This window comes from Heteronotia binoei, chromosome 5 (assembly GCF_032191835.1).
Source record: "Heteronotia binoei isolate CCM8104 ecotype False Entrance Well chromosome 5, APGP_CSIRO_Hbin_v1, whole genome shotgun sequence".
In the NCBI taxonomy this organism is placed as follows: domain Eukaryota; kingdom Metazoa; phylum Chordata; class Lepidosauria; order Squamata; family Gekkonidae; genus Heteronotia; species Heteronotia binoei.
In genome coordinates, this window is record NC_083227.1 from 64512329 (window position 1) to 64656507 (window position 144179).

The following is a 144179-nucleotide window of genomic DNA, read 5'->3' on the forward strand; positions in this document are numbered from 1 at the left end:
GCCAGAAAGCTTCTTTTTTCCATTGTTGGTGGGAATGTGAGAAAGTTGTAACCTTCTGGAAATGTATTATCCAAAAGGTGTCAGAAATTACGGGTGTTTGCATTCCATATACTCGAGATTTCATATTATTGTATAACTGGTTAGATTCAAAAATTCCATCTAGGCATTGCTCATTGTTGGAAACTCTACTGACAGCAGCGAAATCTGTCATAGCTACCACATGGAAAAGCCATAATTATTTAAGTGTTGATCAATGGTTTTCCAAAATTTGGGACCATATGGCCATGGAAAAAATTGCATCAGGTCTTAATTCTATAGATCCCTACATGGCCCATGAAAAGTTTATTGCAAAATGGTTTCCGATAATTGAAAAGTTAGACAACGATCCTTGCTATGTAAATTCACTCTTGAAATGTGAGAGTAATAAATTTCAGTTACTAATGTAATTATGGTTAATTTTGGGCAGGCCTTTTGGTTGTAATTCGAAATATTTGGTTACAATTTGTTTAGGGGTTTTTGAGAATATATGTACACATATTTTTAAGATGGATTCTTTTGACTATTTTGTATGTATACAATTTTATTTTATGTTCGTCTTCCTGTGGTGTTGAATATTTTTTTTTAAAGTATTGTGACATTATTTATAGGGCATATACCGATTTTGTGGGGGCGGCCTGGTTACAATACGATGAAACTTTCAGGATGAGAGCAGCAATTAATCCGATGTTGCCATGGGACCAAATCAATCAGCAGTTGTGGTTACAGCTGATGGCTCCGACGAAGCCCAATTTGGGTGATAGGGCCAATAGTGGGCATTTAGTGCATAGACAGTCAGGTACCTCAACGGCCCGCTCCATGGCGGGTCAGCCAGTTCAGCCCCAGCTGCTATGTTGGGAGTTCACGTCTCAAGGAGTGTGCTCATGGAAAGCATGTAAATTTAGGCATAAGTGCCCGTTATGCGGTGACCCCCATGCATTTTCGGTATGCAGTAAAGCCAAACAAAAAGGGGAGGGTCAAAGTGCCCTGGGGGAGGGGGTAATTCTCAGGCACCTGGTAAAGGGTCCCAGTCCCATTCGACTGAGAGTTCTTAGATGTTTCCTGGAAGGTTTTCCCAGGGTTGCTGACAGAGACTATTTGTAGGATGGGTTCAGTTTGGGGTTTAGGATCCCATTTCAGGGGCCTAGGGCGCCCTGTAGGGCATCTAACCTTCATTCCATTGTGGGGCTGGAACATGTTGTTAGAGTGAAGATAGCAAAGGAATGTGTGGAAGAGTGAGTTATTGGTCCTTTCGATGCCCCTCCAGTTCCATGTTTGAGGGTTTCCCCATTGGGAGTGGTTCCTAAGAAGGCAGCGGGTGAATATAGGTTGATTAATCACCTTTCATATCTCAGTGGGGGGGTTGGTGAATGATGGCATCCCTGACCATCTTTGTTCAGTAAGACACTTCTTTTAACCAGGCGGTCAAGGTTGTGAGAGGGTGCGAGCTGGGTGCAGAAATGGCCAAATGCGACATTAAGTCCACATTTCGTCTTTTATCAGTGCACCCTGATGACTTTGAGCTGTTGAGGTTTAAGTCTGAAGGACAGTATTATATGGATAGAGCATTACCAATGGGGTGCTCTGTATCCTGAACTGCCTTCAAGCGGTTTAGTTCCTTCTTGGAATAGCTGCTGAAGGATAGATCTGGGCGTGGGGAGACAGTTCATTATTTAGATGACTTTCTGTTTGTGGGCGCAGCAGGGACTGGGCGTTGTGCCAAGCTACTGGAGCTTTTCATGAAGCTGGTGGATGAGCTCGGTGTGCTGTTGGCACATGAGAAGATGGAGGGCCCTGCTACTCGGCTTACATTTTTGGGTATAGTGTTGGATACCTTCCAGCAAGCTTCTCGGCTGCCAGTTGAAAAGGTTCAGCAGCTTAGGGAAAGGCTGGCAGCATTGAGGCAAAAAAATAAGGCGTCACTTTTAGAGTTGCAGCAACTCGTAGGGCATTTCAATTTTGCCTGTAGAGTAGTACCGCCGGGCAGGGCATTCCTTCGGCACCTTTGTGATGCCATGGGGTCCCTGCATTTACCTCATCACAGAGTGCGCATAACGGCGAGCATGCATAGTGATTTGGAGGTCGGGGAGAGCTTCTTGGAGTCATTTAACGGGGTATCCTTTTGGCAGGAGGATATGAAGGTCGAGGCCGACCTCCAGATATCCTCGGACGCTGCAGGTTCTACCGGTTTTGGGGTTTTGGTTTAGGGGGCATTGGTGCACTGAACAGTGGCCTAAGGATTGGCAAGTCAGCGGCATCTGCAGGAACTTGACATTTTTGGAGTTTTTTTCCAATCTTGGTGGCAGTCTGTATATGAGAGGAACAGTTGGCCAACCAAGTTGTGCACTTTTGGTGTGACAACTTGGCGGTGGTGCATGTCATCAACTCCTTGTCCTTCAAGTCTAAACCAGTAATGAACCTGGTTAGGGTTTTCATGCTATGCTGCCTTCGTTTAAATATTTTGTTTTTAGCTAAGCACATGCCAGGGATCAATAATGGGGTGGCAGATGCTCTGTCTCACTGACAGATGGAGTGCTTTCATCAGTTGGCCCTGGAGGCCGATCCTCAGCTGGTTCGGATGCCTCTGGACCTGTGGCAGCTTGGCAGTCAGAAGCCGGTAGGGCAATTCTTTTAGCTTTGGCCCCGAGTACCCAGAAAGCTTATGAACGTGCGGCCTTATGTATTTAGGAATTCTGGGGGGCTGGGGGATAGTTGGCCCATTCTGGTCTCACACCTGATGCAGTGTTGTGTGCAACAAAAAAGCAGAGGACTAGCGGTTAAATCTATCCGGGATCAGTTGGCTGCTTTAGCTTTTATTAGTAAGGCGCAAGGGTACCCGGTGGCTATAGAAGATTTCAGGGTGAAGAAGATGCTTAAAGGCTGGTCTAGGGAACGTGGGGCGCGGGCAGATGCCCAGCAGCCCATTTCCCCTTCTATACTTAGAGGGTTGGGCGGTGTCTGGCCGGAGGTGTGCAATTCAGATTATGAAGTTGCATTGTTCCACGCAGTGGCACTTACAGCATTTTTTGGTGCTTTAAGGGTATGTGAACTAGTGAGGCTGTCACAGAGTGACCAGCGATGTAACATTCGAGGGCGGACACATGTTATTGCGAGTCCAGAGATCCAAAACGGAACAAAGGCAGAAGGGCACCAAAGTTAAGCTCAGTCCTTGTGAGGAGGCTGGTTTATGTCCAGTGCAAGCGTTACAGCAGTACGTGGCTGTACGAGGGAATGCCCACGGGCCGTTTTTCTGCCATACAGGGGGGCCCTGTATCAATTTTGGGTGGTGATGACATGGGCACTGGATAAGTTAGGATTGGGAAGATTTAAGTTTGGGACCCATTCCTTCCAAATTGGGGCTGCATCGACTGCAGCAGCAATGGGCTATCCCGGACCGGCCATTCAACGGGTGGGATGTTGGTGCTCGGCTGCTTACTGTGCCTATGTGCATCCATTGTTGTTTTCCTGAAGTTCCGTGAGTTAACGGTTATGTCATGTTAAGTTGATGTTCAGTTGTTAATTGTTGTTTCATTCCAGGTGCTGTGGCTCGTCAGGGGAGGATGCAGATCCTCATATGCGGGCACAGTATGATATTCTGGGCCGGCCACTTTGCGAGGAGATTGCCAGTCGGGTCACAGTTGGGGCTGAGTGAGTGGGCTATTGTTGAATGGCAGGGGTGACGGGGGCTAAGATGGCCAGGGCTCCTGCCTTTGCTGTTTTCGGGAAGGATCGGTTCCCCACCTCACATTCTCATCATTCACCTGGGGGGGGGGGTAATGATCTGGGTTTGATGAAGGGGAAGGCCCTGTCCTTGCAGGCGGTAGTGGATCTTCGGGCCATTGTGCGGAGGTGGCCTGGAGTTCGTCTGATTTGGTCTGCTATCCTGCCAAGGAGAGTCTGGCAGGCTGCTTGGGACCCGGTGGGGATTGAGTGGCCTGAAGGAAGGCAAATTAGGCCCTGAGGAAGGCCTTGGAAGGGGGTCTGGGTACCTTCTTTCCCCACCCTGGGATTAGGGTGGATATGGTTGAGTTGTACCGGTCAGATGGAGTCCATCTGTCAGACACAGGGAATCGGGCCTTTTTGAGTGACTTGCGGCAAGGTCTGCGGGCGGCTCTGGGTCACCCAGGGGGCACGAATGCCTAAGCAGAGGCTTGGCATTGGCGGTGGCAGAAGGAGCAAGGGGTTTATAACTTGCTGGTGAGCACCCAGGCCTCTTCACCTGTTTAGTGCAGTCGATCCACAGGAACAGCAGATAGGCTTTACGGCTCAGTGTGGTATAATGTGGATTGTATTCATGCCTCCCCTTATTTGCCTCCTTCTGGTGATTGGGGTTGAAGTGTAAGGAGAGGACAATTGGTGGCCTGCTGGCCCGGTGCTGGCCACATTTGTATGGCTCATGCTGGGGACAGGGTGGCTCGCCCATTGTTGGACTTGGTGGGGTCAGTGGAAGACCCAGGGCTTGTCCAATAACTGTTTTACTTTGCCATGTTAATTTTGAAGTTAATAAAGTGCCCCGTTTCCCAATAATTATGTGTCAGCCTCTTAATTCCGACTGGGGGTGCAAAGTGTTCCTATGTTAACAGACTATCCAAATCCTCCTTTGCAGAGCAGGCACAGGGATATGTGGTGATGATTTTTAACCATGTTCCTTTCCCACTACTGGAATCCTTAGTCAAGTATGAAAGTAGAACACTACCTTTAAAGACAAATGGTAAGGGATGCTAAACCCTACACACATATGAATGCAGGTACATACTGGCTCAAACATACACAATTATATTTTATTCATTTATTATTTATTTATTTTATTCCATTTATATCCCACACTCCCTGCCGAGGCGGGCTCAAGGCGGCTTACATAGACATGCATAAGCATGAGTAGACATAGTGGTGTAACATTAGAACTGTAAAACATAGAGTAATATAAAACATAAAATACATGTTTCTTCATCAGTGACGTCATGATGTCACTTCCCAGGATAACTGTGAAGTGACATCAGTACACTTTAAAAATAATTCTGATGGATCATTTTTTTTTTTGTATAGCTTTCTTCCCTCAAAACTGCTTTGAGCACTCCCTGCTCTGAGAGAAATGGAAGCTGGGGGCAAAGGATCCCCACTCACACTGGTCATTCATTGGTGAGGAGGATAATTTTAGCTTCTCACTACAGTCTCTGAAGCTCCTCACTACAATCTCTGGAGAGCCAGTTTGGTGTAGTTGTTAAGTATGTGGACTCTTATCTGGGAGAACTGGGTTTGATTCCCTACACCTCCAGTTACAGCTGCTGGAATGGCCTTGGGTTAGCCATAGCTATCACAGGAGTTGTCCTTGAAAGGACAGCTGCTGTGAAAGCCCTCTCAGCCCCACCCACATCACAGGGTGTCTGTTGTGGGGGGAGATTGTAAGCTGCTCTGAGTCTCTGATTCAGAGAGAAGGGTGGGGTTTAAATCTGCAGTCTTCTTCTTCTCTCAGAATTTCCTTCCCTTTGGATTGGGAGAAGGAGGTTAGGTCCGGAAATGGGCTCTGTGTTTCAATGCTTCTATAATAAAACATAAGAACAAAAGAAAAGCCATGTTGGATCAGGCTAATGGCCCAATGTTGGAACTCAGTTCTAAAATGGCTGACTGACTCCATCTTAGTAATAGTAATGTTGTTTCTGCAATGTCATGCTGAGTCATGCTGCATCATGGCCCAGCTGTTACATGTTACTGAGGTAAGGTGGAATAACCTCACCTGTAATTAGGCTTTGTGCTGACTCACAGAGCTGATGCAACCTCTGGTGAGCTTGCATGATTGGTACGTGTACTTAGGGAAGCTCAGTGAGCTTGCTCTGTCTGCCTGTAAGGATTGTGGGTACTGTGAGGCTCACTGTCTGGGTGGCAGCAAAACACTGCTGGTGTTGGATCCTATGCTACTGTGCTTGGATCGTGCTGTGTATACTTACTGGTGTATACTGTTATCTACTGAAGTGTGTACTGATTACTGTGTATGACCTTGGCCTGGCAACGACTCTGAATATTGGATACTATCCTGGTAATATATTCTACCATTGAATACAGTTATCTCTCTTGTCTATTAATTCCTGTGTTTGCCTGTCCCTCTCCTTCAGCTCTTCTGCTGCGTGCAAAATTCTCTAACACCCATCCAGTACAACACTCTCACACAGTGGCCAAAAAAACAAGGTGCCATCAGGAGGCCAACCAGTGGGGCCAATTCCCTAGAAGCCCTCCCACTCTTCCCAACCCCACAAGCACCAAGAATATAGAGCTTCACTTGCCCCAGACAGAGAGTTCATCTATACCTTGTGGCTAATAGCCACTGATGGACTTTTGCTCCATATGTTTATCCAATCCCCTCTTGAAGCTGTGGCAGTGAATTCCATGTGTTAATCACCCTTTGGGTGAATACATACTTCCTTTTATCTGTAAACTCATTGGACAATATCATACCATCTTCAACACTGTAAACATTAGGGATGGTGTTTAAGCTTCTATTTCCTTTACTCAGAACAGAAGGCTTATTTGAGGCTTATGTTTTTATGCTGAAATTGTGTTTGAGTTATCAGGTAGAAGATGACCTAGGGAAGAACTGTGAGGGCATTCCCTTCTGGCTGAAAACCAGCGCACCTGCCTGACTGCCTGTAGCCTTGGCAGCAACCAACCTATGCATGCAACTGAAGCTGGAATAGTGGTGGTTGTAGGTGGGACAGGTGATGGCCCGGCAAATTTAGATCTCAGGAATCAAGTTTAGATCAGGGGAGGGGGATAAGGGTCAAGAATGTTCAAAATTCTGATCATAATTTCCCAGACCTTTTTCAACTCAAGACTGGGGAAATGCTCTCAGCACAGGATTTTTAAAGTGTCCTGTCTCCATTTTTACAGTATTGGTACAGTATTTGACATAAATAGAGCTTACTCAGATGATACCATAAGTCTATGGGTTTTATAAGTACCATCCCATATAAATTTGCCTCCCTCATCCTGTGCCAACTTTGGAACCTGGAAGAATTGTTGTGCTACTTCACTTCTGTGACATTCAAGCTTCATATGTCTAATCAAACTGATGATAAAGAGTTTACTTCTCCTTGTGATGTATGAGAGACAAAATGAATTTCATGCACAATTAAAACCCCGCTGGTCTCTGATTTGTCATAATTTATAAGCCATTTCCAGAAGCTGTGTGGTAATTGGCCTACAGCACTATTGTGTAAAAAGCTCACAAGGGAAAACAAAAAGTTTAAGTAATGTCATATTGGACATATCAACTCTTGAGCACTTTTTTATTAGTAACATTTAAGAGCCTTTATACTTTTACGATGAATTAGACGCACCTAACACTGACACTTAACACATTAACAAGCCATAAATAATGTGTAACAGTCTATTAACCTAGTGAGAAGTGATTAGAAGTGCTTGCGATTGGGAAGAAGAAAGTAACTTAAGGGCCTGCCCTTTTGGGTGCTGAGTGAAGCAATCTCTCTCTCCCTCTCTCTCTGTGCAATAACTGTAGGAGCTGGTTACAACTTCACAGAATTTACTTCTAATTTGTATCCTATAAGTACAAGGATGAACTGACAGTCATTACACTTATATACTGACGTATTTTATGTGTCCAATCATAATAGAGATGAATTTTGCAGGATATCACAGTATATTTTAGTACCAGTAGGGGATCCCTTCCCATTCAATTTTGTTGTCATAATATAGGGCTTCGTTGTCTTCATTTATTCTATTCTTGTTGCTGTGGGAAAGGTATTAAAGAATGGGGGGGGGGGGGAGGGGAATGGCCATCTGGAATAAGATTACTGCGATACAATAAATTTTAAAGCCCTTGATTCCCTTTTTATGTTTTTTCCTTCAAGTAGGAAACCCAGAAGAAAGGCTTATGACAGAACCCCCATAAATATTTTATGTGCAACATTGTTTTCGAATCTTAATCTTACCTTCATGGGCACTAGTCAACAAGTACTGTTTTCAGAAGGGAAACAGCCGTAAAATGTCATAAATATTAGCTGTGCAGAATTACTAGACATGCAGTAACCATTGCTCTTTATAGAAACATGACTGCAGGCACTGGAATTTAGCTCATCTTTGAATTTCACCTTGAAGAAACAAGACGTTTGTACTTAGTTTGAATTGCTATACCATATCCACTGGAAAGAATCCATTCTAAATTATGTGAACAAGTACCCTCCTCTGCCATTGCCAAACAGATGGCCAACACTGTCACCTCTGACACAGATGATGACACTAACCAAATGTTCAGTGGTTCAATGTAATGAACAAGGTATGGCACCCTCTGAGCACTCAATGCTGGGTCTACAAATATGTCCACAACTGCTAGCAACAATTGCACTGTCAAGTTCCAAAGATGCCATTTAGGGATGTTGGGCTTCCTCCATATTTCCGACCATGTGAGATTAATCTTCAGGATTAATCTTTCTCTGCTAATTATGAGGTAGGGAAACCGTAAAGCTACGCTTACATTTTTATCCTTGAATATATAAAAGTGTGAGGTTTTGAAAGATGCTACAAATTTTCCTTCTACCTCCAGTCACCTGAGAACTGCAGAATTTTGGGATCTAAAATCAGATATTGGCTAAAAAATTAAAGGCTCAAAGGTGACAGTGATGGAGGGAAAGGAGGGTTACCAGTTGCCCCCCAAGTCGGAATAAAGAGATGGACACAATTAGATTGGTGAAACTATGGGCCACTTTTATTAAAATAACCAGCAACGGCAAGGGCAACCGAACTGCGGCCAGGTCAGGGCCAGGGGTCTCCTCAGACCACTCCCCTGCCTTTTTCAGCGGGCGAGAGACCCGGCCCCCCAGCCGGAGCTGTGAGCCACAGCTCCCGTTAGGCAGGCCCAGCAGGGAGGCTCGCACCGGAGGGCCCAAACACCAGACGCGAGTCTCAGCGAAAGGCACCCATCCAATCGAGTCTCCAGGACAGTCTGCATTCACATACCTTGGGCCACACCAAAGGTTGATCCTGCCAGACCCCTAACTTCCCAAAAGGGGTAGGCTAACCGGTCCTCCCCAGGCCGCATGGTGCCATAAACCCCGTAAAACCTGCCCTAAAAAGTGACCAAACTCTACCAAGGCACCAACCCTAAGCCAATTCCTCAATCCACTGACATGCTATGCAGGGTAGGCAAAAAACACCCCCCAGTCACGTGCCAAATAGCCAGGGACTAAAAAATTCCTACCCGGCCCCTCCAAACAGAAGCGACCAGCAATTGCCTGCATAACAAACAGGGCGGGTGGGTGGGCCGAAAACGCCGAGAGGACTGCACGGCGTCAGACGGGGCTTCAGCAATAGCGCTGAAGCCCCGCCCCCTAGAGACACGCTCAAAAGCGCGCCGAAAAAGTCCGCTCTCCCTCCAGGGGGGGCAAAATTCCCCCTTTAGCCACGCTGCGATGCAGCGGGCTCAAGGAGGCTCCATTGCCCCCCAAGTCGGAATAAAGAGTCGGACACAATTAGATTGGTGAAAATATGGGCCACTTTTATTAAAATTACCAGCAACGGCAAGGGCAACCGAACTGCGGCCAGGTCAGGGCCAGGGGTCTCCTCAGACCGCTCCCCTGCCTTTTTCAGCGGGCAAGAGACCCAGACCCCCAACCGGAGCTGTGAGCCACAGCTCCCGTTAGGCAGGCCCAGCAGGGAGGCTCGCACCGGAGGGCCCAAACACCAGACGCGAGTCTCAGCGAAAGGCACCCATCCAATCGAGTCTCCAGGACAGTCTGCATTCACATACCTCGAGCCACACCAAAGGTTGATCCTGCCAGACCCCTAACTCCCCAAAAGGGGGAGGCTAACCGGTCCTCCCCAGGCCGCATGGTGCCATAAACCCCGTAAAACCTGCCACAACTAAGGCCAAGTCTCTACTTAGGGCTTAGCACCCACAGAAAGGCCCAAAGCCAACACAAGCCCTTGCCGTAAATCCCTCAGGAAAAGCATATTAACCTTTTCCGAGAGATGCACACCATCCCCTCTGTAGAGGTCGGGACATTCCTTAGAAATATCCGGATGGGGCAAATAGTGGCCCAAACCACCCTCTGAAACTTTGCGAATCTCCTTATTCGCTCTATAACGAGCCCTTTCTAATCCAGCTGGATTCCAAGCACTGCACCACACCAAGCGCGGAATCATGGCCGACCAAACTATAATGGTACCAGGCCATCTGTTCCTTATGTACTTGAAATCGTCTCAGGCCTGCAAGATCAAAGCCTTGCCTTTAATCAGCCCGAGATCATTCCCTCCCAGGTGAACAATTAATACCTGCGGAGGAGGGCCCAAACCCCCATGAAATAAGAAAAGGGGGGGGGAGCAAGCCAGGCCACTGAAAACCCCTGTGCCCCCGCCATTCAACCATAACATATTTGCTGAGCCCCAGCTGAGAGCCAACAGCAGTTCTCCAAGCTTGACTGTGCCCGCAGATGAGAACTCTGCTCCTCCAGCCAGGAACAACAGCATCTAAAAGGAAAAACATACAAGTTATAAAACCCAAACTTAAACTACACCCCCCCCCCACTCCTAATAACAACTACCAGCGGAGCAAAGGGGCGAATAGCACTTTTGTAAGCCTGAGATCGCCAACGGCCAAGGCTGAATGGACGAAGTAGGATAACCCAGGGCAGCAGCCGTAGAGGCTGCGCCGATTCTAAGAAATTGATACAAAACCTCACTCCAAATAACCCCAAAATTGATGTCTTGCCAGAGGGCTACCCTCAAAATGGCAGAACAACAACCTTTCGCAACCTCAGAGCTACCTTACCCCCTGATAACTTAACATCCCTACCTGAAACTAAAACTTTTAACAAATATAACCTGTCCCCCTTATGTGGGTACCTGCGAAGCCATTCCTCAAGAGGACCCACCTTCATCGGGCTGAGGCCTTTCTCCAGATTGAGAAGCCCCCCCCCCTGATCCTTTCTGACCCTTGCACGGCCAGACTCTCGGGCAGTTGTTGAAAGAGTGTGGGCCGGCACACAGGGGGCATTCGTGCTTGAACTGGCAAGCTTTACGACTGCACGCCCCCTGGGCCCCAAACTCCCAGCAGAGCAAGCGGTGCTGAACTGCCTGCCCTGCAGTGCTGCGGGAGGATACTGAAGCACTGGAAGGAGAAAAGGAATCCTTGGTTACAAGGTGACCACTGTCGGATCAAACCTCCAAATTGGGCCAAGCAGGTGACATCACCTGCAGCCACAACTGCTGGTGAATCCGATCCCAAGGGAGTGAAGGGTACAAAGCGGCCCTCATCCTGAACTCCTGGTCATATTGGATCCAGGCCGGGCCGCTGAACATCGTATACCCCTTGTATATGATGTCCATATACTGAATCAACTCTGTGTCACACAGTGCCCAAAACACCCAAATGCCATCAAGGGGTCAAGCTCCTCCTTGTCCTTTTTTTCCAATTCCCTAAATAAAAGGGGGAATACGTCCACGTATTCCCCTTTTAAGATTTTCAGGCAGCAGGTGATCACCCAGCGGCAAAGCCACTTCCCCAAAAGCCATAGCACTAAAGGGGACCGCCCCGTATGGAGATGGGCAACCCCAGCCTCTAGGCCAAGCCGCTGCTGACCCCTGCTGCCCCACCCCGGGCCAATTACCAAACGGACTGAACTGACCCTGTGGCCACGTCCATTTGCTCAGCTGCTTTAAACCTAGAGCAGAAGGAGCCCCAGCACCACCTAACGGACCACCCGCCCCTCTAGGACCAGCAGACCCCCAAGCCCCCCAAGGCCATACAGGCCCAGAATGAGGCAAAGAGCCGTCCCCCAACTTACCAGGAGGTAAAGCAGGCACCAAAGCTGATCTGGTACCGCCCGCACCAGACAACAGGCCCGCTCCAACATCAGAGCCAGCGGGCCCCACAGCTTCTCCAGCAGCAACCGCAGCAGATCTGCCCTCCAAAAGAGATAAGCGGGTCAATATATCTGCCTGCAAAGCACGCTTAGACAACCGCCCCTTCTTGGGCAACTGAGAAGGTGGAAACCCCGATGCCTGCTCAAGTGCCCGCAGCCTCTGAAAAATGGCTGCATTAACTTCATCGTCCCCTTCCTCGTCTGACGAAGGGGGGGCGGAGGCTTAGATGGAGGCTTAGGAGCCTTAGGGGCAGGCTGTTTCCCTTTTGACTTTCCACTGCCTTTGCAACCCGACATGCTCACTGAAGAGCACAGCACAAAGCAGAATTTCTTTAATTAGCTTAACCAAGCCTGAGGCAAACAAAGGAATAAAGGTGGGAAAAAGCAGCCTTCAAAATGGCCACCACCCCAGTGAACTCTAAAATGGCCACCGCCTCAACACCTCGTAAAATGGTCGCCCCAAGAGTAGGGTTGCCAAGTCCAATTTAAGAAATATCTGGGGACTTTGGGGGTGGAGCCAGGAGACTTTGGGGGTGGAGCCAGGAGACATTGGGGTGGAGCCAAGATCAAGGCTGTGACAAGCATAATTGAACTCCAAACGGAGTTCTGGCCAACACATTTAAAGGGACGGCAGCCCTTTTGAATGCCTTCCTTCCATATGAAATAATGGATAGGGGCACCTTTTGGGGGCTCATAGAATTGGACCTGCTGGTCCAATCTTTTTGAAACTTGGGGGGTATTTTGGGGAGAGGCACTAGATGCTATACTGAAATTTGGTGCCTCTACCCCAAAAAACAGCCCCCCCAGAGCCCCAGATACCCAAGGATCAATTCTCCATGATTTTCTATGGGAATAAATCTCCCTAGGGAATAATAGAGTTCCCACCAGACATTTCCCTCCCCTCCCCCTGCTTTCTGACGACCCTGAAGCGCAGGGAGGGTCTCCAAACTGGGGGATCCCCTGCCCCCACCTGGGGATTAGCAACCCTATATTTTCCAACCCAGACTGGCAACTCTACCTCTGGGCTTGGCTTGCTGGAGTCAAACATTCTGCCCTTTCTGCTAGCAAGGCAATGGAGAGGCAATCACTACCCAATTATTTTTAGAGTGTTTTACACATGGCTGCAAATCATTGAGCAGGGAGTTAAACTGCAGCCACGATCCTTTCTCACCCCTCTCGTGGTGGCCGGCCAGTTCTCTTACCGTTTTGTAGATAATTCTCCCCAGGCCCTGTGAATTCATCTGCATGGTCACTCAGCAGAACTAACAGCAAATGAATTCCAATTTCCCCCCTGAAGAGAAGCTCTCGCCCTTAAAAATTATTGGATTTTGTAAAAGGCTTGTATCCAAACCAAGCCAAAACCCTCAGAAGGCTTAAAAACACAATAAGGAAGGGGTGCAAAAAACAACTGCCAGTCCTGGGAGAGAGGGACACAGCAGTCCACACCACACAGGGCTCTGCCAGAACATCAACGGTGCCCGACCCGCACAATTCCGTCGGCGGCGCTAGACAGACCGGCGCACCCCAAAGTCACGCAGCATGCCGGGGTCTGTCGTCCCCACTGGCGCCCGAACCGCAGAGTGACAGGGGCCTGGTGGGATGAGGGAGAGGAGACCCTCCGCCGCTCTCCCCAGGCAGCCCGCAGTGGCGGCGGCAGCAGCGGTGGCCTGTGCCGTGGCCGCTCTCCTCAGGCAGCCTGTAGCAGCGGCGGCGGCCGCTCTCCTCAGGCAACCTGTAGAGGCGGCGGCAGCAGCGGCCTGTGCCTGTGCCGCTCTCCTCAGGCAGCCTGTAGTGGCGGCAGCGGCAGTGGCTGCTCTCCTCAGGCAGCCTGCAGCGGCGGCGGCTGCTCTCCTTAGACAGCCTGTAGCGGCGGCAGCGGCCACTCTCCTCAGGCAGCCTGTAGTGGCGGTGGCGGCAGTGGCAGCAGCCGCTCTCCTCAGGCAGCCTGCAGCGGCGGCGGCAGCAGCCTGTGCCCGTGCCGGCGGTGCCAGCCGCTCTGGTGCCGCCGCGGTAGCGGTGGGCACCGTGAGGGGGAAGCACCGTCCCTCCCCCACTTCCAGATTTTTGGAGAGCAGGGGAGGAGGCTGCCAACCTGGGGGTCCCCCGCCAGGGCAGGAGGGTTGGGAAGCCTACCCAAGAGCAAGGGTGTGGGGAAGAAGAAGCAAGGCCAAAATGGCCGCCAAACACCAGGGAAAAGTACAGCACTCAAAAAATGGCCGCCCCAAGCACGGGATATGGGGAAGAAGAAGCAAAGCCAAAATGGCCGCCAAGCACCAGGGAAAAGTACAGCAACTCAACAATGGCCACCCAAAGCACCAGGAACGGGGAAGAAGCAGCAAGGCTAAAATGACCGCCAAGCCCCAGGGTAAAGTACAATTACAAGCACCCTCGAACCCATTGACCAATAGCCGCCTCTCAAAACGGCCACCGAGCCCGGCTGCTCACCACTGTCTTGGCCAAATGGCCACCTAATCCTCTGACAGAATGAAGGGGGAGGGGGTCCAAAACTGGACTGCTATTTATAGAAGGCGCTGCTACTAGGGCCCCTGCAAAGGAAGCCTCCCTCAGCCCAAAGGGCACCCTATAACCCCCCTGGGCACACAGTCAAACTTTAAAGAACAATGCTCCAGCGACGCACACCGCTCAGCTCCGCCGATCCATGCAACGATCCCCAGCCTCCCGGCCTACATAGCCCTCAAACACTAGGAGCATGCAAACACGCTCCCAGCCCTTCCGAAAACGCCGAGAGGACTGCACGGCGTCAGACGGGGCTTCAGCAATAGCGCTGAAGCCCCGCCCCCTAGAGACACGCTCAAAAGTGCGCCGAAAAAGTCCGCTCTCCCTCCAGGGGGGGGGCAAAATTCCCCCTCTAGCCATGCTGCGATGCAGCGGGCTCAAGGAGGCTCCGCTCTTTAAAAAGGGTCATTCCCTGAGAAAATTGGCCAACAGTTGCTTAAACTAGATAGTGCTAATTACTGGAAGACTGTGGAAAACTGGTCAGGCTTTAAACGTTTGTCCTTGGAGCTCCTTCTGTGTGAATGTGTGGAAAACTTGGAACAGTTTATGAAAAACTATACATTAAATGGAAATGCAAAGACAGTCAGGAGGAAAATGGAACAGGATTGGTGGGAACCTGCTAAGTACACTTGAATTTAAGCTTCTCTGTATAGATAAAAGACAGTGGCAGAAAGATGGTGTAACTGACATTTTGAACTGCTCATTGAAAGGAGTAATAACAAGCCCTATCAGGAAAGGCTGAGGCACTTGGGAATGTTCAATCTGGAGAAGAGGAGGGTGAGGGGGGACATGATTGCTCTCTTTACGTCTTTGAAGGGCTGTCACTTAGAAGAGGGCAGGGAGCTGTGCCTGCTGGCAGCAGAGGAGGGGACTCGCAATAATGGGTTTAAATTAAGGGTGGGAAGGAACCAGCTGAATATTAGGAAAAGCTTTTTTACAGTAAGTATTGTTCAACAGTGGAATCAGCTACCTAAGGAGGTGGTGAGCTTCCCCTCACTGGCAGTCTTTAAGCAGTGTCTGCACAAACACTTGTCAGGGATGCTGTAGGCTGATCCAGCATTGAGCAGGGGGTTGGACTAGATGGCCTGCATGGCCTCTTCCAACTCTGTGATTCTATTATGCTTAAAAGCACTCTCATGTGAGAGAAATGAATAGAGATAGGAATGAATGAGGAAAATGCTGTTCAGTTCGTGGTTTGTAACATGCCCAGTTCACAAACCATGAACCATCCTGAACTTCAGCTGCCAAATGAACTGGTTTGGTTCATGCAGTTTGTGACATAGTAGAACAGCTCCCTGGTATTCTAGAAACACCAGACCTACAGGAGCTCTCTGGATGACTCTCCTCTATGTGCCCTTTAAGTTTTGTGAGGGTTGGATTTATGGTGTCCAAGTTACAGCCCCCCAAAGAATGTGCCCCAGGAAAGGGGAAAAGGCAGGCACAGGTTCAGGAGTGTATAGAGCAGATCTTTGCAAACAAGAGGCATCGAAATTGCAGGGGGCATCCCCAGATGCTCCTCTACATACACCCCAAGTTTGGGGAGGAACTGTGGCTCAGTGGTAGAGCATCTGCTTGGGAAGCAGAAGGTCCCAGGTTCAATCCCTGGCATCTCCAAAAAAGGGTCCAGGCAAATAGGTGTGAAAATCCTCAGCTTGAGACCCTGGAGAGCCGCTGCCAGTCTGAGAAGACAATACTGACTTAGATGGACCAAGGGGTCTGATTCAGTATAAGGCAGCTTCATATGTATGTATATATGTATGTTGGTTTGAAGTCTGGTAAACATTTAGGTGGAATAGAGAAATGTATTGCTTCACAAACCTCCACGATCTGCCATAAACAACTTGAAGGTTCACAGAAAGTTCATGCCAGTTGAACTGCCATAAATTCCAGTTTGCAAACAATGAACCATCCAAAATTCATCACAAACTTTCATTCATGAGCCAGTTCATGTCCATCCCTAGAAATGAAGAATGAGACCGTACTAAGAAACCAAGATCTTTTCTTCAGTGCATTAGGGGGGGAAACTATGCATGGCCGTGGGTGTCTGCTTCCTCCTTGCCATCTTTGAGAAGACCAAATAGGCTCTCTACCTCAGAAATGAATTGCTGGCCATGTGATATCTTTCAGCCGGTGCTACTGATGTTTTTGGGTGAGATAATACAATGTAATTATTTTGCTTTTTTTTTTTTGCAAAATAGTATATTGTTGTCCCCTTACTTCAAAATGGAGACATGAATTATGTTTCCATAAAAATGCATGAATTAAACTTAGGTTCATGAATTACAATATGAACTGCACATTAAGCCCACACACCCCATTGTGCAGGCTCCTAAGAGGATGCCCATTGGTTTTGTCAGCATTAGGACAACCTACCCTGTCTCCAAGCTCAGCATGGCACAGTCCATGCCTGGCAATCTTCACCTGTACCAAACTTGTGCAGACAGATATTGCCCTTTAGGCTCATTCCCACCCCCCACCCCCCACTCCACACTGTGTAGGGTGAAATGTTCAAGCATAGGAGATTGACCCCCCCACACACACACACACACAAACACTAGAGCTCTGAGACTGCACAGCTATCAGTGGCTGGCTTGGGTGCCTCTCCCCATTCTTGGATACCTCAGGGTGCTTGCCTAATTAATTAGTCATCAATACTTTGAAAAGCTTGTCCACATAAGGTAAATATATTTAATATTTTCCTATTGTAAGAAATAGAGACATTTATAGATATGTCCTTTATATGCCCATCCTCTTCTTAAAAAAAGAAAAACTCCAACAGTTTCGGTGGACATGCTGGGAGACTGGGCTTCAATGGCCAACCAGGGCAGAGGTCCATGCAGCCTTTACAGATGTAGTTCTCGCCTTGAAACAGCACTTCCTATTTGAAACTATCCACCAATCCATCTCTATATTTGGCAAGGTAGGATTAGATGTTTGCTTCAGGGCTAAGCAAGAATTTTAAGAGATACCAGATTGGTCAGAAAGCTGCTTCCGTCTGTTTCACTTTGACACTTTTCAGGACAGGATTATTTACTTTCAAATAGGCTTTAGACTGGATAACTAACTGGGGTTGGCAGTACTATAGACTTTTGCTGAAGTTGTGCTCACAAACACCCTGGGACATTTTCTTGGTAGGAGGCGGCTAAGGATTCCAGTGGCCCCCTTTGGCAGACAACTTCTGATTGTTATCTCCATTCCCCCACCCATGCTCATGGGAGCCATAGGGGGAATGGGGGAGAAGACATTGTTTGTGAATGGCATTTACCATACAGATTGGCAAAGTTCATAACACAGTTACATCACTTCTGGGTCTTTGGCACCAGAAAGTGATGCTGCATTGAGTGACATACCTGCCCTTGTGCACCATTTCAGAAGGCTTCTGGGAGCTCCAGGCAATCCTACATGAGGTTAGACAAACCAGCCTCTCATGGATTACCAGTCAAGGGGGTAGAGAGGGATGTCTCTTGATGATACCAAAGCAAACCCATCCCAATCTCTAGGCCCCTAGGCAGGCCAATATGACAGTGAGTCTGGTTCACAGGCTTGGCAAACATTTGGCTGTGCTGAAAGGCTAGAGGCATCCATTTTCTGATCCTGGGGATGGAGAGACTCAGGCCCAGATAAGGAAATACAGTGGGCAAAGCTGTAAAAATTCCTTCACCCTTTTGGCAACCTCTTTCAAGTGCTGTTCTCAAAACAAAGAAACAACATGAGGGACACAAACACCCCCTTGCAACTCCTAAGCAAATGGTCTGTATGTATGGTCTGCTGGTCTGCTATCCCTCAGGAAAGACAGCAGAAATGCAAAGGTTAAAGGCTAAGTGCCATCTTCTTGTGTGAATGTGTGGTATATCTTTAATCTGGTCTCACGTTTCTGTCAGGGGAACTAGGTTCTATAGAATCTATATTTTTCTTTCATTACTGCTAAAGGTTATCAGAGTGAAGTCATCTCCTGAACACGTGATGGATGGATGTCCATCTTGACACATAGAGATTCATCACATCCCATAAAGCTTCAAGGAAACCAGCCTCTGTAATAAAAGACTCATAAAACCATTTGTCCAACGTAATTAAAATTCCTCTTTTGGGGTTTGCGTGTATATGACACCCTGCTTTCTCATTGGATATTTGGAATCTCTTGATGTGATGTAGCCTTCCATCCAGCCTTCCATCCATCCTTCCTTCCTTCTTCCTCCCCCTTTCTTCTTGAGAGGTTCCCTTCCAGAGGACTCTCTTCCTGCCTTCCCCCCCCCCCCCTTCTCAGGAGAAATCTCTCTCCAGAGGTCTCTTGCCTTCTCTGACTGAACCTACACTGCAAGAACTAGGTAACTGTATCACCCCCCCTTCCTATCTATCAGCTAACCTCTTCAATTCCTCTTGTATGCTTGAAAATTCTTTGGTTGGGATGTAACTATTTAGAATCATTTTTTAATAATAAAATCCATTAAGGATTCCAGTGATCTATCTTTGTAAACACCGACAGAGATCCTGTGTTACCTCACCTCTCGTAGCCTATCATTTTGAGCTAAGAAATATTAATATTCTCCAATAAAAAGCTGGTTGAGGTAACATTGAGGCTGGCACTTCACCACTTTGGTCCCTAGTATTTGGCAGTATGGGAACAGGAAGTTACAAATTCCATTGGCGAACTGCTGTATGCAGACTAGGATAAACTCAGGATGATTTTATGACTCCTTATGTTCAGAGGCAAGGTGGGATTGTCTTTATTTATTTATTTCTGTGGATTTGTATTCCACCCTTTCCCATAAGCATGCCTTGGCAGCCCGTTAGATAAGGTGCCCGCACTGAGGGGAGAGTTTAATGAGGCTCAGATCAGATTGTTAATGAACAGATGGGAAAACTTACCTTCCTGGATGCAATGCTTCTGCTGAGCACATATTGCTTCTCTTATTGCTGACCACTTATTAATGGGCTGGTATGTGCACAAAAAATGTGTTTTTGGTCTCAAGCCAGTGTCTGGAGAAAAATATCTGTGAAAAACACAGAAGTTTGTTATTCATCAGTTGGACAAACTTCACTCACTCAGTTCTTCACATTTTGTAGTTTCGCTGTATCAAGTGCTTCATATCCTTTTGATGATCCACTGTGAATTGTTAACTTTGAATGTATGCACATACAACACACAGTTAAATACAAACAAATTAGCCACCTGTTGCAGACAGACAGATAGTCAGATTGATGTGTCCTAGATGCAGTTGTAGAACCTGGTTAAGTAAGACTGGAAAAGCATATTCCAGAGAGAAATAAGAAAGCACTCTATTTCTGATGCTCAGTAACAATTGTAAGGTCACCTTGTGTTTATTTAACAGTATTGTTCTTTTAAATCATTCTGACAACCCAGTGGGAAACCAAAGAACCTGAACACCATGCTAGAACTCCCATCCTCCTATAACCGCCATGAGGTTCTATTTATGGACGGACTGGCAAGACTGTAATAAAATATACAAAATATGTGTCTCACCCCCATATCCCTTGTGTCACCAGCAGCCACTCGGAGACCAATATTTCTCATTTAACAGTTCTGATCCTTTCCAGCAAAGCCAATGGCTCACATACTCAGAAAACCCTTTATTATAATGCAAAATAGTTTTGAGCCCAGGTCTTATTCTCTCTAATCTTCTGATACGATGCAATCGTGATTTCAAAATGTCTCTTAAGCTTCTTGCTTCTCTTTACTGAATAGCTAATCTATTCTGAAATGATTTTATTTTTGATTTCCATCTCCATCTATATTTAGCAGAAGAAGGGGTGGGTGGGACATGCAGCACTCACTGATGAGCCTTATCCTTGCTATTAAACTTAGTATCTGCACAGTCTTGAATCACTATTTTTGCAATGTTCTTTATTTCAAGAAGTGAGCCTAGGAAATTGACTTCATCTAAAACACATGGAGCATTACAGTTTAATCTTATGAGCCAATGTGCCTGCAAATAAATGTTTAGGATGAGGTAAAGTAATTGCAGTACTGATACATCATAATGCCCTGTCACACAGCACTAGGCTCAAACCTGACTTAGGGCACCATGCATGTGCAGCACCCTGCACCAGCACTGCTACACCAGAAAAATCCTCATCTCTTTTGCAACAATACTGGTCTGGAAGGCAGTTTGTAGATGAACAAATGTGAAGCTGCCACAGAACCTAGAGACTGATGCCAACTTTTGAAACCTGGCTCAAAGTCCTTCTTTTCCTTTTGTGCTATTTATTTAACTAATTGGGTGTTGTGCAACTATCTGGAGAACATTCTCTATTTCCCAGATACAGTTTGTAAACTAGATTGATTCCAATATATATGTCCTCATATCTGTTGGGAGAAGGAATAGCAAATTCAAAATTGTTTTACATGTTCAGTTTAATGTATAAATTTGCTCATTTTCACATAGTAAAGTATTTGTGAAATTAGTTCCTTGTGTGGTTTAAAACACACACACACAACTATGATGGACATATCCAAAGATTCCTTCTTCTACCACAGGATATCTGCTGTGGAATAGAATACCTGGAAGAAACTCAATCTACATGAGTATTACACTGTATAACCTTTACCAATGGAGTTTCTAGTGACATCTAAAAGGATTGTTTCTGTCTTCTGCCTGCCTTTATAATGGTTTAGAGTTTCTGAACTGGAAAAAAAGAAAACATTGGAAAACCAGGAAATAACTGGAAATAGGTAGTAGCAGGGCTGGGAAATGCTACTTTCCCCATATAATTATACAACTACAGATTTAAGGCACAATTTTCTTTAGAAATAATACATGAAAGCATATATGGCCAACATGACTAATGACATGCTATTCTGTAAAACCACTGGCAGCAGAAAAATATTTAATTTGTGTATTTGCTAGCTGACAACCTTTCTTGGGCAGAATTTCTGGGCCACCCAAATCTGCAGGATGGACAGAGATCTGGTGGGTGAATCTTTACACTTTATGTTGAGAATGATTTAAAGGGACTCATTTCTCAATGACCTAGAGGAAACTTAACCATGGTTCACTTGTAAACATTTGATTATTCAGACAGAAACAGGAGGTATTTGTCGCTCTATTTTATGTATGCATTTACTCATCTTTCTTATCAAAACTCAAGGTGGATAGCAGAATTAGAAACAATGGATGACATGACAAAATTATAAAATAATGCAATTAGAACAATACAATAAATCAAATAAACATTGTTCCTCCTGCCATTGTCCTTCACTCAGCTATCACTATTTCCCCAACATTCACAGAATATTTCTATTGCTTCTGCCTGTGCCATCTGCCTCCTCCATCTTGGAGGGGGAGGGGTTTGTACTGTGTATATGTTTGTATGTTCATCTGTTAAAATGGCTCCCATACACAAACAAAGTTGGCAATGTATACTCTTTGTCAGGGTTTAAAAATTTCAGAATTATCAAAAGTATTGGAAGAAAGGGTTTTTTTGAGTACCATAAACATTCATGCCCAGCTCCATTACATATTAGTGTAAACCTGAATCAAACAGGGCCATGAGTTATATTTTTCCTGACATTTTAAGCATGGAAATATCCCCATAGTGTGTGATAAAAGATGATGCTTTAAAAAAATCTGTCAAGCTCTGTTAACTATTGTGTTAAATTTCTGTTGGAGAAGTTTTATGGTTAAATAAACAAATTGTGTTTTATTGCTGACAATTTATGCAGGATTTTATGTTCCTGTCAGGAACTCCGAGCCTTTCCATTGTGCTATGAAAGAAAAGAAAGTGACAGTGTAAAGAAGGACCAGCGGCGACAAACAGAATGCAGATTCTGAACCAGATATTGAAGTTAAACTGCAAAGCATTGCTTGGCAGGAATCATTTTCTCTCTCATGGAAGGAACATTTCTTTTTCTTTTGTAAACATAGCCAAGAGCCTCCTTATTGTGACAAAATGGAAATACCTAATATCTTTATAGTCTCCTTTGTCTCTCTTGAAAAGGGAGAGTCAGCAACAGCTTAAGGTATGTCTCTCAGCAGAAATAAGGTTGGACTTCAAACTGTGGGCTCATTGTCTGTCTTTTGTTATATCTAAATAAAATTTAAAATACACATTTTGACACCATAAGTACAGTCATGTGGGCACAAAAGAACCTTGTGTATGTGATCTAGTAAAACAGCTCCATCAAAATGAGCACAGTCCATAAGTTATGTATGGCAGCTTATCAGGGCCTTAATGCATTCCTCTCTGGAATTGCAAGAAATGGGTGAGAAAGTTTATCCAGAGTATCCAGCCACCAGAAATATATGATGGGGAGGTAAGGTTGCCAAACCCCTGGTGCAGGTGGGAGTCTCCTGCTGCCAGACTATGCCCCCAAAGTGACCAATAAGCTGACTGGCATGGGGACCTACCATTAGAAAAAAGGCATAGGCCACATTGCTAGAATTGCATAGGAAGTGACGTTGTCATACCAGTGACTTCCAAGTAATGCTTTTGTTTTAAAAAAATTTTACATAAAATTTTTGATTTTTCTTTATTTATATAAAATCCCGCCAGTTCTCCATATTCTTGTATTTTAGCTAACAGCAAAGGTGTTACTTGAGTGGGGTTTTCATTTATAAACATTATATCATCTGCAAATGCTCTATATTTATAAGTAAATCCTTTTATTTTTAATCCTTCTATTTCTTTGTCTTCTTGAATTTGCATCAGTAAGATTTCAAGTGTCATTATAAACAACAATTTATTTATTTATTTATTTTATGATTTATATCCCACCCTTCCCAACAAGTGGCTCAGGGCGGAGAGAGCAGCAATGGAGAGAGCGGACACCCTTGTCTTGTACCTTTACTAATTATCATATCTTCTGTAAGGTCTGCATTTATACATAGCTTTGTATGTTGTTCAGTATATAGTGCTTTTATCATCCTTATAAAGTCTTCTCCCAACTCCATTTTCTCCATAACAGCAACCATAAAGTCCCAATTTAGATTATCAAATGTTTTCTCTGCATCCGCAAAGAATAATGCTACTTCCTTTTCTGGATGTCTTTCATAATACTCTACCATATTTACAACAGTCCTAATATTGTCTCTTATCTGTCTTATCTGTCTTTTGGGAAGAAACCCTGCTTGATCTTCCTTTATAAAATTTATCAAATATTGCTTAAGTCGTTCTGCCAGTATTCTTGTGTATATTTTATAATCATTATTCAATAATGATTCATTATTCAATAGCCGCCCTGAGCCATTCGTGGGAAGGGCGGGATATAAATCTCGAATAAATAAATAAATAAATAAATAAAATAATGAAATCGGTCTATAATTTTTTACATTCGTGACATCTCTATCTTCTTTTGGAATTAACGAAATCACTGCTTCCTTCCATATATTTGGTATTTTACCTTTTAATCTTATCATGTTCATCAATTTTTTGGATTTTCGGTATTAATTCCTCTTTAAAGGTTTTAAAAAACTTAGCTGTATATCCATCTGGCCCAGGTGCCTTTCCAATTTTCATTGCATTGATTGCTGCTTCAATCTCTATTCTTTCAATTGGCGCATTCAAAACTTCTTTCATATTTTCTGTTAAGGTGCTATTTTAATATTTTGTAAATACAGTTCCATCTTTTCTTTCTTTATTTTAACACCCTTAAATAATTTAGCATAATATTTAAAAAATTCTCTTTTTATTCCTTCTTGATCTACCATTTCTCTTCCATCAGCCACAATCTTACTAATAATTTTACTTTCTCTCTTTTTTTTCAATTGCCAGGCCAGATATTTTCCAGTTTTATTTGCTCCCTCAAAAGACTTTTGCTGTAATTTTTTCAAATTCCATTCCAGTTCTTTAACAAATGTCTCATTTGTGTTTGCAATATTGTAATCTCCCTCATAATTCTCTTTTTCCCTGGCCTTTTCCTTAATTTGCTTTCTTTTTTCTTTATTTCATTTTGAATGTCCATCATCTGTTTATCTTTTGCCCTCTTATCTTTATTATTCAATGATATCAATATTCCTCTCATTACTGCCTTATTGGCATCCCACACCGTCTGGAATTCAATATCTTCTCTGTCATTTACTTGGAAGAAAGCTTTGGTCTCGTTTTCTAGAGATGTCACTATTTCTTTATTCTGTAATAAATCTTCGTTTAACCTCCATCTTCTTGATTTTTTCAACAAATGTGTAATCCACATTATTGGGTTATGATCAGCTCCTATTTTAGGCAAAATCTCAATTTTCTTTGTTATAAGGCTCAAAACTTTAGTCCCCCACAACATGTCAATCCTAGAGAAAGAATCATGTCTTGCTGAAAAAAAGGTATAGTCCCGTACTTCAGGATTAAATTTCCTCCATATATCTTTCAAATAAAAAAAATAAATCTTCCAAATTTTCTTGTTTAACCAATTCAAAAAAAGATTTTGGCAATTTTCCTTATTATTCCTTTTTTTGTTCAGATCTATCCAATACATTCTGAATTGTTCCATTAAAGTCCCCCATTATCAAAACTTGATTATATGTCAATTCATCGTGTAATAGCTTTAAAAAATACATCCTCTGCCCCATTTGGTGCATACAGTCCCAATAACGACGTTTTTTCCCCATTCAACGCTATTTCTACTGCTACAAATCTTCCATTTTATCTTTAAATACTAATTTCGGATCCAATTCTACTGCTACAAATCTTCCATTTTTATCTTTAAATACTAATTTCGGATGCAATTCCTGTTTAACATAAAAAAAAATCACTCCCCTTTTCTTCTGCTTAGCCAAGGAATGAAATTCTAATCCCAATTGTTTATTCCATAAAAAATTATAATCCTTTTGCTTGATATGTACTTCTTGTAGACAAACTATATTACAATTTTGCTTTTTAATCCAATGAAATGTTGCCCTTCTTTTTTTGCGGTTAATTTAGTCCATTTACATTCCAAGATAATAATTTGTAATCCATCATGGTGCAAATTCTTTATTTTCTTCATAAAATCTACGCAGTTCCTATTCATTTGTAATTGTAATTCTTTTTCCCTAAAGTTCAAAGCTCAAACCTTCAGGTATTATCCATCTATACCTCATTTCATTGTCCCGTATGTTCTTCTGTCATTTATCACTTGCCTTGGTAACTCCCTCATGATTCTTACTCTTCTGCCTGCCACTATCAATGTCTTTTCAAAATTTTTGTTCATGATCTTTTCCACCATTTCCTTTATCATATATCTTATGACCACATCTCTTGGTAGATTTTTTTTTTTGGCATAAAGTGAGTTCATACTATACATATAGTCATACATATTTCTAGACCCTTCAGGATCTTCCTCCAAAAATTCTGCAATTATCTTTATTATATATTCTTTCAAGTCACTTTCTTCCTTTTCAGGTACTCCTCTCAGATATATCTGAGTCTCCATCAATTTGCAGTCAGCTTGTAAGTGATGTGAAAGACATTTGGCCAAGACACTGGAGAGATGCTCCCAGTCAGAATAGACACTATAGGCTTTGACAGACCAATAACCTGTCTCAAAAAAAGGCAGCTTTGTGTGCTTATGTTGCCATTAGACACATATATATTAGACATAGGCCAATATGAATATGAGTATGGCTCACTTTCGAATTCATCACCAAATTCACATTAAAATAGCCTGAGGAAGAAAACCTTGCTTTCACTGTCTTTTATACTTATGAGTAACTGGCATGTTCTACACCTATCTTAAATAATGGCATCTAATCTGGGCAGTTACCAACAGAATGGCAGTAAGGAATATTTGAAAAAGTGGTGGGGAAACTCTACAAGATTAGATGTACCACTTAGATTCAAAGAGTGTGTAAACAGGGGCAAAAAAAAAGCAATGACTGAAGGGAAGCTCCTTAGGTTGGAATAACTTCCTCCAATTTACATGCCACTGTCTGTGGGTTGTGCTCCCTGGGGTCTGCCCACCTTCTGCCACCTTCTCATCATGGCCTCAGATGTGGGAAGAGAAGAGGTTAAGATACTCTTTCCCATCTCCTTCCTTCAGGTTGACTTTCTTGGCTCCTTCTCTCTCGACATCTCCAAGAGCCACACCTGTGGATTCTCTCTGGCCATTGAAGGGAACATCTTTTTAATATAGGCCTGCTGTCTGCCCAACCCCCTCCCAAAAGCATAGGGCTACCTGCCCATCCATCTGGCCTACTTCAGCCCCCATTTCATTCCAGTTGCCTTCTTTAACCTTCACGCTTGGCCAGTCTTCCTCCCTTCTCCCAAGCTCTCTATACCTCCCCTCAGCATCTCTATACCCATTGTCTCTTTCCTGACAGGTTCCAATGTGGGCACCTCATATCAGGCTTTCCTGTTTGCTGTGTCCATGTTACTTCTGGATGCTGTCAGGGGCACTGGCAGGCACTAGCCTGAGACTTGTTGAACAGCTACACCAGCCAGCAGGCTCTTCTCCAGCTGTCTTTGTCCTCCCCGCAATCCTTTTCTTGCTGCATGCTGCCCTGTCTGTGGGTGAGGCTTGGGTGGTGACATTTCTTATCCACCAGCTTAGGTGCCAGTCAGGACAAGGGAAATCCCATCCTCCAGCACACTGAGGGAAATCCCATCCTCCAGCACACTGAGAGACCATGTTCAACACTCTGATTATCAGTTATGGTTGAGGCAAGTTTTTTTTTTCCCTGAGACAATAATTCTTTATTATTTAATGTTATTGAGTTAGATGTGGTCTTACTTTGCTGACTCTCTTGTTTTTAGTTTATGTAATAGCCAGAAACTGGGACAAAGACAAAAAGCAGAGAAGTTTTCAGAGGCAAGTCTGACCCAAATGGGTCATGTTGGCAATAGCAATGACAATGAAAACTTGGGGATCTTTCTTATATTCCCATTCTGGTGAACATCATGGTAGGAATGTTTTAGTACCTCTGACTTTACACAAATAAATATTGCTTGTCTGAAGTAGGTATCGAACAATGGTAAAGCAGGAAACAAAAGTGTCCTGTATTGTCCTCTTCTCTGGGAAGAGTAAAGTGGCATGTGAGAATGTTGTGTCTATGCCACAGCACTGGTATCATCCAGGTATCATAGGATGAGAATGTGTACAATGCACAATGCAGAAACTGGATTTTCATCCTGGCCCTTGAAAATCACTCATGTGGGTGCACCATTTAGACATTTCTGTCTGCAATGTACAAAATAGGAAAGGTCCTAAAGGAAGGCAAATTATGTTGTTGTTGTGTGTTCCTGAAATAGCCCAAGCAATACAACTCCAAATGGTTGTCAGCTATAGTGGTTGACAGTGGAGGAATATGGATTCATGGAGCAGAACCCCTGAAATAACATACTTTTCCCAAATTAAAGAACATGGGAAAAGCAGTGATAGAATGTACTTCAGCTTGACTTGAAAATCTAATCTAATCAGAGAATAAAATGCATATTCAATTTGCATTCTTCCAGATATTATACAAAAGGAAGATGTGTGAGATGTAGCCACATGAGGGGTATACAATCCATACCCACGTTAAAAGCTTGGAAGGAAGATGTATAGTCTTTCATGCATCCTCTATTGTCATTTCTTTGCTCCGAACGACATCTGAGCATCGTCTTAGGAAGAAAGTTATAATCACATCTTTGGCAACTGTGAAGAATTTTCTAATCACAGTTACTGGATGTCACCAAGTGTCATACTAAGTGGATAAAAGCCAAACACTGCCTGCCAGGCTCATTCTTTTGCCATCCTCCTGTCTCAGTGTTCTGTCTGTCACTCACTTCACAATGCAGCAGGCGGCACACCAGAAACTCCACACATCCCATCTAGACTTTCTCAGCATCTGCCTCAACCTATCTGGAAAATGTCTCCTATTTATCATGCTCACTTCCAGGATCCTGCTGCTATTTTTGTGGATGTAATTCATGCTCAGCAATCTGGTTCCATTCTCAACTCACTGAGCTGGCAATCAATTCCCTGCTGTTATTTGGGTCGAAAGCTAAAATCTAAAAAATGGAACTATTAATATATTACAAGTAAGTACTAAATCTGTTAAGTGAGGGCTGACAGATCACGTTAAACCATGTGCCCTTAAGTACCCGGAAACACCGCAAGTGACTTGTGATACATGATGTCATTATTGACCTCTGAATTGTGCAATTTGTCAGAAAGAAAGAAAAAAAAATAGTTTTGTGTACATGGACCATCGGTGACCCTAACACTAACAAAAAAGTTTAATAAAACTAAAGATAAGTTCCTCTTACAATGGTTGAAAGAATATTCTAGCAAATATGGAAATTATGGACTTCATTATTTTCATGCAACAATAAACTCCAACAACCTTTCCCAGCTACTGATTTCCTCTGTATGCCATAATAAAACTCACTCATTTTTAAAATAGAAAACATCCTCAGAGATAAATGAGTGACTTTGAATTCAGCCATACTCAGTACATGTCCTGAGACCAAATGTATATGGAGTGAGCTTTATTGAGATGGGTGTCAGAGTATTCAATACCAGATCTTGCTGTCTACTGTTGCCAGCAGAGGCTCTTTCATTTTGTTTCCAAACCTGTAGTTTGTGCCTGTACCATTGCCAGCTCTCTGTTCTTCCATCCTTAATGGGCTGGAAGGAATACTGCTGAAATGTGGTGACTCTTCCATGTTGCAGTTAGAAAGTACAGTGCATCTAGCAACCATGTGTTGGAGTTGTGAGTTTTTACTTACAGAATGTGTGCATGATTTATGTCATCAGACGTACAAAGAGCAGCCTAAGATGGCAGATGTACCTTATTCCCTCGTCTGAAGAAGTGTGCTTTTCGCACATGAAAGCTTATGTTCTGAATAAAACTTTGTTGGTCTTAAAGGTGCAACTTGACTCCTGGTTTGTTCAACTGCTTCAAACCAACACGGCTGCCCACTTGGACAAATCATATATGCCTGACTACCTGCAATTGCCTAGGGCGCTGGCCTTCTGGGGGTGCCAAACTGGGTGCCATGTGACTCAGTGATGTTATCAGTGGAGGGGGAGCACTAGAAGTTAGCCTTGCCTAGAGTGCCAGACTGTGTACAAGTTTCCTTCTGTGGGTTTGCTGAAATGGACTGACATGACTATTCTCCCAGAAATGGTACATTTGTTATATTTATTATCTTTCAATTTATATTCTGTCCTCCCTGCAAGCAAGGTCAGGGCCGATCACAAAGTAGGTTTTTAAAACACATCAAATATTATTTATTTATTTCTATTTGTATCCCGCCCTCCCTGCGAACAGGCTCAGGGCAGCTAACAGCAATTTAACATTTTAAATACAATAATCTATTATAAAACAGTATTAGAATAAAACATTAAACAATTATTAAGAAGAAGATATTGGATTTATATCCCACCCTCCACTCTGAATCTCAGAGTTGCTCACAATCTCCCTTATCTTCCTTCCCCACAACAGACACTCTGTGAGGTGTGTGGAGCTGAGAGGACTCTCATAGCAGCTGTCCTTTCAAGGACAGCCTCTGCCAGAGCTATGGCTGACCCAAGGCCATTCCAGCAGGTGCAAGTGGAGGAGTGGGGAATCAAACCCGGTTCTTCCAGATAAGAGTCCACACACTTAACCACTACACCAAACCATAGTATATAAAATTAGCAACTTTGGTGCTATGTTTACTAACATATAATGTATAAGATGTATGTGGATGGTGTCCTGTAGTTCTTCATAGTTTCTCATAATTTCCAGATATGTTAATGGCTTAAGCTGATGTCTCACAAAAGTGCAATGATAGTAATACAAATAAATATAGCTGGCTTCTAGGCGGTTGGCAGCTCTCTCCCCGTAGTTCTCGAAAGCATGTTGAAATAATGCTGTTTTACAGACCTTACGAAACTGGAAGAGATCTCTGATGTCATTTGGGAGGGTATTCCATAACATTGGTGCTGCCACCGAAAAGGCCCTGGCCCTGGTCGAACTTAGTTTGGCCTCCCTTGGCCCAGGGATTGACAGAAGATTTAGGGCTCCAGAACACAGTACTCTCTGGGGTATGTGTGGGGAAAGGCGGTCCCACAAGTAGGCAGGTCCCAAGCCATAAAGGACTTTAAAGGTTAATACAGTATTACAGAGAGTTTAAAACAATTGGAAAAAAGCTCTCCAGCAGCCCTGGCCCCACTCAATGCACAGCAGCCAAGAAGGTCAGAGCGCCTGCTCCGGCTGCAACGCCACTGAGGATGTTCTCCGCAGCTGAGAACGAAACTTCTGCAAGGAAAACTTTCTCCAGTAGAACACGGCGCTTGAGCCTGAAAGATTCTACAAACCCTAATTGGAAAAAAGTTAAAACTGGTCACACTATTTTTCTATGTGCATAGTGTCCAAGCTGGTGCCACTGGGTCTCTGAGGACTTCTTAATCAGGGCAGTGTAGAGGTGGTGAGGCTAAGTTTTTACTGGATGCCCACCGCCTTAGCCAAAAACCTACTTAAAGACCTATATTTTGCTTTACTTATCAATGCTGTATATATTTTTTTCAAAATGGCTTACAACCTATTTAAAACAAAGAACCATCCCACATGGAAAGTAATTCCTCCCTCCTCTGGAAGGATAAAAGTTACGGCCTGGAAAGAGGGAAAAAATGGATAGATAAGGGACAGGTTCTAGTAGACCTTTGAATATCTGTAATGCCCTGTGAACATTGTTGACTCTTTGCTGGGGATTTGGGGGGAAATGGAAAACAGTTTCATGTTGAGCACAGTGGTATTCTCCCATCACTACTCATAGCCCCAAATCCATTCACCTTCCGATTATTTCTATCTCTTATTCACACAAAAGTCCAACTCCTACCTTTCTAAAATCAGTGATTGTGCCTTGCACAGGCATTCCATCCTCTCTGCAGGAGCTTTTAGTTCAGCCTTCCACTCTGCATTTCTAGATCACAAGCAGCTGGAGCAGCGTGGAGAGTGAGCTTGATTAGCAAATGACCAGATTTGGGATAAGTGTTCTGGCAGGCAGTAGGGCATTTCTGACAGCGTGAGCTGCTGCTACTTATTCCAGCATCCTATCAAAGCTGCCATCAGTTGTGCTTATTGGCCACCACCACCACTCGGAACAAGTTAATGTTCCACAAATAGCATTTGAATATCAAGATAATGCATTCAGAATCCCCATTTCCTCTCAGTACAAGTGTCTCCAATGACCACATCGCTGCAGTTTAACAACACTTTATATTCTTTGTGTCTGTGCAGTTGCCAAGTAGCCATTGCTCCTCGTTTACTGGCTTGCTGGGCACACACATTTTCCAGGGCTACCCAGCACAAGTTGCCAGTAATATTCCGAGTCCGGTACAAGGTGTTGGTCATTACTTTTAAAGCCCTATATGGCCTAGGACCTGTCTACCTTAGGGACCGTCTTTCCCCACACGTTCCCCAGAGAGTACTACGCTCGGGTTCTCAAAACCTTTTGGTAGTCCCCGGGCCAAAGGAGGCCCGTCTAAAATCCACCAGGGATCGGGCCTTCTCAATAACGGCACCTTATTGGTGGAACCAGCTGCCGGAGGAGGTGCGGGCCCTGCGGGACCTAGGGCAGTTCCGCAGGGCCTGTAAGACAGCCCTCTTCCGGCAGGCCTATAATAATGACTGACAAGGAAATCTTTTGGATGGAACGAAATGCATCTGTAGACCGCTGGTTTTATCTATCTTGTTTTTTATTAATTTATGGTTTTAACTTTACTTGTAAGTGTTTTAAATTGTAGTATTTGAATTATTATGTTGTAAGCCGCCCTGAGACACTTCGGTGTGAAGGGCGGGGTATAAATTCCAATATAAATAAATAAATAAATAAAGTACCTCATTTTAAAATCCTGTTTCAGATACAGAGATAAGCAGGCTGCTCTTGTGCTTGCACAGTATATAGCATTAATCAGTAGGTGGCATTCCTCATCTATGCACATGCACTGAAATCATATTGCGTTAAGAGACCAGTTACCAAGTGACAGCATGGAAATTTGATTAACACAAATATGGTTGATTTTGGAACTAAGGTATGTAAAACATGGTGAGGGGGTGTAACACAGTGGAAGAGGATCTAATTTGCATGCAGAAGATCCCAGGTTCAATCTTGGGTATTTCCAAGTTTAAAAAAAAAAGGAAAATAGTAAGTGATGTGAAAGATCTTGACCTGAGATCCTGGAGAGCTGCTGCCAGTCAGAATAGACAACACTGACCTTGAAAGATCAAAGATCTGACTCAGGATAAGGCAGTTTGGTGTGTTCAAATATTTATGAAGAATATATTGATTTACCTCTTCAGGTAACCTGCCTGGGGCAAATAGGCAATACTGGATTACCTGAGCAACAAACCAGTTTCAGGAAACTGAAAGGAAAGGTAAATACGGTCAAAACCCTTGGGGAAGCTTGGAGACTATTTAAAACTATAATCCTAGAAGCTCAGATAAAATACATACCACAAGTTAGGAAAGGCACAAACAGGCATAAGAAAAGGCCTGCATGGTTAACAAACAAAGTAATGGAAGCTGTAAAAGGTAAGAAGGAGTCCTTTAAGCGGTGGAAAACCAGTCCAAGTGAGATTAGTAAAAGGGAACACAGGCTGTGGCAAATCAAATGCAAGACTGTGATCAGGCAGGCAAAAAGGGACTATGAGGAGCATATTGCAAAAAAACATAAAGACCAACAATAAAAATTTCTTCAAATATATTAGAAGTAGGAAACCAGCCAGGGAGGCAGTGGGGCCCTTGGATGACCATGGGGTAAAAGGATTACTGAAGGAGGATAGGGAAATGGCTGAGAAGCTGAATGAATTTTTTGCCTCCGTCTTCACTGTGGAAGATGACAACTTTTTGCCTGCCCCAGAACCACTAATTTTGGAAGGGGTGTTGAAAGACCTGAGTCAGATTGAGGTGACAAAAGAGGAGGTCCTACAACTGATAGACAAATTAAAAACTAATAAGTCACCGGGTCCAGATGGCATACATCTGAGAGTTCTGAAAGAACTCAAAGTTGAACTTTTGGATCTTCTAACAAAAATCAGTAATCTTTCATTGAAATCTGCCTCCATTCCTGAGGACTGGAAGGTAGCAAATGTCACCCCCATCTTTAAAAAGGGTTCCAGAGGAGATCCGGGAAATTACAGGCCAGTCAGTGTGACTTCAATACCGGAAAAGTCGGTAGAAAGCATTATCAAGGACAGAATGAGTAGGCACATTGATGAACACGGGTTATTGAGGAAGACTCAGCATGGGTTCTGTAAGGGAAGATCTTGCCTCACTAACCTGTTAAATTTCTTTGAGGGGGTGAACAAAGATGTGGACAAAGGAGACCCTATAGATGTTGTTTACCTTGACTTCCAGAAAGCTTTTGATAAAGTTCCTCATCAAAAGCTCCTTAGAAAGCTTGAGAGTCATGGAGTAAAAGGACAGGTCCTCTTGTAGATCAAAAACTGGCTGAGTAATAGGAAGCAGAGAGTGAGTATAAATGGGCAGTCTTCGCAGTAGAGGACGGTAAGCAGTGGGGTGCCACAGGGCTCGGTTCTGGGTCCCATGCTGTTTAACTTGTTCATAAATGATTTAGAGTTGGGAGTGAGCAGTGAAGTGGTCAAGTTTGCGGATGACACTAAATTGTTCAGGGTGGTGAGAACCAGAGAGGATTGTGAGGAACTCCAAAGGGATCTGTTGAGGCTGGGTGAGTGGGTGTCAACGTGGCAGATGCGGTTCAATGTGGCCAAGTGCAAAGTAATGCACATTAGGGCCAAGAATCCCAGCTACAAATACAAGTTGATGGGGTGTGAACTGGCAGAGACTGACCAAGAGAGATATCTTGGGGTCGTGGTAGATAACTCACTGAAAATGTCAAGACAGTGTGCATTTGCAATAAAAAAGGCCAAGGCCATGCTGGGAATTAGTAGGAAGGGAATTGAAAACAAATCAGCCAGTATCATAATGCCCCTGTATAAATCGATGGTGTGGTCTCATTTGGAATACTGTGTGCAGTTCTGGTCGCCGCACCTCAAAAAGGATATTATAGCATTGGAGAAAGTCCACAAAAGGGCAACTAGAATGATTAAAGGGCTGGAACACTTTCCCTACGAAGAAAGGTTGAAACGCTTGGGACTCTTTAGCTTGGAGAAACGTCGACTGTGGGGTGACATGATACAGGTTTACAAGATAATTCATGGGATGGAGAAAGTAGAAAAAGAAGTACTTTTCTCCCTTTCTCACAATACAAGAACTCATGGGCATTCAATGAAATTGCTGAGCAGACAGGTTAAAATGGATAAAAGGAAGTACTTCTTCACTCAAAGGGTGATGAACATGTGGAATTCACTGCCACAGGAGGTGGTGGCAGCCACAAGCATAGCCACCTTCAAGAGGGGCTTAGATAAAAATATGGAGCAGAGGTCCATCAGTGGCTATTAGCCACAGTGTGTGTGTGTGTGTGTGTGTGTGTGTGTGTGTGTATATATATATATATATATATATATATATATATATATATATATATATATATATATATATATATATATATATATATATATAAATTTTGCCACTGTGTGACACAGAGTGTTGGACTGGATGGGCCATTGGCCTGATCTAACATGGCTTCTCTTATGTTCTTATGCTGCTTTCCTCACCACCACCACCTCAGCAGGTAGACTGAATGGACAGATGAGGTTATGGGACAGGGACAGCAAGAATTGCTAGTGCCAATGTGGAGTCTGGAGTTCTCCCTAGAATCACAACAAATCTCCAGACTGCAGAGGTCGGTTCCCCTGAAGAACATGGCAGCTTCAGAGAGGAGAATCTAAGGCATTACATCTCAGCTGAGATCTCTTCCCAACCCCAGTCCAAATCTCTAAGAATTTCCCAAGCCAGAGTTGGCAACTCATTCAAAAACAAAACAAACCATTTATTTCTGAGTGTTGCAAAGGTCTGCTTACAATCAACAGTCAAAATGCAACTTGAAAACAGGGATGTAAGAACATAAGAACATAAGAGAAGCCATGTCGGATCAGGCCAACGGCCCATCCAGTCCAACACTCTGTGTCACACAGTGGCAAAAAATTTTGTATATACACACACACTGTGGCTAATAGCCACTGATGGACCTGTGCTCCATATTTTTATCTAAACCCCTCTTGAAGGTGGCTCTTTTGTTACCTCAATTTGACTCAGGTCTTTCAGCACCCCTTCCAAAATTAGTGGTTCTGGGGCGGGCAAGAAGTTCTCATCTTCCACAGTGAAGACAGAGGCAAAAAATTCAGCTTCCATTACTTTGTTTGTTAACCATGCAGGCCTTTTCTTATGCCTGTTTGCGCCTTTCCTAACTTGTGGTATGTATTTTATCTGAGCTTCTAGGATTATAGTTTTAAATAGTCTCCAAGCTTCCCCAAGGGTTTTGACCGTATGTACCTTTCCTTTCCTCCTCACATGCCTCCTCATCTCAGTGTATTTACCCCTTTTAAAGTTAAACGTGGTTGTGGCGGTCTTTTTGGATAACTCCCTATTTATACAAACGGTGAAATCAATAACATTATGGTCACTGCTCCCAAGCGGCGCAATCACTTTTACATCTCTCACGAAGTCTTGGGCATTACTTAGGGCCAAATCCAGGATCGCCCCACCCCTGGTAGGTTATGAGACCATCTGCTCCATAGCACAGTCATTGAGAGCATCAAGAAACTCAATCTCTTTCTGTCGACCAGAAAACATATTGACCCAATCAATCTGCGGGTAGTTAAAATCACCTATTATGACACAGTTTTTACGTTTATCCGCTATTTTTAAGCCTTCCATCATATTATAATCATCCTCTCTCTTTTGATTTGGTGGGCGATAACAAACTCCCATAGTTAAATTTCCTTTTGGGCCCTCTATTTCAACCCAAAGCATTTCTAAAAGTGAATCTAATTCTCTGACCTCAGTCTTACTGGACTGTATATCCTCTCTGACATACAGAGCCACCCCACCTCCAACCCTTCCCTCCCTATCCTTCCGATATAGCTTATATCCAGGAATCACCGTGTCCCACTGATTCTCCTCATTCCACCAAGTTTCTGAAATTCCCACAATGTCTATATTTTCCCCAACACTAAACATTCCAATTCACCAATTTTACTTCGAACACTTCTAGCATTTGCATACAAACATTTATAATTTCCCAGGCAAGCTAGGCCCGCCACCTTCCTCCTGCTGCCTCGAGACTCTGGCAGACAGTCCATACTGTTTGTCACCTTCACAGTGGACAACTCTGGTCCGTTACCCGGTAGAAAAATAGCAGCTAACCCTTCATCTCTTTGAGACGAGTCCTCCCGAACCAGAGACATTTCATCTCCTGTCGGCTTTCCCCCAAGATTTAGTTTAAAAACTGCTCTACCATCTTTTTAATTTTAAGCATCAGCAGCTTGGTTCCGTTCGGGGTCAAGTGGAGACCGTCTCTTTTGTACAGCTCCCGCTTGTTCCAGAAAGCATCCCAGTGCCTAACAAACTTAAACCCTTCCTCCTTACACCATCATCTCATCCACACATTGAGACTTCTAATTTGTGCCTGTCTCTCCTGCCCTGCACGTGGAACAGGTAGCATTTCTGAGAAGGCTACCTTGGAGGTCCTGGCCTTAAGTCTCTTGCCTAGCAGCCTAAATTTTTCCTCCAGGACCTCATGACTGCATTTCCCCACATCCTTGGTGCCAACATGCACCACGAGCACAGGCTCCTCCCCAGCACTGTCTATCAGCCTATCTACTACACGCGTAATGTCCGCTACCTTTGCACCAGGCAGGCAAGTCACCATACGGTCAGTATGCGGTTTTGCTACCCAGCTGTCTACTTGCCTAAGGATCGAATCACCAACTACCAACCCCCCCCCCTCTCCCCCTGCTCAGGGATGGTTCCTTGGCACGAAAGGATTTCCGCTCACCAACTGAAGAAGAGGTCCCTTCTGAGGGTGCATTCCCCTTATCCTCAGCACAGTGCCCTGTTCCCTCTTGACCCTCACGCTCTCTGGCAGCAATGGGGCTGCCACGTTCAGAGCGGGGCTCATCGAATATGCCCCCGAGAGTCTTCCCCAAGTGCCTAACTGACCGTCTCTGCGTCTCCAGGGCAGTCACCTCGGCCTCAAGGGTACGAACTCGTTCCCTGAGGACCAGGAGCTCCTTGCATCGAGCACACACCCAAGACTTCTGTCCTTTGGGCAGATAGTCATACATGTGACACTCAGTGCAAAACACTGGAAAGCCCCCAACCCCCTGCTGGCATTCTATCTTCATTATATATATATATATATATATATATATATATATATATAATGAAGGGATCTGGGTTCCTGGTCCTTAGAGAGCCCCTAGCCGAAGAGCCACAGGCCAAGAGCCCTTTAGCTCACGCCCTTCGGCTTGCGCCTTTGGCAAGGCGCAGCTTAAAATGCAAAGAGGGTGGAGCAGAGGCCCTCCTCAGCAATCAGCAGCAATCACTCTCAATCTCTTTCACCCTTAGCCCAGTCAACCAAACAAAGAGCAGTCAAGCAAACAAAGAGCAGTTCCCCAGCTATCACAACTCAGAATTTTAGGCAGCCCCACAAACCTCAGAATGAAGTCCTTCAAAACTCAGAAATTCTCAGCAATTTCTCCAGCTGTCTCAGCTATCAGAGCTGCTCTGCTCCTCTCAGACCTCTGTTTGACTGCCACTATTATGCACTATCCAAGATAATAGGACTTGTACCTCTTTGTCATCTGTGCCTACTGGCTGCTTCTGGTCTGGATATATGTCCCAACATCTCTGGCAGGGAGGATTCACTAGGTGACTGTGGTCTAGTCACCTCTCTTACAGCAAACTGGGTTGCTGCAATGAGAAAACCATGGAGGGGGAAACCATGCACTTCAGCCTGAGCTCTTTGATGAAAGGGCAAAATAAGAATGTAATAGACTGACTGATGACTTCATTTTGCATGGATTCATAACTTTCTAAAACACAGCAATGCATATTCACTGGCAAATTTAGGCCCTATTTGAATTGTTTTTGTGAACCCTCTCAAAGATTCCAAGGGTGGGACAGGAAGAGCACCAGGGAATTGCTGCATGATATTCTGGACACTATGGGAAACACACGGAGCAGCAGGTGAGAAGATGGGAGATGATGGGGGCGGGGGGGTTGAATACGATTTTCTTTGGTCTCAGCAGTCCTAGATGCTTCAAGGGATACTACATTTCCCATGGTGCCCATTTCCCCTGAATGCTACCAACACGCTTGCCACAATAGCTATGCCCTCTGTTCCCCTTGCAACCCATGGCATCTATATTGTTTCACTGTAGCAAAAGTGCAGTGCCACTTACCACTAGTCAAACTCTGTTGGCTGCAGTACTTAAATGGAACATCCTGATCAGTTCTTTGTTTACCCAGAAATCCAATTATATTCAATCCAAACAACTATGCATAAGTTTATAGGAGTTTACCCAGAAGTAAACATGAATCAGATTGGTCTATAGATCAGTTTAAATCTGTGTGCTCACTACAAGAAGTTTCCTCACTATGTGAGAAATGTGGTTGATATTACTTCTCCATAGAGCCAGCAGATGGCAAATATATTAAATGTGAACCTTCTGGGGTTCTGTAGGATGGACTTGGTTTAGGGTTGCCAGGTCCCCCCAGCCACCAGTGGGGGGGGGGGGGGCGGTAGAAAGTAGGGTTGCCAGATCCAGGTTGGAAAACTTCTTGAGATTTGGGGATGGGTCCTGGAGAAGACAGGGACCTCAATTAGTACAATGCCATAGAGTCCACTCTGGCTGCCGTTTTCTCCAGATGAGCTGTTCTCTGTAGTCTGGAGATGAGCTGTAATTCTGAGGGATCCCTGGGTCCCACTTGGAGACTGGCATCCCTATCTGGGGTCTATGAATTTGAGAAGAACACCTGAAACAGTAGCTCATTTAATTTAAATGGAGCTGACCTGCCTAAGGCAAGAATCCTTCTTTGCAGAGGCTTTGTAATAGAGACAAGTTTGTTTGTTTTAAGGGGGGGGGGGGGACTCTGCAGGTTATTTTTGACCACAGTAAAAGGACTGGAACAAGAACAAGAATGCTTGAAGAATGCTTTCATATCAGTCTTGACTGCCTTAACTAGATTTAAAAGCTTTCATAAAATGTTTCAAGTAATTTGAGAAGATGGCAGTGTGCAGTTGTACCTCACCAGATGTAAGGGAACAAATGTATTTAATAACTGTATTTCTATAAAACAATTTGTGCACGTACCGTAAAAGGCACAAATGTAACAGGGGGCTGGAATCTTGCCAAACTGTAATGGCCATGTTGTTTGCTGCCCAGCAGAACAAGCATTTCAGTTACTGAGTTTCAAAATCATATTTCTATTCCTGTTTTTTCTTATGATTCTTTTAAAGTCCTGCATTTTTGTGGAGGTCAGAGGAAGCTTGTGAATATGGTTGGTCCATATTATAACAGGAATTGATCTTTAAAAACAACAACAATAAAGTATTGAGACCAAACAGGGCCACCATGAGTACAATTATAGTCACTTTTAGAATCACTACCACTACCTCCAATTTCAATTAACAATTTCTTTCTTGGACAGAGCATCCCATGGAAGAGATAGGAATGCTTCCCTGAGGATGGAGACTATATGGCAAATTCCTCAACCTCTTGCATTTCAGCCTCAGCATATCCCCTAACTTTAGCACTGAGCTGAAGGAAAGGAAAGGTCCCCTATGCAAGCACCAGTTGTTTCCGACTCTGGGGTGATGTTGCTTTCACAACGTTTTCACAGCAGATTTTTTATGGGTTTATGTGGTTTGCCATTGCCTTCCCCAGTCATCTACACTTTCCCCCCAGCAAGCTGAGTACTCATTGTCAAGAGTCACTCCATCTTGTTCCTCTTGTCATGTGTATTCAATTGTACAATGCTAGGCTGTGCTTCAATGCTATGCTGCACTTGCTATGCCTTTGATATAATTGTAACTTGTTGTTTATTGGGAGGGAGGATGGCGTGTCTGGAAATTGGCTTGTTGCTAGGTGACCAAGGGCAAGAGCTGGAGAAGATGCGAACCATGAACTGATAACGAGCACCTGCAATGATGAGAGCTTTGCAAAAACCCCGTGCAAAACCCTCGCTTTTGCTTGGCGCGCTTTGGATTGAATTATAACGGTCAGGGCAAAGATTTATAAGTTAGGGGAACTGACAGAGAGGTCAGTTCCAACAACGCGTGTGTATGCCCCTGAAGCTGGAATAAAGATCTTGAATTTCAACTGTCTTTTCCTTGACTCTGGGTCTGATATTTTGTCAGAACTGACTTTTCACCCTGGCCTAGCCTAACCCCACCCCAGACTCATGATGGCTGGTGAACAGGATCAGGCTACGGGGATTACTAAACCAACTTATGAGGAAGAAATCCATGGAGCCCCAGTCTTTCCTTCACACCATCACTGTGACCGGAGTGACCTGCGGCCCTTTGGGCTTGGGTTCTTCCTCAAGAAGATATAAATTACCTGCCTCCCAACTTCTTCTCAATTTGACCCAGAGAGAACTCCAGTTTTCTGGGTTACACCTCTGAGGATGCCAGTCACAGTTACTGGAAAAATGTCAGGTCTCACAAAGCCAAGACCATGGCTATACAACCTGAAAAATCTACAACAACCAATGGTTCCATTGAAGCTGATCACCAGTACCAGACACCATGATGGGACACTGATTAGGCTGCACCCCTCTCAGGATATTTTTAATTGTTCAAGTCAAGAGTAGACTGGGAAGTGAGAACAGCACTGTGGAAAGTCAAACTGAGTAGCCCCCAGGGCCACTTAGCACAGTAGGGCTGGCAATGAGCATTAGCCCATTAGCTCACCCACTGCAACACACCCCTCTCCCAAACTGGAAGCAAAGCAGGAGGAAATGGTGAGGTGACACAAAACTGTCATAGCTAATGAGGGGTATGGACCAAGTGGCACGTAAGGCTTTGATAGAGTTTCTGGGCCTTGGATCTGCTTGTTTCCAGGCAGCAGTAGCCCTCTAAGGCAGCGGCCCACCAGGAATTTCCCCTGTAAATTGAATGAGTAGTCCACCCTGGTTCAGGCAATGAAAGTAAGACACAGCTGCCCTGTGCTGATGAAGTTTGAGTTGGGTTTGCCTCAGTGCTGGCAGCATCTTATATTTAGGGAAGCATACTAAAAAAGTGGAGGGATGTTTCTACATTGTTGTTACACCTCAGCTGTTGATAGTCTTGGTTTAACTCACTGCTTGAATCTTTGTCTTCATTCTGGGGGTATGGGAGCAACATAGAATCATACCACTGTAAAGCTGGAACTGCTTTGCTCACCAAACCCTCAAATGAAACACCACACAAGTTATGAGTTAAGCTGGGAATTGTATTTACACATAAGCTGATTTGCACCATTTCATTACATTTTAAAGCATGGGTTGTATTGAGCTTGCAAAGCAAGCTTCCAAACAGGGCAAACCCACCTTGGCTCAAAGCCAGATCCAGGATGCTCCTGGACACCTACTTGTCATGGCCACATGCCAGTGAGAAGAGGGGATGGGGGCACATTCCCACCCATTACTGTGAAGTGTTAAGGCATGTCATATGCTCCCCCAACCGCAAAGAGACCCTCAACTGGGTCACCCAGACTGCCAGGCCTCTAGAGTTACCCCCATTTGAGGACCCCCTATCACTGATATCTCAGAGTGCTTGCCAGCTCAAACCCTCCCTCAACACATGCTTTTACTGCTTTCCCAGTAAGGGCCTAACCAGTTCTGCAGGCCTATTTATGCTTCACCCCATCAGACCATGTGAAGCAGGTGAAAAAAGGTCCCTTAGCCAATTTGAATGAGACCCCAAAAATTCCTGCTCTGCCCCACAACAGGTGACTAGCTAATCCTGCCTGGTTGTCAAAAAGAGGACAGGTGGGTGGGGAGCTCATGCTAAGCTGGAATGGTCAGGGGATGGTGGCCACCACCAGACCTGGCTGGCCTGCCAGCTCCTGATTGGTCAGCACTACTGTGCTGAACTCTAATAGGCTACCCATACCCTTGAGATTCCATCTGAGGAAAAAGGAGAGCAGGCAAACACTGGTGCCCCTTCCAGGGGCCCACACCAGTCTTCTAAACAGGAAATCCATGGCTAGAGAATCCTAGAAAAATTTCCTTGACAATCTCCATTAATAGAGAAAACCTCGCCCATTGTTGAAGGGCTTAGTGTGAGGAAGGTTTGTTTAGTGTTCAAGTGTTACTGAATGCGGAAGTTAAGACAATTTAACTTACAGCTTTTCATGATTATTCATGGATGAATTTGAAAGTGCTTACCTCCTTCCTTGAGTTTTAGGATTTTCATCCAAGAAAAAAAATTACTAGGGCATTTCAAAGTCTGACATTGTGAACTAACTATACAATTCTACAGACCTCTTTCTGAGTTCAGATGGTAATCATAAAAAGAGGGAGAAGAGCGAAAGTGAGTTTGTTGGTAAAAGCTTACCTGCATTTGTAAGAATGGTGATTCAGATTATTTCCTTGGTCTGATACCTTTAAAAATCAAAGCTTATAGAATGCTAACAAGTACCACAGCATGTTCTCATTTTTACTATTCATTTTGACAACATACCCTAGGGGAGAATAAGGTTGTACATTAAGCAGTTACAAAGAGCTGTAAATCTCCTTCGATTGGATAGCTACTTCTCACTGCCTTGCAGCAGCAGCATAACAAATGCAAATTGCTTTTGGACCTCATTCGGGAAAGAGAAAATGGGTTGACTTCCCTGTTGAATCAAGCTGGAGAGCAGATGTGGTTCCCCCAAAACAGCAAGATTAATGTTTCTGAGTCTGATGTGGACTTTGCTATTTGTATCAAGAGCCCTCTGCACTGCTGATCAGAAACCTAGGTCCAAACCATTAGTTCTCTTACGGAGACTTAAAGGTAGGTTCACACCACTAATGGCCTATAAAAGTTTTCCTGATCTGTGTCTCAACTGGGTCTTTTATTGTTTGATTAATAACATGGGGCAGACTAATTTTTCTTCCTGCTACTGAATAGAATAGTCCATTTTCTCAGATAAACTGTATTATGCTCTTGAACTTTCGGGCTTTCTCCAGTTTTTGCTTCTTTGTATATAATATATTACATTTCATCACACAGGAAAAGGTTGTTCTGCCATGAAGAATTTGGTCGTCAGATTTGCATCATTTGTAACTTATAAAAACTTGAATTAAATTCTTTAACACAGGAACAAGAGTTAGTTGTACTGGGAAGTCAATCTAAAAGTTGTTTTCGATTGAACCAACTGAAAACACATTTCTGGATTTAACATTCTCTCAACCCAATCTGGAGCAGAATCTAGTCAAAACTCTGGATGGCACTTTTCGTAGTATCCTTTGCATAAGGAATGTTCCCTTCCAGAATTCAGGCAGATAGGAGAAAGAATCCTCATTCTAGCAAAAATTTCTTTGTAATTCAGAATCACAAAGATCGGTTATATGAAACTACTATAGCTAACACCTAAGCATAATTCACTTGCAGAGTGGGCATAAACTGGTACTTGAATGAGCTTTTTTTAAGCAGAAAAAAAATCACAGAGGTGACAGAACCTAACTCCCTCATTTTATCTTGCTGTGTTCAATTTATGTAGTATTTTTATTGCAGCCCACTTGACATCCAGTATCAGGGCAAGGCTGGAAGAAATACGGCTCAAACAATTAAGTGCAGTGTGATAAGCATTAAAACTCTGGGGCTGTTCAATTCTACTCCAAATGCCAATGTTGGTGCTTGTGGTGGAAATCACATTGTTGAAGGATCCATTTCATTCTGACTATAAAAGGACCTAACCATTTTGAGCTGTATTTGGAACAAAGTGTTAACAAAAGCTTCATCTAGATTTAAAAACAGCATGGGATTTTTCTATACTTCCTCTCCCCCACTTTCTTAATAAAACTGTCAAAGCTCACGTATCACAAGTATGAATGTCCCTGCTAGATAATTAGCTGGCTATGTAGGTTCTGACTAATCTGTACATCACGCAGAGTAAATAGCTGCAGAGAAGACAGCTTGCATACAAATAACATCTGAGGGTGGATAGATAGATAAATAGATAGATTGATTTTGCAGCACATGCTATATCATTATTGTCTTTTCTTTTATTCTATTTTATTACCAGGGCAATTTGCATGAAAACAAGGTCTTCATTTCAGGGAATTCACCCGTTCCAGGTGCTTAGTCCCTGCATGGTCATAATCCCCTGTTTGTCATCACCATTGCCATCATCATCTTCACTGCAACCCACTGCAGTGTCACAGACAGAGGATTATGACTTCACATAGGGAATAAGCATCTGGAACCAATGAATCCCTAAGGAACAAAGATCCTATTTTCATGCAAATAGCTCAAGTAATAAAAGAGAAAGAACATTTAAAAAACCCCTTGAAAAAGCTGTGTGATATATTGCCAACACTTTTCTCAGAAGAAAATATTTTCAAACTTTCCCGTTTATATGAGTAAATGCAGCATGCAAGAGGTTTACTGTCTTGCAGGCCTGCTGGATAAAAGCCTACTTGGGATTCTTTACATAAGTTACGATAGACCAGGGGTGGTAAAATTGTGGCTCAGAAGCCACATATGGCTCTTTTACACATATTGTGTGGCTCTCAAAGCCCCTGCTGCTCTGTTGGCCAGCTTGGAGAAGGCATTTGTCTCTTTAAATCACTCCTCCAAGTCAAGCCAGCTGGCACCTTGGAGAATGTATTTAAAGTTAGTTGCTTTCTTTCCACCTCTCTCTCCTTCCTTCCTGTTTGATTGGTGTGGTGAATTTATGCAAGTCCTTCAGGTATGAAAATATGTCTGGAATACATTAAAGGTCCCGGTTTAGCCAGCCCCGGAGGCGGTGGGCCGCGGGCGCCGGCGGGGAAGGCGGCGAGTGAGGGAGGGAGCGTCCCTGCGCCTGCGCAGGGCCCCTGCGCACGCGCAGGGACGCTCCCTCCCTCACTTGCCGCCTTCCCCGCCCACGCGCGGGGCCGGCAGCGGTGGCGGAGGCCTCTCCGCGGCCTCCGCTGGTCGCTGGAAGCCCTCCAGAGTCTCTGGAGGGCCTCCAGGGACCAGCGGAGGCCGCGGCGAGGCCGCGGAGCAGCCGGCGCTGGTCCCGGAAGGCCTTCCAGAGCCTCTGGAAGGCCTTCCGGGACCAGCGCCGGCCAGCGAAGGCCTCCCCGCGGCCTCCGCTGGTCCCTGGAGGCCCTCCAGAGTCTCTGGAGGGCCTCCAGGGACCAGCGGAGGCCGCGGGGAAGCCGCGGAGCACCCGGCGCTGGTCCCGGAAGGCCTTCCAGAGCCTCTGGAAGGCCTTCCGGGACCAGCGCCGGCCAGCGAAGGCCTCCCCGCGGCCTCCGCTGGTCCCTAGAGGCCCTCCAGAGTCTCTGGAGGGCCTCCAGAGACCAGCGGAGGCCGCGGGGAAGCCGCGGAGCACCCGGCGCTGGTCCTGGAAGGCCTTCCAGAGCCTCTGGAAGGCCTTCCGGGACCAGCGCCGGCCAGCAAAGGCCTCCCCGCGGCCTCCGCTGGTCCCTGGAGGCCCTCCAGAGTCTCTGGAGGGCCTCCAGGGACCAGCGGAGGCCGCGGGGAAGCCGCAGAGCACCCGGCGCTGGTCCCTGAAGGCCTTCCAGAGCCTCTGGAAGGCCTTCCGGGACCAGCGCCGGCCAGCGAAGGCCTCCCCACGGCCTCCGCTGGTCCCTGGAGGCCCTCCAGAGTCTCTGGAGGGCCTCCAGGGACCAGCGGAGACCGCGGGGAAGCCGCGGAGCACCCGGCACTGGTCCCGGAAGGCCTTCCAGAGCCTCTGGAAGGCCTTCCGGGACCAGCGCCGGCCAGCGAAGGCCTCCCCGCGGCCTCCGCTGGTCCCTGGAGGCCCTCCAGGGACCAGCGGAGGCCGCGGGGAAGCCGCGGAGCACCCGGCGCTGGTCTCGGAAGGCCTTCCAGAGCCTCTGGAAGGCCTTCCGGGACCAGCGCCGGCCAGCGAAGGCCTCCCCGCGGCCTCCGCTTGTCCCTGGAGGCCCTCCAGAGTCTCTGGAGGGCCTCCAGGGACCAGCGGAGGCCGTGGGGAAGCCGCGGAGCAGCCGGCGCTGGTCCCTGGAGGCCTCCAGAGGCCAGCGCCGGCAGCTCCCTCCCTCCCTCGCTGCGAGGCCGCCGCCGCAGGCCCGCAGGACTCTCCACCGCCGCTGGACTCTCCGCCGCCCTGGAATCAGGTAAGGGGGCCGAAAGCGCGGGGGGGGCGGGGGGCGGCCTTCCTTTCTTCCCTCCCTCCTCCCTCCCTCCCTCCCTCCCTTCCTTCCTTCCTTCCTTCCTTCCTTCCTTCCTTCCTTCCTTCCTTCCTTCCTTCCTTCCTTCTTTCCTTCCTTCCTTCCTTCCCTTCCTTCCTTTCCTCCCTCCTCCCTTCCTTCCTTTCTTCCTTCCCTCCCTTCCTTCCCTCACTCCCTTCCCTTCCTTCCTTCCCTCCCTCCTCCCTTCCTTCCTTTCTTCCTTCCTTCCTTCCCTCCCTCCCCCCTTCCTTCCTTCCTTCCCTCCCTCCCTCCCTCCCCCTTCCTTCCTTCCTTCCTTCCTTCCTTCCTTCCTTCCTTCCTTCCTTCCTTCCTTCCTTCCTTCCTTCCTTCCTTCCTTCCTTCCTTCCTTCCTTCCTTCCTTCCTTCCCTTCCCTTCCCTTCCCTTCCCTTCCCTTCCCTTCCCTTCCCTTCCCTTCCCTCCCTCCTTATGTTCTTATGTGACACAGAGTGTTGGACTGGAGGGGCCACTGGCCTGATCCAACAGGGCTTCTCTTATGTTCTTATGTGACACAGAGTGTTGGACTGGAGGGGCCACTGGCCTGATGCAACAGGGCTTCTCTTATATTTTTATGTGACACAGAGTGTTGGACTGGAGGGGCCACTGGCCTGATCCAACAGGGCTTCTGTTATGTTCTTATGTGACGCAGAGTGTTGGACTGGATGGGCCACTGGCCTGATCCAACAGGGCTTCTCTTATGTTCTTATGTGACGCAGAGTGTTGGACTGGATGGGCCACTGGCCTGATCCAACAGGGCTTCTCTTATGTTCTTATGTGACGCAGAGTGTTGGACTGGATGGGCCACTGGCCTGATCCAACAGGGCTTCTCTTATGTTCTTATGTGACACAGAGTGTTGGACTGGAGGGGCCACTGGCCTGATGCAACAGGGCTTCTCTTATATTTTTATGTGACACAGAGTGTTGGACTGGAGGGGCCACTGGCCTGATCCAACAGGGCTTCTGTTATGTTCTTATGTGACGCAGAGTGTTGGACTGGATGGGCCACTGGCCTGATCCAACAGGGCTTCTCTTATGTTCTTATGTGACGCAGAGTGTTGGACTGGATGGGCCACTGGCCTGATCCAACAGGGCTTCTCTTATGTTCTTATGTGACGCAGAGTGTTGGACTGGATGGGCCACTGGCCTGATCCAACAGGGCTTCTCTTATGTTCTTATGTGACGCAGAGTGTTGGACTGGATGGGCCACTGGCCTGATCCAACAGGGCTTCTCTTATGTTCTTATGTGATGCAGAGTGTTGGACTGGATGGGCCACTGGCCTGATCCAACAGGGCTTCTGTTATGTTCTTATGTGACGCAGAGTGTTGGACTGGATGGGCCATTGGCCTGATCCAACATGGCTTCTCTTATGTTCTTATGTGACAATACTGACTTTGGTGGACCCAAGCACTGATTCAGTGTAAGGGAGCTTTGTGTTTGTGACTGGAGTGGACAATACTGACTTTGGTGGACCCAAGCACTGATTCAGTGTAAGGGAGCTTTGTGTTTGTGTCTTCTGGTGCAATTTTGTTCTCAGATCCTGTATTTACTTCATCAGTATATGGGATAAGGCACTTTCTCAACTGTGCTGCATAATGCAGCCTATTTATTTTGTCCTGTTTGCTCTGTTGGCTCTATCTGCGCCACCTTCATCACTTTCGGGGTGCGGATCCCCCAGTGGGGTGGTCTCCCGACTCCCTCCGCCGGCTGTTTCTGATAGCCCTGCGCCGCCTCTTTCATTTGATATGTGTCCCGTGCGGGTGCCACCCTCCCGCCGGGAGATGCCGCAAAATGAGCCCCCTTGAGGCTTATGGCAGCAGGGCTCGGGGGAAGCGAGCTAGACTGCTGTTCTTTTGAGGGGTTATAGGGATTTTTGGGGACGTCACAGGAAGTGCTGTGAAGTCACTTCCTGTTTCCGGCAGTGGCATTTGGGGAAAATGATGTCATTTGGGGGAAGTGATGTCAGAGGAAGTGATGTCACTTCCCGTTTCCGGCAGGTGACGCGGGGAAATGATGTCACAGGAAGTGGTGTCACTTCCTGCTTCAGGCGGTGGCATGACATCACCGGAAGTGACGTCACCGGAAGTGACGTCACTTCCTGTTTCTGGCGGCGCGCGCGCTCCACGCGCGCGCACCCCTACCTTCCCCCCCCCCCAGGTGTCCCTGGCTGGCCTTCAGACGTTATGGTCACCCTAGTCTGGAATAACCATTGAAACATCCAGCTGAGGAAGGCCATAGATGCAATTATTTTCTGGCACTGCAATTATTTTGCTGCTTAATTGATGTAAGCCTGGATGATCTGACACTGAAACTGTTTTGCTCACTTTTATTGATGTAACCTTGGGTTAAGAAGACTGGATTATTGCTGCTTGCTCTGGACTGATACACCCACTTTGACTGTGGTGGAATGGATTATAGATACACTGGGACCTTGTCACTGTAGAGGACCGTTTAAATTCAACGCTATGATAGGGTTATTTATATGCACAAGATAGTTTGTAATTCACAATATCAGACCTTAAATAAGAGGACTCTAAATAAGAGTTTATTGTAGGGAACACTTATAGCTTCTGTGGGCTTTTTGTGAGTGGTTGCGGCTTCTCTTGTGTTTTTGTTTTTGTCATTGTTTCTGGCCGAACCCACTCCCCCTCTTTTTTTTTTTTTGCTAGATTTTATTATTCTAGCCAGAAATTATATCTACCACGTGGGTGAGGGAGGGCAAGCACTCACATTATTATTCAAAACCTGTATCTCAATAAGTGAACTTTGAAATTTGCTGGATTTGGAAGAAATACAAAACTTAGTCAGCTTTAGTCCGAGGAATGCAATCTAGCCAAAATGAATCACTTTTAAAACCCATTGATTTTAAGAGGGCAATTAACCACATCTCTAACTGTCTTCAGTTGAAATTTATGGGATTTTAAACAATGTCAGTTGGGGCTGGATCTTGCTTGTATAAGCCAGAAAGCAAAGTATGAAGCACAATGTTGCTGTTTGTTTTAAATTGCATCTCTTTTGTTCCAGAACTTTTCCAAAATCCAATGCAGTTAGGCATGCTTAGATACACCAATTCATTGGACTTAACATACCTAGACTTTATTGTGGCTATAAAGTGACTGTGGAAGAATCCCTTGTAATTTACTAAAATTTGTTTCTGAAGCTCCGTGTTCTCAATAGGGCTTGGTTCCATGTAGATGTGCTTGGTTCCAAAATCATGATACTTACCTAAGAATGTAGTGAAGCTCATATTAAAGCTGGACTAGAACTACTGGTACTTATTTTAATGTTTTCATATGTGTTGAGAAACATCTTCCAATTGAGGCAGTTTCCTGTCTTTATAAATACATTTGTAGATATTTGATGCTATTCGTCTCAGAGCCATTTTGTTCACTTCCGGGTAGTTTGGGGCTGGCATTCTGCTTGGCATTCCCTGTGGGCTCATTTCAAGGCCAGGCAATGTGATAGATTTAATTTCTATCTGGAGTGATTTTATATGAAGGATGTATGGTCTTTCTCTCTGGGTGCTGACTATCTAAACTTAGGGAAGAGCTGACTGCTAATACCACATGACAGAAGGAGCACTTGTAGATTTAATAAACAAATGCTGTCAGTGGCAACAGCCCTGAATCCAGGGTTAGTCTTTCCACCAGAGCAGAGACACACCAACACCCTAAAAGACCTCCACAGCAGTGTCCCCAGAAAGCCAGGCTTGGCACTAAAGGTGGACCTGCTAAGAGTCATTGCTGGATCTGAAAGAGATACAGGTGTCAGAGACATGGTTATTTGCCACATTTCTCTGAGCAACCCCCCCCCCCCCCCAAGTCTCACCTTTTCCCCTGTGAAAAATGGATAAGCAATTGTTATATTCCCAAGGTCCCAAATTTCAGTGTGCTAAGAGGCTGGCTATTGTCTGACAGAAAGCATGGACAAGGGATCATGCCTCCAGCCCATCTCTGTTAGTATGCATATATTATGACTGATATACTATGTCTCCTATTGTCAACACTGTCACATTCCAGGTTCAGAAGAACCTCTCCCCAGGGCCGCCCTAGGGCGCATGGTGCCCCAGGTACATTCACTGCCTGCTGCTCTTTTCTGCGGCACCACCCCATGGTGCCACACCTCACTGCCCACACAGCGGACAAGTCCCCTGTGGCTTGAGGGCTGTGGGGATCCTTCCCCAGCTCCCCAGCCTCCTCTGTGCTTTCACCCCTCCCCCCTTCCTCCTGCTCTTGTTCACAGTGCCTTGCGGTGCCCCACCCTGCCAAGCAAGCACACACAGAGCATGCTCAGAAAAGCAACACTAGCAGGCTCCTTACTGGCTTCAAAAGGTCTCTGACTGTGGTGCTCTCTAAGAGTGTGCAGGCTGGGAGAACTTCTGGGACTGGAATGGAGGGGGAGCGAGGCTCTCCAGCCTGCATGGTCTTAGAGAGAGTGCCACAGTCAGAAGCCCACTATCAGAACCTGGTTTTGCTCTTCAGAGCATGCCCTTGGCTGCAGCGTGGGCTATGTGTGGAAGATGGCCTGCTGCCTTGCCAGGCTGGAAATGGCAGAGGTGGGTGGGAAAGGGCAGTTCATGCAATGGTGTCTTCCTTTCCCACAGCTGCTCCAGAAGGGAGTTGGCAGGGCACAAGACCAGTGCTCCTGGCAGGGGAGGGGGGTTCCTCTGCTTCAAAGAGCCCCAAGCTCTTGAGCTAAGGGCCCAGGTGACCAGATGGTTGGCAGCTGCATCGTTTATTTTATTTTATTTTATTTTATTTTTGTGGCCCATCACTTTTTCCAGCCTCCCTGGCTATGGCCCTGCTTCAGGAAGCAGTTCAGAGAAACAATACCACATTCTCCTTTGTTTAGCATTGGTAATGTTTCTACAAAACAAAAAAAAACAACAAAAAACAACAACCCTTTTCTATTTACCAGCATTAAGACTGCAGCTTCCACACTTCAAATAGCTTTGATCAAATTACGTAATAGCTTTCCAGATTTCATTTTTACATTGAATTTTTACTTTAGGACAGCGCTACTTCTGTCACAGTGTCCTCTCACTATGTTTGTCAGCACTTAAACGAAAGGAATTAACAATTTATCTGCTCTGAAATGGTTGACTGTGGAACAATCTGTGTAAGCAGTTTTACAAGCTTGTATTCCCTGTTTACCAGCCTGCAAATACATGTTCTCCTCCTTTATAATCACACTATTTGCCTCAGGAACTTGTTTACAACCCTGCTCTCTTTTCTCACTCTGGCATTTTCTCATTAACTGCCCACTTTCCCCCCACACAACATATTTATAGGTGGTTTTAACATCATCAACTTACTCTCATGAATGAAAATAGAATCATTTGATTCTGCAAAATTTAAATTAAATACTATTAGTGCCAAGGGAAAGGATAATTCAGAAAATGTATCAAGCCTTCTCTGGATTCTGTTCCAAATGAAATGAGATTATGAGTGTGATGTGTATTGGGGTATAAAAGTACAGATAATTAAATGGCAGGTGCAGACGCTAGTCTCACAGCCATAACAACTCTACTCTCTGGTTACTTGGCACCTAGAACTCTCTAGAATGGTTGTTGCATGGATTATGGAAGGACTGGCCTGATAGAAAAGGCACGACCTTTCTAAAGTTTGTAATTGCCCATAGTTGTTTGCTGTCATGACATCAGGCTTTCTCAAGACATGCAGCAGAATAAGAAGAAAATAAGACAGCGGAGTGCTGAGGTAATGGATCAGAACTTACTTCACACTGTAGGGGAGGGGTTATTTGTGTACAATTCCCCTATATTAGTTATTCTCTGTAAATGAAAAACTATTACAACATGCAAAGGACTATGCTAAAACTCCCCCTTCCCCCAGAAACAATACATTAAAATTTGCAATGTTTTATTTTATTTATGTTTTTAATACATTTTTATGCCACCTTTCTACCTGGTGAAAATCCAAAGTCAAAATTTTCAAGGATAAAAAACAAAACAAAGCAAGAAGCAAAATCAATGCTGGTCCATAGCAGAATCCAAACCAGAAGACACATACCCTTTGTAAAGTCTGACCTCAATAACACAAGACAATGTTAAAGCTTATGGTTTCCTGCAGACCTCTTAATCAGACTAGATGCTTAAAAGCAAGGACTTGGGCATCTTTAGATCATTGTCATGACCCCTCTCTTTCTGCATCTTACTCAGGGTTCGTTGCAGGGATGCAATTAGAGGAGGACTGAGGAGACAAAATTAGGGGGCCTGCCCAAATCAACTGGAGGGTCCTTGAAGCCAGTGTCTTTCCATTTAAAAAAAATACAGTTCTGGTTGCAGCCACTTTCAGCCTAAGCACTGTAAATGGCACTCTATTTAGAGAGCCGGTTTGGGTGGAGAGCCGGTTTGGTGTAGTGGTTAAGTGTGCGGACTCTTATCTGGGAGAACCGGGTTTGATTCCCCACTCCTCCACTTGCACCTGCTAGCATGGCCTTGGGTCAGCCATAGCTCTGGCAGAGGTTGTCTTTGAAAGGGCAGCTGCTGTGAGAGCCCTCTCCAGCCCCACCCACCTCACAGGGTGTCTGTTGTGGGGGAGGAAGGTAAAGGAGATTGTGAGCCGCTCTGGGACTCTTCGGAGTGGAGGGCGGGATATAAATCCAATATCTTCTTCTTCTTCTTCTTCTTCTTTTGGCTATTCTTACCTTTTCCCAGTGCTGAAGCAACTTACCTGACTAGGGTTACTAGTTGTCCTCTTTTCGTTTTCTTTATTTCTCTCTCTCTCTCTCTCGCTCACTTTTTTTTTTTTTGAGAACATGCCTTCTTTTTTATTATTTGTTCTCCTCAGGGGTCTTTTAATTAAAAACTGATGAAAATGTCATCTTTTTGAGTTAGAATGTTAGGAATATCCCTAGTTATTAGCTATTATCACAGCTTAAATGGGGAACACATTCCCACAGGAACACAGTTTCAGCTGACTTGGTGTCAGGGGGTGTGGCCTAATATGCAAATGAGTTCCTGCTGGGCTTTTTCTACCAAAAAAGCCCTGATGCTAACATGATTAATAACCAAATCAGCACTGGTACAATACGAGACATGATCAATAACCAAATCAGCACTGGTACAGTACAAGACAGCATACACTGATGGCTACTACAAGAACTGGCAGTCTGAAGCCTGCTAAAAAACTGATCTTTCTCTCTTCCTTTCCTTGCACCCAGCTCAGCTGGATCTTGCAAAGTGGCAGTTAGTGCTGTTAGTATGTTGAAGAAAGATTTTTTAAAAAAACAACTTTCCCTCTCTTTTCCTTAATTTCTCTCCCTGTTTTCCACACTTTCCTAATTCAGTTTCTTTCTCCCTCCACATATTTTTTCCCACATGTCTCCCACCTACATTTTATTTTTTGTTCTTGGTCTCAAGGCCTTCTCATCCCTATCCTGCTTGAAGTACTACAGTGGCAAACTTTTGGAAATATTATAAATGGAAGGTGGGGTGGAGTTAATATTTCCCCATGATCTAAGCAAGCAGTAAAAGGAAGCTTCCTCCCTCCTTCACCTTTTACATACATAGTAAACTTTAATCTGTTTTAGTGGTTATATATTTGGAACAGAAGCTAGAACTCTCAGGTCAAGCATTGGGTTAAGGATGGGCACAGACCCAAACACTGAACTAAAATCTGGCCAGACTTTACCTTGTTTGAGGCTAGGACAACTCGGTTCGAAAGTCACATGTTTGGACCAGGAAGTCTCTGAACTTTTTGCCCAGTTCAGAGCCTCTTGTGCACTCTCAGCAAAGAAACTCCACCCATGGAGTTTGGACTGAAAAGTGGGTATGGGTGGGATATTTCCAGCCATCAAGGGACCAATAGTGACAATCTGAAGCTGACAGGCAAGTATGCTTTCAAATGACAGGCATCGATCTGACTTCCTCCTCAGGATGGGGTGTGTGTATATAATCACTGCAGGCACATTCCTGGCCTCTGTTTGCATCTGGTTTTTGCAAGTCTTGTTCTCCTTCTGTGTGAAAGAATATCTTTTGGTGGACTGAGGGGGGGGGATTACTGGGGTGGGTGGAGAAACCTGTTGAATCTCCTGGCCTCTATACAAACTGACAGAGTAAAAGCATCACCTCTCTCTTTTTTCTCCTTTCCTTGCATTCAGAGCTCCATCCCCCCACCCCACACACACCATATTTTCCTTTGCTGTGAGGAGTGAGAAACATGGATAGATTTTTTTCTTTTAAAACATGTTTTTGATTTGATTTGGGGGTGGACTGTTCACTTTTGTGGGTTCTGAAAACTGCCCTTTTCTCTGCATGCTGGCTGTGGGGTCTCCTTTCTGCTCCTCCAAAAAGCACTCCATTTCTTCCTGTGTTGCTTGAGTCTCTGCCTGGGGGGTATCCTCTCTCCTCTCCCACTCAGGCACCCAAATTACTTACAGATTTCTGGGGGGCTTGGCTAACTGCCCTCTTCCCTAACTGTGGGGTCCCCTTTCCGCTTCTCCAAAAAACACCCTGTTTCTTCCTGCATTGCTTGAGTCTCTGTCTGGTGGAGTTTCCACTCTCCTCTCCCACACAGGCATCCAAACTACCTACAGATTTCTGAGGGGCTTGGCTAATTGCCCTCTTCCCTGACTGTGGGGTCCCCTTTCTGCTCCCCCCAAAAGCACCCAATTTCTTCCTACATTGCCTGAGTCTCTGCCTGGGGGTTTTTCCTTTCTCCTCTCCCACTCAGGCACCCAAACTACCTACAGATTTCTGGGAGGCTTGGCTAACTGTCCTCTTCCTTGGCTGTGGGGTACCCTTTCTGCTTCTCCAAGAAAAATCCTTTCTCCTTTGTCACATATTCCCACACATTTCCTTAGCTAGTCCACCGGTACCTCCTCTCAAAACTGTGCAGTGAGTCCTGGTTGCCAGGCTCGGTTGTTCCTGTCATCTTCCCAGGTAGGATGGAAGGCTTGGCCCCAGTCAGTCATCATGTCACCAGGGCTGGGTGGCTGGTCCCAGGAAGACAGCCATGTGGGTGGTCCCTGGGGAGGTACTCTGGGAGTCTGATGCCGGTAGCTTAACCTGGTCCACACTGTAGCGTCTCAAACTGGTGCTGGACAATTCCCCCAAAAAATGTTTCCTGGAGGCACCTTGCTTCATATGAACATATGAAGCTGCTTTATACTGAATCAGACCCTCGGTCCATCAATGTCAGTATTGTCTTCTCAGACTGGCAGCGGCTCTCCAGGGTCTCAAGCTGAGGCTTTTCACACCTATTTGCCTGGACCCTTTTCTGGAGATGCCAGGGATTGAACCTGGGACCTTTTGCTTCCCAAGCAGATGCTCTACCACTGAGCCACCGTCCCTCCCCAATAGTCTTGATAGTCTGCTACTTGGATCCACCCAAATCTGACATGCATGTAACATGTGGGCCATGTGGAGGGGTCATGCCAGGGAGGAACTGTGTGCATTGAAGGCCTCTAGCTCACCTAGGTCAGTTTTTGTCAATCCTGAACCAGCAGAGGTGACATCTCATTGAAAAGCATTGCACTGAATGACCCTTTTTAGGGGTCTGTAACTCAGCCCCCAGAAGTCCAATGTGAACCAGACTTGGTGGGTACATTGAGAAGAGTATTCTGAAGACAACCTGCCATTTTGGAGCATCAAAGCCCTGTGGGGTTTTTTTTAAAAAGCCAGACCAGTTTGCAAACTGGTTCACGAATTAGGCTATGGTTCAGTTTGCAAACTGGTCTGGGAACCAGTATTTTCTGGTCTGTACCCATCCCTACATTGGGTCTTTATCAATATTACTGTGTTGGTGAAAAATCTAATAGGGGGTGGAGCCAAGAGACATTGGAGTGGAGTCAAGAGCAAGGGCGTGACAAGCATAATTGAACTCCAAGGGAGTTCTGGCCATCACATTTAAAGGGACAGCACACCTTTTTAAATGCCTTTCTTCCATAGGAAATAATGAAGGATAGGGGCACCATCTTTTGGGGCTCATAGAATTGGACCCCCTGGTCCAATCGTTTTGAAACTGTGGGGCTATTTTGGGCAGAGGCATTGGATGATATACTAAAAATTTGGTACCTCTACCTCACACAATAGCTCCCCCAGGGCCCACAATACCCGTGGATCAATTCCCCATTATTCCCTATGGAAATCATTCTCCACAGGGAATAATAGAGTGCCCAGTAGACATTTCCCTCCCCCCCCACACACTTTCTAAAGCAGGGGGAGGGCCTCCAAACCAGGGAATCCCCTGCCCCCTCCCTCTCTCACACACACAAATACTTACTGGGTCTTGTTCCTGCAGAACTTTACTTGCTCTGAAAACTGAAAGCAAAAGAAAGGGAGGGGCTGTTCTCCTACGAAACTGTTACTGACCCTTTCCCATGAAGCCCTTCCTGTTTCCTGCTCAGCCTTAAAGGCATACAGACCTGTTTGCAGGTTTCTAAACCAGCAGGAGCTCTAAAACTTCATGGTGACTGTGGGGGTGGGGCTTCCCCCACCAACCAGCTGGCTGGGGGCGGGGGGAAGCCTGTAAAAACAGGGGATCCCCCGCTGGGATCTGGGGATTGGGAAGCCTAGGTAGGAAGGAGTCTGCAAAACCTGGGGATTCCCCACTGGAACCTGGGGATTACCAAGTCTACCTTTAGTTGAAGTTCCCTTTTCTTTATCAGCTAAATCCAGGTATTCCCAAAAAAGACAAACCAAATGGAAAGTCATGTTGGTCCCTAAGAAAATTTCCCTTTTGATACCGTAAAAGTTGGGGAGGGATTGTAGAAAATATTTATCTTTACCTGTCTCTTTGTTCATGCCAGAACTTGATCAGGCAAGTAACTGGTAGATAATACAATTTATGGTCTCAATCTGCATAATAAGCAAAATGTTCACAAGGTTTGGGGCACTCAGGCAATTCTTCCTGTGAGCCCCTATCAGTGGGACTAGTATGGACAAAAAAAACATGGAATGCAGGTGACTGCACTGAGCAGCAGGGAAGCAGCTGGAAGTGCCCCCATGGGAGAATGGGCAGAATATAAATAAACTAATAATAATATCTCTTCTTATAGGAGGAGGAGATTGGATTTATTCCCTGCCCTTCACTCAGAGTCTCAGAGCAGTTTACAATCTCCTTTTCCTTCCCCTCCCCACAATAGATACCCTATGAAGTTAGGTGGAGCTGGGAGAGCTCTGAGACAACTGCTCATGAAAGAACAGCTCTTTCAAGAACTGTGATTGACCCAAGGTCACTCAGCAAATGCATGTAGAGAAGTGTGGAATGAAAGGTTCTCCCAGATTAGAGTCCTTTCACTTTACCACTACACCAGACTCTTGTTCCAGAATGGAAGCACCACGTGCAGAACTGGCAAAAGAACTACTTTGACCTGGGACTGGAAAAAGGAAAAGTCAGGAAAGAGTCATTTCCAGCACACATGATGCCAGAGGTGCATTTCACCCTGAGTGTTTACTTAAACTCTTCATTGGGCATGGGAAATTAACCTTGCTAACAAGCCTTCATATCATTTTGTATCTGTGTATTGTTTGGTGTTAGTATATAAAATTATTGTACTAAAATTTAAAACTAATAAATCCTTTGGTTCACTTTTCCCCTCTGAATCTATATGCTGTCATGCTCCATTGTTGTTCTGTTCCTTCCTACATTGCTTCTTGTGAGTTAGATGGCACATAGTGAAAGGTCTTGACATAGTTATGGCTATAGTGATATCAACTTTTTTATTTTACATTTTTATGCGTGTGCATATGCACATCGGTGAGGCAGAGAAGGAAAAATGTCAATGAACTAAAAGTTTGGGAATTAATTTCAGAAATTCTCCTAAGTAAGTCAGAAGCTAGAAACATAGCCCTACACAGAGCAAAGCCATGATGCAATAAAACGGGTAGCCAACGGTAGCTCTCCAGATGTTTTTTGCCTACAACTCCCATCAGCCCCAGCCAGCATGGCCAATAGCTGGGGCTGATGGGAGTTGTAGGCAAAAACATCTGGAGTGCTACCGTTGACCACTCCTGCAATAAAAGAATGATACAAAGATATCTGCTCTTCTCTATCCATAGTGAAAATTATGGATTTTTATTCATTTTAGCAATTGTCCTTTGAGAATCCAAAGATCATGACATCCCACTGGACACCCAAATATATTCTAAGAGATCCCCAAATATATTCTATTTTAAGAGACACATCTGAAGAACAACTCATAGTACTTTGCCAGCCATCCTCCCATCCCCCCACATGCACTACTGATCAGTGATTGACCATGTAGGTGAAGGAATCATTAGGTTGACAGAGTGCTCAAGGCACATAATGCAGCAGAATATAGCTGGTTTGTGTGTACTGCTGAAAAACAAAGCAACACATGAAGCCTCTTTATCATGAAACTGATATGGATCCATTATTGTAAGGAACTCCATTCTAGACAGGATAGGGTAGAAACAGGATTGTAATTTAGTCTAACTAGCTAGGATGGCTAGAGATTCAGGAAGCATGTCATGCCCTCATGCTGCCAAGATAGAGAAGCAGTGAGTTGTTATTGTTCAGTCGCACAGTCGAGTCCAACTCTCTGCGACCCCATGGACAAAGTCACTCCAGGCCCTCCTGTCTTCCACCATCCTCCGAAGTCTGCTCAAATTTGTGTTTGTTACATCGGTATGCTGTCCAGTCATCTCATCTTTTGCCTCCTGTCTTTCCCAGCATCAGGATCTTCTCCAGTGAGTGCTCCCTTCTCATTTGGTGGCCAAAGTATTCGCCCTTCAGCTTCAGCATCTGACCTTCCAGGGAACAGTCTGGGTTGATTTCCCTTAGGACTGACTGATTTGATCTTCTTGCAGTCCAAGAGACTCTCAAGATTCTTCTCCAGCACCACAGCTCAAAAGCATCTATTCTTCTGGATTTGGCCTTCCTTATGGTCCAGCTCCCACAGCCATACATTACTACAGGGAATATCATCACTTTGACTATACGGATTTTTGTTGGCAGGGTGATGCCTCTACTTTTTATTATACTGCCCAGGTTTGCCATAGCTGTCCTCCCAAGGAGCAAACGTCTTTTAATTTCATGGCTAAAGCCACCATCTGCAGTGATCTTGGATCCCAGAAATGTAAAGTCTGTCACTACTTCCATGTCTTCCCCTTCTACACATCAAAGGGACAACATCAGAGCAGTAGAAAGGAAGGATGTTTAAAGTTCTGACCTATCTATTAAGGGTGTGCAAAAAACCCCCAGAAAAACGGAATTACATGGATTCGGAAATACACGGGGCCAAAAAAATACAGAATACCGTGTATTTCCTATTACAGTACTCAGAATAGCCGCATATACAGTAGATACGCGGCTATTTCCGAATATACGGCCCCATTATACCCTATGGCCATTGAAATCAATGGCAAAATAGAGTATATTGGAAGCCGCCTGGAGGGGAGGGAGTTTGAGGGAGAGCCCCCAAATTTGCAGAGGACCTTCAAGGGACTCTCCCCTACAAACCCCCCAAGTTCCAAAAGGATTGGGCCAGGGGGTCTCATTCCAAGGGACCCCAAATAGGGTGCCCTTATCCCACCATTATACCCTATGGGCCATTGAAATCAATGACAACATAGGGCATAATTAGAAACTACTGGGGGGCAGGTGGTTTGAGGGAGAGCCCCAAAAACTGCAGGAAACCCGCAGGGAACTCTCCCCTATAAAACCCCCAAGTCCCAAAAAGATCGGGCCAGGGGGTCCCTGTCTTTGGGCTCCCCAAAAGGCCCATTGCCACCAATGATGGTGAAAGCCCAATTAGCCACTTCCTCCACTATAATTGCTGTGGGGAAAGTGGCTCTGGCCAGAAGAGGGTTTGAAGAAGAGGCTCCAAAACTGCAGGGCAGCTTCAGGGGACTCCCCAGCATGAAACCCCCCTGGCCCAAAAAGACTGCACCCATCTGTGGGCACCCCAAAAGGAACACTGCTCCCAATGGTGAGAAAAAAAACCAATTAGAGCCACTTCCTCACAGTAATTGCTATGGGAAAAGTGGCTCTGGGGAGCAGGAGGTTTTGAGGAGAGCCCCCCAAACTGCTGTGCAGCTTCAGGGCACTGTCCCACAAAAAACCCACAAGGCCAAAAAAAATTGGACCAGGGGGTCCAATTCCTGGGGCACCCAAAGCCAAACCTAACTTCACACCAGAGAATCTCTATAGGACCCAGATGCACTACATCCCTCTATCTACTCTATGAACCCTGCAGGCCTGGAACCAATATAAACCCAGTTGCCAGCGTCACTACCACACAAAACACAATCTGCTCAAGGTCTGCTATGCAGACCTGGCTGCAGCAAACCCAGATGCCAGCTCTCCAGCCCTGCCCCAAACAACACGGGGAGAGCTGGCCAAGCACAACAAGCCTGCTGGTTCTGGGTCTCTCACCCAGGTGCCAGCTTCCCTGCCACAGAACACACAATCTACAGATGCCAGCTCTCCAGCCCTGCCCCAAACAACACGGGGAGAGCTGGCCAAGCACAACAAGCCTGTTGGTTCTGGGTCTCTCACCCAGGTGCCAGCTTCCCTGCCACAGAACACACAATCTACAGATGCCAGCTCTCCAGCCCTGCCCCAAACAACACAGGGAGAGGTGGCCAAGCACAACAAGCCTGCTGGTTCTGTCTCTCACCCAGGTGCCAGCTTTCCTACCACAGAACACACAATCTACAGATGCCAGCTCTCCAGCCCTGCCCAAAACAACGCAACTCTCAAACAAGAGAAGTGGTGGACCACACCTAGCTCCACATCATTCTGTATCTGACACAAAGCAAGAAGCATTTAGACTTACCTTGAGTGATGGATGGTTGGCTGGTCCAGGCTTTTTTTGCGTTACCTAGGATGCACCATGAGGAGGCGAGCCAGAATTGCACCCCATATGAGGAAGATCTCTGGGAGGGCCTCAGATTCTGTGAGAGGAAGCAACCATTCCTTCTCTCTCAGCTCAGCAGTAACACACCAGCATCACTGTCCCATTAAAGGAACCTCAGCATTGGTATGGCTGCTGGCTGCCTGTCATCATCACTGGCACCTCCCTCTTTCTTCCTCCTGCCCCTGAAAAAAAACCTGGGTTATCCGGGCTGGGCATGTGGGTGCTGTTGGTTACAGCTGGGGGCTGCAATGGCCCTTTCAGTATTATTAGGCATGTGTGGATGGGGACTGGGGAAATTTGGATCGCTTTGCAGTTTTTAAACCAGCATTCACTTTTGGTTTGGAGATGGATGAGGGGTGGGGGGGGATGCACTGCCAATCAATTTGTGAGTTGAGTTTTTGGGCTGTCTTTGGACTCCAGTCTATTTTTAGAGGGAGAGTATTTTACAACCACCTTTCAAGTGCGGGCCAAGAGAGGATGCAGGTACAAGTAGGTGCTCACTTCATTCACTTTCAAAGTCTACATTCGGGGAGCCAAACAGAGGCAAGTTGATCTTCAGGAAGACCAACTGCTCAACTGTCCAGGGTTGCAGGTGATTGCAATGTGGGCAGACAATGTCGCCCATATGCAAAAAGACGCGTTCGCTCTGCACGCTCGTCGGTGGGCATGAGAGGAACGCTGTGGCCACGGAGGAGAGGGCCGGCGAGACCTCCTTCTTCATGACCCAGTAGTCCAAAAGAGACATTTCCTGCAACTTGTTGGACTCCGAAAGATAGTCCCTAACGATCGCAGCACCTGTCTCCGCTCTCAGGGGCCTACCGCCGCTCCTAGAGGGGCCAACGAGCCGCCCAATGACTGTCATCTCAGGACTCTTCGTGGCGTGAGTCTGGCGGGAAACACTGCCTAGCCGGGGAGGTTGGGGATGAAAAGCAGTGGAATTGGCAGATGAACTGCTTCCACCCTCCCCCTTCTCAGTTACTGGCACTGGGCCCACCCTGACTCTGCAATGCTCGACCTTCTGGGAGAGCTCATCTTGCCAGCTATCGAGCTCGTTGGCCCGCTCGGTGACTGTGCTCTTAAGGCGCGGGTCTAACATGGCTGCCATCATGTAGACCTTATCCTGGGTGAAAGTTTGAAAGCAAGCCTCAAGCCCTTCCTGCAGCCTAACAACCAGGGTGTGCACCACTGGAAGAACGTCTGCACGGCCTTGAGCTGGCACTAGAAATGAGGCCAGGTCTTCACGGGCCATGTGGACCATGGGGACGACCAGTGCGATGCTTGCCGTGTCAGACTAGAGCATTTCTGTGTGCATCTTAAAGGGCCCAAGAACCTCCACAGTCTGAGAAATTACCACCCAATCCTCTTGGGTGAGATGGTTCTCATCCCAAAAGACCCTCGTCTCAGAGACAAAAGCATCCAGGGCTGCTCTCTGCTCCACCATGCGCTCCAGCATGGCACAGGTGGAGTTCCAGCGTGACCTGACATCACCGATCAGGCAGTGCCCTAGCACCCCTGTCAGTGTCTGTTTCTCACGCAGCAGATATGAGTCCATATTGCTGCGTGAGAAGTGACCTGTGATGTGCTGACACTTCTGGAGCAGAAGTCAGTACTCATGGGTCGCGGCTAGATACCGACAATCCTGGCTTTTTGTCTGGCCCAATGTTGCCTTAACCACAAGGTGGAGAAGCTGGGCCATGCAAGAAAGGCGTTTTAGGCCCTGACGCTGGACAGCCGCCTCAATGTTGGAGCCACCATCAATCACCACAAAGCCCATGGCGATGTCCCCGCTGCCTACCCAGCCCTCTAACTGCCATGGGAGGATGGCTCTGAGAGTGTCTGCCATGTGCGGCATGCCAACTGCTTTGGCATGCAGCAAGGCCCAGCAATAACTGGCCTGGTGGCCCTGACCCTGCCAGTCACTACTGCCACCCCCACCCTGCACCTCACTGGGTTGCCAACAATGTGCTGTCAAAAAGAGATACCCCTCGAACTCATGTTGGAAGCTCCAGATATCTGAGATGAAATGCACAGTCCCCCCGGCATCAGAGGATAAATGCTTTTTCACCACAGATCTGGTCGCCCTGAAAACAGCTGGCACAATGGTCCTGCTAAGGGTGGTTCTAGCAGGAACTTTGTACCAGGGCGCCAGGTACTCAAGCAATCCTAGCACCCCAGGATTCTCGACCACTGAAAATGGAAGCCCATGGGCCACCGACCTGGCAAGTTTCCAGGCGATCACCCTCCTGCCGTACCTGATTCCCCCTCTTGGCACACAGGTGCCACCTCTACAAACATCTCAGGCAGAGATGGCTGCTGCTCCTAGAGAGCTCCGGAGGTAGTCGTGATGGGACTGACCTCCTGGCTGGGTGATGATGGCCGCTTGGGCACCCCAGCACCAGCCTGCTTCTCCCCCTTAAGAAGCACCGCCGGGTGGTGCTTCCGTAGGTGGTTCCACATCCCCCCTGGAGTCAGGTGGGCAGGGTCCCGCCCACGACTCATCTGGGCCCTGCACAGCTGGCACTGTGCATAGCATGGATCCTCCATAAGTTTGAAATACTTCTAGACTTCGTAGGTGTACAGATGCCCAAGCTGACTGGCAGCTTTGTTGTCCGGAGCCACCTCCTGTGAGGTGCTCAGGGCAGACACATCATGTCTCAGGGTGGCAGGAGGGGCTGGCTGCCGGGGAAAGTGGGTGGAGATGGAGGCACCTTGTGTGTCTCCATCTCTTCCTTCTCCACCCCATGCGGCCTCCCCTCTTGGCCATCTCCTGAAGGACTGCTGGTGCCCGAAGGAACCGAAGAAGGGGGCTGGTCCTCCTCAACCAGCTTCTCCTCCAGCTCCTGCACGACACTCTGCACCCTCCTTGGGGTTATCGTTTTGGACAGAAAACTGTCCCCAAAGCTCATCTCCAAGGAGGGCTGCTCTTGCTGTCCCCCCTCCGACTGCTGAGGCTGACATCAGCTGGAGGAGAGACTGCCCGAGCAGCAGACCCCTGCTCAGTGCCTGCACCTAATGGCACCTCTGCTGTGGGTGCCCCAGCAGCAGCCTCGATGAAGGGCCCAAGGTGAGTCTCCATCACACTCCAGCCAGAGGTCGGAGTGCTGGAAGGTGGCTGTGAAGTGGCCCTACGCACAGGTGGGGGGGAGACCTGGGTCCCCTCCACCCCTCTAATCTTTTCCTTGGCCTTGCCCCCAGGGCCCCTCTTCTGCTGCCTGTCACTCATGTCACCCTTGGCCAGTCTCACACAGCCTGAACTGAGAGTGGGTTTTTTTTTTACGAACCTAACTTACTGCACTGTACCCTGAACCAACAGGTGCCCTGACTTCTTTTTACAAACCCTCCCACCAAAACTTGTTTGTTTTTTTCTTTGGTCCCTAACTTGTCCTTCTTTGGGTTGGGGTAGTAGTGATCTGGTAAAGTTTAGGAGCCTAGGTGATCCTGCCTCTACCTGGCTACAGTTTTTAAAAGGCTACCTTGAGATGAAGGCAATCCTTGTTATATCCTCCTAGCGAAATTTCTCCTAACTACATCCTGGGACAAACCTGATTTCCTTGCAAACTAGAAATCAGGTGTCCCCTATAACTTGAAAGAAGCTGTGGTTTACCCTATGGAAATCTAAGGATGCACCGGCTTTCAGTGGCTGAAAGCAAGATGCACTGGAACCCTAGTCTCTTTAAAAGGGAGCCTGATGTGGCCTTGTAGTCACACTGCCTTTTATGAGAAACCTAAAATCTTTTTAAATCACCCCTATCTGGCCTAGTTGAATTTTGAAAGAAAATAACGCCCTAAACTGGATTAATTTTTTTTAAAATTTCAAAAAACACAATCCCTAAAATCACCCTTATTAGTGGGGCAGCCTATTTAGTGGCCCTAGGCAAACCGAAAGCAGCCTCAGACTCCAAAAATAACTCTATAAAAACCCCACCCCACACAGCCCACACACTCCAACCCTCTCACACCAACCAGAGGTAACTTTAAAAAACCAAAACGTGACAGAAAGAAAGTTAACTTTGAACCCCCCTTTTCACCAATAAGAAACCTCAGGCCAAATCAGTGAACAACACCCATCCCCAAACCCAGAACCAGGAAAAGGGACAACAGGAGAAAGCCAAGAAACTCAACTGTTAAAAAAGTGGCCTTTTCACCAATAAAAAACCTCAGGCCAAATCAGTCAACACCCCCCCCAAAAAAAAAAACCAGAACAGGAGGATGCAAAACCTGCAACAATAGATCCAAACAGAAGGCCAACAAATGAGAGGGTTGCTGATTACTTTGAACAATAAAGATAAAAGGGAAAAAGAAAAACAACTACTGGATATTCAAAATGAAATAAAGAAAAAAGAAGGAGAGCTGAGGAAAAGACCAGGGAAAAAGAAAATTCTAAGGGAAATTTCAATATTGCAAACTCAACTAAGACATTTATTAAACAAAGAAGTAGAATGGAACTTGAAAGGCTCCAGCAAAAATCGTTTGAAGGAGCAAATAAGACGGGGAAATACTTGGCGTGGCAGCTGAAAAAAAAGAGGGAAAATAAAATAATTAATAGAATTGTGATAGATGAAAGAGACGTAGTTACTCAAGAGGGAATAAAAAGAGAATTTTTTAAGTATTATGCCAAGCTGTTTAAAGGTGCTGAAGTAAAGAGAAAAAAGATAGATGAATATCTACAGAAAATAAAAATTGAGCCATTAACTGAGAATATGAGAAAAATTTTGAATGACCCAATTGAAAAAATAGAAATTGAGGCAGCAATCAACGTGATGAAAAATGATAAAGCTCCCGGGCCAGACGGTTATACAGCCAAGTATTTTAAAATGTTTAAAGATGAATTAATACCAAAATTACAGAAGCTGATGAATGCAATAAGAGTCAAAGGGAAGGTACCAAATACATGGAAAGAAGCTGTTATTTCTTTGATACCTAAAGAAGAAAGAGATGTTACAAATGTGAAAAATTACAGACCAATTTCACTTTTGAACAATGATTATAAAATATTTACAAGAATTCTGGCAGAACGTCTTAAGCAATATTTGATAAATTTTATAAAAGAGGACCAAGCCGGTTTTCTTCCCAAAAGACAAATAAGAGACAATATTAGAACTGTTGTAAATATTGTAGAATATTATGAAAGACATCCAGAAAAGGAAGTAGCGCTATTCTTTGCGGATGCAGAAAAAGCATTTGACAATTTAAATTGGGACTTTATGTTTGCAGTGATGGAAAAAATGGAGCTTGGAGAAAGTTTTATAAGAATGATAAAGGCAATATATTCTGAACAAAGTGCAAGGCTGTGCATCAACGCAGATCTTACAGATGAAATGAAAATTAGTAAAGGTACCAGACAAGGCTGCCCGCTTTCGCCATTGCTGTTTATAATGACTCTTGAAATTTTACTAATGCAGATTCAAGAAGAAAAAGATTTAGAAGGACTACAAATAAAAGGATTTACCTATAAATACAGAGCATTTGCAGATGATATAATGTTTATAAATGAAAATCCTTTACAAGTTACACCTTTGTTGTTAATGAGAATACAAGAGTTTGGGGAGTTGGCGGGACTTTATATAAACAAAGAAAAATCAAAAATCTTATGTAAGAATATGCAGAAAAATAGACAACAAGAACTACAAAGACTAACGGGTTGTGAAGTTACCTCTAAGGTAAAATACCTAGGGGTAGAGATAACAATGAAAAATATTGATTTGTTTAAGAACAATTATGAAAAGCTATGGCGTAAAATAGAAGAAGATATGCTAAAGTGGAACAAGCTCAATTTGTCACTGTTGGGTAGAATAGCTGCAGTAAAAATGAATATTTTACCAAGGATTATGTATCTGTTTCAAACCATCCCCATTGTGAAAGATGCTAAGCAATTTGATAAATGGCGAAGAAAAATTTCGGAATTCGTGTGGGCCGGGAGGAAACCTAGAATTAAAATGAAAGTCCTGATAGATGCGAAAGAGAGAGGTGGATTCCAATTACCAGATTTGAAACTGTATCATGAAGCAATTTGTTTAGTATGGTTAAAAGAATGGATAACGTTATTAAATAAAAAACTTCTAATGTTAGAAGGCCATGGAAAAAAATTCGGCTGGCATGCATATTTGTACTATGGAAAAAAGAAGATGGACGGTCTTTTCTCTCACCATTATATAAGGAGTAGCTTATTAAATGTGTGGATAAAGTACAAGAAATATGGTGATGAGAGGAGACCTTTATGGATAGTGCCGGCTGAAGTGATAAAGTTAACGGCCAAAACAGTCAAGGAAAAACAACTATCATACAACCAGTTACTAAAAATACAAAGCGGGAAAATAGAATTGAAAACTGCAGAAGAACTAAACTATAAATATGATTGGTTTCAAATGCAACAAATAAAAAGTTTGATGGAGAATGATATCAAAGCTGAAGGAATAAGGAAAGAACAAACAGAAATGGAAAGAGTTCTGCTTGGAGATAATGAGAAATTAATTTCAAAAGTGTACAAATTACTTTTACAATGGGCTACAGAAGATGAAGTAGTGAAATCTCAAATGATAAAATGGGCAATTAATGTAAATAAAGAAATAAAGATGGAATCTTGGGAATATCTGTGGAAAAATTCCATGAAACTCGCAACATGTCATAGTATTAAAGAGAACTGTTTTAAGATGATGTATAGATGGTATATGACTCCAAAAAAATTAGCAAAGATGAACAATAAGATGCCAGATAGGTGCTGGAAATGTAAAAAGCATGAAGGTTCTTTCTACCATATGTGGTGGACTTGTGAAAGAGCTAAAATGTTTTGGCAAATGATTCAACAAGAGATATCTAAGATCCTGGGATATGAATTCAATAAAGAGGCAGAGACTTTTCTGCTGGGATTACAAATGGAAAAATTTCCAAAAGAAGATAGAACATTAATATGGTACTTGCTCTCAGCTGCTAGGACATTGTATGCGCAGTTGTGGAAGCAAGAAAAAATACCAGAAAAATGGGACTGGATTATGAAAGTTATGTCATGGAGTGAAATGGACAAATTAACAAGAAAATTAAGAGACTGTGATTTAGAACTTTTTAACCAAGAGTGGAAGAAATTCAGAAGATATGTAGAGAAAGAGTGGAAAATAAAAGGACATTGGACAATTTTTGAGGATTAAGATTTTTAAGATAACAATACAATTCTTGAAGGGGGTTCTTCTTCCCTATGTTTCTTTTTTGTTTCGTTTTTTTTTCTTGATAGTTAAGGGTACCTTTAATATCTGTTTTTTTAAAGAAAATAACACTGGCGGGGGTCAAGTAATTGGGGGAGGGGTGGGAGAAAGTAAGATGTGGGGTAGAATGATGGTCTTTTTCTTAATATATATTAAGCTTTTTATAAGTTGTAGTTATAGTTCTACTACCATATGTTACTAATAAAATTGTTTATTCACAAACAGAAGGCCAACAAACTCAACTGTTAAAAAAGTGGCCTTTCAAACAATGAAAATTAGGCCAAACAGCCCCCCCTCCCAAGAACCAGAACCAGAAGAGAAAAGGAACAACAGCAACACAACACAGACAGCAGCAACAAATCAAACACAGAAGCCTTTTAAAACAGTAAAAAACTTAAATTTTAACAATACAGGAACTTTACTATCCCCTCCCCCCCAAAAAAACCCCTTCACCCTAACCCCAAGAAATCCAAGCCACCCAAATCAAGAAAAGTAAAAGGACACTTCACTTTTAAAAGTCCTCTCACTAAAGTAAGATGTGGGCAAATTGGCAAACCCCCCACCCCAGGCCCCCACCCCCAGCAGAACCCTCTAACCCCAAATAAGCTACCCAGTACTCACCCACCCAAATCTGGATAAGTAAAGGGACTCTGAGTCTTAAAAAGTCCTTTTACTAACTATTATAAAAATAAAAACCCCAAGACTGTCTTACCTTGGACGTCTTCTCTTCTCAAGGCAGGTCAGGCAAGGCTGAGAGAGAGCAGCAGCAGCTGAGGCCAAGGGCCAGCGCAGCATAATCTCTTTCTCACACCAACACACCAACACAACAGCAATGGAATGGAGTCCAGCCCTGCAGACTCCTTAAAAAGGTTCTCTGACCCACAGAGCAGTTTCAAAAAATAGCACTGCTCTGCGATTGGCCAGAGAACACTGTTTACTTGGATACCCAAGTAAACAAAAGAACAAAAGAACAACAATGTTGCTGATGGCTAAGGGATTAGCCCAGCCATCAGCTACACAACAGCTCTGCAAAACATGCATTTGCAATGCATTTTGCAAATGCATGCTTTGGATTGGCTGCTGGGGCTCCTAACCCCCTCCCCCTCCCTCCCTGATCCCAGGGAGGCTATGGGAGAGGCGGGAAAAGGCTTCCAAAGGCGGGAAAGGAAGCAAGAAGCTCCCCTGTGGCTGCAGAAGCCCCTTTCCTGCCTTTTCCATTGACTTCCGTATACTTTTGAATATCTATACAGAAGTATACAGGGAGCCATATACGGCTCCCATTTAATGGCCTGAAAATAGAATTGGGAGTATACGGTGCCGTATACTTCCGAATCAGGGGTGATTCGGTGGTTTATGCGGTTTGGCCAAACCGAATGCACACCCCTACTATCTATCCCCCTGATTCTCAGTAGTTCCCCTCTGAAGTCTGAGGCTAAGAGACCGCACAATGTCCTTGATTTCCAACAACAAGAAGTTTTTTTGTGGTAGCTCTTACTAATCCTAAGCCCAGACACTTAAGTACCAGCTCTTCCAGTTCCTGAGAAGGGAAGTGGTGGAAATCAGTGCAACCTTATCCATGAGTACAGAGTTATTTTTGTAGAAAAAGCCCAGCAGGAACTCATCTGCATAATAGGCCACGCCCCCTGATGTCACCATTATTTCACATAAGGCTTTTTTGTAGAAAAAGTCCAGTAGGAACTCATTTGTATATTAGGCCACACCCCCTGACACCAAGCCAGCCGGAACTGCGTTCCTGTGTGTTCCTTCTCAAAAAAAGCCCCGCATGAGTACCAGCATTCCTCCTTTTTTTATTTTAAATGAAAAAGCACTGCATGTAAGGATATTTATTTTAAAGAGCTATTTCATGCCTGATCAACTAATGCAAAGATCTCTTTAGTGGCATGTGCAAGCACAAATATCTTGACTCTAAGGGTGGACATAATCAATCTATATTTATGCAGATATTGATCTCCTTTGTAGGCACAATATTTACAAGGAACTAAATGGACCTTCTTCTCATTTTCCCTCCCTTTTGTCAAGTGGTTGGTAAAACAAGGGGATTTATTTCACAGTGGTAGCTCTTGAATTAGTAACAGTGCTTAGCATTCTTTAATTACAGAAATGCATATTCAGAAGCCATTTTAAAACATTTTAGCCCAGAACAAGTGCTGCCTCATTTAAAAAAAAAGCAAACTGTTTCCTAGCACCTCATTGAGGGTCTTTGTTGTTTGCTCTACTCATCTATATTTTCTTTTCCAAAATAAATAGGTAAACATCTGTGGGTCAGAAGGTGGCTACCAACCTTGAATTTCATGCAAATTCATGCAGAGTGTATAGGTGAGAGGTATGTATACAGATGAAAGAAACAAAGGCACTCAGACCTTGAAACAAGCACACTGTAGATGAGAGATGAACTCACCTTGGCCACAAGAAAGGTAATTACAGAAAGAGCACACTACTTCATGTTGTTTACCAATTTAGCAACAAAAGTACTAGCAATGTACATTCATTATTATCTCCATCCCTCTGTGCTCAGTATTCGTTCACACACTGGCTTCCAAAGTTTGGGTAATCATCACTGACAGTGCCAATGCAATTGTAGGCAGAAATTATAATTGGCATTTGTTTGAGGTCATTTGTATGTCAACAATGAACAAAAGTAACATCATAATTTCCTGATTAGTTTGCTTTTTAAGTTTATGAGAATTTGAGAAACTCTTTTTTTTGCTTGCTACCACCATTGTTTTCCTTTGAAACCTGTCTTTAAATCTGTAGTTTGTTTTTTAATCGGTTAGAGCAGCAAATCTTCGCTTTACATGCTTGGGCAAGATATAAAAGAAACTCTGCCTTCTCAAAAGCTGTTTTGAGTCCCAGAAAGCTAGACAGCATTTGGAGAAAGCTCTAATCAGGAGTGGTGACAATAACTGTCCATCTGTTCTTATTTACAGGCATCCGCTCCAAATCAAACTGGGATAGCATTAAATTTGCTCTGCCGTGCCCTCACATTTTAACCACTTCAAAGATTCCCTTATAAAGAACTGGCTTGACAAAACCACTCTAATGATATTTTCTCAAGGTATTTGTGCTCTCTATGCCTTACCATTTCCATTCATCATATTTTCAACCATATGCTGCATGCATTCTCTTTTACTTTGATCTAAGGTTTCATACTTGATGGTGATAAAATGGACACTCCTAATGTAAGTGTCAAAATCTGCAGGTTAGAGGTTTCCCAATTATGTTACAATTTGAAGGAATTCAGAACACCAAGCATACATTGAAATTAAACATCAACACTCTTTTGAGACAGGGCTGTGACCCAAAGTGGCCAAAGCGGAAAAACTCAAAATTTAAAGGCATCCATTTTCCTTCTATAACAAAATGTACTCATTGCTTCTTTGATTATACAAGTACTAGTGTTAAAAGGTGGCTGCTGTCTTCTCCATCTGGCCACCCTTCTATGTTTTTGCTTGCACGAGGTGAAACATGTAACTTCCTAGTCAACCTACTTCACTTGTACCAGAACTATACTAGATTCTGCTGTGTGCATGCATGAGTGTCCGCAAGTTATGCTTGACTTCTGGCAACCCCTAATAGGGCTTGGAAGTCCAGAGGTTTCTATTGCCTGCTTCTGTGTCCCGCATGTTGTATTCCCTGGAGGCCTCCCATCCATATATTTGTCAGGGTAGGCCCTGCTTAACTTCTCAGATCTGATGAGACTGGGCTTGCCTGGACTATCCAGATCGGGGGTGGACACATTGTTCAGCTGACCTGTACAATTAGAATCTGGAAGATTCAGGTTTCATTGAACTATCTTCAGCATTTGTCTGCACAAATATTTGCCTTCATCCATAGCCATACCTTGGTTGTTTTCTTTATTCCCTACCCTAATGTGATCTGTAGGGCTTCTACCTGCCTAGTCCTGATCCTTAAATGGCATTTTAATGTGATGTTCTTTACCATCTTGCCATGAAAAGCCTCTGCTGCCCATTTTGACTCATGGAGCTGCTATTCAACCCCATGATTTTTATACTCTTCCCATTTTTGTTGTTTTCAGCATCCTGTCTTTCTCTCAAAGGTTTAATTATGCACTGTGGTACCAGTAATGCCCTGCTTCTTCCTGTTACTCCCTCAGCTGGGATATGGACAGACTTTAAGGGTCAGCAAGTAGATTCTAGACATCTTGCAAGACAATCTGAACAATTCTGTGTTCATCAATTATACATGCTATCATCCTCTATAGTGAGGTATTCACAAAGAAACATCTCACATTTTATTTTAGGAAAAACTGGGAATATTGTTCCCTTTGGATAGTACTCTATGCCCCACAGAAATATTAGATGGTCTGGGTAATGACATTCCTCACACACAGAGTATTTCCCTACACCTAGGAGACTGGGCCTTGCTTATACAGATTTGCAAGTGTTGTTAGAGCTCCACAGAGATTTGGACTGTGGTGGGGGATTATAGATGGCTTTAATTTTAGAAAGGCTATATAAATTTTTAGAATTCTGCGACAGCATCTCAGATGGAAGAAGGCTATAGCTGAATTCTACGAGGCCTAAGTAACTTATTTCCATATAGAAATATGTAACTTGCGACTGGAGATCCATTTTCAAGTGTAAGACAAATGTGAACATCTTTTTTTTAAGTCCAACTGAAATAACCATCTTGGAATTTCAGCAATTTTAGCAATAGTAGTCATATGCTTTTATGTGAAATGATGGGAATTTTAATGGCCAGTGATGGTTTGGAGAGTACCCCTTCTTTGTTTAGTATTCAAAGAACAGGCTTTTTTTTTTTAAACACTCTCAATGTGTCCTTTTAAAAAAATGTGGATTTGTAGTTTAGGCTTTCTGTTCAGCCACTGACCAAGCATCGCCATTCTTTTCCTTTCAAGAGACACATTAACTACAATCTAAAGTAGTACCATCCAAAGCCAGCTAGGGAGCAATCCTAAATAGGTCTACTCAAAATCCTAATCAAGTCAGAACTTACTCTCAAGAAAGTCTTCTTAGCATTTTACTGTTAAACTTCTGGGACAGAGATAGAGAGAAAAAGAGAGCTTCAGTTTGCCACAAGAGCAAACAGACTGGCACTAGTCAATTCATTTATTCATATCATTAAGAGAAAATGTGTTCTGCCATAACTTCTCTATTATAGAGAACAACTCATTCGTTATTATAAGCCTATCAGTGCTGAATACTGGTAACACTGGTAAAGTCAAATAGAATAATGATGGACATCTGTCTGTTGGGAATGCATTCACCATTAGTTAATAATAAAAACACAATTGAACTTTCCAAGCTGCTTAGAAGAGAGAAAGTAGTAGTAGTTCTTTATTCACGGTCATCCGACCAGCTTAATACAAACAAAAACATTAAAACAAAAACAAACCCATCACCTTTTACACAAAATTCCTGACTAGAAGAGAGAAAGGTGAATGTATCTGCTCGCATCATTAGAAGCAAGAAAAGGATCAAACCAGTAATGATGACTGGTATTTTGTGCCATTTCTGGATTATCAGACTGTTGCTAAGCACCAGTCCTATCTACTACAGTCATCCCAAGGAAGCATTACAGGTTGTAAATTAGAGGCCTTTGCAGACAAAATGCTAAAATTAAAAATCGGCTATGTCCAGTAACATCCCATCCTTAATTTCACATTCAGATTAGTGATGATTCTGAAGTTTTTGAGGTTTAGGCATTAAATCTATATTAGCAGAGGTGCTGAACCTAAATGCTGGAGCACTAAGAATGTTACAATGCAAGTAACTGAGAGGATAATGTCATTTTCATGGTTAAACATGATGGGGGGAGACAATGACTTGGGTTTGTCTACTTAATGTGGTTCATTGTATAAACAAGTTTGCATGTGCCAGTATCTGAGGGGTTCTTCTTCCATTTCAGAAATTCCCTGATGCACACACAACTGCTAAAACCAGCACTGTGTTTTTCTACAAAAATACTATTGATTAAGACAAAATAATCTGATTGCCCCCAACACTCCCCCTCCCAATCCTCCAATAGATTAAATTTATGTGTGTCAGAATTGGTGTTGTATATTATTGCTTAAAAAAATCTTGAGTTTTATTAATCATCAAACATGCTCTTTTTGTTTTGTTCAATATTTCCTACCTCTTACTAGCCCACTTATTATATAGGCCAAAAGGTTGGGCCAAGGCCAGTATAGTGCAGTTGGAAACCCAAACTTGTCCCAGAAAAAAATCTGGATTCAAATCCCAGCTCAGACACAAAGGTCACTGGGTGACATTAGACCAGTCCTCCTCTCTCAAGCTAATCTATCAGAAAGGCTACTTCTGAAGTTAAAATTGAGGAGGCCACGTGTGCTACTTTGAACTCTGTGGAAGAAAGGTGGGCTAAAGTAATATTAATTAAGCCTCTGGCACTATTGCCCTCAGTTTATAGCACAAATAGACCACCAATCCCCAAAGGTGGCAAATCCTGGCCCACTGCTTGTATAACACACCAGTCTCTACAAACTTGTCAACCTACCAGTGTGTCCATGAAGTCTCTGCCTTAGCATCTGCCCCCTGCAGTACTTTAAACACCATAAAATGTCCAAGAGATATTAGATCCTCAACCAGTGGTTCTTTTTAGCATAAAACAGATTATCCGATCCTTTGTCTTCATCACTAATCTCTTTTGCATTTCTTGGGTGTATGCATGTGTGTATGTTTGCTGTTTACTGGGGGGGGGGGGGGAGCTGTAATACCAATGTGAAGGTACTTTATGTTCCAGAGGTGGATATGTTTCTGCTGCCAAGAAAGAGCAGAGGGTGAAAGAATGGATGGACTGCTGGCAAGTCTGAATCTGACATATGATTCAAGCCCTGTAGAGGGTATTAAAAAGCCAAATGGATCCAGAATCAAATATCAGACCAGGGATGTGAGCAGCAGTTTGTTGGGACAGATGGCCTTCCATATGTGACATTTGTGGTGTGGTTGCTTCTTGAAATACAACTAGATGGTAAAGCCATTTATGGGAACTGGCTCTCTGCACGGTTTCAGTTATTTCAACCATGTGGTCAGAAAGCAAGGGAAGTAATTCTTTTTTGATTGTATTACAGATGTACTAGTGCCCTAAACATTTTCTTAAGAAATGTCATTAGTCTTAACAAAATGCTTTTCATTCCTCAAAATACTTTAGATTTACATGATGAAAACCATCAAGAGTCTTCTTTAGGAAGAATCTGTTGACAAATGAAGGAAATGCTGAGCTCCCCTGAGAAACTCCTTTGGTCTTATTAGAACTCTTTTTGCTTTTCTCAAAATTTCACACATGATTAACCCTAGATTTCAATTAGTACTTCAGACACATTTTGGTGGGAATCCTTCCAGCACCTGTGCATTGTCCGTTGGATCTATCTAGCACATGTTTATCCTGCCCTTTCTCCAAGGACCTCATTGCAGCAGGCATAGTTCTCATAAGAACGTAAGAGAAACCATGTTAGATCAGGCCAATGGCCCATCCAGTCCAACACTCTGTGTCACACAGTGGCCAAAATTTTTTTTTTATATATACACACACACACACACACACACACACATATACACACTGTGGCTAATAGCCACTGATGGACCTCTGCTCCATATTTTTATCTAACCCCCTCTTGAAGGTGGCTATGCTTGTGGCCGCCATCACCTCCTGTGGCAGTGAATTCCACATGTTAATCACCCTTTGGCTGAAGAAGTACTTCCTTTTATCCGTTTTAACCTGTCTGCTCAGCAATTTCATCGAATGCCCACGAGTTCTTGTATTGCGAGAAAGGGAGAAAAGTACTTCTTTCTCTACTTTCTCCATCCCATGCATTATCTTGTAAACCTCTATCATGTCACCCCGCAGTCGACGTTTCTCCAAGCTAAAGAGCCCCAAGCGTTTCAACCATAGGGAAAGTGTTCCAGCCCTTTAATCATTCTAGTTGCCCTTTTCTGGACTTTCTCCAATGCTATAATATCCTTTTTGAGGTGCGGCGACCAGAACTGCACACAGTACTCCAAATGAGACCGCACCATCGATTTATACAGGGGCATTATGATACTGGCTGATTTGTTTTCAATCCCCTTCCTAATAATTCCCTGCATGGTGTTGGCCTTTTTTATTGCCAACGCACACTGTCTTGACATTTTCAGTGAGTTATCTAACACGACCCCAAGATCTCTCTCTTGGTCAGTTTCACACCCCATCAGGTTGTATTTGTAGCTGGGATTCTTGGCCCCAATGTGCATTACTTTGCACTTGGCCACATTGAACCGCATCTGCCATGTTGACGCCCACTCACCCAGCCTCAACAGATCCCTTTGGAGTTCCTCACAATCCTCTCTGGTTCTTACCACCCTGAACAATTTAGTGTCATCCGCAAACTTGGCCACTTCACTGCTCACTCCCAACTCTAAGTCATTTATGAACAAGTTAGAGCATGGGACCCAGTACCGAGTCCTCATTCTCATTTTACATCACAACAACCTTGTGAGAGGCTATTTTGAGAGAGAGTGACTGCCCCAAGATTACTCAGAAGGCACTGGGGCATTGTGGACATTGGAACCCAGATCTTCTAGACCCTAGGTCAGATTGTAACCACTACACCATACAGGCTCTATCTGAATGTACATGCTATATTATGAAGTATTACTAATAGCACAGATAAAAGTATACTTTGACTGATTTTTCATTATCCCTCAAACAAGCAAGCTGGCGTTTCATAGCCATTGGGTATCTGCTGCCAAAAATCATTGGAGTGGTAGATGTCAAGCCATGAATAAGAGCCAGAGAGTGCATTAACATTTTGCATCATTGTGTTGGAAGTGTAGATACAATACAGTGCTCTGTCAGAACTGTAATCTATTGTTTGGTTCACTATCTAATGTTGCCAGGCTGCAGTTGCCATCCAAAGGCATAGGGCAAAGGGACCACCCTAGAGAGAATGCATAGTATGAAAAGGCAGACTGCTTTTCCTTGACTAAAAGGGCCTGCTGGTTTGTTTACACAACAAAAAAATATTATCTTCTAATTGTTACCACTTCCTATCATGACGTGTAGCATTCATACCCAAAGTCTAAAAATGCCACCTGTTTAGGGGATTTTCTGCTTTGGCAAGGTAAAATGTATTAGATAGCATTTTACTCTTTCAAATACAAATACTCCCTGCTGTCATATCAACAGACTATTAAAGGTCTAGCATGTGAGTATATTAACATTCCAAAGATTATTTACAATTGGATAATACTTGATAGAAAATTTAACTCTGATGGAGGAGGCTTTTTATTGGATGTGTCAACAATATGCTAGAATTCAGAGCATCTATTACAATTAGCCTAGTTCTTTGTTTTCCCTTTGTTGCTCCCAAGCCAATTTGGTCTAATTCACATGTGCATAATAATAATTTGAGATTCTTCTTTTTTTTCTTTTTCTTTTAGGTTAGATATTTTGCAGAGGTGGGAGGTATCTTAAAAACACACAAGCATTATTGCTTTTCAGTGAATAGGTACCACTGCCTTACTGAAGAAAATATTTTATCTCATGGGATGTAAGTTTATTTTTTCCCCAGCCATTGTGAGTTGATCATTATATGGTACATAATGCAGAATGCAGTATGAAATAGAAGTTTTCTAAGGGTTACACTAGCACACTCAAACAAAGAGCCAATGAATCAAGAACTTCATGTTTTCCATAAAAATAGGTCTCATGGGGATAAAAAAACTGTATGCTTCCTAAACTTGGTTGAAAAACCTCATTCTCCCTAGACTCATCCTCAAGGCTGAAACATGCCCTTGAGTCTTGTCCTCTTAGGCTAGCCCAAATGCAGGGCTAATGTCCTCTTATAGGGCTTTCTAAAGAACTGCAGCTCCTGAAACTACCTTTCAGTATGGCCCCCCGAAGTCGGAATGAAGAGTCGGACACAAGGTATTGGTATAACTAAGAGCCACTTTATTAAGTATAATAATAAATGTCAAGGGCAACAATAACTGCAGCCTAGTCAGGGCCAGGGGTCTCAACAGACCGCTGCCCTGCCATTAGCAGGCAAGAGACCCAGCCCCCCAGCTGGAGCTGTGTGGCACAGCTCCTGCCAGGCTGACACAGCAAAGAGACACGCCCCAGAGGGCCTGACCACCAGACGCACATCTCAATGGAAGGCACCCTCTAGTCTAGCCTCCAGGACAGTCTGCATTCTCACACCTCAGGTCATCAAACCCTAAGGTTGATCCTACCAGACCCCTAACTCCCCAAAAGGGGGATGCTTTCTGGTCCTCCCCTAGCTGCATAGAACCATAAACTCATTAACAACCTGCCACTACTAAGTTCAAGTCTCTACTTAGGGCTTAGCATCCACCAGGAGGCCCAAGGCCACCCGCAGCCCTTGCCGGAGATCTCTCAAGAAAAGCATGTTACCTTTTTCAGAGAGATGCATCCCATCCCCTCTGTAGAGGTCAGGAAATTTCATAGAAATATCTGGGTGGGGCAGAAAGTGGCCCAACCCCTCTTCCAATGCCTTCCTAATTTCTTTGTTTGCTTTATAACAGGCCCTCTCTATACCTGCAGGGTCCCAAGCACTACGCCAAACAAAGCAGGGGATCATGGCTGACCAAATTATATTGGTCCCAGGCCATCTCTCCCTAATGTGCCAAAAATCCTCATGGACCTGCAAGACCAAAGCCTTGCCTTTTACTAGCCCTAGATCATTCCCTCTCAGGTGGATGATTAAAACCTCAGGAGGAGGGCCCGCATTCCCATGAAATAACAATGGCAGCAGGCCAGGCCACTGAAGACCCCGGCTACCCCACCATTCGACAGTAACATATTGGCTGAGTCCCAGCTGACAGCCGACTGAAGTTCTCTGAACCTGATGTGCTGCCCAAAACACATAGCTGTGTCCACAAATGAGAAATCGGCTCCTCTGGCCAGGAACAACAGCATCTAAAAAGAAAAAAACAGTCAAACTAGAAACAAGAACCATAACATCTCAATTACAAACAATGAACCTAGGAAATGAGCAGAGGACAATTTATAGGCCGATGACTGCCAACGGCCCAGGTGCTGAATGGAGGAAAAAGGATATCCCAGGGCAGCAGCTGTAGAGGCTGCCCCAATTCTAAAAGAGTGTGTACCAAACCACACCTTGGACAACCCCAGCTTAGCTAAAGCCCGGGAAGTCACGGCCCAAAACTGATGCTTTGTCAGTGGGCTGCCATTAAGGCGACAAAACAAAAACCCATCCTTGGTCCCCCGAACTGCTAAATAAGCAGCCAAAGTGGAAACCGGGAACAACTCAAGCTCAGAGCACTTGCCTAGCTCCAACATGGTCCCTTTGCAACGCTGGTCAGTTTTAGAGTGTCGAACAGTAATGACCGCCTTACCCTCAACTAAACTCAGGTCCTGTAGCAACAAAGCATTACCAGAAACATCATTTCTGGAGCTCACCACTAACTCACAAACTCTAAGGGCCCCAAAAAAGGCAACCAAGGAAGCAGCATGGAACAGTGCGGACTCAAAATAAGATGCACACACTGTGCCCCAAACCCCCTTCAAACCCTTTAGAATCAGAGAGGAAATAGGCTTCCTAGTATTGAGATTAGTCCCAGCCTCTCTGGCCCATCCCTCCAGCATCTTTCGAAGCCAAAAGTCTGCTGTTTCCTCCTTGTATCCCAATGCCTTGCTAGCAAAAGCCAGAGCAGACAGGTGCCCCAAATGGATTGCACGGTCAATCCCTTATCTTTTAGAGAAACACAGTAGTGGAGCAACTGCTCCACCGGGAGGGGCCAACAATGTGATACACTTCCTCAGCCCTAAAGTCCTCAAACTGCCACACAGCACATTCATAAGACTTCCTGGTGCTAGGCGCAATGGCAAGGCCTATTGCTCTGCAGGTCTCGGCTCTCCAATCAGCCATAGCTCCTGGGGCATTGGTGCTGGCTCTCGATTGGCATCTGGGGCCAGCTGATGAAACCTCTCCATCTGTTTATGAGATAGAGCATCAGCTACCCCGTTATCTACCCCAGGAACATGCTTGGCTAAAAATAGTATGTTAAGCCACAGACAGCGCAGATTAAAGGACCTCACCAATTTCATCGCCCTTTGAGATTTGGATGAAAGAGAATTAATGACATGGGCCACTGCCATATTATCTCACCAAAAATGAATTGTGCTATTGGCCATATAATTCCCCACAGCCAAACTGCAACAAGAATGGGAAAAAAAAACTTGAGAAACATTAAATCTTGGTTCAAACCTGCCTGAGCCCATGACTGTGGCCATATGTCCCCGCACCAATGTTTGCAGAAATAAACCCCAAAACCTAAAGACCCAGCAGCATCAGACATGACCTCAAGCCTCATGTCGTCTCTCCAAAAAGAAATCCCATTAAAGGACTCTACAAATTCTTGCCATACCCTTAAATCATCCCTCATACTGCTGGTAACCTGTGTTCTTATGTTGGGGCAGGCGGAGGCCTACCATAGCATCACATAGCCTAAAAAGAAAAGCTCGTCCAGAAGCAACCACTTTGCAAGCAAAGTTAAGATGCCCAACCAGCTGCTAGAGCTCAAGCAATGTGACCTTTTTCTTAAGAAGGAATTAATCCTACTCCTCAAATCTTCCACTTTTGGAATTGAAATTCTAGACAATTGCACCAGGGTATCCAGTTCAATCCCTAAAAAAATAAATTTTTGTACCGGACCTTACGTTTTTTTCCTGTGCCAATGGAACCCCCAGTTCTGCAGCCAGCTCAATGAAGCCAGACAGCAGCCATGCACAATGTCCAGTCCCTGCAGGACCCACAGAAGTTGTCATCCGAATAATGAACAACATCCTGAGATCCTGTTTTTCACGAACAGCCCATTCCAAGAACGTGCTGAAACACTCAAAAGCCGCACATGAGACAGAACAGCCCATTGGCAAAGCTCTGTCCATGTAAAATTGCCCCTCAAAGGAAAATCCTAAAAGCTCAAAATCAGCCAGATGGGCAGGAAGAAGGCGAAACGCAGACTTAATATCACATTTAGCCATCTCTGCCCCCCTTTCCACAGCGTCGTACAATGCCCATGGCCTGATCAAAGTTGGTATACCTAACAGAGCATAAATGCTCAGGAATCCCATCGTTAACTGACGCACCCTTGATGTAGAAAAGGTGGTGAATCAAACAACATCCACCAGGCGCCTTCTTTGGCACCACTCCCAAGGGTTAGGCACTGGAGGATTAAGATATGGGCCCAAAATCCTGCCCTCTGCTAACTCCTTGGCAATCTTATCCTTAACTACATGCTCTAAACCTTTAACAGAACTAAGGTTCCCAGACCGAAATGCAACCCGGAGACCCTGAAAAGGAATTCTAAAACCGAACATGAAACGATTTAACAAGTAAACCCTATCAGTCCTTCGCAGGTACTTATACAGCCACTGCTCAAGTGGTCCCACCTTTATTGGACTGGGCCCCTTTTCCAGCTTGGTAAGTACTTCCACCCCACTTTGTCTCTTTTGGCCCTTAAGTGGCCGGGCTCTGGGGCAGTTACTAAAGGAGTGCGGGCCACCACACACGGAGCATTCATGTTTGAACTGGCAAACTTTCCTGTTGCACACTCCTTGGGAGTCAAACTCCCAGCAAAGCAAGCGGGGTTGAACCGCCTGCCCCGCAGAACTGGGGAAGAGGATGACGAAGCAGAAGAAGTAGCCGATGTCCTAGCAACCAAATAACCACTGTCAGAGCCGTCACCCAAATTTGGTCGCGCCGGGGACATGACCTGAAGCCACAACTGCTGGTGGATACGATCCCACTGAAGGGAAGGGTACAAAGCAGCCCTCATCCTGAATTCTTCATCATATTAAATCCAGGTGGGCCCACTAAACATCGTGTACCTCTTATAAATGATATCCATATACTGGATGAGCACAGCCGTCTGCCAAGGCTGGGTGCATGCAACCACGCCAGGATATATAAAAAAACCAGGCACCCAATTGGCCCAAGTCCGGTCCACTTTGCGCTTTTTCAATTTCTCTTTTTCTTTGTCATCCAACTCCTCTTTATCTTTCTTCTCCAACTCATGGAAGAGGAGGGAGAAAATGCCAAATACTCACCCTTTAGGATCTTATCCTTTGTTGCAGGCAACAAATGATCGCCTAAAGGTAACGCTACGTCCCCGAAAGGCATGGCAGTAAATGGGACGGACCCATATGCAGCACCGAACTGAGGGGAACAGCCACATCCCCCAAAAAAGGGGCATGGCATCCCTTGCTGACAGGCTGCACGCCAGGGTCCATAGGGGCCAAACTGCCCCATTGGCCATGACCAAGCTTGCTGCGGACCAGTGCCCATGGAGGGAGAGGTACCTGAAGCCCCAGCAGCAGCACCTGGCACCGCCCGAGAAGCAGGGGCCCAAGGACCCCATGGCCAAGCCTGTGTATGACTGTGTAGTGGCCTCAGCCTTACCCCTGGATCCAATCAGCACCAGTGCTGACCCTGCTCTGGCATCCGCTGGAAACAAAGCTGCACCTCCATCTGCATCGCCGGTACCCTCGACTCCTCCAGCGCCAAGTCCTGCAGACCTGCCCTCAAGGATGGACAACCTAGTTAATATATCAGCCTGCAATGCCACCTTAGAGTTTTTTCCCAAGCCCAAGCCTGACCTCTGTGAGGAAGGAATGCCTGCCACCTTTTCCAATGCCGAAAGCCTTTTCAGAATAGCTGTATTAACCCCCTCATCGCCCTCCTCATCAGAAGAAGATGAAAGGGGGCTGGCCTTTTTGGCAGGGCCTTGGGTGCCGGCTGCTTGCCTTTAGGCTTCCCGGACCTTTTCTTCCCAGACATTTTGCAAACCGAGATAAAAATAAAAAACTAACAAAATGCCCCTAAAAAATGGTTGCCCTTGAATTCACTGAAACTGACCTAAAATGGCTGCCACCCTAAAATGGCTGCCGCTGGGCACCACTTAAAATGGCTGTCTACACCTTCACAAAGAACAACCACCATAAACTGATACTGGATGCCTATATAAAGCTGCCTTATACTGAAACAGACCCCCAAAATGGCCTCCGCTCCACTGCCTCCCAAATGGTCACTGTCCTTATGAAGAAGCAAATATGGCCAACCCAGCCTGAAGCAGCCCAGAAAACAAAATTTTGGCCCTGTACAAAATCCCCCTTCCTTTGGCCAAATGAAAAGGGAAAGGTGCGCACAAAAACACTACCACCTTGAGAACCCTCAAATCCTTTGTTGGGGGGAAGGGGGGAGAAAGGGAAGAAATAACAGGCCGTGAAACGGCAAAGATGTTCCAGAAGCCTAGCAGAAATTTGTTCACCTGACTACTGCTGCTGTGGTATGTATATGGGTATGTTTGTTCTGCTTGCTTTATTCTTCAGCTGTTCTGTCAAAAAGGCATGCTTTTCTACAAAACCTCAAATGCCTGAAAATTCAGCTCAATCTTATTTTAAGACAGAATAAGAGGAGGAGGAGCCAGTTCTGAGAGCCAGTTGGTGTAGAGGGTAAGTGTACAGACTCTTATCTGGGAGAACCAGGTTTGATTTCCCACTCCTCCACATGCAACTGCTGGAGTGACCTTAGGTCAGCCCTGAGCCCACTTGTGGAAAGGCAGGATATAAACAGAATAGATAAATAAATAACTCAGAGTTGTTCTGCTCAAAAGCAGTTGAGGGGAGCTCTCTCGGTCTCACCTACCTCATAAGGTGTCTGTTGTGGGGAGGGGGAGGGAAAAGATATTGTAAACCACTCTAAGATGACTCCTCCTCCCCCCCCCCAACTGGATTGAATGTGCTCTGTATTACTCACAAAGGGCAGCAACAAAAGGTAGCACAAAAAAGACACAGATCAAGGCTGGCAAAGAAAGGGAAAAAACATCTTGAAACTGATAGAACACACTTGAAATGGACAAAAGCAGCTTCGGGAGCCCATAGAAACCCCCTGAGGCATAGAAACAAAAGTGTGTGGGTGTGTGTGTGTGTGGAAATACAGTTCCCAGGTACTTGGAAATGCTGGCTCCTGATCTTCCTGGTGAATCAAAAATATTTCCAGGATTTTTGGGTACCTTTTTGTTTTGTTTTGTTTTTTGAAAAATTCCAGGATACTTTCAGCTCCCAAATGTACTCCAGAACTAACAATACCGTATGTGTGTATACACACATACAGAGAGAGAGAGAGAGAGAGTTTGAATGTATCTAAATGCACACCCTATTGAAAACTGTTCTTATCTAGATGGCTCAGACTAGCCATAATTTGTCAGACCTTTAAAGCTAAACAGGAGTGGCCTTGTAGATAGATCCAAGTGGGCAGCTGTGTTGGTTTGAAGCAGTAGAACAAAGCAGAGTCAAGTAGCACCTTTAAGACCAACAAAGTTTTATTCAGAATGTAAGCCTTGGTTAGCACTGGACTATGAGACCACTAAGGAAGTTATTTAAAACGGAATTTTATAAATGTTGTTTACATTTTTAATTTGAGGTATTTTAGACATTCTAGATTCTGTATAACTGAATGTTGTTTTTTATAATATTAGGGATGTAATTGCTTTCCCCTCCTCTTTTAATTGTATTGACCAATGGCCACACCCATATCTATCTATCTATCTATCTATCTATCTATCTATCTATCTATCTATCTATCTATCTATCTATCTATCTATCATCACTAAGGAAGTTGAGGTTTCTATGAAGAACTGGAAATGAGAAACCACCTTTGCTTATCTCTTGTCTTGAAAATCATATTTAATCACCATAAATTAGTTAAAAACATTGTGCTTGGAGACCACAAGTCCCAGCATCTTCGTTATCCTCATTGTAGTGACATTAAAAGAGTAGATGAAAAGGCATGTCTCTGTATAGTGATGCTGCTGAAAGCAATTTTCTCAGTATACCTGATAGTCACAAGTGCCCTGTGAAAATTACATAACCCAGGGCTCCTGGCACTTGAAACACTAAATTAGCAGAAAGGAAAGAGAAGGATGGAAGTAAGAGCATAAGCAGCAGCCACATGTAAGATGATCGAAAGCTGACAAAAGAGTAGATAAGTAGTTCATTAGGGTCCAGCAATTAGGGATCAATTTAGAACTCTGGTGTGTGTGAAGGGTTAATGTGAGCATTCTCCACTTTCACTTGTAATTGTCAGCTCAGCTCAGACCTAGAGAAGTTCACCCATCACTACTAGTGAACCTCACTGTGGATTTGGATTGCCACAAGGAAGAATCATAAAGGTAAGCATGATTTATAGAATTAAAATGTTCATGTACTATTAATAATCCTCGTCTGCCAGAGTATTAGGCCATTTTATTGTAATTAACTGATGTAAAGGTTCTCTTTCCCCATCAATTACACTAATTGCTTTTCATACTAGTTGTAGATTGGATATTGATCTTTTTTTAATTCTGCTCAATTACATAAGCAAATTACATCTAATTGCATGCTTACCACATCATTACTCATTTATCAGCAACGCGAGAAAGAATAATATAGATCATGTTCTCTAACATTTCCTTTGTGATATTTTGAATTTTTTTGTCTTTAACCTCAGTGATACAAACTGACAGTTGCAGTTTTTCAAAATATTGTGATTTAGCATCCTGAACTGTTGAACAAGGCAGAAATGAACCAAGGAGAACCAAATCTCACAGAGATCAATAAATCAATTAACAATCAAGAAACACAAGTTAAAAATATCATACACAAAAATATCATACAGAAGCAAAATGTTTCATATGGGTTTATGTTATTGCCATTCACAACAAAGTACTTATAGCCTGCATTCAAGCCCAAACTGCAATGTTAATCCATGATGATACTAAAAGGCTAAAATACATGCATATGACATTCCATCTGATGGTATTTGTCACTCTCCGCCTGCTCTGGGGGCCGCACCCCACAGGCAACTGTTGCACCATAGGCCCTTGGTTCCTACCCCAGGGCGGCCAGGATGTCTCAGAAGCTGGTGGAGGACCAGGTTGCATCACCCTGTCACCCCTCTGGCTGACTTATCTTCACTGGGCTCTTGCTTCCCTCTCTCTAGTGCTGCTTCCAAGCGCTCGAGCTCCAGCTCCACTGTTTGTTCCTCATTGGTCCCCTTCTGGCCACCCCTTCCCTCCTTTTATTCCTGTCCCTGTTCCCCTGTCTCTCCCCCATTGGCTGTGTTCCCAAGCCCCTCCCCCTATTTAGTCCAAGACACCCAGCTGCCCCTGGTCCCAGGGCTAGCTGGATCTGCTGCTCACCTCTTCCTCGCCCTTCTGAATGGCCTCCTCCATGGCCGAAGCAGCGGACGCTAGTTCCCTCGCCCCTGGGGTAAGCAGGGGTGTTGGAAGATCACCGCTCTCTGGAGTGGGGGAGCATGCAAGTTTGGGAGGGGCATCAGTAGCACCAGAAGCAGTCCTGGCCAGGAGCGGGTGGGGCAGTATTCTCTGTGAGGCAGATCTAATTCCCAGATTTATGATTAAGAATGGTAGTATAGAAAATAAGGTTGGACCATGAATAGAATGGTAGAGCATCTGCTTAGCATGCAGATGGTCTTAGCTTCAATCCCCAGTATCTCCAGTAAAACAAACAAACAAAAACAGGCAGGAGATGATGTGAAAGACCACTACCCAAGACCCTGGAGACCCTTTACCCATAACAGCAGACAATACTTGCTTTGGTAGGCTATTATTATTTAGTATATGGCAGGTATATGTACAACTTTAAAGCCATAGCATGCAGAATTTACTCTTAGTCAACATGCCAGGATCCCAGGAGCTAATGAGACAGGAGGCAGATGATTGTATTTAACCAGTCCCAGAGACCCAACATGGACTCCCATTCTATTACCACTCTATAGTCTATTTATGGCATTACAGAAATGTAAATCCAGACTAAATTTTCCTCTAATCAAAAGGGAGGGGCAGTTTCTCCCTCATATTACCTCTCTGAGGCCCTTTCTACACCCAGATTTTGCAAGCACTCAGTCTGCCTGATACAGATCCACATCACCTAAATTGATTCTGCTTTTAAAAATTTGCTTTGCACATCTCCTAATAAAACAGTTATTTGTGGATTTTAACTTCTGTATTTGCATTGTTTAATGCACTTCTGGGCTATATTTTTCTTTTTGTGGTTCTATAGGCATTTTGTGGTTCTATAGGTTGTGCGCTAGATGGTGGTGCCTCTGCAATATTCCCCTTAAGCTCAATATATTTAACAAAACTAACTTTGCATTAGATTAAAAGTGGCAATTGTTTTCAGTCACTGAAAACCTCTACAGATTCTCTCATTATGTTGAAGACGGGGCCATGTCATGACTGAACTGTGATCCCCATACAAATCAAAATTAGAAGCTATATCACCATGGAATGCACACTGAGATGTAAATTAACACAGCAATCTTACATTTAAACACGAACTATGGAGGTTTGGGAAGGAGTTTAGAAACCCAAAGGTAAAGTTCTACAATTAAGACTTAGATCTAGATCTGGAGAGAACTCCAGGCCAAAACAAGTTTTGAGAACCACAGGGCAAAAGCAGGGTGAAAGTGGTGTCGGTACACATTCACACAAAACAAATGCAGAAACTAGAAGAAACCATAAGACAAGATAGAACTGAAGGTGGTATGTGTAATGTAGAACAGGAGTGTCAAACATGCAGCCCAGGGACCAAATCAGGCCCCTGCAGGGCTCATATCTGGCCCCTGACCTACTGTCTCTTATCTACTTCCTTCACCCTCTCTCTTGCTTCCTTCTGTATCACAGCTTACTTTGCCAGACTTGCTCAATCACACAGGAGTTACAGAGCAAAGCCTCTATTTTCTCCATTGGCTGAGGCTCCTCCCTTGGGGAGGAAGAGGGGGAGGGACAGCTTGCTTTACCAGGCTCTCTCAGTCACCCAGCAGAGCTACTGAGCCAAGCATCTCTACCTTTAATTGGCTGCAGCTCTTCCCCCTCCTGGTCGCCTGGGTAAGGGAGGAAAGAGCCAGAGCTTACTTTGCCCAGTTCCCTGGATCCCATGGGAGAAATGTAAAGAAAGAACCTTTAAGACTAACAAGTGCTAATGCTTTAAGCATGTTTTAAGTATTTTAAAAATAATGGTGTTTGTCTGTGTTATTTTTAAAATTTGTATCTCTGCTATCTAATCTTAAATAGGTACACACAATACCCGGCCTGACAAGGTCTCATTCATGTCAGATCTGTCCCTCATAACAAATGAGTTTGGTACCCCTGAAGGTAGCTTTGGAGTGTAAACAAAGAAAGGATCAAATGGCTAGTGTAGAAAGGGCCCGAGCCTCTTATCCCCTAGGAACATCATTTCATGGCGATTGGTGTGCTACAACAGGGAGTCAGGAAAACTCAGTTCCATGAAAAAAATTAGTTTGGATCTAACCCATGAAAGAGACTCCTCCCCCCCCACTTTTCATTGCTAGCATTATTTATTGCATTTATAGGATGGTATCTTAGCAGGCAGGGAATTCATACTGCATTTCTGTATTGAGACTGGGGATATTATGCTTTACCTCTTCCAGGGATAGTAAACCTATGATTTTTTCACTGAATCACAAATAAGAGCTATCCTGTTTTCCATAGTGTAAGATACATGTGAATAGTTTTAAAAAGTCATTTTATTTATTTATATTCCCCCTCCCTGCAAACGGCTCACAGTGGATGACAAAGTATGCTGTTTGGCTCATCACAGCAGGTAAATACATTAATAACATTTAATTTAAAAAATTAAAACAGCATGATTTTAGAACAGGTCATGCATGCTATTTGTTTTTGTGCACAGTCTCCAAACTTGGTGCCACTGGGTCTCTCAGTTCTTCATTATGTGGGCTGCATAAGTTCCATTTACACAGCAAAAAAGTAAGAGCAATATGTGAAGTACCTAAACAGTTCTCAGTTAATTGCAAATTAGATATATGTATGTGTTTGTTACACATCTTTTCCAGACAATATTCCACATTGTCTTCTGTAGAAAATTACCTAGTTTTACATATGGATATCCATCAGACATCATGACAAAATTTTGTTCTTTGGTTTAGCAGTTATAATAGGCTTGCCAATCCTCAGGTCCCAGCGGGGGATCCCTCAGTTTTGCAGGCTCCTTCCTGCCCCCAGTCAGCTGGCCAGTCCCCACAGCCCGCATTTAGAGGAGCCTTGGAAAGCCTTGCTTTCTGGATGGTGTGTCTGTGCCTTTAAATCTAGGACCCAGCCAGGCTGAATGGGGGTGGGGTGAGCCAACAGAACAAGATGACTGCTTCCAGTTAGCTGTGAAGCTGTAGCAGTCCAAAGACCCTCTGTTTGTTTCACAATCCTTGTAGAAGTTGTTTGCATAGTAAAGGAGGAACTAGAACCTTTGCTTTCCTTGTGTTAGTCTGGAACTTCAGCAACTCATGAGTAAATTGCCCCAGTGAGACCACACAAGTGTGGGATCGCAGATTGTTTATTTTGGCTGCTCTCTCTTTCTCGCTCTCTTTCTGTGTGTGTGTGTGTGTGTGAGAGAGAGAGAGAGAGAGAGTGTGTACAGAGACATTTGTTTCTTGGGTATGAGGAAATGAAGGCTGAATTCAAGGGAACTGCACTGCTGTATTTTTACTTATTTATTTTAGGGAATGTGAAAGTCTCCTGGCTCCACCCCGAGTTCCCAGTTATTTTCTTAGACTTGGCAACCCTAAGTTATAACCATGCCTGATGAATTTCTTTGTTTGTCTACCCTGGTTACCAGAAACAAGATCGCTTAAGACTTCAAATCGGGAATAAGAGATATTAAGGCTCCTTATAACTTGACATAGGATTTTATGTTGGGTGTACAAGACAGAAGACTTCCAAGAGGCTACATCAGCAAGTAGCACAGACTGTACAAAACAGGAAGTCTAATGTCACAAAATTGTACTATAATACATAATGTTTGCATACATGTGCGCACATACACACACACAGCATTTATATGGTTTCATTTTGTTTTTGTTATTACCTTTTATTTTCTTTGGTACAAGCCCCAGAGAGCACCCCGCAAAATACTGGGTATGTGTATTGGTTATGCCTACAAGACAGAAGAATCCTAAGAGGCTTTATCACCAAGCAGCAGAAACTGCACAAATCAGGAAATAAGACTGCTGGATCTCCCCTGGCCACCGCTTTGGAATGGGGAGGGGGGGAATAGGGTTTCCAGATCCAGGTTTGTAGATTTGGGGTGAAGCCCAGGGAGGACAGGAACTTCAGTGGGGTACAATGCCACAGATTCCACCCTCCAAAGCATCAATTTTCTCCAGGGGAACTTGTCTCTGCAGTCTGGAGATGAGCTGTAATTTCTGGGGATCTCTAGATCCCACCTGGATGCTGACATCCCTAACAGAAAGTTTAATGGTACAGAATTGTACTGTAGTACATACAGGGTTTATATTATTTCATTTTGGTTTTGTAACTACTTTTTATTTTCTTTGGCATAAGTCCCAGAGAGTAAGTAGCCTGTACTGTATTGGGTATATGTACAGGTTAGTAAGTATAGCAAAGTCACCCTGTCAGGAAAGCATGGAATTGCATGCAGTAAACTCTCTTCACACTAGCATATCACCACTGATTTAAAACTTACTTTCCTTGAAAGTTATTTGCATTCACATGCATATTTGTAGAAGTAGCAGCAGAAGCCTAATCTAATTAGAAGTAGCTGAAGACCAGTTACAAGTGGCCTGCTATTCCAGCTGCATGTGCATGGGAGAATGAGATCATGGGTATGAGCCTGGCTCGCATGCACAGGAAAGATCTTCAGAAGCCTTTTGCAAGACTACAAAGAGAGAGAACAGAGGCACAAAAAGAGGAGTTAAAGAGAACAGAGACATAGGATGCACATTACTAGGAGCTACTGTTGCACAAAAGATGGCAACGTAACCTTTTATCTGAAATGAAAAAGCGAAAATAGAAAACAAATACATATTTTTCTTGTCATAGTCTCATTCATAACAACCAGCAAAGAGTTTGGTAGCACTTTAAGGACAAACACATTTATTACAGTATATTGCAGTATATCAATCAATATATTTTTGTTTTGCAATAAACATTCGTCTTTAGGGTGACCATGGGATTCTCAGTGGGGCAATCGTACATCATTCTGAAGATCCATCTAGCAAAGCCGCAACAAAGGCAATCCAAGGTGTGATGCCAGTCATGCTGATTTGGCTATCCAGTATTAAGGAGGTTTAGGCAGGGTCACCACTACTCATCCATATCTCAGAATTTCTTTGGGAGTGGCAGACTCGGTTCCAGCACTGATAGTCTCCCTACTGCCCTCTTTCCTCCCCTCAGACAGAATAGGCTTATTTGGGTCTGGCTGGCTCCACTGGCCTAGGCATTGGTCAGGCCTGCCACAGTAATATTAGACTATTTCCCATCACAATAGGATAGGATTTATTCTGTCTCTTAATGTAATTACTGTGTTGTAATCAAAATACTAAGGTACTTTGACCTTGGATGGTGGCAAATAATGAATGCAGTGAAAACTAAATTCGGTGTAACAGGAAGATATATATATATATATATTAAAAAAAATCATTACCTTTTAGTGGAATAAGCAGGGCAAAGTAGCTGGCACATTATCTGCCATATGCTATGCTTCTTCATAAAATGGGTGAAAAGTAGCAAGTGCAAATTGGGTTAAAAATCTATCTTAAAGAAATCGTTTTATGTTGAGGTGAAAAGAGCAACCTGGTAGAACCTGGCATTTGTTTGTTTTTTATTCCCCTCTTTCATTTTAAGCGACAAAAAAAGAGAAAAAAAAGAAAATACCAATAGGAGGGGGATGGCCTGAGTACAAAAAAAAAGAAATCAACCCTGAATTTTTATAGATATACAGAAGTATTAGAAACTCATACACCCGCTCATTATTTTATCCAAAAGTGTGCTCATTTCTTTCAAAGCCAGGCACAGAGAGATAGAGACATTGTTCTAGGCTTACTTTTTAGTTGTCATTGTTGTGGTTAACTCTGGGTAGCTGAGCACAGACCTCATGCGTCTAATGAGGAGGAGGAAAGAATGACAATATTTATAGTAACCTCTTTTACAGAAGTAATCTTTGGGATGAAATACTTCATTTTTAAAATGCTTGGCATAGAGAGGGTGCTACTGTGTTGATTCCAGAGGACAATTTGTGGAAAATTTGATAATTTTAATTAACTTTACCAATATGCTTTTCTTTTCCTATTTAATTTAAAGAACCAGGTCACATTGTTGCCTTGTTAAGGTCCTTAGCAATGCATTAGACTGGAGTAACTCTCCTAAGAATTGCAATCCTACAAATCTGTTTGGAAATATTGAAGGGCTTTTTTTTTTTTTGCAAGGCACCAATGTTCTTATTAGCCCCTGAGGATGGCATTCAAGGAATCACAGCACCTTTCCTAGAACAGACTTCTTTTAATCAATGCTTCCCTCACATTCTTTCTCAAATCATTCAGTCCTAAATCGGCCCCCTCCCAGCTGAACGACAACGCCGCTTTCAGGCTGGGGGCCGTGTTTGCCCTCCCGGAAGGAGGGAAGGCTGGCGTTGGCTCCCCGACATACGGGAAGCTAAGGGGCATGGCGTCGGGGCTATAACGCCCCAGCCCCGCCTTGAACAATGCAGTTCGTTTCAGCTCTCGGGAAGGAGAGCCGTGCTGCTCGGAGCTGAAGCGAAGGTCAAAGTGTGGGACCGCGTGCGGGCAGCAGTTGCGGCGTGAGCAGGGCTGATTTTTACTTTTAGTCAGCAGGCGCGGGGCGAGCGGCAGCACAGCGCATTCAGCTTTGGGAGCGTTTGCTCCGTCGGTCAGTACCTACCCTGGGCAGCAGGGGTTGGCCTCCGGGGGTTTGTTTGTTGGGTCAGGGGGGGGTTTAGGGAGGGAGTTGGGCTTGAGTGCCCCCCCTTCCTTTCTTTCATTGGGTTGCGGGGGTATAGGCAGCCAGGGGGTGATGGGCTTTCTCCCCCCCCCAGGTGTTTCACCTGCCTACCTCTCCCTCCCCTCTTCTGGGAGTTATTACAGGGAAGAAAGCAGGTGCAAGGTGCACCCCCCATTTTCTTAGGGGGCCGAGCCCCTGTTTGGGGGGGAGCTGGTTACTAGGACTCATCTGGGGGGCGTGTTCCTTGTTTGGGCGGGATAGTTGCGGGCATGGTGCCCAAGAAGGGTCAGGGCCCTTCCAAGGGAAAGCAGCCTGCAAATAAGCAAGCTCAGCAACCCAGTTCCCCCGGTGACTTGGGCGAGGAGGCCCAACTTAGGCAGGCCATTATGGGGCAACTGTATGCGCTGGAGCAGCAGAGGGGCACGGCTGGGGCCCCTACATGGGAGGGGCATCACCGGGCATCCGGGTGGTCTTCCAGGTTGACTTTTGAAAAAGAGGTTCTGGCTCGCCTTTCTGCTTTGCAGGGTGTGATGGTTGGTGCAACATGCAGCAAGAGCCTGACCAAGAAGACGATGTGGATACATAGGTGGTATGCATCAGGGAGCTCGGCACCCATGGAACGGTGGGGGAAGTAGTGCAGCCAGCCCCGGCGGTGGCAGTGGCTGTCTGCCCCTCAGAGGTAATGGGTAAGTCCCCAACACAACCCCAGTTGCCAAACTGGCCATGGGGCCCGGTCCAGCCTAGCACTCCTCAGGGCTTAGCAGGTCCAGTAGTGGCACCACCAGGATAGTCGGGGCCATTTGGGCAGCAGGCACAGGCCGGACCCTCCTGGGCTTGGGGCGCGCACTGTGTAGCACCTCAATACCATGGTTTTGTTGGGCCTGTTTCACAGCCCTCTGGGCAAGGGGTGGCCACGACTTTGTCACAAGGCACCACCGCTTCTATGGCGACGCCGGGGGTACTGCCGTGGGGAGGACAGCACCAGTTTTCCCAGCAAAGTGGGTGGCCTGGTTATCAGTGGGGTACCTGGCATTATCCTCCTAATCCTTATGGGTGCATCCCCTTCCATGTCCTACCATATGGCAACACTGCACTGCCATTGGGGGATCATTTGACAGTTGCAACTCGGGATAAGATCTTGAGGGGCGAATATGTGGATGTGTTCAGTCTTCTCTTTAGAGAGCTCAAAAAGAAAGATAAGGAGGAGCTCGACAATAAGGAGAAAGAGAAGCTGAAATGTCGTAAGGTGGATAGAACCTGGTCCAACTGGTTGCCGGGTATCTTGATCTATGTGGGGGTCATAGCAAGGGCGCAGCCTGTATGGGCTGCAGCGTTGTTTCAATATTGTGACATAGTGCACCGTGCGTATACGGATTTTGTTGGTGCAGCATGGTTGCAATATGATGAGGCCTTTAGGATGACGGCTGCAGTCAATCCGGGGCGCTCTTGGGATCAAATCAACCAGCAGCTTTGGCTTCAGTTGATGTCCCCTGCGAAGCCCAATACAGGGGACAGGGCTGATAGTGGGCACCTGGTACATAAACAACAGAACAGCACAGGTGCCCGCAGTGTGGTGGACCAGTCGGTTCAAACCCGGCTTCTCTGCTGGGAATTTACGTCCAAGGGCATTTATTCTAGGAAGGCCTGCAAATTCAAACACGAGTGCCCGCTGTGCGGGGGGCCTCACGCCTTTTCAGCCGGCAGTAAATCAAAAACGAAGGCTGGCCCCAAGCACCCCGGGGTGGGGGGGTAGCCAACAGCTGCCTGGAAGAGGGACCCAGTCCCTTTCATCTGAAGGTACTTAGGAGGCTGTTGGTTAGTTACCCCCTGACAGTCGATAGGGATCATCTGATGGATGGTTTTACTCATGGATTTAGGATTCCGCATCAGGGACCTAGGGTCCCTTGTTCGACCCCTAATCTGCGCTCGGTGATAGGGATGGAACACGTGGTCAGGGCAAAAATAGCCAAGGAATGCTTGGAAGGGAGGGTCATTGGCCCTTTGAGACCCCGCCAATACCCACATTATGGGTATCCCCCTTAGGAGTGGTTCCTAAGAAAGCACCAGGGGAATACCGTCTGATCCATCACTTATCTTACCCCAGGGGCGGATCGGTGAACGATGCCATTCCAGAAGTTCTTTGTTCCGTCAGGTACACCTCCTTTGACCAAGCAATCAAAGTGGTTTGGGGTTGCGGTGTAGGGGCCGAAATGGCAAAATGCGACGTTAAGTCCACATTTCGTCTTCTGCCAGTACACCCAGAGGATTTTGATTTACTGGGTTTTGCATTTGAGGGGAAGTTCTATATGGACAGGGCCCTGCCCATAGGCTGTTCAGTGTACTGTGCCGCTTTTGAAAAGTTTAGTTCTTTTATGGAATGGGCACTGCGGGCCAGTGACAGGGGTCGAGTGACACTGTTCACTACCTGGACGACTACTTTTCATGGGTCCCGTTGGGTCTGGACAATGTGCCAGATTATTGCGTTGATTCGAGGACCTTGCTCGGGAACTTGGGGTGCCATTGGCTCATGAGAAGACAGGGGGCCCCAGTTCTTACTTTTTTAGGCATTGAGTTGGACACCACGCAGCAAACCTCAAGGCTGCCAGCTGACAAAGTGGCGGGCCTTAGGGTCAGATTGGCTTCTTTTAAACAGCAGCGCAAGGTGTCGCTGTTGGAGCTTCAGCAGCTGGTGGGGCATCTCAACTTTTCATGCAAAGTTGTAGCCCCAGGGAGGGCCTTTTTGCGGCACCTATGTGATGCCATGGGGTCCCTTAGGCTTCCTTACCACAGAGTACGAATGACCGCTGGTATGCGAATGGACTTGGAAGTATGGGAGGAATTTTTGAATTCCTTCAATGGAATTTCATTTTGGCGTGAAGACTGGAAGGTAGAAGTGGAGCTCCAGATATCTTCGGATGCGGCGGGGACGACCGGTTTTGGAGTATATTTTAGGGGGCATTGGTGTGCAGAGCAATGGCCCGCGGCATGGTTGGACAGTGGCTTATGTCAGGACTTAACCTTTTTGGAGTTTTTTCCCATCATGGTAGCTGTCTGGCTTTGGGGAAATCAGTTGGCCAACCATACAGTGCATTTCTGGTGTGATAACATGGCTGTTGTACATGTTATCAATTCTTTGTCATCAAAATCAGCTGTGGTAATGAACTTGGTGTGATCTTTTACATTGCGTTGCCTCCGGCTGAATATCCTATTTCTTGCCCGGCACGTTCCGGGAGTTTGTAATGGGGTGGCAGATGCTCTATCTCGCCAACAGATAGAACGTTTTTGCCTGCTTGCTCCAGAAGCGGACCCACGACCAGCACGAATGCCACTGGAGCTTTGGCAGCTTGGGAGGTGGAAGCTGGTAGGGCAATTCATCTAGCTCTAGCACCTAGTACCCAGAAAGCCTATGCAAGGGCAGAGTTACAGTTCCGGGCTTTTAGGAGGGTGGCTGGGCTTCCAGACAGCTGGCCGGTACCGGTGGCTCACATTATTCAATTTTGTGTCTACCAGAAGGAAAGGGGGTTAGGGCTAAAATCCATTAGGTCAATTGGCTGCACTGGCTTTTGTTAGTAAAACACAGGGCTTTCCTGAGGGCACCGGCGATTTTAGGGTTAGGAAGATGCTGGAGGGCTGGGCAAGAGAGTGGGGGCCCAGGGCGGATGCCTGGCAATCAATATCCCCTTCAGTGCTGCAGGGGCTTCACAGGGATTGGCCTGAGGTGTGTTCCTCTTCGTTTGAGGCCTCTCTTTTCCATGCGGCCTCCTTGGTCACTTTTTTCGGGGCGCTATGGATCAGTGAGCTGGTGGTGCAGTTGAAGGCAGATAATTCAGGCTGGGTTCTGCACGCTGGTGACATAAAATTTGGAGGGGGGCAAGTTAAGCTGACAGTCCGGTGGTCAAAAACCGACCAACACCAGAAAGGGATGGTCATTGTGATCAGCCAATGTGCGGCAGCTGAGCTATGCCCAGTCAAAGCTTTGGAGCAATATATTGTGCTCAGGGGTGAGGGAGATGGCCCTTTGTTTTGTCACCAGGAGGGCCCTTCCCTCAGAAAGTATCAATTTTGGGCGGTGACCGGTAAAGCCCAGGCTGAGCTGGGTTTGGGGGGTGTCAAATTTGGGACCCATTCATTCTGAATTGGCGCTGCATCTACGGTGAATGCGATGGGTTACACCACCCCTGCTATACAGCGGATAGGCCGGTGGAGGTCATCAGCTTATAAGTCATATGTGCACCCATTTGTTTAAATCAGTTTCGGGGGATGTATTAGCAGTTGTTGCCTGTTGGCATGTTATTTCCATGATGTGACCTTTTTTTCTGTTTTTCAGGTGCTGTGGCTCGTAGTGCGAGGTGTCACATCCTCATCTGCGGGCACAGCCTGATCACCAGGCTAGGAGATCTCCAATTGGTACACAGCTAGGTCTCAGCGAGTGGGCGACAGTGGAGTGGCTTGGTCGCCATGGCCTGCGTTGGCCGGGCATCATGCCGCTGCTTTTCCGTGGGAGGAGGGCGCCTCCTCCGGACATCCTGGTCATTCATCTGGGTGATAATGACCTTGACTTTATGAAGGGGAAGACCCTTTCCTTGCAAGCACAGGAGGATCTGCAAGCCATCAAGCGGAGATGGCCGGGGGTCCTTTTGGTTTGGTTGGCAATATTGCCACGTAGGGTCTGGCGGTCAGCCCTGTATCCTGGGGGAATTGAACACACCAGGCACAAGGCCAATCGAGCCTTGCAAAAGGCCATGGAAGGGGGCTTGGGCATATTCCTCCCCATCCAGCAATATGGGTTGAGAATGCCAACCTGTATAGGCTGGATGGGGTTCATTTATCTGAACTGGAAAACTGGGCCTTTTTGGATGAGCTAAGGAGGAGTTTGTGGTCGGCTCTGGGCCACCCGGTGAGTGCGAATGCCTAAGCAGAGGCTTGGCATTGGCGGTGGCGGTGGCAGGATGAGGTATTGGCTACAATATTTTAGGGGAGCACCTATGGCTCTGCACCAGTTGGTGCAGGTGGTCTGTACGAACTGCAGATGGGCTTTACGGCTCAATGCTGAGAGTGCAGATCACGACAAAGCCTCACTGGGGCGGATCCTTCCAGTGGGTTGGATGCCAGCCTAGGTGGAGGTGGAGTTTGGGCCTGACTGCTCAGCACCTGCCAGATGATATTGGGCTTGTGCTGGGGACAGGGTGGCTCACCCTCCCAGGACAAGGCGGGGTCCTGGGTTTGACCTCAGGGCTTGTCCTGTTAGGCTTAGACCTCTTGCTATTCCAGCTCATTCAAGTTATATTTAATAAAGCAGCCTGGTTTTCATCCAACACTATGTCAGCCTCTTCATTCCGACTGGGAGGGGGCAAGTCCCCCCCACAGTGTTTGCCCTCCCGGAAGGAGGGAAGGCTGGAGTCAGCTCCCCGACATACGGGAAGCTAAGGGGTGTGGCGTCAGGGCTATAAAACCCCAGCCCTGCTTTGAGCAACGCAGTTCATTTCAGCTCTCAGCCCGCCCACCCGCCCTATGCAGTACAGGTTTTTACTGGTCGCCTTATTAGGGGCCAGGTAGGAATTTTTTCATTTTCACTGAATTGGCCTAAGTTAATTTGTTTTTTGCCTACCTTGTACTGCTGGTTAGTGTAGAATTTTGGGGGAGGAGTTGTTAGTTTGGTTGCTTGGCAGGATGAGGTATTGGCTACAGTATTTTAGGGGAGCACCTATGGCTCTGCACCAGTTGGTGCGGGTGGTCTGTACGAACTGCAGATGGGCTTTATGGCTCAATGCTGGGAGTGCAGATCACGACAAAGCCTCACCGGGGCGGATCCTTCCAGTGGGTTGGATGCCGGCCTAGGTGGAGGTGGAGTTTGTGCCTGGCTGCTCAGCACCTGCCAGATGATATTGGGCTTGTGCTGGGGGCAGGGTGGCTCGTCCTCCCAGGACAAGGCGGGGTCCTGGGTTTGACCTCAGGGCTTGTCCTGTTAGGCCTAGACCTCTTGCTATTCCAGCTCATTCAAGTTATGCTTAATAAAGCGGACTGGTTTTCATCCAGCACTGTGTCAGCCTCTTCATTCCGACTGGGGGGGGGGGGGCAAACCAGACTTTTAAAGCAGCAAGATGGATTCATGTGGGTACTGAAGTTGCTGACAGGCTGGAAACCCTTCCTCACAAATTCCATGTATTTCTAATTTAGGCTCTCACTGCTCAGAGGAGGGGTCCCCCCATTTCAATTTTAGCACTTAACAAAACTACTGATGTGTTAGTTCTGTTTTGTTATCACTATTGACTCAGACACAGGAGGGTTTTCTATATGCCTGATTTACCCCTGATTTTCTTGGGAGTCAATCCACAATAACTGGAATCAGTTTGGGCATGATTATTTCTGCCCTCCCTGTGCATTTTCATGGTTGTAGGGTCAGTTTATTTTCTTCTGCGTGTGCTTTCAGTGATGAGGATTTTCAAGAGAGGGTTTTGTCATCATCCATTGGTATCACAGCACCACTCCATGTTGCTGTTGTTGTTTTAAATGGTGCTAAAATATCAATATGTTGGAGCATTTGTAACAACAGGCTTAGGTGATTCTCTGAACTCCTTGCTTTCATTTTATTTTTAATAGTACATCTCTTGCCCCGCAGGGATATAAGGAAAAAGGTATATCTCCATGAGGGAGGAAATACAGACTTACTTTAAAAATGAAAACTGGGAATTCAGCAGTTTGTTAGAATGTTCCAACAATATATTTTAATGCCATTTTAAAAAAAGAAAAGAAAAAAAACCCACTTATTTTCAAGGTGGGGTAGGGGGAAAGGTGGTAGTTTGTCCATGACAGTGCAATCATCAAACCACCAGGTGGGTGGGAGTGGACAGAAGAAAGCCAACACAAACATTATGCATGAAGAAAAAGCCTGCACAAATATTTAAGAAAAACAGTAAAGTGAACGTGATCTTAAAAGAACCAAAAAAAAAAAAGGAAGAAGGGGACAAAAAACCCAAACTGAAAGCTAAAGGACAAAAAATATGTGAAGAAATCAGAGCATAAACCAATGCAGTATGTGTTTAGAACTGAGGGAAAAATGCAGACAAGACCAGGGTTTCCTAATAGACCAATTTTTGTATGAACGCCAACTGTGGAATTGGAAAAAAATCTATCCAAACTCAAGGCATATACTAATGGCAGGTATGATCCTCCATTTTCTTCTAGTAAGTCCACTTCATGCAAAATGACCATCATATGGCCCACAAAGGGAGTGTTTTGTGTGAAGAGCCATTCATGAGCACTTGGTCCCCACCACCATTACAATTTGGTGTCCACTTAATTTCCAATGGCAAATCTGTAGTGGTATGGAGAAGACTGTTTTGTTGTGTCTCACACAGATGGCCAGCAGTGCACAAATGTTTTCATTCATTCATAATTCATTCATTCATCTTTTCAACAAATTGTGTCCTGCCTTCTGACTTTGGGCAAGTTTTCAAGCTAATTTAAAAACTAAAATAATCAAATTTTCATGTGTGGATACAATTTAGAACAACTCCACATCAGCAGTGGTTAATGTTCCACCACCTATCCCATGAGTTTAGAGTCACAGTTCATGGCTTGATATACCCATTCAGGAATTCAGGCTGCTAGATTTGTAAAACTGTTTTTATGACTGAGTTTGTAAAGCCATAAGTGCATAGAACTAGGCCAGGCAAAGGGATAGCTGTGGGACATAGTGCTGTTATCAGCCTCTAGAATGAGGCTTTCTTCCTAGTGAGATGCAAGCAGCTGTTGAGAAGAAGGGACTAGAACCAGAGCAGAGATGAAACTAGGGCTCCCAAGACCCCAATTGGAGTGGGGGATCATTTGCCCTGAGCTCCTGTTGCTTGCCACCACTCCAAGGAGTGGCTGGGGGTGGATTGAACTGGCAGCATCACTGATATGACATCATTTCCAGAGAAAACCTGGAAGTATGACAATAGAATTTCTAGTGATTCCTAGAACTATGTGCTGTCACTTCTCTCTCTCTCTTTTTTTTTTTTCAAAAAAATGATATTGTCATACAGGCAATGCTGCCCCCACATCATGCCCACATTCCCAATTCTCCCACTGGTTACACCACTAGGTGAAGCCAATAAAGCCAGGGATTCTATAACACTAGGTTTGGGGTGGCATCTCATGGTGGCTGTTTCATGTTCAACAGATTATAGGTTTGAGGAAGTATTGAGAAATGAGAGTAAACAGAAGTCAATTTTATGTGCAAGATAATTTTATGTGCATTAGAAGAAGTTGTACAATGCCATTCTCCTGGATTTTGATTTTCTATCGCACAGCTTCTTTCATGGTCATTAATTATGCTTGTGGCAGATAAAAAGCATGATTAAAATTAAAAGAATTCTAATCCTCACAATTAATTGATGTTTTCATTTCAGAACTAATATAATCAATTTTATAATCCAGATGATTTATTTGGGTTGGTGGCTGAAAAAGTGAAAATCTAAAGAGGGATTTCCTCAGGTATTAATATCCCTCTTCCCTCTTTATCTCATATTTCTAGGATCAGTGAGAAACACTGTTAATTGGTAGTGGATTTAATTATTAAAACAGTAGGCATAAATCAAATTAATGTGTGTCTATATCTGAGGTTTAGAATTGTTCCAGATAAACATCATGAAGATTAAACATTCTATTGAGTTGGGATGCCACATTAAGCAAGTAGGTCTTGCAAAGAGCTTTCCTTATGTCTAATTCTATCCAATTTATTTTCTCTCAGGAGAAAAAAAAACACTATTCTATGGTTCAGCATGCCCTTCATGTGCAGTATATATTGGAAGTAAAATTTAGACTGTATGTATATCATAGATGTTCTGACCTGGATAGCCCAGGCTAGATCTTAGGCTAAGGATGGTCGGCCCAGGTTAGTATTTGGATGAGAGATCACCAAAGAATTCCAGGGTTGCTATACAGAGGAAGACAATGGCAAACTGCCTCTGTTAGTCTCTTGCCATGAAAACTCTTTGCCCCCCAAGGTCGGAATAAAGAGTCAGACACAATGTATTGGAATAAAATTGGGCCACTTTATTAACTAACAGCATAAACAGCAAGGGTACCCCACCAGCGGCCTGGTCAGGGCTAGGGGTCACCGCGACCGCTCCCCTGCCATTAACGGGCGAGAGACCCAGCCCCCCAGCCAGAGCTGAGCAACTCAGCTCCCTCCAGGCAGGCCCAGCAGGGAGGCACGCACCAGAGGGCCCCAAACCCAGACGCATGTCTCGCCAGAAAGGCACCCTCTAGCCGAGCCTCCTGGACAGTCTGCAATCTCCAAACCCGGGTCTCCAAACCCCAGGTTGTTCATGCCAGACCCCAAATTCCCCAAAAGGGGGATGCTTCGCAGTCCTCCCCTAGCCGCATAGTGTCGTAAACCCCAAAAACCTGCCAACTAAAGTGACCAACTATTTAAAGGCACCTTCCCTGATCCAATTCCACAATCCACTGCACTGCTATGCAGGGTAGGCGAAAAACACACCCCAGCAACAGCCAATCAGCTGGGTGTAAAAAATTCCTACCCGGCTCCTCAAATGAGGCAACCAGCCAAGCCTACATAACAGACAGGGCGGGAGGGAAGGCCAATCAACGACGGAGAGAACTGAGGGGAATGTGGAGCTAGCCGTTAAAGCGGCTAGCCCCACCCCTCACATTGCGCGCCCAAACGGGCGACTTCTGACTCCTCCCTCCCAGGGAGGCAAACAGCGCAGAAGCAGCCTAGCAGCTACGCTGCAGGCTGCAAGCTTCCGATTGCCCCCCAAGGTCGGAATAAAGAGTCAGACACAATGCATTGGAATAAAATTGGGCCACTTTATTAACTAACAGCATAAACAGCAAGGGTACCCCACCAGCGGCCTGGTCAGGGCTAGGGGTCACCGCGACCGCTCCCCTGCCATTAACGGGCGAGAGACCCAGCCCCCCAGCCAGAGCTGAGCAACTCAGCTCAGCTCCCTCCAGGCAGGCCCAGCAGGGAGGCACGCACCAGAGGGCCCCAAACCCAGACGCACGTCTCGCCAGAAAGGCACCCTCTAGCCGAGCCTCCTGGACAGTCTGCAATCTCCAAACCCGGGTCTCCAAACCCCAGGTTGTTCATGCCAGACCCCAAATTCCCCAAAAGGGGGATGCTTCGCAGTCCTCCCCTAGCCGCATAGTGTCCTAAACCCCCAAAACCTGCCACTACTAAGGCCAAGTCTCTACTTCGGGCTTAGCGCCCACCGGGAGGCCCAAAAGCCACCTGCAACCCTTGCTGCAAATCTCTCAGGAAAAGCATATTACCCTTTTCCGAGAGATGGACCCCATCCCCTCTGTAGAGGCCAGGACATTTACCAAAATATCCGGATGGGGCAAATAGTGGCCTAACGCCCTTTCAAGCAGTTTTTTACGTTCCTTGTTGGCCTGACAACCCCAGCTCACAAAAAGCCCGGGCTGTCACCGCCCAAGACTGGTGTCTCGTCAACAGCTCACTCACCCTAAGACCCCCCCAAAAAGGCTAACAAGGACGCAGCATGGAACAAACATGCTTCAAAGGCGAAGCACACACGTCCAAGAACCTCATCAAACCACGTAAAATCGAAGGAGACACGGGACTCCACGTATCAACCCTGGGACCGGCCTTTCTAGACCACCCCTCCCACATCTTTCGCAGACCAAAGTCCTCCGTGTCTTACCTATAACCCTAGTGCCTTGCTGGCAAAAGCCAACGCAGACAGGCGCCCCCTAATGGATCGCACTGCCAACCCCTTACCTCTCAGCAAAACACAGTAATGAAGTAATTCCTCCACCGTAAGGGGCCACACCCTGCGGTACCCTACCTCAGCCCTAAAGTCTTCAAACTGCCGCACAGCCCATTCGAAACAGAATATTAAGCCACAAACAACGCAGAGTGAAGGCCCTCACCAATCTCATAACCTACCCAGATTTGGATGAGAGGGAATTAATGACGTGGACCACTGCCATATTATCACACCAAAATGAATGGTGTGATTGGCCATATCCTTCCCCCACAGCCAAACTGCATCTAAGATGGTAAAGAACTCTAGAAACGTGAGATCCCGGTTCACCCCCACCCTTGCCCACAAATCAGGCCAGCTAGCCGCGCACCAATGTCCACGGAGCTCAGCCTCAATTCCTCCCCCCAAAAGGAGACTCCATTAAAAGACTCCAAAAATTCCTGCCAAACCCTCGAATCATCCCTCATGCTGCAAGTAACCCTAGCCCTATGCTGAGGCAAGCTTAATCCTGCCAAAGCATCACAAAGCCTCCTAAGAAAAGCCCTTCCGGGAATGACCACTTTAATCCTTCCCTCAGCCAGCCCCTTGGCCATCTTATCCCTCACAACCTATTCCAAACCTCAAACAAACTTAAAGGTTACCTGATGTAAATGGAACTCAAGGACCCTGGAAAGGGATCTGAAACCAACTTTAAAACCCTCTAACAAATACCAACTATCAACCCTTCAAGGGTACCTCGCCAGCCGCTGCTCAAGAGGTCCCACCCATATCGGGCTGGGTCCCTTTCTTAGCCGGAAAGGCTCCTCCACCTCCTCCAGGCTACCTTGCACTCCTACGCCCCCGAGCTTTAGGACAGTCATCAAAAGTGTCGGATCCCCTACACATGGGCATTCGTGCTTAAGCTGGCATGCTTTCCTATTACATACCCCAGGGGCTCCTAATTCCCAACAGAGCAAGTGGGGACATCACCTGCAGCCAAAGCTGCTGATGGATCCGATCCCATTGAAAAGACGGATACAGTCCACCTATTCCCCATTTAAAGTTTCTCCCTGGTGGCAGAAAGCAGACGATCCCCAAGCGGTAAAGCAACCTCCCCAAAGGGCAAGGCTGCAAAAGGCACCATCCCATAAGAAGAAGGTGCCCCCTAACTGGTCCCGCCAAGTTCATCTGCCCTCCGCCTGATCCCTGACAAGGTATGCATACCTGTCCATGCCCAATTTAGCGGTACTCACACCCCGGAAGAAGCAGGCACCACCGTATTCACTCCTGAAGCACCCTGCCCAGCTGCCAAAGCAGGCCCCCATACACCCCATGGCCAAACCTGCCCTGGCCCCACCTGTAAGTTATCACAACACCTACCTCCAAGGCCAGCAGGAACCACTGGCAAACAAACACCGGACGTCCCAGCTGTATCCACTGCACCTGCATCAGGACCACTGAGACCGGCATCCCTGCTAAGCACGACTCCACCATACCTGCCCTCAAGAATAGACAGCCTGGTGAGAATGTTAACTTGCCTTGCCTTCCTGGATTGCCTCATCCCTTCCCCCCCACTTGGAGAAGGGACACCTGACACCTGCTCAAGCACCCTCAGCCTGTGCAGTATACTAGGTTCTACTGCTGCTCCATCCTCATCCTCCGATGATGACGGGGATGATGGCCTCCTAGCAGGCACTCTAGACGGTATGGGTGCAGGCTTCTGCCATTAGGCTTGCCTGCGCCCATACCCCCAGCCATATTGCCACAGAATTGTCTGAGCAAACAATCACCTCCGAAATAAAACATATGAACATATGATGCTGCCTTATACTGAATCAGACCTTCGGTATGCCAAAGACAGCATTATCTCCTCCGACCGGCAGTGGCTCTCCAGGGTCTCAAGCTAAGGTTTTCACACCTATTTGCCTGGACCCTTTAAGTAGGAGATGCCGGGGATTGAACCTGGGACCTTCTGCTTGCCAAGCAGATGCTCTACCACTGAGCAACCCTCCCTCCCCAAGATGGAGAGCTGAGTCAGCCTGGAGCCGGCTACCTAAACCCAGCTTCCACCGGGATCGAACTCAGGTCGTGTGCAGAGGGCTCCGACTGCAGTACTACAACTTTACCACTCTGCGCCATGGGGCTCTAATCCAGTCCTAAAATGGCCACCGCACCCTACAAGAAAGGAGACTTAAGATGGCCGCTCCACTCTCTCACCAAGTAAGCAAAATGGCTGCACTCCTTTCCCCAGGGAAGACACACAAAATGGCTGCCACTAGCCTCTTAAATGCCCTATCTCACTCCAAGAAAGGGCATAAAATGGACACCTAGCAACAGTACTAAAATGGCCACCAAATAGGCTTCCCAATCCCCAGGTCCCAGCAGGGGATCCCCTGGTTTTACAGGCTTCCCCCCTCCCCCAGCCAGCTGGCCGGCGGGGGAAGCTCCATCCCCACAGTCATTATGCACCTCCAGGAACAATTCCCTTAGGGAATGATGGGGAATTGATCTGCGAGTGTCAGGGGCTCTGGGGGGGCTGTTTTTTGAGGTAGAGGTGCCAAATTTTCCATATAGCATCTAGTGCCTCTCCCAAAATACCTCCCAAGTTTCAAAAGGATTGGACCAGGGGGTCCAATTCTATGAGCCCCAAAAGAAGGTGCCCCTATCCTTCATTATTTTCTATGGAAGGAAGGCATTCTAAAAGGTGTGCTGTCCTTTTAAATGCGATAGCCAGAACTCCCTTGGAGTTCAATTATGCTTGTCACACACTTGCTCCTGGCTCCGCCCCCAAAGTCTCCTGGCTCCACCCCAAAGTCCCCAGATATTTCTTGAATTGGACTTGGCAACCCTACCACCAAAGGTCCCCTCCAACCTGCCAAGGCAAACTACTCCCTTAAAAAACTGGGGTGGGGGGGAGGCAGACCATAGCCTCCCTAGCAACAGTACTATCTTCTCCCTAGCAACAGTACTAAAATGGCCACCAAAGGTCCCCTCCAACCCGCCAAGGCAAACTACTCCCTTAAAAAACTGGGGGGGGGGGAGGCAGACCATAGCCTCCCTAGCAACAGTACTATCTTCTCCCTAGCAACAGTACTAAAATGGCCACCAAAGGTCCCCTCCAACCCGCCAAGGCAAACTACTCCCTTAAAAAACTGGGGGGGGGAGGCAGACCATAGCCTCAAAATGACCACTTCAGGATTGCAGGCTAAGGTCTTTCATGCATAACTGCCTGCACCCCTTATAGTTGGAGATGCTAGATATGACCACTGAGCCCCTGTCCCTCCTGGCCGTCAGGGTAGCAGGCTGAGGTTTTTCACGCCTATCTGCCTGCACCCTTTATATCTGGAGATGCTGGAGATTGACCACAGAGCCCAAATCCCTCCAGGCTGTCCTCTTCCCAAAAAATAAAAAGGGGGGGGAGGCAGACCACCCCATCTCTCAAGAACCCCCCCCCCCATTCAGAGACCCTTGTAGCCAGACAGCTCGCTCAAACACCAATGACCCCCTCACAGAAAGGCTGACCACCCCCAGCCCAACGCAGCTCAAACTCCTGGAGACTCAGCCAGACGCCGCTGCCAAAACGCTGCCTAAGACGATCCTCAGCCGAAGGAATGGCCCGCCGATGCAGCGACAGGCTCCCGACCGTCCGATTGGAAGAGCCTGCAACGAAGCTGTAGTGTATCGGACTCAGCGCAAGCGCCGCACGACCCGAGCCACCCTCGGGTCGCCGTGCGCAGCGCGGGAAAAGCCACCGCCAATCCTGACCAAGGGCGGGAAGTTTAACTGGCCAGGATTGGGCTGGCCAGCGAAGGGGATGTTCCGGGAGGCATGTATATATTAGCGGACCCGGCCGCGTGTTGGGTTGTTGCGTGTGATGTACCAGCCAATAAAGACCTATGCCTTCACCACGTCTCGTCTCCCAGAACATTACACTGGCGACGAAGGTGGGATCTAGATAGGTCCGGCCGCCCCGAGGGGAACCTGACCGGGCCGGAGACGAGGAAGGCGTGAGACCGCAGGATCGCACAGCCCGCCGCCACCATGGCGAACTCTACGGTAACGACGGGCCATCTTGCGGAATTCAACCCGGAGCACCCCGAGAGATGGGAGACCTACACAGAAAGGGTCGAGTGCTACCTGCGGGCGAACCTGATCGAAGATGACGACAGGAAGAGAGACGTCCTGCTGAGCGTCTGTGGAGAAGAAACTTTCGAGATCGCAAGAGGCCTCTCCGCTCCAGCTAAGCTGACCGAGAGGACCTACCGGGAAGTCGTGAGACTCCTCACGGGCCACTTTTCGCCCCAACCGTCCATCGTCGCCCGCCGATTCCTCTTCCACAAGAGGGACCAAAAGTCGGGGGAGACAGCGGCGGTCTACCTGGCGGCCCTTCGGCAGATCGCCGGGAACTGCAATTTTGACAAAAGGGACGAAGCCCTGAGGGACCGTTTCGTCTGGGGCCTCCGAGACGAACGACTGCAGCAGAAGCTCTTCGCTAAGGAGGAGCTCACGCTACAACAAGCCTTCAACGAGGCGACGGCGTTCGAGAGGGCCACCAAGGCGTTCGGCCAGCCACGCGGCGAAGCAGTCCACCAAGGAGAAACAGAGCTGGAAGACCGAGCAGAGGAAGAAGCGTTTCAGCTCCGGAGGCCTCAGAGAACGGACACACGGGCCCCCGCGAGACAACGAGCGACGGAGAGGGCCACCGCCACCACCGGTTCCAGGTGCGCCAGCTGCGGCGACCCCCACGAGCGACGGGACTGCCCGTACCGCAACCTGGACCGCCGCAGCTGCGGAAAGACAGGCCACATCGCCCGGGCTTGCCGGGCCAAGAACAGCCGCCGCCAACCGTCAGCGCATCACGACTCCCTGGACACACACACGACGGCATCCACCAGTCTGCAGGTATTGAACTTGCCCCTATCGGCCCCAGACAAGGTCAAAATGTCGGTCCTAATCGAGGGCGCCCCCTGCATCATGGAAGTAGACTCGGGTTCCTCCATCTCTATCATTTCGAAGGAAACCCTCAAGAAACTATGTCCCCGCCGCCGCATCCAAACGAGGCCAGCGGACTTCGTACTGAGGGACTTCCAGAAGAACCCAGTACACATCGTGGGGTGGGCCCGGGTGCATGTAGAAAGAGGGGGTTTTAGGGGGCCCCTAGACATCCTAGTGGTCAAGCGCCAACTGACCACACTTCTCGGGTTGGCGTGGTTCAATCCACTGGGGATCCAGCTGGTGGGGGTGGACCACTTGCAGGCCAGCAATTTCGACGGGGTCTGCCGGGAGTTCCCCGAGGTCTTCGACGGGTCCTTGGGGAGCTACAAGGGTCCGCCCATCACCTTACCGATAGACCCAATGGTCAGGCCCATAAGGCTTAAAGCGAGGCGCGTCCCGTTCGCCCTTAAGCCTAAAATAGAGGCAGAACTGGACCGCCTAACAGCCCAGGGCGTCCTAGAACCTGTAACGTATGCGGAATGGGAGACCCCCATAGTAACGCCAGTCAAACCCAACGGGGAGGTTAGGATCTGCGCTGACTACAAGTGCACGATCAATAAGGCGCTGCAAGACAACCCCTACCCAGTCCCGGTGGTTAGCCACGTCCTAGCAGCACTAGCCGGGGCGAGGGTTTTTGGAAAGCTGGACTTAGCACAAGCATACCAGCAACTGCCGGTCGACGCCAAGACAGCGGAGGCGCAGACGATCGTGACCCACAGGGGCGCGTTCAGGGTTAAACGGCTGCAGTTCGGGGTCAGTGTAGCTCCGGGAATATTCCAGAGCATAATGGACTCTCTCTTGAAAGGGATCCCCGGAGTTCAACCCTTCTTTGACGACGTTTTAATCGCCGCCCCCACCGAAGGAGAGTTCAGCTGCCGCCTGCGAGAGGTCCTCAGACGGTTCCAAGCGGCGGGGCTGAGAGTCAAAAAGGAGAAATGTTTGTTGGGTGTTCCGCGAGTGGAGTTCCTGGGGTTCGCCGTGGACGCGGCTGGAATTCACCCGACGGCGGACAAGACCAGGGCCATAGTCCAGGCCCCTGCCCCCAAATGCAAGGCAGAACTACAGAGTTTTTTAGGTTTATTGAACTTTTATCATGCATTCCTGCCACACAAAGCCGCCGTGGCGGAACCGTTGCACCGCTTGTTAGATAAACAGGCCGCGTGGGTCTGGGGTAAACGCCAAGCCGCGGCGTTCCAGGCAGTGAAAGACCTCTTGGTCTCTAACGCGGTACTTCATCACTACGATGAAAACCTACCCCTGATCCTGGCTTGCGACGCCTCCCCCTACGGAGTAGGAGCGGTCTTAGGGCACCAACTCCCGGACGGGAGAGAGGCGCCGATCGCTTACTACTCCCGGACTCTGTCCCCTGCCGAGCGGAACTACGCCCAGATCGATAAGGAGGCCCTGGCGATCGTGGCGGGGGTGCAAAAGTTCAACGACTACCTCTACGGTAGGCGTTTCACCATCGCCACCGACCACAAGCCGCTCCTCGGCCTCCTAGCCCCCGATCGTCAGACCCCCCAGATTCTGTCTCAGAGGGTTTTAAGGTGGAACCAGTTCCTGAATTCATACACTTACGCACTGATACACCGCCCCGGTAAAGCAATGGGTCACGCAGATGCCCTCAGCCGCCTGCCGCTACCCACAACGGACCCAGATCCCGCCCCGGCACACGGGGTGATGCTCATTGAGTCGCTCCCCGAGCGCCCACTGCACGCGGACGAGGTGGCTAGGGCGACTGGGAGAGACCGCATCCTCGCACGGGTCAGGGACTGGGTGGGAAGGGGGTGGCCCTCGGGCAAGGTGGAAGAAGCATTTCGGCCGTTCGCGTCCAGGAAGGACGAGCTATCGACACACAAGGGGTGCATACTCTGGGGGAGCCGGGTGGTGGTGCCCCCCCCCCTGCGCAGACAGGTATTGGAGGATCTCCACGAGACCCACCCGGGCATCGTGAGAATGAAAGCCCTGGCCCGGAGCTACGTGTGGTGGCCGGGCATGGATGACGAAATAGAGGGGTGGGTAAGGAGGTGCCAACCATGCCAGGAGTCCAGACCCAATCCGCCGTCCGCCCCGGTCCACAGGTGGGAGTCGAACGGGCGGCCGTGGTCCCGCCTCCATGTGGATTTCGCGGGGCCGTATCAGGGCCAAATCTTCTTTATACTTGTGGACGCATATACAAAATGGCTAGAGGTAATCCCGGTGGCCTCGACCTCCACCGCAGCAGCAGTCAGGGCGCTCAGAAGGGTCCTCTGCACACACGGGATCCCTGACACCCTGGTGACGGACAACGGCACGGCATTCACCTCCCGGGAATTCCGGGAGTTCACCGACCGGTACCTCATAAGGCACATAAGGTCCGCCCCATTCCACCCAGCCACCAACGGCCAGGCGGAGCGCATGGTGCGAACCACCAAAGAGGCCCTTGGCCGTATAGTACATGGGGATTGGGACCACCGCCTCTCAGCATTCCTGTTCCACAACAGGATCACCCCAAACCCTGTAACCGGTTTCAGCCCCGCAGAACTGCTCATGGGGAGGAAACTGACCACTCGTCTAGATAGGCTACACCCGGACCGGGCGCCGGATGTCCGCGGGTCCCCCGAGGTCCGGGAAGCAGTGAGAGGATTCTTTCCGGGCGACCCAGTGTATGCGAAAAACTTCGCAAGCGGCCCCGAGTGGTTGGCGGGAAGGGTTCTGAGGGTGACAGGCTCCCGGTCATACGAGGTAACCACCGCCGGAGGCCAGGTGCTGAGACGGCACATCGACCAGCTGCGCCGCCGCACCCTACCCGAGGAGGCAGAAGAGGCAGAGAGTAGGGAACCGCCAGCAACGGAACCGCCAGAAGGGGCCCCGCCAATACAGGAGCTACCCACGTACGAGGCCCCCGCAGCCGCGGGACCAGAACCGGAGCCAGCACCCGACCCGGGCCGGCAACAGCCAGAAACGGCGCCACCCACGTTGGGATCGGGCCCCGCACCAACGGCAACCCCGAGGAGATCAACACGGGAACGCAGGACGCCAGCGTACCTACAGGACTATGTAGTTTAAACTAGGAGGGGAGGAGTGTAGTGTATCGGACTCAGCGCAAGCGCCGCACGACCCGAGCCACCCTCGGGTCGCCGTGCGCAGCGCGGGAAAAGCCACCGCCAATCCTGACCAAGGGCGGGAAGTTTAACTGGCCAGGATTGGGCTGGCCAGCGAAGGGGATGTTCCGGGAGGCATGTATATATTAGCGGACCCGGCCGCGTGTTGGGTTGTTGCGTGTGATGTACCAGCCAATAAAGACCTATGCCTTCACCACGTCTCGTCTCCCAGAACATTACAGAAGCCTCCCCAAAGCTGCTGTAACGAAGCTGTTACATGCAATAACTGACCACATCCGCTCAACGACGGAGAGAACTGAGGGGAACGTGGAGCTAGCCGTTAAAGCAGCTAGCCCCGCCCCTCACATTGCGCGCCCAAACGGGCGACTTCTGACTCCTCCTTCCCAGGGAGGCAAACAGCGCAGAAGCAGCCTAGCAGCTACGCTGCAGGCTGCAAGCTTCCAAATGGGATTGCCGTAAATCAGATGTTTCTTGACTGCAAAAAACAAACAGTTGCTGTTAATCTGAACAGAAACTGTTCAAAAATGCATACTGTTTAGTGTGTTCATCTGTGCATGCTGTACTGTGTACACTGGATGAAGTTCATATTCCAGTGCACATTTTTAGTGCACAAATTGTTTAATCAGAACCAGCATAGTGTAGCGATAAGAGTGTCAGGGTTGTCAATCTTCAGGCGACAGAGATCAGTTCACTCACTGCTTGGGAAGGTGGGCTCTATAGTGTTATATACCCCATTGAAGTCCCTCCCCTCCCCAAGCTCCACCCCCAAAATCTACAGGTAGTTCTCAACCCTGAGCTGGCAACTTTAGTCAGACTAGGAATGGGGAAGGCCAGGTTCAAATCCCTACACTTCAAGGCAAGCACACTTGGTGCTCCTGGCCAGTTATTCTCTCACACTCACAGTTATTATTTTATTCTGCTTTGGTTCCCTGTTAAGGAGAAAAAGTGATATGTAAACATCTGCATTAATGTATTTTTTTTTTTAAATTGCATAAGCATTCATAGCTAATGCATCTAGTCCAAATACCTATGCCAGTGCATAACTATAAAAGATAAAGGTGCAATTTGTGCAAGTGCTGTTTTTGGGGAAAATGCAAATCCTGAATACTCAGGTTGGGGGTGGGTGGGATATCCAGTACACCCCATGAGGTATATGTGGATGTCTGAGATCATAGAGAAGCAAAGCAGAAAACGCCATTGAATAGGGACAGGATCTTGATTTTGGGGGCCTTCTATTTTAAAACCACTGCTCTATGTTACATTTCAGAATCAGTTCAAAGGGCTAGCTGAATCCTTTGTGCTGCTCAAGACTTTTTGTTTTCTTCCAAGAGAAAGGGAACTGCTCACATGCGAGGGCACTCTCCGAACTGAAACTTCTTACTCAAAGAAGAGAGAATCCCCTGTACATGTAGAACTGTGGATTGCAGCCTTTGAGTGTTAAGTTCAAACAAATTCAGAGGACATTTTTTTCAGGCATATCATTGTTGATGTGTGCTTCTTTGATGGCACAATTCAAAATACACAGCAGGGTGGTTTCTGTTCCCTTCACCCAACCTACTGCGTATTTCTTTTTTTGGGGGGGAGGCTCATGAGTGGCACCAGCTAGAAGAATTCTGCTTCTGTATTTGCATCTTCTCTGCATTAGACATTTATCTCAGAAACGGCATACATAGTATCTCACTTAATAACTTTCAATCACTTCTTTGTGCCACCTCTGACTGGTGCATCATGTTCTAGAAACCTCATCGATTCGATTAGCAATTGGCATATGTTATGGGAATTCGCAAGCTTACTGCTTTACAAGTCAATAACTTTATCCTTTATGATGTTCACCTCTAAATGAAACAAATAAGGAGTCAGTAGGGTACTTTAAAAGGCTGCAGTGCTTCAGTGAATATTGTTTGTTTGTGTGGATCATTGTCCATGAGAGGATCAAAGCACTAACACTTAGACTAAGAATTAAGCACACTATTAATATGAAGAACTACCCATTCTTGAGATTTAGTACTCCAGTACTCTGAAAAGATCAAGTATATAGAACAAATATTGATGTTACTTGCCAAGGGTTCAATGCACAAAACTGGGAAAGCGCACCCTCTCTGTAGGTTTCCTTATTCATGGTATGGGAGTCACAACAGGATGTTTATGCTACATGTGAGGATTCCATAAGGCAGCTTCTTCTGGTGGCAGCATCTTCTAGAAATGGGGGCAGTACTTGCATGCTCAAATTTCATTAAGTTTTCCATACAACTTTTCAATAAAGTTCCAAAAATGAAGAGGAATTTCTTTTTCCAAAATTTACACTTTTAGATGTAGCCATTGCTTCTTTTTCCCTTGTAAAAGAGAGGTTTCTTTTTTCAGTGCAGCTTTGTAACTTCTTCTTTTGCTGTTGTTTTATGTTACACACCTGTTATGTATGTGAACGCATTCCCGGACATGTTGGGTGTTGTGTCTTGAGCTTGAGGTGCAACACAATAGACTGAGTAGATCCAAAGATCTGCATCCTGATTGGCTGCATAATTCAAACTGGCCAATCAGGAGGCAGTATCAGAGGATCTTACGATCTGCCAATGAGTATGTATATTCTGATGAGGGGTCCAAAAAGTGTGCAATCACAGAGTGTTCTCTGCTTCATGGGGGCTGGGTTTCCCCTGTCCCAACTGTATATATTGCCACATGTTCTGAGTGCTTGGAAGTAGTTTGTAGTCAATAAACATGCTGTATCACTAATAGAGAGCTTTAATCACTATGCAATGAGCCTCCTCATGCATCGAACCCAGTATTTAACAACAACACAGGGTGGTGTTCTAGCAAAGAGGTAGGCAGGTTTGGGAAGAAGTTGCCTAGCTCTGAGCATCTTCATAGTTCTCCAAGCTTTGAATTTCTCTCTGATCAAAATGCTATTGATGAGAAACTGGCTCTATATTTTTTTTTTTTAAAAAAAGACTAAAATAAATGGATTGCTGGATTTCAGGTGAAATTGGGTAAAGAAAAAATAAGGGAATTTCTTTTAACAACACTAGTAAAATGGGATGGGGAAGAGCTGGTGCATGGGCTTCAGCCAAATAACCCTGCCAGTGCAGGAATGTATCATGTTATAGATACTTGAGCACTGTGAATATAACATGATTCTTACTAGTGATGCAGTCAACTGTTCCTACGCAAAATGCTTGTATTTTTATAGTTTGCACATGTGCATATTGTACACCTAAACAGTCAACATTCATCATTAGACTTGATATTCAAAGCTGGCAATGATGTCAGAAATAAATCAAATTGCTCAGTCTCACTAATACTGCCAGAAATGAATAGGGCTTAAACAAAAACTGGTAGCATAATTTGAAAGAAAATACATGGACTCATTACATAATCTATTTGGAATGTCCATGTTTTTTAAAAGGCAAAGGATCATGGAATGAATAATATAAATTTGATTTTTTTTTTTAAAAGTAAATCATAAGTTTGACTTCTGACTGTTCAGGATATTTGGGGGTGGGGGGTGGTGGAAACCGCTATTTGGAGGAAGGAAACAATCTTGAATTGTGAACAAGTAGTGGCTCCCACTCTTCCCAACAAGTGGAGGGTGTGACTTAGAGGTAAAACACTTTTGCATGTAGCTGGTAGAGTTGTGTATTTCTTTCATACTGATAACAAAATGGGGTACTTCATAGTTTTTGCAATTGATATGAAAAAAATACTCATCTAAGGAGCCTATCACAAGGGGGAAAACATGATTTACTTCTGTGTTGTTCTGATATCCTTGATTATTGCAAGCTCTGCTTTTACTGTTTTCATTTTTACAAGGCATTGAGCACTGATATACCTAATTCTCAACCCCATCTGGAAATATTTAAGTCCATGAATCAGGGCTATGTACAGAATACAGACATTTTCCTGTAAACTTGGGGAAACACCAAGTTTTCAGAAAAACTGGAAATCCAGGAAAATGTGTGAGGTGGTTTAAATCACCTAGAACAGGGGAGTATTTGTCTGCATGTTCATACACAACATAACTCAGTTGGAACCACCTCCGCCACCGTCTCCCTCTATCTTTCCCTATTGGGGAGAAGGGGAGCTTTAAACACAAAGGTAATTTAAAAGGCCAAAAGCTGGGTTGGGAACAGAAGAGGCATCCTTACCCATTCTCCTCCTGTAGCAGGCCTGTGTTGAGCTGAAATGCTGATATAGGTAGTAACAAGAGCATCCTCTTTGAGGAGAGTGATGGATAGAATGGTGTGAGGGGTAGGGAGAGTAAGTAGAGCATCAAGGCAGAGCACCAAGGAGAGGGATGGGTAGACTGCTGAGGAGGGATATGGGCAGTCAGGCCAAGCAATGAGAATGGTGGAGAGGTGGCTGGACAAAGCAATGAGGATGGGTGTGGGTTGGTAGGCAGAGCAGAGCTGCAAGGATAGGATATGTGAGTAGAGTGTAGGGTTCTCAACCTCCTGCTGGGGGTGAGTTTTCCCCCAATCTCAGGGCTCCCAATCCATCAGTAGAAGATTGGCCAGCAGGAGGAACCCCACTTTCGAAGAGCTCCAATAGTGCCCAACATGCCCATCATGATGACATCACCTGGAAGTTATGTAATTACTCCCGGCACATTGCAGGCTCACCCAGCCTTTGGAGTGCCTCACAATTCTCTCTGGTTCTCACCACCCTGAACAATTTAGTGTCATTTGCAAACTTAGCCAACTCCAAATCATTAATGAACAAGTTAAAGAGCATGGAACCCAGTGAACAAATTAAAGAGCATGGGACCCAGTACTGAGCCCTGTGGCACCCCACTGATTACTGTCTTCCACTGCAAAAATTGCCTATTTATACTCACTCTCTATTTCCTATTAATTAGCCAGTTTTTGATCCACAAGAGGACTTGTCCTTTTACTGCATGACTCTCAAGCTTACTAAGAAGCCTTTGATGAGGAACTGTATCAAAAGCTTTCTGGAAGTCAAGGTAAACAACATCTATTGGGTCCCCTTTGTCCACATGTTTGTTCACCCCCTCAAAGAACTCTAACAGGTTAGTGAGGCAAGATCTTCCCTTACAGAACCCATGCTGAGTCTTTCTCAGTAACTTGTGTTCATCGATGTGTCTACTCATTCTGTCTTTGATAATGGTTTCCAGGGCTTTTTTTGAGCAGAAATGCACAGGAATGCAATTCCGGCTGGCTTGGTGGCAGGGTGTGTGGCCTAATATGTAAATGAATTCCTGGTGTGCTTTTCCTACAAAAAGCCCTATGTGAAACAATGGTGACACCAGGGGGTGTGGCCTAATAGGCAAATGAGTTTCTGCTGGGCTTTTTCTACCAAAAAAGCCCTGATGGTTTCTGCCAACTTTCCTGGTATTGAAGTCAGACTGACTGGCCTGTAATTTCCCAGATCTCCTCTGGAACCCTTTTTAAAGATGGTTTGCTACCTTCCAGTCCTCAGGAACGGAGGCAGATTTCAATGAAAGATTACATATTTTTGTCAGGAGATCCACAAGTTCACCTTTGAGTTCTTTCAGAACTCTTGGATGTATGCCATCCAGACCTGGTGACTTATTAGTTTTTAATTTGTCTATCAGTTGAAGGACCTCCTCTCTTGTCACCTCAATCTAACTCAGGTCCTTCAACACCCCTTCCAAAATTAGCGGTTCTAGAGTGGGCAAACACTTCTCATTTTCCACAGTGAAGATGGAGGCAAAAAATGCATTCAGTTTCTCAGCCATTTCCATATCCTTCTTCAGTAATCCTTTTATCCCTTGGTCATCCAAGAGTCCCACTGCCTCCCTGGCTGGTTTCCTACTAATATATTTGAAGAAAAATTTTATTGTTGGTCTTTATGTTTTTTGCAATATGCTCCTCTTAGTCCCTTTTTGCCTGCCTGATCACAGTCTTGCATTTGATTTGCCACAGCCTGTGTTCCCTTTTATTAACCTCACTTGGACCTTGATTCATCATTGGGTGCTACTGTTCTTCTAACTCAGGAGCTGCAGTGCTATCCATGTTACTGTGTCTCCTGTATGCAGACTTCCATGTTTAAGAGAAGTAAATTCATTTCCTCAAGAGGGAGTGGTATTCTACCTGTCTGAAAAGTGGCTATGTGGGTGTCATATGAAAATAATACAAAGCAACCCTTGAAAGAATCCCTTTTTGAATGAATAACAAAAATGAAACAAATGAAACAAACTTCACAAGTATATGGCTCTTATGTTAAGCAAATATGGCCACCCCTGGTGTAGACAAATATAGAGCTTGCTGAACCAATTATTTGACTTGGCATAAGCCAAACTTATATGTTCTTGAAGTCACAGCTAATACAATTCAAGTTCCTAATGTTACCAGAACACTGGATTGTCATGATAACTTGGATGAGTTTCAGCTGTTGCATCCTGAGTATGCTGATAGGATTGCCAGCACCTCCCCTCCTGGTTGGAGTGGGGGAACCTCTGCTTTTGTAGGCTTGTGCCTGCCACCAGCCACCTAGTTGGTGGGGGAAATCCCACACGCAACTGACCCTTGGGGCATGCTTCCAGTTTGGGGGCTATTTTGAGTTTCAGGCTCACTTCCAGTTGAGGGTGATACTCTGGGGGTTTTTTTGGGGGGGGCAAAACCATGGTTTGAAGCCAAATTTATCATAGGGTTTTGCCCCAAAACCAGAGTATCACCCCAACCAGAAGTAGGCCCCAAACCAGAAGTAGGCCTCAAATTGAAAGTTGGCTCAAAATGCCCAACATCATTTCCAGTGTCCCAGAAGGGCATCAGGAGGCCCCCATTGGCCAGGTAAATTGACCTGTCAGACCTATATGCTGATGAGGTGCTTGGAAAGGTTCATTCGGCAATCTGTCTACACAATCCATGCCTCTTGTGGCCACAGATAACTGGAGGCAGGTCCTCAGGTGGATCCAGGAAATTGTAACAACTTAATTGAAACAGGAAGTGACTGCCTAGAAAGAGGTAATGGCTAAGTGCCTCTTCAAAGAATTTTTGAAACACTGCTATTTTGAGATTAGGAAACATTTTGATGGTTCACTCCTATGCAGACAGTAGATTCCCAAAAGCAGTGCAGTGAGACTGTAGCCCTTCCTCATGATGATTTCTGTATCAGGGCTTACAGGTTCCATTCTATCACCTGTGCTTTAAAATATTTGCACAAAATTGCTGACAAATATCATCTGTAAATTTGGGCTGATGTATCATCAATATGCTGGTGACACTTAGTTCTATTTCTGCATTTCAGAAAAATTATATGGGCAGTGGATGTGCCTAGACCTGGTAATAAGTTGGATGGGGATTAATAAACTGAAATGGATTCCAACTCTGACCATGATTTTTTTTTGTTTCTGGGTGAAATTAAATGTGCTGATTTCAATGATTAAAGTTCTAAGTAGTTCAAGACTGTGGTATCTGAAGACTACCTGTATTCATATAGCATTTTTTAAACCCTGATATGCTCATCAGAAGCCCTTCTCTGGGAGCCCTCACTTGCCAAGTGGTGTTGGATGGCTGGTAAAAAAAAATCTTTTTCAATGGTGAGACTGTGAATGTAGAACATTCACCCCCAAGAAATTTGCCTAACACAATCTCTATCATTTAAGCAGCAGGTGAAGATGCTTTCTTTCAAGTGGATTTTATTTAATATGCTAGTCCTTTGAGGCTGAACTCAATATCAGTAATGAAATTCAGCTTTTTTTTAAAAAAAGCAGCTCATCATGAAACTGTGATCTGCTGCTAAGTATAATTTGGGGAACTATTGCAATTTGAAAAAAATAGTATTCTACTGATTCCTGCTGCTAAATGAAATTGTGTAAAGCATCCATAATTTATTTGTTATGGCATGTTGCACATCACTAGAGATTGTTGTTTCTGTTTTGCTCTATCGTTTTTTGTCCTGTTGTTTTATTATTTTGCCTTTGGAGATGTGGCATTTTTATGAGGATTTGTGTCTTCATAGTTATAGGTAAGATGATATTGGTTTGTAGAATGGTGCTTTATAGCCTGATCTTGTCAGATTTTGGAAGCTAAACAGGGTCAGGATGGGAGACCTTGGAGGAAAACTTTACAGAGGAAGGAGATGGCAAAATACTTCTCTTTAATCACTTACTCGGAAACCCTATGGGGTCACCATAAGTTGGTTGTGACTTGATGACACTTCACCCACACACACACCTGCACACACACACACAAACATACAAACAAGATGATATTATTTAATGTATTTTTGCTTGAATAGAAGAAGAATTGCAGATTTATACCCCGCCCTTCTCCCTGAATCAGAGACTCAGAGTGGCTTACAATCTCCCATATCTTCTCCCCCCACAAGAGACACCCGGTAAAGCAGGTGGGGCTCTCACAGCAGCTGCCCTTTCAAGGACAACTTCTGCCAGAGCTATGGCTAACCCAAGGCCATTCCAGCAGGTGCAAGTGGAGGAGTGGGGAATCAAACCCGATTCTCCCAAATAAGAGTCCACGCACTTAACCACTACACCAGACTACACCACTATACCAAACATCCTTAACCACCTTCATCAAGTTCTATGGAAAGGCAGAACTGAAATATTTCAAATAAATACATCCAACCAATTCAAAAATTTGCCAAAAAACCCAAACAATTTAAATCCTGAAAAAATTACACAATTACAAAAGCAGCACACTAGGTTTTCCACATTTGAGTTTTTAAGTGGCATGTCTCAGTGCAAGGAAACACAAAAATAAAAGTGAGCCCTGTAAAAATAGAATTATGAGATTTTCCTCAGAATTGTAGGGTTGTATGATTTGATGGGAGATTGCCCATCAACAGGCCTCATTTTGAGCAGAAGCTCACAGGAGTGGAGCTCTGGAATCTCTAAATTTTATTGTGCTCTTTCTTTCTTGCACTCCTCCCCCCCCCAAAAAGGCTTACTTCAGGGCTTCATTGTTCAAACCCCCTGCGAGAATTTTACTGAATTCTAAGATTTGACAAAGGAGAAAATAACCAAAACATATAAAGCAGGCAGATGGAAATCTTCATCATGCCATTGAGGCCACATAGGAGAAAGTAATTTTAAAAGAATGATGGGAGAAAGGTTTTATTATGACAATTATAATTAAATAAGCATTTTAAGGTAGATGCTGAGCTGATATAATTTAGTACACCTTCTGGTGATATCAGGGGTGTGTGGTATATGCAAATGAGTTGTGCTAATGAGCTCCAGCACCTCTTTTTCTATGAAATGACCCCTGCCCATCATCACCATTATGGACAAAGTGAAGTCAGTACCATAAAGAACCAAAACAATTTTCCCAAGGAAAGTCTGTGGAAACAAAGGAAAATAAATTACCTAAGCAGGGCAGGATTATTATATGAACTAAATTAAGATTTGTATCTTTATTTGTGGGAATCACTCGAATTGCACAAGGATTAGAGAAATCTTTTTGACTTTGTATATAATTTACTTAGTTTCTAACATTTTAGCTGTTAGTGATGTACGGGGGGATTTTATATAGATAATTAATTTTATATTAGTGTTTTTTATCTGTTTAACTCTGCTTCTGAATGCCCTATGGGTCATAATAAAGACTGATTGACTTTTTGAACTCACAGTTGGTTTAACTGAAGTAGCAATCCATGTTGGGGGAAATGTAATTATCTAAAAATATGTTTTTATATTCGTTTTTGCTGTTAGCAATGATAATATGTGCATACATAGTAAAAAGTAATGCTAGTGTGTCAGTAATTTCGATTTAGGCAAAAAGCAAAATGCAAAGAAAAAAAACAGAAAAGTGAGGAAGACATTGGTATTGGATGACCAATAGTCTCTTCAAAACTTTTCTGAACTTATGTGGAACTTGAAAAAAAGTCATGTAAGCAAGCTTTATACTCTGGCCACAAACAGAACAGAACTGGCAATATTTTACTGTGCTGGATGTTTGCAGGGCTTTTTTTAAGAAAAAGCCCAGCAGGAACTCATTTGCATATTGGGCCACACCCCCTAAGGCCAAGCCAGCTGGAACTGCATTCCTGTCATTCCTGCTCAAAGAAAGCCCTGGATGGTTGATGTCTGGATCTCTATGAGTATAACCTAGTTTCTTACTTCCTAGAGATTTTCCTGGAGTACATCTGTCTCATCCTCTTTGCCCCAATTCTGGATTTTGAGCTTGAACCCTGATTTTTTCTGACTCATTTCCATCATTTCAATATATACTGTTAAACATTTTTTGCTCCACAATCAGCATTAGTTTTCTAATTCTAAGGCCATTAGGAGTTAATGCATTGTTTGATTGTTCACTATCCTGCTTCTAGCAACTAAAAATAATTTGAAATCACAGTACATCCACCCAACATAGGCTGAGCATCAATAATCAACTGAAGTGAGACTATTTCCAGAACATGCTCAAACTTGGGGTTTAGGGGGAGTACTAGACCATCTGTATCTTGTGCCCTCTGCACGCAGCTTTTCTGTTAGTCTTTTATATTTCTTCCTGTCATTAATCACTTGTCTTGGTAGCTCTTTCATTATTTTGACTCTGCTCCCTTCTATTATCCAGGCTTTTTGCAAACTTTTGTTCAAAATTTTTCCTTGGACCTTAGTTTTATAACAATGTCTCTTGGTAGGCCTTTGTCTTTTGCATATGCTGAGTTAACTCTGTAGACACTGTCCAACATATTTTCTAAATTTTTCAGGATCTTCCTCTAGATAGTCAGCGATGATTTTCACCATATACTCCATTAAATCCGTCTCCTCCCTTTCAGGTAGTCCTCTCAGACGCACTTGAGTTTCTATTAGTCTGCAGTCATGGATTGTAACCTTCTCTTGAAGTTTTAGCAGGGTGGTAGCATGTACATCCACTTTCTCTTCAACTCCCTTAACTCTGTTTTTAACCATACCTAGTTCATCTTTAAAATCTTCAACTTCTTTTCTAAGATCTCCAATATCTTTTTTAATTTCTTTTTTAAGAGCTGTTATCATTTACTCCACACCCTTCATAATCCTGGCTTCCATGGTATCAAATTGGCTTTGCATTTTGTCCAAAGAGTGAGATCTTGCACGAGTTAATCTTCCTTCTGACATAAAACTCTCCCCAAAACTCAAAAGTTTGCCAAATCTAATTTTAGCACCAAGTCCAATAGCTTAGAGCCTACTGTTTAAAATAAGACTAAGTTCATTTTTCTCCTACCTTCCTGGGCTGAGATATTGATTTATAACAAATTTAGCAGTTTTCCCTCTTTCAAAATGGCTATCGTAGTTTCTCTATGGTTAAAAAATTCCTAGCGAGGACCTCCTTCTTGGTCTTAGTCTTCTCTTCTTCCTGGTTCACGCTCTCCAACTATCACGACCTTTATAATCCTTGTTACATTGGCCGTCAAAACACCATCTGCTTTTGCTTCCTGGGTCACAGTGCTCAACTCTCATTCACCAAATACCACAGTCTTTGGATGCTTGTTATGTTGATTGCAAATGCAGGATGAAAACGCAGAAGCCTACATCACTGACCATAGGTATTCATAACAATTTGCTTCTTTTCCAATTTCTATTGAAACTTTTAAATTAACAAAGTCCAGATTAAACAGCTTTTTATCTCCTTCTTATTCCGTTCCTGCTCAGGTTTTTTCAGTTTCTACTGTTATTTAGATTAGCTTAGAAATGTCCCGGAGATAAAGATCAAAGTACCTTAGCGGCTATGTTCCTTCACCTCAGTCTTCCTTTTCTTTTAAATGTAGATCAGTCCCATAAGAGAATGAGATTCAAACAGGCTTAAGCCAATTTCATGGCTCTTAATCCTCTGTAGAAGTTGGATGAGGCACCCCCTCCTTGCTGGCTCTGCCAAGCTTAAAAAAGACAGCCTCCGCTGTCAATTTTAAGCTGAGATCCACGGCTCCAGGTATTCTTGCGTCTTCTTGGTCAAATCTCTAACTGAGAGATGTGGGCAGGGAGCCCCAAAAGGGTTCCTTTCTACCCTGAACAAAGGAATAAGCTTCCCCCTTATTCAGAGGGCTGCAGCTCTGTTGAAAACTCAAACCGGTAGCCTCCGCCACATCAGACATTATGGACACTTCCTGGCAACAACAATGGTGGGTGAATGTGGAAGCCAGTAGAATGTGGAATGTAGAGCCAGTATATTGTCTAAAACATCTCAGTGAGGTAACACCTGATTTTTAAAAAAGTATATATAGTTAGACATATGTATGAACCTCTGCTTTTGCTATACTTTAGCCTGCTTCTTTTTTATCTCATGTTGGGAAGTATCAAGGGACTGCCCACCCATGTAATACTTAATATCAGGATGAAAATTTAATTGGAGACATCACCCTTGTTCCAATATAACTACCTTGGGGAGAATGACAGAGGCTTTAGATTAAGTCTTGGCACTTTGGAAAACAGAGATTATCCAACCCTTTCCCCAAGAGCTGAGAAAGTGTAAAAATGCCTGAGGCAGATGAAAACTCAGCCTTGAGACAGATATTCTTAATTCACTAAAAATGTCAAAGGATGATATTGAAACCTAACAGCTTCTGCAGCTACAGAAACGGATGTTGTCAAGATTATACATACACTATTGATTGTTTTTTTTCCTTTGCTTCACTTATGTAATTTCCTCTTTCCATTCTACAGTCCTTCATATTTATATTAATTTTTTCTGTTTCAGGATGCACAGGATTAGAGTTATATATGCCTATTTAATACTAATATCACATCATAAATATATTTCTTTTAAAAGAATGAATGATACAAAGATTAGAAAGAATAAGAGGGCACAGGGAAAGTAACAACAACAAGAATGTTAAACATCAATTCAAATATCTTTCTTTGGGCTGCAGTCTACAATAGAAGTTTACCACTTCGTACTCACATCTCTCATTCTGTTCATTTTAGAACAGTGCAAATGTTAAGAGAAAAGTCACAAGGGTCTGGTACAAATGTTAGACATTTTATTAGAATGACACTTGATAAAACATAAAACACATTTATTTCTGGGACAGGGTTTCTTGACATGAATCTTAAAGTAAAATTGAGATAATTGGGTCACTGTGAGATGTGGCTAAGGGAAATAATGGGTTAAACATAAATATTGTGGCTCAAAAACATACAGGAGGGAGTGCTAGAGTCCCTAGTTACTGGCAGCAACTTTCAACAAGAGATAGTTTTGAATTTCAAGAAGCAAAGAAGATAGATAGATAGATAGATAGATAGATAGATAGATAGATAGATAGATAGATAGATAGATAGATAGATAGATAGTCAGGAGTTTCATAAGAACATAAGAGAAGCCATGTTGGATCAGTCCAATGGCCCATCCAGTTAAACACTCTGTGTCACACAGTGGCAAAAAAAAAATTATACACACACACACACACATATACACACACACACACACACTGTGGCTAATAGCCACTGATGGACCTCTGCTCCATATTTTTTATCTAACCCCCTCTTGAAGCTGTCTATGCTTGTAGCTGCCACCACCTCCTGTGGCAGTGAATTCCACATGTTAATTCCACATGAAGAAGTACTTCCTTTTATCCGTTTTAACCCGACTGCTCAGCAATTTCATTGAATGCCCGTGAGTTCTTGTATTGTGAGAAAGAGAGAAAAGGACTTCTTTCTCTACTTTCTCCATCCCATGCATTATCTTGTAAACCTCTATCATGTCACCCCGCAGTTGACGTTTCTCCAAGCTAAAGAGCTCCAAGCGTTTTAACCTTTCTTCATAGGGAAAGTGTTCCAATCCTTTAATCACTCTAGTTGTCCTTTTCTGGACTTTTTCCAATGCTATAATATCCTTTTTGAGGTGCGGTGACCAGAATTGCACACAGTATTCCAAATGAGACCGCACCATCGATTTAAACAGGGCATTATAATACTGGCTGATTTGTTTTCAATTCCCTTCCTAATAATTCCCAGCATGGCGTTGGCTTTTATTGCAATCGCACAGTGTCTTGACATTTTCATTGAGTTATCTACCACGACCCCAAGATCTCTCTTTTAGTCAGTCTCTGCCAGTTCACACCCCATCAACTTGTATTTGTAGCTGGGATTCTTAGTCCCAATGTGCATTACTTTGCACTTGGCCACATTGAACCTCATCTGCCACGTTGACGCCCACTCACCCTGTCTCAACAGATCCCTTTGGAGTGCCTCACAATCCTTTCTGGTTCTCACCACCCGGAACAATTTAGTGTCATCTGCAAACTTAGCCACTTCACTGCTCACTTCCAACTCCAAATCATTTATGAACAAGTTAAAAAGCATGGGACCCAGTACTGAGCCCTGCGGCACCCCATTGCTTACCGTCCTCCACTGCGAAGACTGCCCATTTATACTCACTCTGCTTCCTATTAATTAGCCAGTTTTTGATCCACAAACTATGCAGATGACTCCCACATGTATCTGTTAATGGACAGTCAACTGGATACCTTCCCAGGAAATGTGGCCCTTTGTCTGGAGGCTGTGGTGGGATAATTAAAACAGAGCCATCTGAAACTGAACCCTTTTCTCCAGGAGACTGATAAGATCTTATTTTTCAGCCTTACATCAGAAAGTTCCACAACAATGTCTCTAGGGCCTCAAGGGCAGAATGAAGTTAAAACCCTCACACAGTATGCACACACTATAACCAAGGGAAGCATGCTAAAAAAACCATGCTTTTAGGAAAACTGAGAGGGGAATGGTTTAAGGTTTATTGGATTTATATCCCACCCTTCCCGCCGAAGCAGGCTCAGGGCCGCTCATGACCAGTAAAATCATAACAATTGAACAATTAAATAGTTAAGCAAAGCAAATTAAACAGTTAAAAACAGTTAAGAGCAATTAAAACAGTCTAGTGCTAATCATATTTGATGTTTTCTTGCTTTAGATGGCGTTCAGTATATATTAGATGTATTAATCACACCATAAGGGAATGTCTTTCTCTTCATGTTCCTCAAGCCCATAACACTTAACATTTTCCAGCATGAGTATACACTCTGTGGCTCATTTCCCATGGGCTTGTAAACTTCAGAGGCATCTTGGTTTGCCAAGTTTGTTTCTATGGCTGATTTTGCCATTTGAAACACCTCCTTCAATGAGGTTTGGAGACAGGCTAGTTGATCAGCCATTGCTCACAAGAATTCATGGATATTCTCTAAAATGTCCTCTTTGATGGACCGGAGGGCCAAATGAATATCTTGTGAGGTAAGTATATCACCCAATGGTGATGATGCTGCAGCAACGGCCATGTTAGGCTCAGGCGATGACAAGGATGAGGTAGGCCTTGACAGAGAGTTGTTGTGTAGAAAAGATTGTAAGGAAGCAGTGTCAAGCTTGTCCAATTTCGGTTTTTGCCTGTTCAACTTTCCCATAGTCCGAGAACAAAAAGAGGATTGAAAAAAACCATGTTCAGTGCTATTTGGGGTATTTGGGAGGGGAGCTCAGTCCTCATGTGTCCAACTCCATCCCCATGACCAACTCATATGTCTAGGATAAATGATGTGAAATTAGCTGGTGACAGTAGTTGAGTTTCTTTTAGATTGACTTTTCACCTTTTCCACATTCTTTGGTAAGGGTTGGGTTGATCACTAGGTATGGCTTGGTTCTAACTAGAGATTGCAGTTAGGAGAGTTAGTAAGGCATAAGTAGGGATAGCCCTGACCTGGGTAGCCCAAGGTAGCCTCGTTTCATCAGATTTTGGAAGCTAAGCAAGGTTGGCCCTGCTTAGTATTTGGATGGGGGACCACCAAGGAAATCCAGGGTAACTCTGCAGAGGCAGGCAATGGCAAACCACCTCTAAACATCTGTGCCCTGGACAACCCTACAGGTATGCCATAGGCCAGTTGTGACTTGGCAGCAAAAAAAAATAGGGATAATTTGCCACTGCCATGAGGAAGCCTATTGGCAAAAGGAAGTTTCTTTAAAAAGTTTTCTTTCATGGGGATTTGCAGCGCAGGAGGCAGTGGAGACAGGATTCCCTAGGTGCTGAACAGCATCACTGAAATACCTAGCTACTGAAACAGTATGTGGAAAGAGGATCAGACTTTCAGCATAGCTTTGTGTGCTGATTGAGGTAAACAAAGGTGGTAGTAGCACTTTCAGAGTGTCAAGCCAGGGTGGCTTGTTCAAATTGAGGTAGCCAGTCTGATTCCTCTCATACAGGCTATTTAAAGCCACTTTGGCTTCTGATGGAAGACAGATTTCTTAAATTGCTTCACACATCTAAAAGATAAAATGCAACAATAACAAGTTTTTGGACATCCTATTTTAAGGCTTCATTAACTGTGCAAGGTGTGTTTGCCCTCAGAAGCCAAAGTGGGTTAAAGCACCCATATGAAAAGGACTTTAGGCTGCCTGTTTAGGCCACACTAAAGTTAAAGTAAGATTTGTTTGTTTGTTTGTTTCTTTTTTACCCACTCCTTTCCTCTCCAGGCAGGACTCAGGGTGGCTTTCAACAACTAAATACAATAAAAATCAGCATCACAATTTAAAAACAAAATTTATTATAATATAGTAGGTTCTATGCATCGATGAGGTGAGGTGGTAATTAAACATCAGCTCTTTATTGATTACATAGTAAGGCTAAGCATAAGACTGTTGAACTGGGCCCAAAGGCCAACTATATATACACCCGTGTTCCCATGCAAGCGTTTGATTGGTCCATTCAAACCAGTAGGGGGCCCGTGATTGGAGCAGGGCAGCAGGGTCTTGGATCCTGCTGCCCATTGCTCCCAAGTCTCCAAGCTCTAGCGGTCTGGCTCCAATGAGCCAGGCAGGAACATGCATTCAGTTCTCACTTGAGTCCACATACATTACACTTACAGTTAAGACTTAGGAATGAATCTATTATATCAGATGGTGCCCCAACAAGCCTTCAGAGTAGGGCCATAGCCAGGATTTCATGTTTTGTGGGGCCCACAGCAGCATTTTTTTTTGTTTTGGGGGGCCAGGGGGCCACCCAGTTTGGTCCTAAACACTTTCTCTGCTTATCAAGTAAAGTGACAGCCCTCCCTCATTTGTCTAACTCACTAAACTTTCCAGGGGGATCCAGCTGCATGTAGGCTTCTCCCCTCCCCCAATGCCGATCTGAAGTCGCTACAGTAGCAGTACTCATTCAGAGCGGTGGAGAGTGGTGGTGAGCAAAGGGGGCAGATTGGAGGCCCTCCAATGGAGGGGCCATACAAATGAAAGGGGGGGGGGTTTGAATGGAGTGACCTGCCTCCTCCAGACTCCACTGAAGCTACAGGCCTGCTTCAGAGGTGGATAACTAAGGGGGACAGCCAGTACAGTGAGATTTGCAACCCAACAGTGGAGAGGTCAGGTGATCTTTCTAGTCACCACTGTTCTCAACCATATGCCCAATGGAACATCTCAGTCTTACAGGCCCTGCAAAACGAAGCCAAGTCCCATGGGGCTCAAGTTTCAGTAGACAGAGAATTCCATCAGATTGGGGCCAGGTCTGAAATGGCCCTGACTGAGGACAACCAGACTGTTCTGGGGCCAGAGACTATCAATCAGTTGTTATTAGATGAGCATAAAGCCCTCTGAGGGGTGTATAGGGAGAGGCAGTCCCATAGATATGATGGTCCCAGACCACTTAGGACTTTTAAGGTAATACCAAAACCTTGAACCTGATTTGGTACTCAATCTGAAGTCAGTACAGCGAGTTATATATGTACTCTCAAGGGGGTCCCAGTAAGGACCCACACCACTGCATTCTGGACCAGTTGAAGATACCAGAGCAGGAAAGGGTAGTCCTGTATAGAATCAGTTACAGCTGTCTAATCTAGAGGAGACCATTCCATGGATCACTATGACCAGGTCAGTGTGGGACAGGGAAGGGATCAATTATTGGGCCTGATGGAGATGGAAAAATGCTGTCCTGGCCATATTTGTGGCCTGAGCCTTGAATTCTTGAAGCCTTGAGATGTTAAGGATCACATCCAGACTCCTGATGGAGGGAACTGGTACTAGCTGAGGAGTTGAATTCCCTGACCCAGGCCCCCCTGACCTAGCTACAGGATCTCCATCTTCAATGGGTTCAGTTTCAGATGACTCTGTTTTAATTAACTTACCACATCCTACAGACAAAGGACCACATCTCCTGGGATGTATCCAGTTGACTGTCCATTAACAGATACAGCTGGGTGTCATCTGCATAGCCTGAAACTCCTGACTAATTGAGCAAGAGGGCACATGTAGATGCTAAACAACATTGCGGGGAGGATCCATCCTAGAGGACTCCCCACACAATGGGTGTCAGGATGAGATCCTCTCACCTAGTACCACCCTCTGTCCCCGTATAGGAGATGGATTGACTCAATAAAGGAAGCCATAGTTCTCAGTTTGCGAGACCTGAGCAAGGCTCATAATGATAGGATATTTTGGAGGGTATTAATTCAAAAGGTCACCATAAATTGGAAGTGACTTGATCACACCACACACACAATTGAGGCAATGTATCGAATGGTGCAGATCAGCCATAAATGCTGTAACTCAACTTAAAAGTACATTATTGGTTTCTCATTTCTTCATTCAGGGATCTGAGGCAAACAAGGGTTTAATCTATCAAAATGGAGCTAAAAATCAGTAAATGCAAATAGGTTTTCTCAGATATTTACCTCACTAATGGGCAGGTGTCATTTTAAGTCTCTTCTCAAATCTCTCAAATGATTATCTCTTTGCCTCCAGCATTGTCTTTCCTTTCACCATTAACAATCTGACCATTATCTCTGCCTCTAAATTCTTTCTCAGTCACTAACCATTGTCTTCACCCGTTCAAAAATACAATGCCAACAAAACTTTATTCCAGGAATCTTGAGCTCTGTCAGTTCTCCTGTTTCTTTCACATATGTTTTCCAAACCAACTTGTACCCTGGAGCTCTTCTGGAACTTTACTCCCTTTTTGCCCACACAAACTAGATTCCAAAAGTGAATGTGCAACTAAATTCATCTATGAACTTAGCTTGAAAACTTTCTTATTCCTACGCACTGCTTCTCCAATTTTAGGTTTTAAATTCTTGGCTGAGGTAACTGTCGCTTCCATCATGCTGTAAAGTGAACAACCATGACACAGTATAAATAATAAATAAGTCTAAAAACTTCGAATCCATCATCCTAAATAAGGAAAAGAGATGGGACAGCAGAACTGGCAACATGGCAGTTATGCCATTGATGCACAAGACAGAGCTTCTTGCTGCTTGGGGATAAATTTGGAACTTCATACCACAATAATTGAAACAGTCATTAGGGATACACACTAAAAAATTATTTGTGTTATTTGCAGCTTTTTTGGCATTGCTTCCCCCTCTATTATACTTTTTTTTGTCCTCATCCTTTTTTATTTATGGGTGAAGACCCATTTTTTGCCTGTAACTATACTCCTTTCTTTCCTAAGATCCACAACTGAGACCAGAAGTATATTTTAAATCAGTGGAGAACACATGGGCTATGGGATCCAAATCTTGTATCCTCCCTCAACTGATGTAATATACTTAGCCAGCAATGAACAGAAGTTAGGACATCGGAAAAGAATCTAGAAGACCTAGGTTTAAATCTCTTCTCTGCCATGAAAATTAGCTGTATGATCCTGGGCCAGTCACACACTCTCAGCCTAACCTACATCACAGAGTAGAAATGTATAGAATAGAAATGGTGCAATATAATTATCACCAGTCATCAATATCATCATCATCTACTCGATTGATTTCAGCATGTTTACCTAGTCTGGGTACTCTCTGATACTGGATTGGGGTTGGGGGAGGCAGTTTAAACACTGGCAGGAGAGGTGAAATCATTTAGCTGCTCTCATATATGAGCTCCATTTAGAGCTCACCACACCATAACCTGGATGGCCCAAGCTAGCCTGATCTCATCAGATCCTGGAGGCTTAGCAAGGTTGGCCCTGGTTAGTGTTTGGTTAGTACACAGACCCAACGGCCAAACCACCTCTGAAAGTCTCTAGCCTTGAAAACCATATAGTCACCATAAGTGGGCTGCAACTTGATGGCAATTTCCACCAGCACCACTCCCCTTGTCTTCTCACACATGAGATGGGCTTCACTTGAGCCAAAAGGGAACCAGGCTGCTGGTGCTTAGTGTCAAAAAGGTCACAGCAGATTTTAATTTAACTATTGGGGGAAAACTGACAGGAGCTAAGGAGCATTCAGAGCAGCACATCCCTAAAGGATAATGCAATGAACAGTTGGGTTTATGTGTGTGTCCAGGATAAAATTTGAAAATGAAAACAGGACAGTAAATAAGGTCCAGGTAAGCTTCCTTAAGCTGCAAAGGGGATTATTCTGTTACAGTGGAGGGGATTGCCCTAACATAAGTGTAGCATCAGATGCATCCGAATCTCTCCACTTCCCATTAGAAAACAGGAAAGACTGATTTGCTTCCAAGCCTGTTTTCTTCTCTGGAAAGAAACTATGATAAAATGTCCAGATTTGGCTGGTTTCTGAAAATGTATTCAACCATCAGTCTTTTCTGAGGGTCTTCTATAACAGGCTTTCTCTGAGCCTGATTTTCCACCCTCTGTGAATCTTTTTGTGGTTAGAGAGGAGAGGAAACAAGTTCTCTTCCCCTTCCCATGTGGGATGCCCTCTGTGGGAGTTTGGACCATGAGCCAAAAACAAGCTCTCGAAAAAAATGTACAGAAAATCTCTCTCACCACCCTGCCTTCTGAAGCTGAAGAGGACTGGACAGCTATTGATATAACATTGGTGGCTCAAGCTGAGTACATCTCAACAGAGACAGAAGGGCTGCTGAGACTTTGGCTGGCCTGATGCTGGAGTTTGAAATCATGAGTGAAAGACAGAGTAAAACAATGAATAAGTGTCATCTTCTTTTGCCCTTGCTCTTCATCTTATTCCCTTCCCTGCATTTGTCACAAAATCCCATTTACACAGTTTTGATTTTAACTAGTGCAAGGTATTGATGTCACACTATGTAAAAGCTCATTACTAAAAGCCAAGTAAAATTTGAATGCACAGAATACATTCCATACACTAAGAAACATTACAAAATTGCCCCAGGCACACATGAAGACATGAGACAGCAGTGTGGGTTTAACTAGTTTAAACAGCTGATCTGCATCATAACATTAAATATGCAATCATATTTAAAGGGGCAGGATGCACTAACCAGCCTAACCATGGCTGTTTTGATGGACAAACTCCATACACCTTGACTGCAAACTCAACCAACACCTTCTATTGGCCTTATTTATCATTGCCTGCACATAATATGTCTAGACATACCCAACCCCATTCCCTGATGTGACACACAGCCATTACCAGGCTACAGAAGATTTTGCTCAGCACCAAGGGTGCTCCTTCCCAGCCACATCCTGCCACATGGCCAGTGATACACTGTCCAGGACACATGCTCTTTCACTCCCGATGTCTTAGGGTGATTGCCAACCATTCCTACCTATCATGTGTAATTTGCCCTATCCCTGACCAACTAGTTATAGCCTAAACTGACCAATTGAATCTAACCTCCTTTATGACATCACAAAGCAGGTGAAAAATGACTTTAGCACTTTAGGGAAACCCCCTCCTGCTTGGTCCCAAATGGCAACTAGTGAATCCCATAATGTCTATGGCAAGGGAGGGTGGGTCAGCCTCCAGTGGAAGCTGTGTGCTTCATTTAAACCATGGGCCTGAAGCAAACTGCTCTCTGGCCTTAATTCTAGCAAGAAAAACAAAGGGTGGTCCATAAAGCTATCCAGAACTTACTAAAAACTTGCACCTCTAAAGCCTTCCAGCTATGTGATTTCAAGCTTTAAGAAATGCCAGAGGAAATGGCATTGATTTTCACTGTGCTCTTAACTCAGATCTCCCTTTAGAAGCAATAACTGAGTATATATACATCCTAAAGCAATCTCTGTTAAAAAAGGAAATGAAACAGCTGGCCAGAGATCAGTCTGTAATAAAAGGTTTATGCCATGGTCTTCCAAGTATTTTTTTAAATGATATTCTGATACTTACATATTGAAGGAAAGGGTAGGTTAGTCTTGGTAGCTTTTCTGACAACTCAAACATCAAGGAGAAGAATAATAGAAATCAACTGCGGTTTAAACCAAAACTGTCAGCAAAACATCAAGGGTAATCCTGACAGATCTTCTGTGCCTTTTTTGTATTGTTTACACAGGAAGCAATAATTCCTCTAAGCTGTGAGGAAACAATGTTTAGAATATATATGTTTAGTCTGTATACACACACACGCACTCATACTAATCCACTACAGCAGGTCCTTCCCTTTTAAAAGATAGAAAATTTTTGAATACTTAACATATTTAACATATTCAATGTTTAGAGGGAATTTCTCAGATAAGTATGAATTTATTTTTAAGTCAAAGAGTTAGAATAATAAGCCTCATCAAGTCAAATCAACATTTCACAGAAGCCCTCCCCCCTAAATTTACTTTAACTTTTTGGGGGAAACTTAGAGGGCCAATGTAAACAAACTCGGGAGTCAATGTGGTAAAACCATTGTTGTTGTCTTGTACCCTTATTTTTAGAAAAGGTATGTATGTTTATTACAACTGAGATTCAGGATGATGTGAGCAGGAAGCTATTTATTTAGTCTTCAACCTAAGCAACATAACTCAGAACAGAAGTATTTTTTTTTCCTTTCCATTTTGTATGGGAGATTTCTGGAAGGGCATGGAAACTTTATCAATTCTCTCTTTCCCATAACTGTCTCCACAAATGTTCAACTCAAATACCTATGCCAATATAACTACATTTCCCCACAATTCAAGGAAGATTATACACAACATTGAACAAATGTTACAGTTTTGTTAGCCAGTAGCTGCGTTCTCAATGCAGTTTGGGATAGCTCTATATAAACCTACATTGTTAGGAGATGCCTAAATGAATCCATCATGCCTAGATCCTAATGCAAACTCCTAGCATTTTAATACAACAAGAATAATAATAATAAAAAATATTCCCAAAGTCACATCAGCAGCATGGAGTTGAGAAGAGTAACTGGATGATGAAATAAGTGAATGACTAGTGTCATGTCAGTTAATAGTATTAAATTTGCTCTGGTACAAGCCACTAAATCAAATGTTTGACTTACTGTGACTAGGCAGTTGATGTGTTGGGTCAAAAATAAATGATAGGCTTTCAGGTGAGGGGGATCAGAGGTGATTTCAAGGTGGACTTTACAGTTTACTCAGAACAGAGATCCTAATGTATTTCCAAGGCAGCATGACAGGAGTGATAAAATATCCATGCAACAGCCATAACTTCTTTCAGGTTGGCTGATGGAAAGTAGTAATATTCAAGCAAAAGGCATCTCTGCAGCTGAAAAGAGTGCAATAAAATATCACAGAAACTGGAAAAAAGATAGTTAGAATCAAACAATGGCATGGGATGCTAAAATAAGCTGCTTTTCACTAATTTTAATTTTTGAAAACCTGATACAAAGGAGTGAAACTCTTTTAAACCAGAGTCCTTTAATCCTATAACCCTTCCCTAAAAGTCTTGTAAGAAATAAAACATTTCTAGCTTCATGACCAGATCCTGTGATATCTGTTGCTCAGATTTAAAAAGAGGTAGATGCCTACATAAATTAAATTTCAAGGAGTCAGTTTACCTTGTAAGAAATAAAATAAGAAATAATTTGTGTGGGCTGGGAAGAAACCAAGGATTAAAATGAAAATTCTGACAGATGCAAAAGAGAGAGGTGGATTTCAATTACCAAACTTAAAATTATATCAGGAAGCAGTTTGTTTAGTGTGGATAAAAGAATGGATAATGCTGTTAAACAAAAAACTTTTAGTGCTGGAAGGTCACGGAAATAAATTTGGCTGGCACGCGTATATGTATTATGGAAAAAAGATGGACGGTTTTTTCTCCCACCATTATATAAGAAATAATTTGCTAAATACATGGATGAAATACAAGAAATATGGAGATGAGAGAAGACCGTTATGGATAGTGCCAGCTGACAGAATAAAGATAACGGCTGAGATAGGTGAAGAAAAGTGGTTGTCACATAATCAATTATTAAAAATACGAAGTGGCAAAATAGAATTGAAAACTGCTGAAGAGCTGAATAATAAATAATAAATAGGATTGGTTCCAAATGCAACACATAAAAAGTTTGGTAGATAATGATATTAAAACTGAAGGAATAAGAAAAGAATAAACAGAAATGGAAAAAGTTCTGCTTGGAGATAATGAAAAATTAATATCGAAAATATATAAATTATTGTTGAAATGGTCTACAGAAGAAGAAGTAGTAAAATCTCAAATGATTAAATGGGCAATTAATGTAAACAAGGAAATACAAATGGATACATGGGAATATCTTTGGAAGAACTCGATGAAAATATCAACATGTCAGAGTATTAAAGAGAACTGTTTCAAGATGATGTATAGGTGGTATATGACTCCGAAAAAACTGGCAAAGATGAGTAAAAAGATGTCAGATAGATGTTTGAAATGTAAGAAACATGAAGGTTCTTTTTACCATATGTGGTGGACTTGTGGAAAAGTGAAACATTTTTGGCAGATGATACAACAAGAAATATCTCAAATTTTGGGATATGATTTTAAGAAAGTAGCAGAGACTTTTCTGTTGGGATAACAAATGGAAAAATTTCCAAAAGAAGATAGAACTTTAATTTGGTATTTGCTCTCAGCTGCTAGGACATTATATGTGCAGTTATGGAAACAAGAAAAAATACTGGAGAAATGGGATTGGATTGTGAAAGTTTTATCATGGAGTGAGATGGATAAACTAACAAGAACTTTATGAGACTATGATTTGGAAGTGTTTAAAAGGGAATGGAAGAAATTTAGAGGATATATAGAAAAAGAGTGGAATTTGAAAGGACATTGGGCAATTTTTTAACAATGAATTTAAGAAAAGGGAGAAATTGAACCTTGATGGGTTAAGGGTACCTTTATAAGTGAACTCAAGTATATAACTTCGGCGGGAGTCTAGTAATGGAGGGAGGGGGGATTAGAAAATATGTTATTAATAAATTGTTTTAAAATGAAAACTGCTGAAGAGCTGAATAATAAACAATAAATATGATTGGTTCCAAATGCAACAAATAAAGAGTTTGGTAGATAATGATATTAAAACTGAAGGAATAAGAAAAGAACAAACAGAAATGGAAAAAGTTCTGCTTGGAGATAATGAAAAATTAATTTCAAAAATATATAAATTACTTTTAAAACGGTCTACAGAGGATGAAGTAGTAAAATCTCAAATGATTAAATGGGCAATTAATGTAAATAAAGAAATACAGATAGAAACTTGGGAATACTTGTGGAAGAATTCTATGAAGCTTTCGACATGTCATAGTATTAAAAAGAACTGTTTCAAAATGATGTATAGATGGTATATGACTCTTAAAAAATTGGCAAAGATGAACAACAAGATGCCAGATAGATGTTGGAAATGTAAAAAAACATGAAGGTTCTTTCTACCATATGTGGTCGACTTGTGAAAGAGCAAAAAAGTATTGGCAGATGATTCAACAAGAAATCTCTAAGATGTTGGGATATGAATTTAAGAAAGTTGCAGAGACTTTTCTGTTGGGATTACAAATGGAAAAATTTCCAAAAGAAGATAAAACTATAATTTGGTACTTGCTTTCAGCTGCTAGGACATTATATGTGCAGTTGTGGAAGCAAGAAACAATACCAGAGAAATGGGATTGGATTGTAAAAGTTATGACATGGAGTGAAATGGACAAATTAACAAGAATTTTAAGATTTTATGATTTAGAAGTTTTTAAGATGGAGTTGAAAAAGTTCAGAAGATATGTAGAAAAAGAATGGAAAATAAAAGGACATTGGACAATTTTTGATAATGATTAAGTTTTAGAAAAAAATATTAATTTTTGTTTTTATTAGTTAAGGGTACCTTTAAATATTAGTATTTTAAGTAAATAACACTGGCGAGGGTCAAGTAACGGGGGGAGGGGTGGGAAGAAAGTAATATATGGGATAGATAAAAGAAGTTATTAATGATGTAAGAAATATAATTTGTTACCATATGTTACCAAATAAAATTGTTTTATACAAAAAAAAAAAAAGCTCTGGCCTGCAGGGATGGGTGGGAGGGAGCTTTCTGGGAGTGGGTGGGGGTGATGTCACTGCACACAATGTCCCCGTCACAATGACACTGGGAATGTTGTGCAGCAATGCTCTGGTATTTTGGGCAAAACTTTATGGTCACCATAGAGTGATGCCAAAGCATCACTGTGCAATGTCCCCAGAGTGATGATATTACTTCCATGTGATGTCAAGAATAAAAGGAAGTCCGGGACCTTGGAAATATCATTGCCAATATCATTCTGTCTCATTTCAAACTTCCATTTCATTTCATTTCATTTCATTCATTCATTCATTTCATTTTATTTTATTTATATCCTGCCCTACCCCACCAAAGCGGGCTCAGAGTGGCTCACAACATAAAAATTCTAACAATAGAATACAAGAATTAAAATACAATAATAATTTACATAATTAAAACAACTAATATCAATACATCAATCAGTCTCAGTGTGCTATCTTGTGGTCTTCCGTCAGAATATTTCAATATTTCGATGTTTCAATGCCGGTCAGTTATAAGCCAACCGGAAGAGGACTGTCTTATAGGCCCTGCGAAACTGTCCAATGTCCCGCAGGGCCTTGACCTCCTCTGGTAACTGGTTCCACCAGCAAGGGGCTGTGATCAAGAAGGCCCTGTCCCTAGTTGATTTCAACCGGGCCTCCTTTGGCCCGGGGATTACAAGCAGATTTCTAGAGCCGGATCGCAGCACTCTCTGGGGGGCATATGGGAAGAGACGGTCCCTAAGGTAGGCAGATCCTAGGCCATATAGGGTTTTAAAGGTAATAACCAGCACCTTGTACTGAATTCGATATATTATTGGCAGCCAGTGCAGTTCCCGGAGGCCTGGCTGAATGTGCTCCCGTCTAAGGAGCCCTAATAACAGCCGAGCGGTGGTGTTCTGCACTAGCTGCAACTATGAAGAAAGGTAAAACGCTTGGGGCTCTTTAGTTTTGAGAAACATCTACTGCAGGGCGATATGATAGAGGTTTACAGAATTATGCATGGAACAGAAAAGGTAGAGAAAGAAGTACGTTTCTCCCTTTCCCACAATATGAGAACTCGTGGACATTCAATGAAATTGCTGAGCAATTGGGTTAGAACTGATAAAAGGAAGTACTTCTTCGCCCAAAGGGTGATTAACATGTGGAATTCACTGCTACAGGAGGTGGTGGTGACTACAAGCATAGACAGCTTCAAGAGGGAATTGGATAAGTATATGGCGCAGAGGTCCATCAGTGGCTACTAGCTACATCACATTGTTGGAACTCTCTTTCTGAGGCAGTGATGCTCTGTATTCTTGGTGGTTGGGGGGGGGGGTAAAGTGGAAGGGCTTCTAGCCCCACTGGTGGACCTCCTGATGGCACTTGGGTTTTTTGGCCACTGTGTGACACAGAGTGTTGGACTGGATGGGCCATTGGCCTGATCCAACTTGGCTTCTCTTATGTTCTTACCATTGATCCACAGCCAAGCCCTGGCAGGGTAATTATTCTTCAGGGCCTTTGGAACCCAATAACTCCTTACACTCAGATGAACAATCAAGATTTGGCCCATACAGCAAAGTACCAAGAGCCAACAAAAAATCCAAGCAACCACATTGATGTTACATTTTCACCCTTTCTTTCAAGGTTTTGTTTTATTATAAACCAAGGGTTCTGTGTTTTGTCAGAAAAGAACTCCAAATGACATTTGAAATAAAAATAACTGTAATTGATGACATCCCCTTCCATTGATAATGATAAATTGTTCTTCAGTGACAACAAACAGACAGGAAAGGAGAAAAATATCAAATTGGGGTGGAATGTACCAAGACAATAACTTCCTCAAATAACAGCTGCTTCTTTTACCATTTTAAGATCCTTCTGGAAAGTTTCGTCACATCTCTTCAACAGACTAAACAAAATAGTTGTTTAGGAAGATCTGAAACAGAGTAGGAACCAATGCAACAAGTATACTATCTTTATGTCATTTTCCCTGCAAAAATGAACTGGTGTTTTTACACTTACAATATATAGACTTTTTTGTTTTTACATTCTCAAGGTTTCAGTTAACAGTTATCTTTCAAAGTATTAAAAAAGAAAAGGAAGATTCAAGCTACACTTTTGGAATTCATTTTTATTATGTTCAGTGCTTTGCTTACAACTGCAAAAGAAGTTAATAGAAGATGCCTGATTCACTTTAGTGACTCAATAGTCTTGATTTATCTTGCTTTTGTTATTTTATTTAACCGTATCTGGGCAGCAATCATACGCAATGCCTTTAGATGATTAACTCTCTCTTGGCCTCAGAAGCTCAAAGATACTTACAAGTGCATTCAGTGACTTACAGCAGTCTTATGGAGGACATAAAGCTCATGTTAAAAATCAGTATGTAGAAAACAAGCAAGCATTTTCAGGAATATAGCCATTGCAAGCATAAAATATTTATTTGGAAACAGTTCTATTGTTTTCAGTGGAACTTCCAAGTATTTTTTGAACTACAACCAATCAGCCCAATCTTGTTACTAAGCTAATAAAGAAAGTTCAACTCAGGGGTGTCAAACTCATTTGTTATGATGGCCAGATCTGACATAAATGAGACCTTGTTGGGCTGGGCCATGTGTGTCATAAAATGTAATGCTAGGTAGCAGAGATAAAAACTTTATAAAGGACACAAAAACAAAGATTTTTAAAAACTTAAAACATGTTTAAAACATTAGCACTCTTGCATTATCTTGTTTATTTAACAGTTCTTGATAACTGACACCTCTTGCTCTGAATTATTTCATCAAAATCTGGAGACAATGTCTGTGCTATAGGAATCTTGAGTGTGTTGTTCAGGTGTGTATTTGTAAGTTGCAAACCTACTTTTAATATATTGCCATTCATTACAGAAATCTCATGGTCAATTATGGTTGTCAAGTCCCCCGCAGCCTCTGTTGGGGGACTTTTTTGTGTGCACAACGTGCATGTGGTGCAATGACATCACCCGGAAGTGATATCACTGCACCACTGCACACTGGCTGCTCTAGGCATTTCTGGGGAAACATTATGGTTTTCCCAGACCCTCTAGCAATTTGGGAGAGGAAAGCTCTATGGTACCTATTGTACCATAGAGTTTTCCCTCCCAAATTGCTAGAGCATCCAGGAAAACCAAAGAAATGCCTAGAGTGGCTGGCACACGGTGGTGCGATGACATCACTTCCAGGTGACATCATTGCGCCGGTGACATTGGAGGAGGTTTCCCCTGCTGACCCAATGTGAGGCAATAGACTGGGAACCTCCAGGGAGCAGGAAACCCCACCTGGCCTGGGGGCTTGGCAGCCTTATGGTCAATGCTCTGAGCCTAATTCTGGGCATTGTGAGCTTTTGTACATAAGCTGCTTCATCTGCTGGTCAAGAACATGTGAAGGCACCATGGCACAGACTGTGGGCTATGTATTTGTCTACAAAGGTATAGTTTTCCCCAGAGAAATAGCTAGAACACCATGTATAGTGGTCAGTATCAGCCTACTTCTGGAAAGCCTAAGTTCAAAATCTCCAATCAATTAAAGGAAACCAAAAGAAATTGTGAAATATGAAAGAAAAATCAAAGGAAATGTGCTGGATGAATTTGGTCTGAACAAACACTCCCAGCCTAATCCACCTCACAGGCTTGTTATTCCTAAATAGTTCACATGCTTCCCTACTGAGAGAGACTTGTTAAGCAAACTGCCCTAAAAATAGGATTTGGGGGAATTTAGAGTGGAGGGCAATCTGCCTTTTAGCGAGATCAAAAACCTGTTTATACAGGTTTGGAACTTACCCAATAACAAGACAATATAATATAATAATAAAAGGTTTATTATGAAACAAAGACAAACATACAAGAGTATAAAGTCACACAACGCAAATACAGTCCTAATAAAAGTAAAATAGAAATAGACAGGAGTACATACAAGGATTGACAAACAGGGTAATAATTATCTATCGTAGTCTTCAAGGAAGGCTCCAATGGTGACACAAAGGAGATGGGGGATGGACCCTCAACTGATCAGGTATCGGGGGCGTCTCTAACAGTGGGGTATGTGGTACTGTCAGATGCACACGTGTGGAGAGTTGGGTCAGAGGTTATAAGGACTACCCTGAGCCCTTTGGGGGTAGGAGGTGCAGGGGCGCATGACAGGTGGTCAGCTGGTACATGACCTCAGAAAAAGGGGAGGCTCCACAGTGACCATAAGGGCTGGACTTGTGCGGTGGCCAATGTCCAGTTTATTCGGGGTACCTGAGCGGACCTGGACCTGGTTACCTGATTGGGCTTCCAGGTAACAATAGAAAAAGGGGGAGGCTCCAGGGTGACCATTAGGGTAAAGAATGGGTGATGGTGTTGGGGTAGAAGTGATTAACAAGCTATCAAACTTATCTAAAGGTGACAACAGAGGGCCAAATTGCTACCTATACAAAGAAGTCTATACAAAGAAGTTTGGCTCTAGGTGAAGATGTTCTTCCTCTTCTTTACTTCTATACTGGCACCATTTATTGTCATGGGTTCCATTGGACAAAAGCTTAGGCAGTCTGGCAGGATCCACGCTTAAGATAAGCTTGATTGCCTTATGCATACGTAACACCTGGTGGGTACGTGAGCCTCTCACTTCACTGTCATGGAGTCTGGCACTGCAGGAAGATGGTTGCTGATGGCGTTAGCCTACCAACATGGCTTTCATGATCGATGCTGAAAATCACTTTCCTGGACAGTTCCTGGTGGCGCAACTTCTTCCACTGCAATGGCCGAGATGGTGCATGCACGGAGTGGCTGGAAACCCATCTGTACTTCTAGCTAGCACTCTTCTGGAGATATAGAGTGCTGTTGTAACACTGAGGCTGTTAGTACCCACATAAGTCTCTTACGGAATGGTAGATAAAACCCACGTCTTACAGCAGATGTGTGTAAGTCGAATCTCCAGGCACCCCGGCAACCAAATGGGTGATTACGATGTCCGTATATAACTGAAATTAGGGGTTTCTTAGCCACAGACTGGATCATGAGGACATGAATACAGTAAGAAAGGGGAGGAAAACCCAGTTGCACACAGCAGAGCTCTAGCATAACAATCTCAACAAAACACACCCAAACTTTCTCTCTTGGTAGTAAGGCAAAAAACCTCCCAACTTGCATAAAATTCTGTTGGTCTTAAAGGTGCTTTGTATCTCTCTCATGTGATGAAGGGAACTGGGCAAAGTAAGGGAATGAAGAGGGTGAGGAGCTTCAGCCAATGGAAAGAAGAGAGGTTTGGCTCAGTAGCTCAGCTGTGCAATTGAGAGAGCCTGGCAAAAGCAAGCTCTCTTGCTCCATAGCTTCTGTACAATTGAGAGAGCCTGGCAAGGCAAGTGCAACAGAGAAGGAAACAAAAGAGGAAGAAAGAAACCAATGACAGCCAGTTGCTTGCAGGCCTGATAGGAGCCCTGTTGTGGCTAGATGTTTGACACCCCGTTTTGACACTCCTGCCTTAAATGGATCCTAGGCTGCATGCAAAATAGCCCCCAGAGTGGAATGATGGGCCCTAGGGATCATATAAGCTGCTTTGCAGCTGAAATGACAGCCCCCAAGTAGTTTTCATTGGAAACTGTCCTGGGGGCTTTGCCCATTGCCAGGAAGCCATGGCTCATGCTGCCCCTGCATGAAATCAACACTGGGCTTGATTGTGGGAGGCAGGATCACCAGGGTGGCACCCAATCTCATGTGAGAGGAATGGGGAAGCAGGTATGGATTCCCAGCCCTTGCTTACTAGTCACTGCATAGTCACCCCTTTGGATTAAACCTCCAGAGAGGGGATAGCTGTTAGGATTCTGCAATGGGATGTTAGCCACACAGTATGGACTTTTGGTGTTACAAGGGGGCTTACTCCCCCCTGAGTTTTAACATTCAATAG